The sequence below is a fragment of the Triticum urartu genome, chromosome 3A (genome assembly GCF_056163025.1).
Source record: "Triticum urartu cultivar PI428250 chromosome 3A, HENAU_Tu73, whole genome shotgun sequence".
Classification (NCBI taxonomy): domain Eukaryota; kingdom Viridiplantae; phylum Streptophyta; class Magnoliopsida; order Poales; family Poaceae; genus Triticum; species Triticum urartu.
The window spans coordinates 105981909-106126087 of NC_141875.1; the positions used below are offsets into that span (position 1 = coordinate 105981909).

General features: G+C 45.4%; 1 protein-coding gene across 2 annotated transcripts; it reads right to left on the minus strand.

Annotated features, from left to right (window-relative positions):
• Positions 1-1861: 1861 nt before the first annotated feature.
• LOC125544934 (uncharacterized) lies at positions 1862-3111 on the minus strand. Of its 2 annotated transcripts, none has more exons than XM_048708723.2 (3): positions 2966-3111; positions 2378-2819; positions 1862-2270 (listed from the first exon to the last, which is right to left on the minus strand). In XM_048708723.2, the coding sequence occupies exons 2-3, from the start codon at positions 2808-2810 to the stop codon at positions 2161-2163; spliced, it is 543 nt and encodes a 180-aa protein (XP_048564680.1). In that variant the 5' UTR covers positions 2811-2819; positions 2966-3111; the 3' UTR covers positions 1862-2160. The 2 variants fall into 2 exon arrangements, with proteins under 2 accessions (XP_048564680.1, XP_048564681.1); XM_048708724.2 differs by having other exon boundaries at positions 2931-3057.
• Positions 3112-144179: the final 141068 nt, after the last annotated feature.

Here is a 144179-nt window from a genome sequence, read left to right on the forward strand (position 1 = left end):
TTATGTGATGTGCATTACCGAGAGGGCCCAGAGATACCTCTCCGACAATCGGAGTGACAAATCCTAATCTCAAAATACGCCAACCCAACATGTACCTTTGGAGACACCTGTAGAGCTCCTTTATAATCACCCAGTTACGTTGTGACGTTTGGTAGCACACAAAGTGTTCCTCCGGCACACGGGAGTTGCATAATCTCATAGTCATAGGAACATGTATAAGTCATGAAGAAAGCAATAGCAACATACTAAACGATCGGGTGCTAAGCTAATGGAATGGGTCATGTCAATCAGATCATTCAACTAATGATGTGATCCCGTTAATCAAATAACAACTCTTTGTCCATGGTTAGGAAATATAACCATCTTTGATTAACGAGCTAGTCAAGTAGAGGCATACTAGTGACACTCTGTTTGTCTATGTATTCACACATGTATTATGTTTCCGGTTAATACAATTCTAGCATGAATAATACACATTTATCATAATATAAGGAAATAAATAATAACTTTATTATTGCCTCTAGGGCATATTTCCTTCAAAAGCTAGCATGCACTTCAATGAATGCCAAAATTAAATAGGGGGGGGGGCATGGCCCCCCTTGGTCTACACTAAGCTCCGCCAGTGTACGTTGGCACAGTTTGAGGATGTGTATCATGCTTTGCATCTTGTCTTGGCCAAGATGATGATTCAAGGTGTGGAGGAGCAAGTTATGGTACATTGTGACTCCAAGCAATGGCATGGAGCTGACACAAGCGGCTTTGCTTGTTAGATTAGTTGGAGTGGTTTGACAACGTCAGGTGACCCTCGCAACCTGATGACTTCTGAGTCCAATGAGTCGCTTCATGACATTTGCGAGCCGCAAGGCCCGACATCATCAACTTTGTTGCATGATTTCTTGAGCAGCTCGGTCCCATTACGTTGTGCCACGCTCCTTGCTCGATGCACCGGTTCATGCACAGATTGAAGCGGCCTCTAATTGTGCCGAAACAAAAACTACAATGTCCCGGCTTCCAAGGGCACTGAATTTAAGTGGGCTGAAGCTTTTAGGGATTTTCTTAAGGGCGCGACATCCAAGAAAGTCACCAGGGAGGATGTGCAAGAGAAAATGAAATCTTACCTATAGATGTACAAGAAGCCACTCACGCATATAGTGATCCAACCAATTCGTTTCTTGGTAGAGATAAATGCTTGATCAAGTTCTTCATAAGGTTAAGCGCAAGTACACATATGGTTGCGAGCATGGTCTTGAGGTCGGGGAGCTTCACTTGGTTAGGTGTGCGGTGTTTCGGATGGTCTTGGGCCTAGGCACACTTGTATCCGGCTCGGATGATGTGCCCTGATTGCTTGTCAGGTTTGTGCTGGTTTCATCTTTTTTTCTTAATTAACTGTTCCCTTGTGTAGTTTGTAGGCCTGGCTTCCTTCATTAACCGGACGAATTATGCTTCTTCTAAATGCAATGCGGGAGCTCCCCGCCCTCCGGCGAGGTTCTAAAAAAAATTTGTACCTAGGTACAAGATTTTTCTTAAGTTGAGAAAATAAATCGAAGGTAGTACTTTGTTACCCCTTCCTCCTCATCCCTTTCCCCTCACAGATTTCCACACCCTCTGCTGCTTTGTTCTCCTACCAGAGTAGCGCAAATGGCCCCATACCCTAAATAAAAGCAATAATGCTAAACATATAAAGAGTTACACGTAATTACACGCTGACTAGGATTCTTTCTTTCTAACTAACCACTGCCCCCCTGATTTTCAAGGGGGTGGACCCTTCCCCCCCCCCCCCCCCCCCCCCCCTTAATCTTCAATCAAAACCCACCTGTTTGTAAAACTCGTGTAAACCTTTGTATGTGTAGCATTACTCAAATAAAAGCGAGCATTCAATAGGAAGTTTTATTTGGTGCATCAGTACACACAGGCCGAGCACGGTGGTACATATACCTTGTATTTCATCAGTACAGTGAACACAAATTTTTCGTACTAAGCCACACACAGACTTATTAGGTCACCACACACATCATTACCAGCTGAAACGAAAGCTACAAAGTATCACACACCATGCATATATCGCTCTTATTTAGGTAGCATACGGAGAGCATGGTTAGTGATCAACTGAGGCATGTCATGGAGGCGCACACGCACGTACGCGCTGCCGCGCGCGCCACTTCACCTGATCCACTTACTGCCGTGCTTGCCGCCGTTGTACTTGCCGCCGTGGTACTTGCCGCCGTGGTGGTGCCCGCCGCCATGCCCGGTGTGGTATGATCCCATGTGACCTGCACCCACGTATGCGCACGTTTTATGTGTCCCGTACGTACGTCTCAAATTTGACAGTTGATGAATGAAGGTGCATAGATGGTGTAGATATAGTCCCGTTACTTACCCTGGTGCCCCCCGTGAGAGGGGTAGGCCGCCGGCGCGTAGCCGTGCGCCTGGTATCCGCCGTGTGGAGGGTAGGCGCCGGCAGCGGGAGGGTACCCGAGCTGCGCGTGGCCGCCGCCGTATCCGTGCTGCTGCCCGTGTCCGCCGTACCCGTGCTCGTGGCCGTGCCCGTGTCCCTGCTGCACATGCCCGCCGCCGTACCCGTGCTCGTAGCCGCCGTGCCCGTGCTGCGCATGCCCGCCGTACCCGGTCTCGTAGCTCTGTCCATGCCCGCCGTATCCCTGCTGGTAGCCCTGTACATGGCCGCCGCCGTAGCCGTGCCCCTGGCCGTACGATGACCCGTAGCCGTGGCCTTTGCCGCCGTTAACGAGGCCGGACACGAAGCCCTTCACGCCGCCGTTGGGGCTGCCGTGCATGTCGTGGCCTCCACCCATGCTTGAAAACTACCAACAAAAGGTAAATTAATTAACGATCAACCGTTGTACTACTTTGTCCCAATTATAATCACAACGAACAGTAAGCACAACCAGTCCACAAATTCAAGAAGATAATACCTACGGAAGTATGAAAACGACTCGTGATCACTTACGAGGATTAGCAGCACACACGCTAAGATGATGCTACAAGACAAGACGGCTCGGTGCCTTGTGTTTGATCTTAGCTCGGTGCTGCCTAAAACTGTGTGGCCTGCATCCCCTTTTATAGTCGATCGCCCAGCCGCTTTCGACGTGTAACCACGCGCTTGGGCCGAGCGCGGAATCCGCACTACGCGCGCGCGCACTGCCCGGCCTTGCAGCTGCGGGCAGGCTAGTGGTCGATGATCAGGTTCGATTCGTATGCTCTCTTCCAATATTGATAGGTTGGATTCCTTTTTTACTATATTTGACGATTCAAATGGGCGCAGTGTCACTGCCAGATCTGGCCGTGCGTGTTGCACCTGATTCCGTATGTGCTTTTTGGTTCTCGCATTTGTCTTCCACTCAAGTTCTTTTTTTGTAAGAGAGAAAACATTCTCTCACTCACACCAAAATTCCATGTCAGGTCTTATTTCTTCCTTTAGTTTCCTTTCGAGTCCTTATCAATCACCATCTTATTTTCAAACAACTTTGCACATCTCTCTCCGGGCTCCCTGGAAGCCCCAACATCCGTAGCATAGCAATTCCCCCTCCAACGCCTTGTCTCCATCTGCGAATAGTAGTAACAATAGATGGGAGGAAACTGTTGTGATTTGTCAGATCGATCTGCAGTGCCATGAGCAGTGAGGGTGAAGCCACCCATCCGCTTGCCGATGCTGGAGGCGGCAAGAATACTCATCGTCAACCTACGAAGTCACCCTTGCCTCCTTAAGGACGAGATCCACCAGCCCTCACCAACAATCACAACAAAAATCCTGAGGTTTGTCAGATCTACAACATTGTTGGCCATTACACAACAAAGTGACCGCAAGCTTTCTGTGAATGTTGCAACAAGAATGGATCTATGTTTTTTGCACTGATTTTTTACCATGGGAATGCACGTCTGCCATGTGTGCTTTCCAGTCTAGAGGTCAGGGATTCTACTATATTCATGATTACTGTATTGCTAAGCAAATCAAAGACCGGTCTAGTAGCATAGCCATTACTATTACTGAGGGATCTACAACTGGTAGAGAGGAAGAACATGAATTTTGTACTTATGTTGGGGCTGGTTGGTGTTGTGCTGCTCGTAGGGATGGCAATGGGTAGGGTATGGGCGGGTACAACCTCCTTCTACCCAAACCCATACCCATAGAAACTTTTTATACCCACCCACTTCAATATCCATGGGTATAAACTGACACTCATGCCCATACCCATCGGGTATCCCATACCCAATGGGTATCAATTGGGTACAATATATAGCATTCAAATTCTTAAGAGGTAGAGAAATGAGTTCAAAATTCAAGTGATCATGGTAGAGTAGTATAGCACGTATGTGGCCTCCTCCAGTGGGTGGCCTCTTGGAGGCATTAGGGGAGTATGAGCAACGGTTGGTGGAAGGCCGACGTAGTGGAAGGCGGTGGTGGGAATTGGGGATCACTGGATCTAGTGTTCGACAAGAGTCTGGTAGCTAAGAGTCGATATTTCATCTTTTGAGGAGTCACATAGAACGTTTGAGGAGTGGCGAGCAGGTGATTATGAGCCTATGAGCTATGACTTGTTTAAGGAATACGAGATTTAGGGTTGGACCATATGAGTTGGATGTTAACCCCACATGTTATAGGAGTTATTTTCATTTATTATTTTTTTCTGGGTATCCATTGGGTTACCCATGGGCACAATTTCTTACCCATGCCCTACCCATATATTTTGCGGGTATGGGTACCCATTACCCGTGGGTAGAAAATCTCTTCAAGTCTTGCCCATACCCATTGTTTTCGGGTAGGGTACCCGCGGGTACCCGTACCCATGGGCAAAACTGCCATCCCTGCTCGGGTGATTGGTCCTAGTCAGTATGTTATGAGATTTCCTAAAGTTAGAGAGGTGGAAAGGGCTTTATACATTGAAAGTATGACACTTAAATTGTGTGATGCTATTGTGAGATTATCTCCTTGGTCAGATGTTGTTGGCTCTGAAGGTGTTCTGGAAGTTGCTTCAGTTAAAGTGAGCAAAATTCCTTTTGTTAAAAGATGTGAAAGAAATGTGTGATTTGTTGGTGGTCTGGTTGGGCTCAAACCGGAACTGCTAGAGGAACGGATTTTCAATAACATAACTTGTACATCGTCATTCCTCTGTGTGAGTCAAGATTGGCTGCAGGAACATTAACGAACTCCATGTTGTTGCTTAAGGGTGCTAGGAGTCGTTTTTTTTACAATTTTCAATATGAAATTGAGGAAGTCCTGGTGAGTAACCCTCCTGTTGATATTGTTGTTATTTCTGTTGCCAGAGACATAGTTGAAAATCTGAATTAAACTCATACACATAGAAGGCAGGATAATGTTCATGGTACAAATAATTCTGAGTCCCTTGGTAGTAACAGAGTTGGGCATTCTGATGAGCATGGGGAAAATTTGTCCAATGGCTTCCGATGATAAATAGTTGTCTGAATCTTTAAAAAGTGAAGTGGATAGTACTCTTCTGATTGTGAGTCTGGCTCGCGGAAATGATGGGGCAATGGAAGAAGTTATTCAGGTGGCTATGACCTCTAACAAGTGGATTATCCCACATAACACCCTTACTATTGTGGCTCATGTTCCTGCTAAACATTGTTCCTCTAAATAACAAGGTAAATCCTGAACATTCGGGATTTGACCATGGCAAATCGAATGATTTTATGACAATTTTTGCGACGTGAGGATGGCAAGTTTAGTTGGCATGCACAACAATTTACTTGCAAAAATACACTGACCACGGAGTTGCCATGCTTGCCAACTAAAATTGCCATCCTCGTGTCACTAAAATTTCCATCGAGAGCGTTAGATTTGCCATGGTGAAATCCTGAATGTTCGGGTGTTATCGGGGTCCATTATTTTCCTAGAAGTTATTCTAGATATTATGTCGAGGTTGGTACTAACTCTACTCAGATGTTCGAGGTGGTGGGTGAGGTGGACCCTACCCTGAAAGTCTCCAATGAGTACATGGTACAATCTCCTTCTTTTGGTTATACTGATGAGGTTATTCCTATCACACCTTTGGCTCTCGCGATCAAATTGAGGTTCAGTCAACACAATGCTCGGACCCAACCGAAAAATATGGAAGTTAGAGTTGATAATCTTGCCAGTAAAAGAAATCTGGAAGGTGACTCCCCTTTAGTGAATAAAAATTATTTTGATTCTTTCTCTAATCAAGAGATGATGTGTAGAGTGGCTAAAATGGTTGTGTCAATTCCTGAGAATGATTTTCTTGCATTGATGTGTTGAGAGAGTCAGATGTTAGAGGGAATTTGCTTGAAAAATCTTGTACTACTCATGTTCAACCTACTACTAATGACTTGTTTGGGTAAACAAAAGCTCCTATATATTTGAGTTGGTTGGATTGGATAGTAATGATTTTGAGGAAGCTTCTTTGAAACAACTAGGTCTAGAAAGAAGAAAAGTTCAGAAAAAGATGATGTTTTGCTTTCTAGGCATGTGACTAGAAGCCAAAGAATAGTATTGTAGTATTGTATCCCTGTGAATTGTGGTAACTCTGCGCACCCCCTTAGCAGAGTTACCAGATCTCAATGTCAGAATAAATGTTCCAAATGAGAACTGTAGAGGGGCAGGAAAGAAAAGAATGACCATCTGCTTCTCGGCACCGATTAGTGACCATTCCCTAAACTTCTTGGGTCTGCAGGAAACAATGGGAAAATATATTTCTGCCTAGTTATTTTAGGAAGATAGACCCCTTTAATACATTTAGCTGGACTTGGCTACCTTCTATTGACAAATCTGGTGGCATCCTATGTGGTACTAAGAATTAAACCTTTGAGGTCAGGTCTTATTCTAAAGGCAAGTGCACTGTGCAAATTAACATGTGGACATCAATAAGAAAAATAAATGGGGGTTGCTGGTAGTCTATGGTTCTGCTCATGAGGAATTTCTCCTGAAGCGTGTCTCCTTTTTGGTAATATAACTATTCCTTATAGAGTTGGTGGAGACTTTAATGTTTTGAGACATTGTGTGAAGAAAAAAAAGTTGTGGGCTCCTTCCTTCTAGAGAGACCACAAGCGGGGGTGATGGTTGGGGCGTGAAGCGACCTTGGGGCCTCGTGGCCTGGTGGGTCGAGGCCCGGTGACTTAAGGAACCCTTTGGACGTAACATCGTCAGTCACGCGAGCTACTGGCCAAACGTGTTGTTGTCCTTGACCTATAACTACGATGCACGAGCAACACAAATAAATGCTCCTGGTGCAACTATTGGCTATTGGATATGACAACGCCACATGCCACTAAGGCGTCAATGATAGACACCATGACATAGAGGTTACCGGTGATGATCTTTCGGTGGTGGTTCTCTCAGCCTCCTCAACATCATAGTCTGAGGTGGGAGACTTCTTGGGCGCGTGGGAGGAGTGTTAGGGAACATAGCATGCAATTTCAAAAAAAAAATCCTACGATCACGCAAGATCTATCTAGGAGATGCATAGCAAGGAGAGGGGGAGAGTGTGTCCACGTACCCTCGTAGACCAAAAGCGGAAGCGTTAGGTTAACACGGTTGATGTAGTCGAACGTCTTCACGATCCAACCGATCTAGTACCGAACGTACGGCACCTCCGAGTTCAGCACACGTTCAGCTCAATGACGTCCCTCGAACTCTTGATCCAACAGAGGGTCGAGGGAGAGTTTCGTCAGCACGACGGCGTGGTGATGGTGATGTGATCCGCGCAGGGCTTCGCCTAAGCACTACGACGCTATGACCGAAGGAGTAAACTATGGAGGGGGGCACCGCACATGGCTAAGAGAACAATTTATGTGCCTTGGGGGTGCCCCCGCCCCCGTATATAAAGGAGGGGAGGGGAGGCCGGCCTGCCCTAGGGCGCGCCAAGTGGGGGGAGTCCCACTAGGACTCCTAGTCCTAGTCGGCTCCCCCCTTCCTTCCAACGGAGAGGGGGAAAGGGGAAAGAGGGGGGAGGGAGAAGGAAAGGGGGGCCGCGCCCCCACCCCTTGTCCAATTCGGAATGCTATGGGGGGCGCCACCTCTTGTGGCCTGCCTCCTCCTCTCCACTATGGCCAATGAGGCCCATTAACTTTCCTGGGGGGGGGGGGTTCCGGTAACCTCCCGGTACTCTGAAAAATCCCCGAACCTCTTCGGAACCATTCCGAGTCCGCATATAACCTTCCAATAAATCAATATTTACCTCTCGACCATTTAAAGACTCCTCGTCTTGTCTGTGATCTCATCCGGGACTCCGAACAAACTTCGGTCACCAAAACACATAAATCATAACACAAATTGTCATCGAACGTTAAGCGTGTGGACCCTACGGGTCCGAGAACTATGTAGACATGATCGAGACTCATCTCCGATCAATAACCAATAGCGGAACCTGGATGCTCATATTGGTTCCTACATATTCTACGACGATCCTTATCAGTCAAACAGCAATAACAACATACGTTATTCCCTTTGTCATCGGTATGTTACTTGCCCAAGATTCGATCGTCGGTATCATCATACCTAGTTCAATCTCATTACCGTCAAGTCTCTTTACTCGTTCCGTAGTGCATCATCCCGTAACTAACTCGTTAGTCACATTGCTTGCAAGGCTTATAGTACCGAGAGGGCCCAAAGATACCTCTACAATACTCGGAGTGACAAATCCTAATCTTGATCTATGCCAACCCAACAAACACCATCGGAGACACCTGTAGAGCATCTTTATAATCACCCAGTTATGTTGTGACGTTTAATAGCACACAAGGTGTTCCTCCGGTATTGGGGAGTTGCATAATCTCATAGTCAGAGGAATATGTATAAGTCATGAAGAAAGCAATAGCAATAAAACTTTAACAATCATTATGCTAAGCTAACGGATGGGTCTTGTCCATCACATCATTCTCTAATGATGTGATCCCGTTCATCAAATGACAACACATGTCTATGGTCAGGAAACTTAATCATCTTTGATTAACGAGCTAGTCAAGTAAAGGCATACTAGGGACACTCTGTTTTGTCTATGTATTCACACATGTACTAAGTTTCCGGTTAATACAATTCTAGCATGAATAATAAACATTTATCATGATATAAGGAAATATAAATAACAACTTTATTATTGCCTCTAGGGCATATTTCCATCAGTCTCCCACTTGTACTAGAGTCAATAATCTAGATTACATAGTAATGATTCTAACACCCATGGAGTCTTGGTGCTGATCATGTTTTGCTTGTGGAAGAGGCTTAGTCAACGGGTTTGCAACATTCAGATTCGTATGTATCTTGCAAATCTCTATGTCTCCCTCCTTGACTTGATCATGGATGGAATTGAAGCGTCTCTTGATGTGTTTGGTTCTCTTGTGAAATCTGGATTCCTTCACCAAGGCAATTTCTCCAGTATTGTCACAAAAGATTTTCATTGGACCTGATGCACTAGGTATTACACCTAGATCAGACATGAACTCCTTCATCCAGACTCCTTCATTTGCTGCTTCCGAAGCAGCTATGTACTCCGCTTCACACATAGGTCCCACCACAATGCTCTGCTTGGAACTGCACCAACTTATATCTTCACCATTCAATATAGATGTGTATCCGGTTTGCCACTTTGATTCATCCGGATCAGTGTCAAAGCTTGCATCGACATAACCATTTATGACAAGCTCTTTGTCACCTCCATATACGAGAAACATATCCTTAGTCCTTTTCAGGTATTTCAGGATGTTCTTGACCGCTGTCCAGTGATCCACTCTTGGATTACTTTGGTACCTCCCTGCTAAACTTATAGCAAGGCACACATCAGGTCTGGTACACAACATTGCATCCATGATAGAACCTATGGCTGAGGCATAGGGAATGACTTTCATTTTCTCTCTATCTTCTGCATTGGTCGGGCATTGAGTCTGACTCAACTTCACTCCTTGTAACACAGGCAAGAACACTTTCTTTACTGATCCATTTTGAATTTTTTCAAAACTTTATCAAGGTATGTGCTTTGTGAAAGTCCAATTAAGCGTCTTGATCTATCTCTATAGATCTTTATGCCCAATATATAAGCAGCTTCACCGAGGTCTTTCATCAAAAAATTCTTATTCAAGTATCCTTTTATGCTATCCAGAAATTCTATATTATTTCCAATCAACAATATGTAATCCACATATAATATTAGAAATGCTATAGAGCTCCCACTCGCTTTCTTGTAAATACAGGCTTCTCCAGAAGTTTGTATAAAACCATATGCTTCGATCACACTATCAAAGTGTATATTCCAACTTCGAGAGGCTTGCACCAGTCCATAAATGGATCGCTGGAGCTTGCACACTTTGTTAGCATCTTTAGATCGACAAAACCTTCTGGTTGCATCATATACAACTCTTCTTTAAGAAATCCATTAAGGAATGCAGTTTTGACATCCATTTGCCAAATTTCATAATCATAAAATGCGGCAATTGCTAACATGATTCGTGTTGGGGAACATAGTATTTCAAAATTTTCCTACGATCATGCAAGATCCATCTTGGGGAAGCATAGCAACGAGCGAGGAGAGTGTGCCCACGTACCCTCGTAGACCAAAAGCGGAAGCGTTTAGTAACGCGGTTGATGTAGTCGAACGTCTTCGCGATCCAACCGATCAAGTATCGAACACACGGCACCTTCGTGATCTGCACACGTTCAGCTCGGTGATGTCCCTCGTACTCTTGATCCAGCTGAGGCTGAGGGTGAGTTCCGTCAGCACGACAGCATGTTGATGGTGATGATGAAGTTACTGACGCAAGGCTTCGCCTAAGCACTATGACAATATGATCGAGGTGTAAAACTGTGGAGGGGGGCACCGCACATGGCTAAAGATCAACTTTGTGTGTCTATGGGGTGCCCCCCTCCCCGTATATAAAGGAGGGGAGGAGGAGGCCGTCCAGCCACAAGGGGCACGCCCAAGGGGGGAATCCTACTCCAAGTAGGAATCGGTCCCTCCTTTCCTAGTCCAAGTAGGAGAAGAAGGAAGGACAGAGAGAAGGAAAGGGAAAGAGGGGTCGCGCCCCCTCCCCTAGTCCTATTCGGACTCCCCTTGGGGGGGGGGGCGCCACCTCCTGACTGTTGCCCTCTCTCTCCCCTAAGGCCCATTACTTCCTCTGGGGTTTCGATAACCCCTCCAGCACTCCGGTTTTATCCGAAACTATCGGGAACACTTCCGGTGTCCGAATAACATGGTCCAATATATCAATCTTTATGTCTCGACCATTTTGAGACTCCTCGTCATGTCTGTGATCTCATCCGGTACTCCGAACAATCTTTGGTACATCAAATCACATAACTCATAATACAAATCATCATCGAACGTTAAGCGTGCGGACCCTACGGGTTCGAGAACTATGTAGACATGACTGAGACTCATCTCCGGTCAATAACCAATAAAGGAACTTGGATGCTCATATTGGTTCCTACATATTCTACGAAGATCTTTATCGGTCAAACTGAAGGAAATATGCCCTAGAGGCAATAATAAAGTTGTTATTTATATTTCCTTATATCATGATAAATGTTTATTATTCATGCTAGAATTGTATTTACCGAAAACTTAGTACATGTGTGAATACATAGACAAACAGAGTGTCACTAGTATGCCTCTACTTGACTAGCTCCTTAATCAAAGATGGTTAAGTTTCCTAACCATAGACATGAGTTGTCATTTGATAAACGGGATCACATCATTAGATAATGATGTGATTGACATGACCCATCCGTTAGCTTACCACTATGATCGTTTAGTTTATTGCTATTGCTTTCTCCATAACTTATACATGTTCCTATGACTATGAGATTATGCAACTCCCGAATACCGAAGGAACACTTAGTGTGCTATCAAACGTCACAACGTAACTGGGTGATTATAAAGATGCTCTACAGGTGTCTCGGATGGTGTTTGTTGAGTTGGCATAGATCGAGATTAGGATTTGTCACTCCGATTGTCGGAGAGGTATCTCTGAGCCCTCTCGGTAATGCACATCAAAATAAGCCTTGCAAGCAATGTGACTAATGAGTTAGTTGCGGGATGTTGCATTACGGAATGAGTAAAGAGACTTGCCGGTAACGAGATTGAACTAGGTATGATGATACTGACGATCGAATCTTGGGCAAGTAAACATACCGATGACAAAGGAAACAACGTATGTTGTTATGTGGTTTGACCAATAAAGATCTTCGTAGAATATGTAGGAACCAATATGAGCATCCAGGTTCTGCTATTGGTTATTGACTGGAGATGAGTCTCGGTCATGTCTACATAGTTCTCGAACCCGTAGGGTCCGCACGCTTAACGTTCGATGACGATCGATATTATGAGTTAATGTGTTTTGATGTACCGAAGGTAGTTTGGAGTCCCGATGAGATCACAGACATGATGAGGAGTCTCGAAATGGTCGAGGCATAAATTTTGATATATTGATGACTGTATTCAGACACCGGAATGGTTCCGAGGTGTATCGGGTATTTATTGGAGTGCCGGAAGGGTTATCGGAACCACCGGGGAAGGTATGGGCCTTATTGGGCCTTAAGGGAGGGAGAGGGAGCAGCCAAGGGCTGGCCGCCCCCCTCCCATGGGCCTAGTCCGAATTGGACTAAGGGGAGGGGCGGCGCTCCCTCCTTCCGTCTCCTTCCACTCTCCTTCCTTCTTCTCCTAGTAGGACTAGGAAAGGGGGTGTACAACTCCTACTAGGAGTAGGATTGCCCCCCTTGGGCGCGCCCTATACGTCTGGCCAGCATCCCCCTTGCTCCTTTATATACAGGGGCAGGGGGCACCCTAGAACACACAAGTTGCCAATTGTTTTAGCCGTGTGCGGTTCCCCCCTCCATAGAAACACACCTTGGTCATATTGTCGTAGTGCTTAGACGAAGCCCTGCGTTGGTAGCTTCATCATCACCGTCACCACGCCGTCGTGCTGATGAAACTCTCCCTCGGCCTCAGCTGGATCTAGAGTTTGAGGGACGTCATCGAGCCGAACGTGTGCAGATCACGGAGATGCCTGCGTTCGGTACTTGATCGGTTGGATCGCGAAGACGTTCGGCTACATCAACCGCGTTACTTAACGCTTCCGCTTATGGTCTACGGGGGTACGTGGACAACACTCTCCCCTCTCATTGATATGCATCACCTAGATGGATCTTGCGTGTGCATAGGAAAATTTTGAAATTACTGCGTTCCCCAATAGTGGCATCCGAGCCAGGTCTATCCATAGATGTTATATGCACAAGTAGAACACAAAGGAGTTGTGGGCGTGGGTATATACATATTGCTTGCCATGACTAGTTGATACTTTGATTCGGCGGTATTGTTGGATGAAGCGGCCCAGACCGACATTACATGACCGCGTTCATGAGACTGGTTCTACCGACGTGCTTCACACATAGGTGGCTAGTGGGTGTTTGTTTCTCCAACTTTAGCTGAATCGGTTCAAATGAACAGGGTTCTTTCTGAAGATCAAAACGCAATCACTATACTACATTGTTGTTTTGATGCGTAGGTAAGAATGATTATTGCTAGAAGCCCGTAGCAGCCACGTAAAACATGCAACAACAAAGTAGAGGACATCTAACTTGTTTTTGCAGGGCATGTTGTGATGTGATATGGTCAAGACATGATGAGATATAAATTGTTGTATGAGATGATCATGTTTTGTTAAAGTTATTGGCAACTGGCAGGAGCCTTATGGTTGTCTCATTATTGCATAAGATGCAAACGCCATATAATTGCTTTACTTTATCGCTATGCGATAGCAATAGTTGCAAAAGCAATAGTTGGCGAGACGGCCATGTGACGACACGTTGATAAAGATCAAGATGATGGAGATCATGGTGTTTTGCCGGTGATTATAGAGATCATGACGGTACTTTGGAGATGGAGATCAAAGGCACAAGATGATGATGGCCATATCATGTCACATATTTTGATTGCATGTGATGTTTATCTTTTATGCATCTTATTTTGCTTAGTTCGACGGTAGCATTATGAGATGATCCCTTACTAAAATTTCAAGGTATAAGTGTTCTCCCTGAGTATGCACCGTTGCGACAGTTCTTCGTGCTGAGACACCATGTGATGATCAGGTGTGATAAGCTCTACGTTCACATACAACGGGTGCAAGCCAGTTTTGCACATGCAGAATACTCGGGTTAAACTTGACGAGCCTAGCATATGCAGATATGGCCTCGAAATACTGAGACTGAAAGGTCGAGCGTGAATCATATAGTAGATATGATCAACATAGTGATGTTCAGCATTGAAAACTACTCCATCTCACATGATGATCGAACATGGTTTAGTTGATATGGATCACGTGATCACTTAGATGATTAGAGGGATGTCTATCTAAGTGGGAGTTCTTAAAGTAATATGATTAATTGAACTTTAATTTATCATGAACTTAGTCCTGATAGTATTTGCATATAGCTTCCCCGTTTTATTTATGATATGTTCCTAGAGAAAACAATGTTAAAAGATGTTAGTAGCAATGATGAGGACTAGCTCCATGATCTAAGGATTATCCTCATTGTTGCACAGAAGAATTGTGTCCTTGATGCACCACTAGGTGACGGACCTTTTGCAGGAGCAGATGCAGACGTTATGAACGTTTGACAATCTCGGTATGATGACTACTTGATAGTTTAGTGCGCCGTTCTTTACGGCTTAGAACCGGGACTTCAAAAACGTTTTGAATGTCGCAGAGCATATAAGATGTTCCAAGAGCTGAAATTGGTATTTCAGACTCATGCCCGAGTCGAGTGGTATGAGACCTCTGACAAGTAATTTTCCTACAAGATGGAGGAGAATAGCTCAACTAGTGAGCATGTGCTCAGAATGTTTGAGTACTACAATCGCTTGAATCGAGTGGGAGTTAATCTTCCAGATAAGATAGTGATTGACAGAGTTCTCTAGTCACTATCGCCAAGTTACTGGAACTTTGTGATGAACTATAATATGCAAGGGATGACGAAAACGATTCCCGAGCTCTTCGTGATGCTGAAATCAATGAAGGTAGAAATCAAGAAAAGCATCAAATGTTGATGGTTGACAAGACCACTAGTTTCAAGTAAAAGGACAAGGGAAAGAAAGGGAACTTCAAGAAGAATGGCAAGCAAGTTGTCACTCCCATGAAGAAGCCCAAAGCTAGACCCAAGCCTGAAACTGAGTGCTTCTACTGCAAAGGAAATGGTCACTGGAAGCGGAACTGCCCCAAATACTTGGCGCATAAGAAGGATGGCAAAGTGAACAAAATTATATATGATATACATGTTATTGATGTGTACTTTACTAGTGTGCATAGTAGCCCCTGGGTATTTGATACTCGTTCAGTTGCTATGATTAGTAACTCGAAATAGGAGTTGCAAAATGAATAGAGACTAGTTAAGGGCAAGGTGACGATGTGTGTTGGAAGTGATTCCATGATTGCTAAGATCACCATCGCACACTCCCTTTACCTTCGGGATTAGTGTCGAACCTAAAATAAATGTTATTTGGTGTTTGCGTTGAGCATAAATGTGATTGGATCATGTTTCTTGCAATACGGTTATTCATTTAAGTCAAATAATAATTGTTGTTATATTTACATGAATAAAACCTTCTCCGGTCATACACTCAATATAAATGGTTTATTGAATCTCGATCGTAGTAATACACATGTTCATAATATTAAAGCCAAAAGATGCAAAGTTAATAATGATAGTGCACCTTATATGTGGCACTGCCGTTTAGGTCATATTGGTGTAAAGCGCGTGAAGAAACTCCATGCTGATGGACTTTTGGAATCACTTGATTATGACTCACTTGATGCTTGCGAACCATGCCTCATGGGCAAGGTGACTAAGACTCTATTCTTCGGAACAATGGAGCGAGCAACAAACTTTTTGGAAATAATACTTACTGATGTGTGTGGTCCAATGAGTGTTGAGGCTCGCGGCGGGTATCGTTATTTTCTGACCTTCACAGATGATTTGAGTAGATATGAGTATATCTACTTGATGAAACATAAGTCTGAAACATTTGAAAACTTCAAAGAATTTCATAGTGAAGTGGAAAATCATCGTAACAAGAAAATTAAGTTTCTACGATCTGATCGTGGAGGTGAATATTTGAGTTATGAGTTTGGTCTTTATTTGAAACAATGCGGAATAGTTTCGCAACTCATGCTACCTAGAACACCACAACGTAATGGTGTGTCCGAACATCGTAACTACACTTTATTAGATATGCTGCGATCGATGATGTCTCTTACTGATTTACCGCTATCGTTTTTGGGGTTATGCTTTAGAGACGACTGCATTCACGATAAATAGGGCACCATCAAAATCCTTTGAGATGACACCTTATGAACTGTGGTTTGGCAAGAAACCCAAGTTGTCGTTTCTTAAAGTTTGGGGCTGCGATGCTTATGTGAAAAAGCTTCAGCCTGATAAGCTCGAACCCAAATCGAAGAAATGTGTCTTCATAGGATACCCAAAGGAGACTGTTGGGTACACCTTCTATCACAGATCCGAAGGCAAGATATTCGTTGCTAAGAATGGATCCTTTCTAGAGAAGGACTTTCTCTCGAAAGAAATGAGTCGGAGGAAAGTAGAACTTGATGAGGTAACTGTACCTGCTCCCTTATTGGAAAATACTTCATCACAGAAATCAGTTCTAGTGATTCATACACCAATTAGTGAGGAAGCTAATGATGATGATCATGAAACTTCTGATCAAGTTACTACCGAACCTCGTAGGTCAACCAGAATAAGATCCGCACCAGAGTGGTACGGTAATCCTGTTCTGGAAGTCATGTTACTTGACCATGACGAACTTACGAACTATGAGCTGCGATGATGAGCCCAGATTCTGCGAAATGGCTTAAGGACATGAAATCTGAGATGGGATCCATGTATGAGAACAAAGTATGGACTTTGATTGACTTGCCCGATGATCGGTGAGCCATTTAGAATAAATGGATCTTCAAGAGGAAGACGGACACTGATAGTAGTGTTATTATCTACAAAGTTCGAATTGTCGCAAAAGGTTTTAGACAAGTTCAAGGTGTTAACTATGATGAGATTTTCCCACTCATATCGATGCTTAAAAGTCTGTCCGAATCATGTTAGCAGTTGTCGCATTTTATGAAATCTGGCAAATGGATATCAAAACAACATTCCTTAATGGATTTATTAAAAAAGAGTTGTATATGATGCATCCATAAGGTTTTGTCAATCCTAAAGGTGTTAACAAAGTGTGCAGGCTCTTGCGATCCATCTATGGACTGGTGCAAGCATCTCAGAGTTGGAATATACGCTTTGATAAGTTGATCAAAGCATATAATTTTATATAGACTTGCGGTGAAGCCTGTATTTACAAGAAAGTGAGTGGGAGCACTACAGCCTTTCTGATAAGTATATGTGAATGACATATTGTTGATCATAAATGATGTAGAATTTTTTGGAAAGCATAAAGGAGAATTTGAAAGGAGTTTTTCAAAGAAAGAATTACCTGTAAAGCTACTTACATATTGGGCATCAAGATCTATAAAGATAGATCAAGACGCTTGATAAGACTTTTGATGAGTACATACCTTGTTAAGATTTTGAAGGAGTTCAAAATGGATCAGTCAAAGAAGGAGTTCTTTCCTGAGTTTTAAGGTGTGAAATTGAGTAAAGACTCAAAACCCAGCCACGACAGAAAATAGAACGCGAATGAAAAGTCATTCCCTATGCCTCAGTCATAGGTTCTATAAAGTATGCTATGCTGTGTACCAGACCTATTGTATACCTTAGCATGTTTTTGACAAGGGAGTACAATAGTGATCTAGGACTAGATCACTGGACAACAGTCAAAATTATCCTTAGAGGACTAAGGAAATATTTCTCGGTTATGGAGGTGATAAAAGAGTTCGTCGTAAAGAGTTACGTTGATGCAACCTTTTTACACCGATCTAGATGACTCTAAGTCTCGATCTAGATACATATTGAAAGTGGGAGCAATTAGCTAGAGTAGCTCCATGCAGAGTATTGTAGACATAGAAATTTGCAAAATGCATACGGATCTGAATATTACAGACCCGTAGACTAAACTTCTCTCACAAGCAAAACATGACCACTCCTTGGGTGTTATTCTGAACTAGATAATTAAATCTACTAAACCCTTTGGGTATTAGACACATGAATATGTGAACTAATCACATAAAGATGTGAAGTATTGGTGTGAAATCACATGACGATGTGAACTAGATTATTGACTCTAGTGCAAGTGGGAGACTGAAGAAAATATGCCCTAGAGGCAATAATAAAGTTGTTATTTATATTTCCTTGTATCATGATAAATGTTTATTATTAATGCTAGAATTGTATTAACCGGAAACTTAGTACATGTGTGAATACATAGACAAACAGAGTGTCACTAGTATGCCTCTACTTAACTAGCTCGTTAATCAAAGATGGTTAAGTTTCCTAACCATAGACATGAGTTGTCATTTGATAAATGGGATCACATCATTAGACAATGATGTGATTGACATGACCCATCCGTTAGCTTAGCACTATGACCATTTAGTTTATTGCTATTGCTTTCTCCATAACTTATACATGTTCCTATGACTATGAGATTATGCAACTCCCGAATACCGGAGGAACACTTAGTGTGCTATCAAACGTCACAACGTAACTGGGTGATTATAAAGATGCTCTACAGGTGTCTCTGATGGTGTTTGTTGAGTTGGCATAGATCGAGATTAGGATTTGACACTCCGATTGTCGGAGAGGTATCTCTAGGCCCTCTCGGTAATGCACATCACTATAAGCCTTGCAAGCAATGTGACTAATGAGTTAGTTGCAGGATGTTGCATTACGGAACGAGTAAAGAGACTTGTCGGTAACGAGATTGAACTAGGTATGATGATACCGATGATCGAATCTTGGGCAAGTAAACATACCGATGACAAAGGGGACAACGTATGTTGTTATGCATTTTGACCGATAAAGATCTTTGTCGGTGTCAAAACTGGCGGATCTCGGGTAGGGGGTCTCGAACTGTGCGTCTAAGGCGGATGGTAACAGGAGGCAGGGGACACGATGTTTTACCCAGGTTAGGGCCCTCTTGATGGAGGTAAAACCCTACGTCCTGCTTGATTATTCTTGATAATATGAGTAGTACAAGAGTTGATCTACCACGAGATCAGAGAGGCTAAAACCTAGAAGCTAGCCTATGGTATGATTGTATGTTGTCCTACAGACTAAAACCCTCCGGTTTATATAGACACTGGGGGGCTAGGGTTACACAGAGTCGGTTACAAGGAAGGAGATCTACATATCCGTATTGCCAAGCTTGCCTTCCACGCCAAGGAGAGTCCCATCCGGACATGGGACGAAGTCTTCAATCTTGTATCTTCATAGTCCAACAGTCCGGCCAAAGGATATAGTCCGGCTGTCCGGATACCCCCTAATCCAGGACTCCCTCAGTAGCCCCTGAACCAGGCTTCAATGATGATGAGTCCGGCACGCAGATTGTCTTCGGCATTGCAAGGAAGGTTCCTCCTCCGAATAATTCATAGAAGATTTTGAACACGAGGATCGTGTCCGGCTCTGCAAAACAAGTTCCACATACCACCGTAGAGAGAATAATATTTCCACAAATCTGATCTGCTGACGTACACCGTAGCATGGCATCACACCACAGCCAGGTCTTTATTCGAATCGTTTTTCATAACCTATCTTAGCGTGTTTTGCGAGGCGGTTTCCTTGGCATATCTTGTAGAAGCAGAGATCGTGTCCCCGTATTACGGGATTCCCATCAATACGGACGTGGGTAACCCAACCGCGCCATCAATTACGGCGCTTGGGGGATAAGCGAGTTTTACCACGCTGGTGGGGGCGCATAGTTTCGTCCGCCCTTATAAAGGAATAAGGTTTCACCTTTTTCTACCCACGCCTTCTTCCTCCTTGCTCATCCATTTTCGCGCACTCGAGCTCCAGCGCCCAAGTCCACATCCTTCTCCTCAACTCTCCCCAAACATGTCCGGAGCGGGAGGCAAGTGGATGGTCTCCTCCGTCACGGAGGGACACATAAAAAAACTACGTGGGGCTGGATACTTAGCCGCGGATATCGCGCACCGGCTGCCAACCGCGGGGCAGATCGTCCCTACCCCGGAACCTCACGAAAAGGTGGTTTTCCTACCCCACTTCGTCCGTGGACTGGGGTTTCCCCTCCATCCATTCGTCTGCGGCCTTATGTTCTATTATGGGCTGGACTTTCATGATCTGGCCCCGAATTTCATCCTCAACATCTCGGCGTTTATCATCGTGTGCGAGGCTTTCCTCCGCATCCGGCCCCACTTCGGCCTGTGGCTGAAGACCTTCAATATCAAGCCGAAGGTGGTTGGCGGCCAACAAGCGGAATGCGGCGGAGCCATGGTGGGCAAAATGCCCAATGTTACATGGCTTGAGGGCTCCTTCATGGAGACCATAAAGGGGTGGCAATCGGGGTGGTTCTACATCACCGAGCCGCGCGACACCAACTGGGTAGCGGCCCCCGAGTTTCGATCCGGAATCCCCACGCGGCTCACTTCCTGGAAGGAGAAGGGCCTGTCCTGGGGCTCATCGGTGGAGCTGGACGGACTCTAGAAGTGCATCCGGAACATGATAAGCAAGAAACTTAAGCTTCTCAACATAGTCCAGGTCATGCTCTTCCGTCGGATCCTCCCATGTCAACAACGGGCTTTCAACTTATGGGAGTTCGACCCGGCCCAGCACCAGACTCTACACGAGCTCTTTGACATGACGCATAAGGACGTCTGGAAGGTGCTCTTCAAGGGCGCCAAGGTCCCCCCTTCTCTTACCGAGGACCGCGGTCTAAGCACGAAGCGCCCTGCGAATCCAGTAAGTTCTGTACATTTGGTAGGGTATTTATTTCTCATAGCTTAACCATGTGCGGGGTCTGAGCTCCCATGCCTTTGACAGGACTGGGTGGAGACATCGGAGCAGATTAACTGTCCGGTCCCTCTGCCCGAAGACCCTGCAGACGCTCTCCTAATGGAGATGCGGACTCCAGCTCCTTATGAGGTACCGGAGAAGACCAAGAAGAAGGCCATGGGAACCCGAAAGAGTTCCCGGCGCCGGGTGGTATCGGACACATCGTCCGATAACTCCAAGACGCATTCCTCCCGTGAAAACGAGGAGGAGGAAGATGAAGATTCTCCCCCTCTAGCTAGGGGAGACAAGAAAAGGAAGGCCGCCCCAACCGAGGAGGCCGAAGGGTCCAAGAAGGTAAGGACTCTCCTTCTGGACTGTTCCACCACCGCCGCCGACGGTGAAGACGAGTGGCTACTCAGGGCCAAGCCCCTGGCGAAGTCGTAAGTTTTCGGATACTAGAGTAACTCATAGCATACTTATGTTGCACTGCTTCCCCTAACGTCGAATATGATTATGCAGTCCGCCCCGAGCCCATATCGACGTATCCTCGTCGAACGGTTCCTTGGACGCGTCGGACATGAATAGTGATACACTTCCAACCGTCTCCTCCCCTTGCCCTACGGACAATGTCGAGGTATTGTCTCAAGGGGCACCAAGCCGGGGGGAGGTAGTCGCAGAGGCGCCTCAAGGCGAACTTCCGGACTCCAGGCGCGAAGGGAGCAAGACTCCCAAGGGCTCCAAGTTCGGCCCCCAGCCGAACGCCGCGCCGGAACCTCCAGTGGTTCCGGACTCTGGCAGGTGGCCCCCTTCCAAGAGGGGCAAGCCGCTCGTGCCGGTGACCTCTGTCCATCCAGAGGCACCGGACAACCTGCTGGGAGCGCTTCGCGGCACTTCCATCGACGAAGAGCACCGCACTATTATGAGTGCGGTGATCAAGAAGGTTCAGTCCGCCAAGAGCGGACTGACTGAAGCCTGTGCCAGCCTTCTAACAGGTTTTGAGGTAAGTATTTAAAATATAGGAAAATATTACCGCATAGACAGTATCCCCTGATGCTCTGTTTGGTGTTCACAAAGAAAAGCCGAATAGAGGATCAAATAATATCCGCAGGAGTCTAATATAAGTATGTCTATATGCGTATGCAGGCTTCGCTGCTGACCTCTGCCGCACTGACTGCGGAGGTCGCTGCACTGAAGCAGAACCTCGAGCGGTCCGAGAAAGAGCTTGGTCTTGCCAAGAGGCAGCTCGAGGAGAACAAAGGTAAGTAATGCCTTGTCTATATATATATATATATATATATATATATATATATATATATATAAGATGTCGTTGCAAAATGATAGGATCATCATGGATGTGCCAGGGGCCATGACCGAAGTGGCGACCCTGAAGCAAGCGCTGTCCGAGGCCGAAAACAAAGCGGCCAAGGAGTGCACCGAGCGGGAAAAACAAGAGGCACGGGTGGGCGAGGTGCAGCAAGAGCTCCAGGCTCTCGTGAAGAAGTACGAGGCTTTGGAGCTTGAGTCAAAGACGCGAGAGTCCGAGCTTGCCGCGGCCCTCGAGAGCACAAAGCATGCCAAGGCCGAAGCCCAAAAGGCCCTCCAGGAGATTGAGGCGATGAGGAAGATAGCGGCGGGTAAGGCATTCAATATGCAAAGCAAGCATGTGAAAGTAAATTACTTGTTACTTACCCGAGTCCGGAGCTCTCCAGCAGCATTCGCAGATTTGCCCAGTAGCGTGTCGGATGCCGCGAAGTATTACCAGGCCGAGGAGGGAAGCTCAACGGAGAAATTGTTCTGGTCTCAGTATACTGGGACCGAAGACCCAATGCCTGTGAGCAACCAGCTGAAGCAACTGGTCGAGCTGCACAAGGCGGCCGAACAGGCCATGTGGGGCCTAATAGTCCGGATGTGGCCTCGCGACTCCCTTCCCAACAGCTACTTCGGCCTGGTGAGGCGGCTTGTGGATGCCTGCCCACGGCTAGAAGTCATAAAGCGGTCCATCTGCATCGAAGGTGCATGCCGGGCTTTTGCCCGTGCGAAGGTGCACTGGGCCAAGATGGACGCCGAGAAGCTGATGAAGGAGGGGCCGCCGCAGGGCAAGGAGCATCGCCACCCCGAAATGTATTATGAGGGTGTCCTGAAGGGTGCCCGTCTTGTGGCGGATGAGTGTGCGAAGGATGTAATTTTTGAATGAACTTGCTCGTGTGATCCTGTATTATGAAAACTTGTTCATGTGCGCCATGCAACGCTTGTTTGAATTTAAAATATTACCTTCTGTGCGGTGATGTCTACTACACAACCTTCTTCTTGTAGACGTTGTTGGGCCTCCAAATGCAGAGGTTTGTAGGATAGTAGCAAATTTCCCTCAAGTGGATGACCTAAGGTTTATCAATCCGTAGGAGGCGTAGGATGAAGATGGTCTCTCTCAAGCAACCCTGCAACCAAATAACAAAGAGTCTCTTGTGTCCCCAACACACCCAATACAATGGTAAATTGTATAGGTGCACTAGTTCGGCGAAGAGATGGTGATACAAGTGCAATATGGATAGTAGATAAAGGTATTTGTAATCTGAAATTATAAAAACAACAAGGTAACAAATGATAAAAGTGAGCGTAAACGGTATTGCAATGCGTGGAAATAAGGCCTAGGGTTCATACTTTCACTAGTGTAAGTCCTCTCAACAATACTAACATAATTGGATCACATAACTATCCCTCAACATGCAACAAAGAGTCACTCCAAAGTCACAAATAGCGGAGAACGAACGAAGAGATTATGGTAGGGTACGAAACCACCTCAAAGTTATTCTTTCCAATCAATCCAGTGGGATATTCCTATAAGTGTCACAAACAGCCCTAGAGTTCGTACTAGAATAACACCTTAAGACACAAATCAACCAGAACCCTAATGTCACCTAGATACTCCAATGTCACCTCAAGTATCCGTGGGCATGATTATACGATATGGATCACACAATCTCAATTCATCTATTCAACCAACACATAGAACCTCAAAGAGTGCCCCAAAGTTTCTACCGGAGAATCATGACGAAAACGTGTGCCAACCCCTATGCGTAGGTTCCCAATGTCACGAAACCCGCAAGCTGGTCACCTTAACATACATCAAGTGGCACGTGGTATCCAATTGTCACCACAGATATCCACGGCAAGACATACATCAAGTGTTCTCAAGTCTTTAAAGACTCAATCCGATAAGATTACTTCAAAGGGGAAACTCGATTCATTATAAGAGAGAAGAGGGGGGAAGAAACATCATAGGATCCAAATATAATAGCAAAGCTCGCGATACATCAAGATCGTAACATCTCAAGAACATGAGAGAGAGAGATCAAACACATAGCTACTGGTACATACCCACAGCCCCGAGGGAGAACTACCCCCTCCTCATCATGGAGAGCGCCGGGATGATGAAGATGGCCACCGGTGAGGGTTCCCCCCTCCGCCAGGGTGCCGGAACAGGGTCCCGATTGACTTTTGGTGGCTACGGAGGCTTCTGGCGGCGGAACTCTCGGTCTATCTTGCGTTTTGGAAGTTTTAGGTCACGTGGGTATATATGGGTGCAGGAGGTACGTCAGGGGAGCCACGAGGGTCCCGCGAGATAGGGGGCGTGCCCTAGGGGGGCGCGCCCCCACCCTCGTGAGCACCTCGTTTCTTCCTTGACGTGGGGTCCAAGTCCATTAGGTGTGTTTCCCTCCAAAAATAACTTCTCTACTTGATTTCGTTCCGTTTCGACTCTGTCTGATACTCTTCTTCTTCAAAACACTGAAGTAGGCATAAAACAGCAAATCTGGGTTGGGCCTCCGGTTAATAGGTTAGTCCCAAAAGTAATATAAAAGTGGATAATAAATCCCAATATTGCCCAAAACAGTAGATAATATAGCATGGAGCAATCAAAAATTATAGATACGTTGGAGACGTATCAAGCATCCCCAAGCTTAATTCCTGCTCGTCCTCGAGTAAGTAAATGATAAAAAGATAATTTTTGATGTGGAATGCTAGTTGGCATAATTTCAATGTAATTCTTCTTACTTGTGATATGAATATTCAGATCCATAAGATTCAAGACAAAAGTTCATGTTGACATAGAAAATAATAATACTTCAAGCATACTAACTAAGCAATCATGTCTTCTTAAAATAACATGGCCAAAGAAAGTTATCCCTACAAAATCATATAGTCTGGCTATGCTCGATCTTCACCACACAAAATATTTAAATCATGCACAACCCCGATGACAAGCCAAGCAATTGTTTCATACTTTTGATGTTCTCAAACTTTTTCAATCTTCACGCAATACATGAGCGTGAGCCATGGACATAGCACTATAGGTGGAATAGAAAGATGGTTGTGGGGAAGACAAAAAGGAGGGGAAGATAGTCTCACATCAACTAGGCGTATCAACGGGCTATGGAGATGCCCATCAATAGATATCAATGTGAGTGAGTAGGGATTGCCATGCAACGGATGCACTAGAGCTATAAATGTATGAAAGCTCAACAAAAGAAACTAGTGGGTGTGCATCCAACTCGCTTGCTCACGAAGACCTAGGGCATTTTGAGGAAGCCCATCATTGGAATATACAAGCTAAGTTCTATAATGAAAGATTCCCACTAGTATATGAAAGTGACAACATAGGAGACTCTCTATCATGAAGATCATGGTGCTACTTTTGAAGCACAAGTGTGGTAAAAGGATAGTAGCATTGTCCCTTTTATTTTTTTATTTGGCCTTTCTTTTTTTGGCCTTTCTTTTTTTTTTGGCCTTTCTTTTTTTATTTGGCCTTTCTTTTTTTCTTTTTTTTGGGACAATGCTCTATTGAAAGATGATCATCACACTTCTATTTATTTACAACTCAATGATACAACCCGATAGTAGAACAAAGTATGAATCTATATGAATGCCTCCGGTGGTGTACCGGGATATGCAATGAATCAAGAGTGACAAGTATGAAAGAATTATGAACAGTGGCTTTGCCACAAATACTATGTCAACTACATGATCATGCTAGGAAATATGACAATGATGAAGTGTGTCATAATAACCAGAACAGTGGAAAGTTGCATGGCAATATATCTCGGAATAGCTATGGAAATGCCATAATAGGTAGGTATGGTGGATGTTTTGAGGAAGGTATATGGTGGGTTTATGGTACCGGCGAAAGTTGCGCGGTACTAGAGAGGCTAGCAAAGGTGGAAGGGTGAGAGTGCGTATAATCCATGGACTCAACATTAGTCATAAAGAACTCACATACTTATTGCAAAAATCTATTAGTTATCGAAACAAAGTACTACGCGCATGCTCCTAGGGGGATAGATTGGTAGGAAAAGACCATCGCTCGTCCCCGACCGCCACTCATAAGGAAGACAATCAATAAATAAATCATGCTCCGACTTCGTTACATAACGGTTCACCATACGTGCATGCTACGGGAATCACAAACTTCAACACAAGTATTTCTCAAATTCACAACTACTCAGCTAGCATGAATCTAATATTATTACCTCCATATCTCAAAACAATCATCAAGCATCAAACTTCTCTTAGTATTCAACACACTCATAAGGGAATTTTATTATTCTTGAATACCTAGCATATTAGGATTTTAAGCAAATTACCATGCTATTTAAGACTCTGAAAATAATATAAGTGAAGCATAAGAGTTCATCTATTTCTTCAAAATAAAACTGCCACCATGCTCTAAAAGATATAATTGAAGCACTAGAGCAAATGACAAACTACTCCGAAAGATGTAAGTGAAGATCAATGAGTAGTCGAATAACTATGCAACTATGTGAAGACTCTCTAACATTTAATAATTTCAGATCTTGGTACTATATTCAAACAGCAAGCAAATCAAAATAAAATGACATCTAAGAATAGCAAACATCATGTGAAGAAGCAAAAACTTAGGATCAACCGAAACTAACCGATAGTTGTTGAAGAAGAAAGGTGGGATGCCAACTGGGGTATCCCCAAGCTTAGATGCTTGAGACTTATTGAAATATTATCTTGGGGTGCCTTGGGCATCCCCAAGCTTGAGCTTTTGTGTCTCCTTAATTCCTCTCATATCACGGTCTCCCTAAATCTCAAAAGCTTGATCCACACAAAACTCAACAAGGACTCGTGAGATAAGTTAGTATAAACCATTGCCAAAACCTTATCATACTCTAATGTATAGAATCACTAAAATTATTATTCAACATTGCGTACTAAATGCCTCTGCATATTTAATAGTCCTATCCTCAAATAGAATCATGAAAGAAGCAAACATATGCAAGCAATGCAAACATAACAGCAATCTGCCTAAACAGGATAGTCTGTAAAGAATGCTGCAACATCCATACTTCCCTAGTTCCAAAAATTATGAAAGAAAATTCCCAATCTAGTAAATTTATCAGATCTAAATATGCAAAAGTTTTCAAAATTTTATCACATTCTGACTTTTCTAGGGAATTATTGCAACAGCGGTAAACTTTCTGTTTTCAAACAGCAACATGTATACTTGTAACATAGGCATAGTAGAGGCTATCAATGCCACTTTTATTGAAATAAAAGATGCAAAACATTGTTCTAAATAACAGAAAGCAAATCCTAACAAAATAAATTGACGCTCCAAGCAAAACACATATCATGTGGCGAATAAAAATATAGCTCCAAGTGAAGTTACCGATGAACGAAGACGAAAGAGGGGATGCCTTCCGGGGCATCCCCAAGCTTAGGCTCTTGGCTATCCTTGAATATTATCTTGGGGTGCCTTGTGAATCCCCAAGATTAGGCTCTTGCCACTCCTTATTCCATAGTCCATCGAATCTTTACCCAAAACTTGAAAACATCACAACACAAAACTTAACAGAAAACTCGTAAGCTCCGTTAGTATAAGAAAATAAATCACCACTTCAAGGTACTGTAATGAAATCATTCTTTATTTATATCGGTGTTAAACCTACTGTATTCCAACTTATCTATGGTTTATAAACACTTTTACTAGCCATAGATTCATCAAAATAAGTAAACAACACATGAAAAACAGAATCTGTCAAAAACAGAACAGTCTGTAGTAATCTGAATCAAACATATACTTCTGGAACTCATAAAATTCTCAAATAAATTGCTGGACCTGAGGAATTTATCTATTAATCATCTTAAAAAAGAATTAACTAAATAGCACTCTCCAAATAAAAATGGAAGCAATTATCATGAGCGCTAAAGTTTCTGTTTTTGACAGCATGATCAACAAGACTTTCCCCAAGTCTTCCCAAAGGTTCTACTTGGCACAAAGACTAATTAAAAGAATAAACACCACATCTAAACATAGGCTAGATGAATTATTTATTACTAAACAGGAACAAAAAGCAAGGAACTAAAATAAAATTGGGTTGTCTCCCAACAAGCGCTATCGTTTAATGCCCCTAGCTAGGCATGATGATTTCAACGATGCTCACATAAAGGATAAGAATTGAAACATAAAGAGAGCATCATGAAGAATATGACTAGCACATTTAAGTCTAAACCTCTTCCTATGAATAGGGATTTTTTGAGCAAACAATTTGTGGGAACAATAATCAACTAGCATAGGAGAGCAAAACATGCATAACTTCAAAACTTTAAGCACATAGAGAGGAAGCTTGATATTATTGCAATTCCTACAAGCATATATTCCTCCCTCATAATAATTTTCAGTAGCATCATGGATGAATTCAACAATATAACCAGAACCTAAAGCATTCTTTTCATGATCTACAAGCATAGAAAATTTACTACTCTCCACATAAGCAAGATTCTTCTCATGAATAATAGTGGGAGCAAATTCAACAAAATAATTATCATGTGAGGCATAATTCAATTGAAAACTAAAATCATGACGACAAGTTTCATGGATATCATTATTCTTTATAGCATACAAGTCATCACAATAATCATCATAGATAGCAACTTTGTTCTCATAATCAATTGGAACCTCTTCCGAAATAGTGGATTCATCACAAAATAAAGTCATGACCTCTCCGAATCAACTTTCATCAATATAATCATCATAAATAGGAGGTATGATTTCATCATAGTAAATTTGCTCATCAAATCTTGGGGGACAAAAAATATCATCTTCATCAAACATAGCTTCCCCAAGCTTGTGGCTTTGCATATCATTAGCATCATGGATATTCAAGGAATTCATACTAACAACATTGCAATCATGCTCATCATTCAAATATTTAGTGCCAAACATTTTATAGATTTCTTCTTCTAGCACTTGAGCACAATTATCCTTTCCATCATACTCACGAAAGATATTAAAAAGGTGAAGCGTATGAGACAAACTTAATTCCATTTTTTATAGTTTTCTTTTATAAACTAAACTAGTGATAAAACAAGAAACTAAAAGACTCGATTGCAAGATCTAAAGATATACCTTCAAGCACTCACCTCCCCGGCAACGGCGCCAGAAAAGAGCTTGATGTCTACTGCACAACCTTCTTCTTGTAGACATTGTTGGGCCTCCAAGTACAGAGGTTTGTAGGACAGTAGCAAATTTCCCTCAAGTGGATGACCTAAGGTTTATCAATCCGTAGGAGGCATAGGATGAAGATGGTCTCTCTCAAGCAACCCTGCAACCAAATAACAAAGAGTCTCTTGTGTCCCCAACACACCCAATACAATGGTAAATTGTATAGGTGCACTAGTTCGGCGAAGAGATTGTGATACAAGTGCAATATGGATAGTAGATAAAGGTATTTGTAATCTGAAATTATAAAAACAGCAAGGTAACAAATGATAAAAGTGAGCGTAAACAGTATTGCAATGCGTGGAAATAAGGCCTAGGGTTCATACTTTCACTAGTGTAAGTCCTCTCAACAATACTAACATAATTGGATCACATAACTATCCCTCAACATGCAACAAAGAGTCACACCAAAGTCACTAATAGCGGAGAACGAACGAAGAGATTATGGTAGGGTACGAAACCACCTCAAAGTTATTCTTTCCAATCAATTCAGTGGGCTATTCCTATAAGTGTCACAAACAGCCCTACAGTTCGTACTAGAATAACACCTTAAGACACAAATCAACCAAAACCCTAATGTCACCTAGATACTCCAATGTCACCTCAAGTATCCGTGGGCATGATTATATGATATGCATCACACAATCTCAATTCATCTATTCAACCAACACATAGAACCTCAAAGAGTGCCCCAAAGTTTCTACCGGAGAATCACGACGAAAACGTGTGCCAACCCGTATGCATAGGTTCCCAATGTCACGAAACCCGCAAGTTGGTCACCTTAACATACATCAAGTGGCACGTGGTATCCCATTGTCACCAAAGATATCCACGGCAAGACATACATCAAGTGTTCTCAAGTCTTTAAAGACTCAATTTGATAAGATTACTTCAAAGGGGAAACTCGATTCATTACAAGAGAGAAGAGGGGGGAAGAAACATCATAGGATCCAAATATAATAGCAAAGCTCGTGATACATCAAGATCGTAACATCTCAAGAACACGAGAGAGAGAGAGAGAGATCAAACACATAGCTACTGGTACATACCCTCAGCCCCGAGGGAGAACTACTCCCTCCTCGTCATGGAGAGTGCCGGGATGATGAAGATGGCCACCGGTGAGGGTTCCCCCCCTCCGGCAGGGTGCCGGAACAGGGTCCCGATTGACTTTTTGTGGCTACGGGGGCTTCAGGTGGCGGAAGTCTCGATCTATCTTGCGTTTTGGAAGTTTTAGGTCATGTGGGTATATATGGGTGCAGGAGGTACGTCAGGGGAGCCACGAGGGTCCCACGAGATAGGGGGCGCGCCCCCCACCCTCGTGAGAACCTCGTTTCTTCCTTGACGCGGGGTCCAAGTCCATCAGGTGTGTTTCCTTCCAAAAATAACTTCTCCAGTTGATTTCGTTCCGTTTCGACTCCGTCTGATATTCCTTTTCTTCAAAACACTGAAATAGGCATAAAACAACAAATCTGGGCTGGGCCTCCGGTTAATAGGTTAGTCCCAAAAGTAATATAAAAGTGGATAATAAAGCCCAATATTGCCCAAAACAGTAGATAATATAGCATGGAGAAATCAAAAATTATAGATACATTGGAGACGTATCATGCGGCTGTTTATCAAATCTGAGAGATGGCCAGTCGTCGGCTTCTGCCCCCATGCCACGAGTGCTGGGGTGTTCGGGATAAACCTGAGCACTCTTTTTCCCATTGTTGGGTCCTTCAAGGGAGGTGCTCAGCACAACGAACAAGGCAATCAGACTATAATGCTTTATCACTCTCACTTAGCCATAGAAGTATACAATTTTAAATTTTGGCGAAGCCCCTAGTATTCGGAAGGCCGAATTCGGGGTGCTATACACGCCTTAAGCCGGACAAAGCTGACTCATCGCTCTAAGCGACATAAGTCTTTAGGGACTCGAGACCTCTCGAACAACGACCAGCTCTTGCCTTATCATGACAGTCAGTTTTAGCTTTCTCTACTGAGGTGCTTGCCCAAATGAACCGGTGCACAATCGCAGTAGTTCTCCCAGTGCTACCTTAGCCGATATAGCGGAACGTAAGGTACCAAAACATGGGAGCCGGGCAAACCCAACTATTGACCCAAGACATGATTCGGAGCTGATGCATATAATGCTATAAGTTCGGGGTGCCGCACTGTCAAAAGTGTTCGAACTTCTCACGCCGTATTATGGGGTACGCTTAAGCCCCTGGCGTATTGGCCGTACCAGAGTGTACGGGTGCTGAATGTCATGAATGAACATATATATATATAAGAAGAATAGAGAATGTGATAATAATCTAGTGCTATGCATTGTTTATTCAAAAAGGTGCGTCGAAGCAGAATGATACAAGTAGTGCGATAAGCGAAAAGTAGGACTATTTGACATGTCCCCTCCAAGGGCAAGCTGAGGAATGGTATTTAAAGCAGGTATTTCACTCGTTATCAGAGACCACCTAGGAATTCCATGATGCGACGTAGCTTTTTGCCTCCTTGGTTGTTGTATCGTGTGTCCAGCAATCGTACTGCCGGACGGGGTTTCCAGAGAGTAAAGTCCTGAAAGAGAGAAAAATAACAAATCGGGAAGCCCCTAGTGTGGTTGAGCCGCGTCTTGGGGCGTGCCGTAGTCGTGCCCCCTCCCCACCTGTGCCCATGGGATTTTCAATGCGTAATTATGTACGCGTGGCACGGATTTCGCCATTTGGCTGGGACTGGGGTGGGGGCCGCATTGCTATGTGAGCTCGGAACGTGCCGGGTGGTCTTGTTGCCGATTACTCCGGGCGCGCTTGAAGGTGTCCGGGTCTTTAATCGCCGAACTGGTGGATTGCCTTAAGAGGCTGCTTTGCGCTTCTGCCGCGAGGGCCGCATGTAGGATCGAAAGTATGTCTAGAGGGGGGATGATTAGACTACTTGACCAAATAAAAACTTATCCTTTTCCCAATTTTAGTTCTTGGCAGATTTTAGCTAATTTAGGACAAGTCAAGCAATCATCACATAATTCAAGCAAGCATGCAAAGAGTATAGAGGCAGCGGAAAGTAAAGCATGCAACTTGCAAGAATGTAAAGGGAAGGGTTTGGAGAATTCAAACGCTATTGGAGACACGAATGTTTTTCCCGTGGTTCGGATAGGTGGTGCTATCCTACATCCACGTTGATGGAGACTTCAACCCACAAAGGGTAACGGTTGCGCGAGTCCACACAGAGCTCCACCCAAGGGTAACGGTTGCGTGAGTCCACACAGGGCTCCACCCATGAAGGGTCCACGAAGAAGCAACCACCCACAACGGGTCCACGAAGAAGCAACCTTGTCTATCCCACCATGGCCATCGCCCACACAGGACTTGCCTCACTAGCGGTAGATCTTCACGAAGTAGGCGATCTCCTTGCCCTTACAAACTCCTTGGTTCAACTCCACAATCTTGTCGGAGGCTCCCAAGTGACACCTAGCCAATCTAGGAGACACCACTCTCCAAGAAGTAACAAATGGTGTGTAGGTAATGAACTCCTTGCTCTTGTGCTTCAAATGATAGTCTCCCCAACACTCAACTCTCTCTCATAGGATTTGGATTTGGTGGAAAGAAGATTTGAGTGGAAAGCAACTTGGGAAGGCTAGAGATCAAGATTCATATGGTAGGAATGGAATGTCTTGGTCTCAACACATGAGTAGGTGGTTCTCTCTCAGAAGATATGAGTTGGAATGGTGTGTGTGTTCTGATGGCTCTCTCCTCGAATGAGAAGAAGGTGGGAGGGGTATATATAGCCTCCACACAAAATCCAACCGTTACACAGTTTTCCAATCTCGGTGGGACCGAATCAATAAACTCGGTTGGACCGAAAATGTAAACCTAGTGACCGTTAGAGATTTTCGGTGGGACTGACATGCAACTCGGTAGGACCGATATGGTTAGGGTTTGGGCATAACGTAATCTCGGTGAGACCGATTACACAAACTCGGTGAGACCGAATTTGGTAATTAGCTAACCAGAGAGTTGGTCAGGCAAACTCGGTGGGACCGATTTGCTCTTTCGGTGAGACCGAGTGGAACTCGGTGAGACCGAAAAGTTACAAAGGGGAAACACTGAGTTTACATTGCAATCTCGGTGGGACCGGTTCGCTCTTTCGGTGAGACCGAAAAGTTACGAAAGGGAAACAGAGAGTTTGCAACCCCATCTCGGTGAGACCAAGATCCCTATCGGTAGGACCGAATTGCTAGGGTTTGGCAGTGGCTAATGACAAGTGAAACTCGGTGGCGCTGGATAGGAAGAATCGGTAGGACCGAGTTTGGCTTAGGGTTTAGGTCATATGTGGATATGGGAAAGTAGTTGAGGGTTCTGGAGCATATCACTAAGCACATGAAGCAAGAGGCTCATTAAGCAACACCTCATCCCTCCTTGATAGTATTGGCTTTTCCTAAAGACTCAATGTGATCTTGGATCACTAAAATATAAAATGAAGAGTCTTGAGCTTTTGAGCTTGAGCCAATCCTTTGTCCTTAGCATTTTGAGGGTTCCACTTTCACATCCATGCCATGCCAATCATTGAGCTTTCCTGAAATAATCATCTTGGAATAGCATTAGCTCAGTGAGCTATATGTTGTTATGAATTACCAAAACCACCTAGGGATAGTTGCACTTTCACCGCAGTGTGCTCCTCCGTGCGGAGAGAGTGCTATGTGTTTCCATTGAATGTGCTGACCCCCCGAGGTCCTGGCATCTTGAGCTTGAGATATGCATAGTGCGGTACCGCGTTGAATCTCGCAAATGCGGTTCGCCCGAGCAGTGCATGATAGCTACTGCGGAACGGGACTATATCGAAGATTAACTCCTCGCTCCGGAAGTTATCCGGGGATCCGAAGACCACTTCTAGCGTGACTGAGCCTGTGCAATGGGCCTCTACACCTGGTATGACGCCTTTGAAGGTCGTTTTTGTGGGTTTGATCCTTGAGGGGTCTATACCCATTTTGCGCACTGCATCCTGATAAAGCAGGTTCAGGCTGCTGCCGCCGTCCATAAGGACTCGAGTGAGGTGAGATCCATCGATGATTGGGTCTAGGACCAGTGCGGCGAATCCGCCATGACGAATACTAGTGGGATGGTCCCTGCGATCGAAGGTGATCGGACAGGAGGACCATGGGTTGAACTTTGGGGCGATTGGCTCCAACGCATATACATCCCTTAACGCACGCTTCCGCTCCCTCTTGGGGATGTGGGTTGCGTATATCATGTTCACCGTCCGCACTTGTGGGGGGAACCTCTTCTGTCCTCCGGTGTTCGGCGGCCGGGGCTCCTCCTCGTCGGTGCTATGTGACCCCTTATCTTTTTCGGCGTTTAACTTGCCAGCCTGCTTGAACACCCAACATTCCCTGTTGGTGTGGTTGGTTGGCTAGTCGGGTGTGCCATGTATTTGGCACGAGCGATCGAGTATACGGTCCAAACTGGACGGGCCCGGAGTGCTTCTTTTGAATGGCTTTTTCCCTGAGCGGGTTTAGAGCCTCTGAATCCGGCATTGACTGCCGTATCCTCGGTATTGTCGCTATTGACGCGACGCTTATGTTTGTTGTGACGTGACCTGCCATTGCTATCCTTGGTATCTAAAGTACCGTGGTTCTTTGATATGTTATTGCTGCGAGCCAACCAGCTATCTTCTCCCACGCAAAAGCGGGTCATGAGTGTCGTGAGGGCTGCCATAGATTTTGGCTTTTCCTGGCCAAGGTGCTGGGCGAGCCACTCGTCGCGGATGTTGTGTTTAAAAGCTGCTAGGGCCTCTGCATCCGGACAGTCGACGATTTGATTTTTCTTTGTCAGGAACCGTGTCCAGAATTGCTTGGCCGATTCCTCTAGCTGCTGAATTATGTGGCTCAAGTCATCGGCATCTGGTGGTCGCACATAAGTGCCCTGGAAGTTGTCGAGGAATGCGGCTTCCAGATCTTCCCAACAGCCAATGGACTCTGTTGGCAGGCTGTTGAGCCAATGCCGAGCTGGTCCTTTGAGCTTGAGTGGGAGGTATTTGATGGTGTGTAGATCGTCACCGCGGGCCATGTGGATGTGCAGGAGGAAGTCCTCGATCCATACCGCATGATCTATTGTGCCGTCGTATGATTCGATATTTAGGGGTTTGAAACCCTCTGGTATTTGGTGATCCATTACTTCGTCTGTGAAGCATATGGGGTGTGCGGCGCCTCTGTAGTGGGCTATGTTGCGACGCAGCTCGAATGAGTCTTGTCCGCTGTGTTCGGCCCGGCCGGATTTACTTTTACTGTATCCGGCGTGATGGTTATCCTCTCGCGTAGTGGCGCGCCCTCTTGATCCGTAGATCGATCTTGCATGTTTTGCTTTGTCCTCCAATACGTCTCACAGGTCTAGTGTGTTTCCCCATGCCTTGTCATTTTTATTTGAGTGGCGTCGGGGTGCGGGCTGAGTTTTTGGCTGAAATGCCTCTCTATTGCGGCCACGACGTGGCCGGTCAGCCGCGTCATATGTAGGTTTTAATGCTTCCTCCTCCAGTCGGGGTAACAACCTGCACTTTGGGTAACTCTTGGAGGGGCGTTCGAGTTCATATTCCTCGGCCGCAAGGACTTCAGTCCATCTATCAGCTAGCAAATCTTGATCAGCTTGAAGCTGCTGCTGTTTTTTCTTAAGGCTATTTGCCGTGGCTATAAGCCGGCACTTGAAGCGCTCTTGCTCGATGGGATCCTCCGACATGACAAATTCATCATCGTCGAGGCTTGCCTCGTCTTCGGAGGGAGGCATGTAATTATCATCCTCCACCTCTCCATCTGCCGCTCTCTCGGGAGGGCTGGCTTCTCCATCCTCCTGCTCTAAATCTTGCTGGAGGGGATTGTTGTCGTCTTCGGCACTGTCCGGAGTGCTATTATCTCCTGTGCCGGTGTCACCGCTTTTGCTTTGGCGAGACTTAGAGCGGCGCCGCTGACGTCGGCGCTTGGGTTGCTTCTTGGAGGGGCCATCCTCCGTTGTCTCAGCGCCATTGCCTTCTTTGGGTGTGTCCACCATGTATATATCATATGATGAGGTGGCTATCCAGTGCCCTGTGGGCAGTGGTTCCTCTTCGTCTCCCACATCGTCGTCCATACCGTCGATGTCTTTGGAGTCGAAGTCGAGCATGTCGGTCAAATTGTCGATAGTGGCTACTAAGTGGGTGGTGGGTGGGCGGCGAATTTCTTCGTCATCCGCATCCCAATCCTGCCGAACATAGTTCGGCCAGGACTCTCCTGACAGGGAGAGAGACCTTAATGAGTTCAGCATGTCGCCGAAGGGCGAGTGCCGAAAGATATCCGCGGAGGTGAACTCCATGATCGGCGCCCAATCGGATTTGATAGGTACGGGGGCAGGCGGTTCGGAGTCCTTGGCCGAGGAAGAATCTGGAAATTTGGCGTCACGGCTCTCATGAAGGGTAAGGTCGATACTCGGCTCGATCACCGCTGAGAATGTGGCCTCCGTGGCGGGGTCTATCCCCTCGTCCGTGGATGGCGCAATCGGCTCCGAATTGAGGGTCGGGGCGGCTGTCGGTGCGATCTCCTGCACACTGTCCGATGGTAGAGCTAAATCATGCTCATCGTGACCGTGCGGCGTACTCGGCAGGGGCTCGAATCCGTCGAAGATCAAGTCTCCGCGGATGTCGGCCGTGTAATTTAAGCTTCCAAACCTGACCTGATGGCCAGGGGCGTAACTCTCGATCTGCTCCAGATGGCCAAGCGAGTTGGCCCGCAGTGCGAAGCCGCCGAATACAAAGATCTGTCTGGGGAGAAAATTCTCACCCTGGACTGCATCGCTATCGATGATCGAAGGAGCCATCAAGCCTAATGATGACGACACAGAGGAACTCTCAATGAAAGCACCAATGTCGGTGTCAAAACCGGCGGATCTCGGGTAGGGGGTCCCGAACTGTGCGTCTAAGGCAGATGGTAACAGGAGGCAGGGGACATGATGTTTTACCCAGGTTCGGGCCCTCTTGATGGAGGTAAAACCCTACGTCCTGCTTGATTATTCTTGATAATATGATTAGTACAAGAGTTGATCTACCACGAGATCAGAGAGGCTAAACCCTAGAAGCTAGCCTATGGTATGGTTGTATGTTGTCCTACGGACTAAAACCCTCCGGTTTATATAGACACCGGAGGGGGCTAGGGTTACACAGAGTCGGTTACAAGGAAGGAGATCTACATATCCGTATTGCCAAGCTTGCCTTCCACGCCAAGGAGAGTCCCATCCGGACACGAGACGAAGTCTTCAATCTTTTATCCTCATAGTCCAAGAGTCCGACCAAAGGATATAGTCCGGTTGTCCGGATACCCCCTAATCCAGGACTCCCTCAATCTTCATAGAATATGTAGGAACCAATATGAGCATCCAGGTTCCGCTATTGGCTATTGACCGGAGATGAGTCTCGGTCATGTCTACATAGTTCTCGAACTCGTAGGGTCCGCACACTTAACGTTCGATGACGATCGGTAGTATGAGTTAATGTGTTTTGATGTACCGAAGGTAGTTTGGATTCACGGATGAGATCACGGACATGACGAGGAGTCTCGAAATGGTTGAGACATACAGATTGATATATTGTAAGGTTACATTCGGACATCGGAATGGTTCGGGTCGTTTCGAATAAGTTTTGGAGTACCCGGGGTTACCGGACCCCCCCCCGGGGGAAGTTATTGGGCCTCATGGGCCTAATGGTTTTCCACCTCAATCATATTGTCGTAGTGCTTAGGCGAAGCCCTGCGTCGGTAACTTCATCATCACCATCACCACGCCGCCATGCTGACGGAACTCACCCTCGGCCTCAGTTGGATCAAGAATACAAGGGACGTCACCGAGCTGAACGTGTGCAGATCACGGAGGTGTCGTGCGTTCGGCACTTGATCGGTTGGATCGCGAAGACACTCGACTACATCAACCGCGTTACTAAACGCTTCCGCTTTCGGTCTACGAGGGTACGTAGACACACTCTCCCCTCTCGTTGTTATGCATCTACTAGATAGATCTTGCATGATCGTAGGAATTTTTTTGAAATTTTGCGGTCCCCAAAAATTTGGACGGACTTAAGCATCACTATGGGTGAGAATGTCTCATCGTAGTCAACTCCTTGAACTTGTCGAAAACCTTTCATAATAAGTCGAGCTTTTTAGAATGTAACATTACCGTCAGCGTCAGTCTTCTTCTTGAAGATCCATTTATTCTCTATGGCTTGTCGATCATCGGGCAAGTCAACCGAAGTCCATACTTTGTTCTCATACATGGATCCCATCTGAGATTTCATGGCCTCAAGCCATTTCGCGGAATCTGGGCTCATCATAGATTCCTCATAGTTCGTAGGTTCGTCATGGTCAAGTAACATGACCTCCAGAAGAGGATTACCGTACCACTCTGGTGCGGATCTTACACTGGTTGACCTATGAGGTTCGGTAGTAACTTGATTAGAAGTTTCATGATCATCATCATTAACTTCCTCACTAATTGGTGTAGGAATCACTGGGAACTGATTTCTGTGATGAACTACTTTCCAACAAGGGAGAAGGTACAGTTACCTCATCAAGTTCTACTTTCCTCCCACTCACTTCTTTCGAGAGAAACTCCTTCTCTAGAAAGGATCCATTCTTAGCAACGAATATCTTGCCTTCAGATCTGTGATAGAAGGTGTACGCAACAGTTTCCTTTGGGTATCCTATGAAGACACATGATACGTCTCCAACGTATCTATAATTTTTTTATTGTTCCATGCTATTATATTATCAACCTTGGATGTTTTACATGAATTTATATGCTATTTTATATGATTTTTGGGACTAACCTATTAACCTAGAGCCCAGTGCCAGTTTCTGTTTTTTCCTTGTTTATTGAGTTTTACAGAAAAGGAATACCAAACGGAGTCCAATTGATGTGCCAATTTTTGATGATTTTTATGGACCAAAAGAAGCCCCTAGAGTAAAATAGTTGGGCCAGAAGAGTCCCGAGCCGTCCACGAGATAGGAAGGCGAGCCCAGGGGGTAGGGTGCACCTTCCACTCTCGTGGACGACTCAGAGACCCCCTTGACATGAGACTGACGCCAAAAATTCCTATAAATACATAAACCTCCAGAAAATAACCTAGATCGGGAGTTCCTCCGCCGCAAGCCTCTGTAGCTAGGGGCGTTAAACGATAGCGCTTGTTGGGAGGAAACCCAATTTAATTTTTGTTCTTTGCTTTTTGCAAATGTTTAGTAATAAATAATTCATATAGCCTCTATTTAGATATGGTTTTCTGTTTTAGTTAGTGTTTGCGCCAAGTAGAACCTTTGGGAAGACTTGGGTGAAGTCTTCGCGATCTTGCTTTAAAAAACAGAAACTTTTGCGCTCACGAGATTAGCTGCCATTTTTTACTGGAGAGTGCGATTAAGTTGATTCTTTTTGGAGATGATTAATAGATAAAATCCCCACGTCCACCAGTTTATTTCAGAATTTTTTGAGTGCCAGAAGTATACGTTTGATACATATTACTACAGACTGTTCTGTTTTTGATAGATTCTGTTTTCTATGTGTGGTTTGCTTATTTTGATGAATCTATGAGTAGTATATGAGGGTATGAACCATAGAGAAGTTGGAATACAGTAGATATTACACCAATATGAATTTAGAATGAGTTCACAACAGTACCTAAGTGGTGATTTATTTTCTTATACTAATGGACCTTACGAGTTTTCTGTTAAGTTTTGTGTTGTGAAGTTTTCAAGTTTTGGGTAAAGATTCGATGGACTATGGAATAAGGAGTGGAAAGAGCCTAAAATTGGGGATGCCCAAGGCACCCCAAGGTAATATTCGAGGACAACAAAGAGCCTAAGCTTGGGGATGCCTCGGATGGCATCCCCTCTTTCGTCTTCGTTCATCGGTAACTTTACTTGGAGCTATATTTTTATTCACCACATGATATGTGTTTTGTTTGGAGCGTCACTTTATTTTCTTTTGTTTTGCTTGCTGTTTGAATAAAATACCAAGATCTGAAATTCTTAAATGTTAGAGAGTCTTCACATAGTTGCATAATTGTTCGACTACTCATTGATCTTCACTTATATCTTTTGGAGTAGTCTGTCATTTGCTCTAGTGCTTCACTTATATCTTTTTAGAGCACGTCGGTGGTTTTATTTTGAAGAAATAGATGAACTCTCATGCTTAACTTATATTATTTTGAGAGTATTTTAGAACATCATGGTAATTTTCTTTGGTTATGAAATTAGTCCTAATATGATAGGCATCCAAGATGGGTATAATAAAAACTTTCATATAAAGTGCATTGAATACTATGAGAAGTTTGATACTTGATGATTATTTGAGATATGAAGATGGTGATATTAGAGTTGTGCTAGTTGAGTAATTGTGAAATTGAGAAATACTTGTGTTGAGGTTTGCAAGTCCCATAACATGCACGTATGGTAACCTTGTGTTACAAATTTGAAGCATGAGGTGTTTCTTTGATTGTCTTCCTTATGAGTGGCGGTCGGGGACGAGCAATGGTCTTTTCCTACCAATCTATCCCCCTAGGAGTATGTGCGTAATGCTTGACTTTTGATGACTTGTAGATTTTTGCAATAAGTATGTGAGTTCTTTATGACTAATGTTGAGTCCATGGATTATACGCACTCTCACCCTTCCATCATTGCTAGCCTCTTCATTACCATGCATTGCCCTTTCTCACCTCGAGAGTTGGTGCAAACTTTGTCGGTGCATCCAAACCCCATGATATGATACGCTCTGTCACACATAAACCTCCTTATATCTTCCTCAAAACAGCCACCATACCTACCTATTATAGCATTTCCATAGCCATTCCGAGATATATTGCCATGCAACTTTCCACCGTTCTGTTCATCATGACACACATCATCATTCTCATATTGCCTTGCATGATCATGTAGTTGACATCGTATTTGTGGCAAAGCCACCATGCATAATTTATCATACATGTCACTCTTGATTCATTGCTCATCCCGGTACACCGCCGGAGGCATTCATATAGAGTCATGCTTTGTTCTAGTATCGAGTTGTAATCATTGAGTTGTAAATAAATAGAAGTGTGATGATCATCATTAATAGAGCATTGTCCCGCAAAAAAGAGGCCAAATAAAAAAGAAAAAGAAAGAAAGGCCAAATAAAAAATAAAATAAAATAAAAGGGACAATGCTACTATCCCTTTTTTCCACACTTGTGCTTCAAAGTAGCACCATGATCTTTATGATAGATAGTCTCTTGTTTTGTCACTTTCATATACATTGTTTTGTCACTTTCATGTACTAGTGGGATTTTTTTCATTATACAACTTGGCTTGTATATTCCAACGATGGGCTTCCTCAAATGCCCTAGGTCTTCGTGAGCAAGCAAGTTGGATGCACACCTACTTAGTTTCTTTTGTTGAGCTTTCATGCATTTATAGCTCTAGTGCATCTGTTGCATGGCAATCCCTACTCCTCGCATTGACATCAATTAATGGGCATCTCCATAGCCCGTTGATTAGCCGCGTCAATGTGAGACTTTCTCCTTTTTTGTCTTCTCCACACAACCCCCATCATTATATTCTATTCCGCCCATAGTGCTATGTCCATGGCTCGCGCTCATATATTGCGTCAAAGTTGAAAAAAGTTTGAGATTACTTAAGTATGAAACAATTTCTTGGCTTGTCATCGAGGTTGTGCATGATGGGAGCATTTTAGTGTGACGAAAATGGAGCATAGCAAACTATATGATTTTTTAGTGATAAGCTTTCTTTGGCCATGTTATTTTGAGAAGACGTGACTGCTTAGTTAGTATGCTTGAAGTATTATTATTTTTATGTCGATGTTAAACTTTTGTCTTAAATCTTATGGATCTGAATATTCTTGCTACAATAAAGAGAATTACATGGATAAGTATGTTAGGTAGCATTCCACATCAAAAATTCTTTGTTTATCATTTACCTACTCGAGGACGGGCAGGAATTAAGCTTGGGGATGCTTGATACGTCTCCAATGTATCTATAATTTTTGATTGTTCCATGCTATTATATTATCAACCTTGGATGTTTTATATGCATTTATATGCTATTTTATGTGATTTTTGGGGCTAACCTATTAACCTAGAGCCCAGTGCCAGTTTCTGTTTTTTCCATGTTTTTGAGTTTTATAGAAAAGGAATACCAAACGGAGTCCAATTGACATGCCAATTTTTGATGATTTTTATGGACCAAAAGAAGCCCCTGGAGTAAAATAGTTGGGCCAGAAGAGTCCCGAGCCGTCCACGAGACAGGAGGGCAAGCCCAGGGGGTAGGGCGTGCCCTCCACCCTTGTGGACGACTCAGAGACCCCCTTGACGTGAGACCGACGCCAAAAATTCCCATAAATACACAAACCTCCAAAAAAAACCTAGATCGAGAGTTCCGCCGCCGTAAGCCTCTGTAGCCACCGAAAACCAATCTAGACCCGTTCCGGCACCCTGCCGGAGGGGGGGATCCCTCTCCGGTGGCCATCTTTATCATCCCGGCGCTCTCCATGACGAGGAGGGAGTAGTTCACCCTCGGGGCAGAGGTTATGTACCAGTAGCTATGTGTTTGATCTCTCTCTCTCTTGTGTTCTTGATTTGGCACGATCTTGATGTATCGCGAGCTTTGCTATTATAGTTGGATCTTATGATGTTTCTCCCCCTCTACTCTCTTGTGATGGATTGAGTTTTCCCTTTGAAGTTATCTTATCGGATTGAGTCTTTAAGGATTTGAGAACACTTGATGTATGTCTTGCATGTGCTTATCTGTGGTGACAATGGGATATCACGTGATCCACTTGATGTATGTTTTGGTGATCAACTTGCGAGTTCGGTGACCTCGTGAACTTATGCATAGGGATTGGCACACGTTTTCGTCTTGACTCTCCGGTAGATACTTTGGGGCACTCTTTGAAGTTCTTTGTGTTGGTTGAGTAGATGAATCTGAGATTGTGTGATGCATATCGTATAATCATACCCATGGATACTTGAGGTGACATTGGAGTATCTGGGTGACATTAGGGTTTTGGTTGATTTGTGTCTTAAGGTGTTATTCTTGTACGAACTCTATGATAGATTGAACGGAAAGAATAGCTTCGTGTTATTTTACTACGGACTCTTGAATAGATCAATCAGAAAGAATAACTTTGAGATGGTTTCGTACCCTACAATAATCTCTTCGTTTGTTCTCCTCTATTAGTGACTTTGGAGTGACTCTTTGTTGCATGTTGAGGGATAGTTATATGATCCAATTATGTTATTATTGTTGAGAGAACTTGCACTAGTGAAAGTATGAACCCTAGGCCTTGTTTCCTAGCATTGCAATACCATTTATGCTCACTTTCATCATTAGTTACCTTGCTGTTTTTATATTTTCAGATTACAAAAACCTATATCTACCATCCATATTGCACTTGTATCACCATCTCTTCGCTGAACTAGTGCACCTATACAATTTACCATTGTATTGGGTGTGTTGGGGACACAAGAGACTCTTTGCTATTTGGTTGCAGGGTAGTTTGAGAGAGACGATCTTTATCCTACGCCTCCCATGGATTGATAAACCTTAGGTCATCCACTTGAGGGAAATTTGCTACTGTCTTACAAACCTCTGCACTTGGAGGCCCAACAACGTGTACAAGAAGAAGGTTGTGTAGTAGACATCAAGCTCTTTTCTGGCACCGTTGCCGGGGAGGTGAGTGCTTGAAGGTATATCTTTAGATCTTGCAGTCGAATCTTTTTGTTTCTTGTTTTATCACTAGTTTAGTCTATAAAAGAAAACTACAAAAAATGGAATTAAGGTTGCCTCATATGCTTCATCTTTTTAATGTCTTTCGTGAAAATGATGGGAAGGAAAATTGTGCTCAAGTACTAGAAGAAGAATTACAATGCTTGGCATACAGTATGTGAATGATGAGCATGATTGCAATGTTGTTAGTATGAATTCTTTGAATACCCATGATGCTAATGACATGCAAAGTCACAAGCTTGGGGAAGCTATGTTTGATGAAGATGATATTTTTTGTCTCCCAAGTTTTGATGAGAAAATTTATTATGATGATAGCATGCCTCCTATTTATGATGATTATATTGATGAAAGTGGATTTGGAGAGGTCATGACTTTATTTAGTAATGATTCCACTATCTTGGAAGAGGTTTCAATTGATTATGATGAGAACAAAGTTGCTATCTATGATGATTATTGTGATGACATGTATGCTATAAAGATTAATGATAAACATGACACTTGTGATCATTATTTTAATTTTCAATTGGATTATGCCTCACATGATAGTTATTTTGTTGAGTTTGCTCCCACTTCTATTCATGAGAAGAAATTTGCTTACGTGGAGGGTAATGAAAATTATATGCTTGTAGATCATGAAAAGAATGCTTTATGTGATGGTTATATTGTTGAATTCATTCATGATGCTACTGAAAATTATTATGAGGGAGGAATATATGCTTGTAGGTATTGCAATAATATTAAGTTTCCTCTCTATGTGCTTAAAATCTTGAAGTTATCCTTGTTTTACCTTCCTATGCAAGTTGATTCTTGTTCCCACAAGTTGTTTGCTCACAAAATCCCTATGCATATAAAGTGAGTTTGACTTAAATGTGCTAGTCATATTCTTCATGATGCTCTATTTATGTTTGAATTCTTATCTTTTATGTGAGCATCTTTGGAATCATCATGCCTAGCTAGGGGTGTTAAACGATAGCGCTTGTTGGGAGGCAACCCAATTTAATTTTTGTTCTTTGCTTTTTGCTCACGTTTAGTAATAAATAATTCATCTAGCCTCTGTTTAGATGTGGTTTTCTGTTTTAATTAGTGTTTGTGCCAAGTAGAACCTTTGGGAAGACTTGGGTGAAGTCTTCGCGATCTTGCTGTAAAAAAATAGAAACTTTTGCGCTCACGAGATTAGCTGCCATTCTTTACTGGAGAGTGCGATTAAGTTGATTCTTTTTACAGGTGATTAATAGACAAAGTCCTCATGTCCACAAATTTATTTCAGAATTTTTTTTGAGTGCCAGAAGTATACGTTTGATACATATTACTACAGACTGTTCTGTTTTTGATAGATTCTGTTTTCTATGTGTTGTTTGCTTATTTTTGATGAATCTATGAGTAGTATCGGAGGGCATGAACCATAGAGAAGTTAGAATACAGTAGATATTACACCAATATGAATTTATAATTAGGTCACAACAGTACCTAAGTGGTGATTTATTTTCTTATACTAACGGAGCTTACGAGTTTTCTGTTAAGTTTTGTGTTGTGAAGTTTTCATGTTTTGGGTAAAGATTCGATGGACTATGGAATAAGGAGTGGCAAGAGCCTAAGCTTGGGGATGCCCAAGGCACCCCAAGGTAATATTCAAGGACAACGAAGAGCCTAATCTTGGGGATTCCCCGGATGGCATCCCCTCTTTCGTCTTCGTCCATCGGTAACTTTACTTGGAGCTATATTTTTATTCACCACATGATATGTGTTTTGCTTGGAGCGTCATTTTATTTTCTTTTGTTTTGCTTGATGTTTGAATAAAATACCAAGATCTGAAATTCTTAAATGTTAGAGAGTCTTCACATAGTTGCATAATTGTTCGACTACTCATTGATCTTCACTTATATCTTTTAGAGTAGTTTGTCATGTGCTCTAGTGCTTCACTTATATCTTTTTAGAGCACGTCGGTGGTTTTATTTTGAAGAAATTGATGAACTCTAATGCTCCACTTATATTATTTTGAGAGTCTTTTGGAACAGCGCGGTAATTTGCTTTGTTTATGAAATTAGTCCTAATATGATAGGCATCCAAGATGGGTATAATAAAAACTTTCATATAAAGTGCATTGAATACTATGAGAAGTTTGATACTTGATGATTGTTTTGAGATATGAAGATGGTGATATTAGAGTTGTGCTAGTTGAGTAATTGTGAAATTGAGAAATACTTGTGTTGAGGTTTGCAAGTCCCATAGCATGCACGTATGGTAACTGTTGTGTGACAAATTTGAAGCATGAGGTGTTTCTTTGATGGTCTTGCTTATGAGTGGCGGTCGAGGACGAGCTATGGTCTTTTCCTACCAATCTATCCCCCTAGGAGCATGCGCGTAATGCTTGGGGATGCTTGATACGTCTCCAATGTATCTATAATTTTTGATTGTTCCATGCTATTATATTATCAACCTTGGATGTTTTATATGCATTTATATGCTATTTTATATGATTTTTGGGGCTAACCTTTTAACCTAGAGCCCAGTGCCAGTTTCTGTTTTTTCCATGTTTTTGAGTTTTATAGAAAAGGAATACCAAACGGAGTCCAATTGACATGCCAATTTTTGATGATTTTTATGGACCAAAAGAAGCCCCTGGAGTAAAATAGTTGGGCCAGAAGAGTCCCGAGCCGTCCACGAGACAGGAGGGCAAGCCCAGGGGGTAGGGCGTGCCCTCCACCCTTGTGGACGACTCAGAGACCCCCTTGACGTGAGACCGACGCCAAAAATTCCCATAAATACACAAACCTCCAAAAAAAAACCTAGATCGAGAGTTCCGCCGCCGTAAGCCTCTGTAGCCACCGAAAACCAATCTAGACCCGTTCCGGCACCCTGCCGGAGGGGGGGATCCCTCTCCGGTGGCCATCTTTATCATCCCGGCGCTCTCCATGACGAGGAGGGAGTAGTTCACCCTCGGGGCAGAGGTTATGTACCAGTAGCTATGTGTTTGATCTCTCTCTCTCTTGTGTTCTTGATTTGGCACGATCTTGATGTATCGCGAGCTTTGCTATTATAGTTGGATCTTATTATGTTTCTCCCCCTCTACTCTCTTGTGATGGATTGAGTTTTCCCTTTGAAGTTATCTTACCGGATTGAGTCTTTAAGGATTTGAGAACACTTGATGTATGTCTTGCATGTGCTTATCTGTGGTGATAATGGGATATCACGTGATCCACTTGATGTATGTTTTGGTGATCAACTTGCGAGTTCAGTTACCTCGTGAACTTATGCATAGGGGTTGGCACGCGTTTTCGTCTTGACTCTCCGATAGAAACTTTGGGGCACTCTTTGAAGTTCTTTTTGTCGGTTGAATAGATGAATCTGAGATTATGTGATGCATATCGTATAATCATACCCACAGATACTTGAGGTGACATTGGAGTACCTAGGTGACATTAGGGTTTTGGTTGATTTGTGTCTTAAGGTGTTATTCTTGTACGAACTCTATGATAGATTGAACGGAAAGAATAGCTTCGTGTTATTTTACTACGGACTCTTGAATAGATCAATCAGAAAGAATAACTTTGAGGTGGTTTCGTACCCTACAATAATCTCTTCGTTTGTTCTCCGCTATTAGTGACTTTGGAGTTACTCTTTGTTGCATGTTGAGGGATAGTTATATGATCCAATTATGTTATTATTGTTGAGAGAACTTGCACTAGTGAAAGTATGAACCCTAGGCCTTGTTTCCTAGCATTGCAATACCGTTTACGCTCACTTTTATCATTAGTTACCTTGCTGTTTTTATATTTTTCAGATTACAAAAACCTATATCTACCATCCATATTGCACTTGTATCACCATCTCTTCGCTGAACTAGTGCACCTATACAATTTACCATTGTATTGGGTGTGTAGGGGAGACAAGAGACTCTTCGCTATTTGGTTGCAGGGTTGTTTGTGAGAGACCATCTTCATGCCGCCTCTCATGGATTAATAAACCTTAGGTCATCCACTTGAGGGAAATTTGCTACTGTCCTACAAACCTCTGCACTTGGAGGCCCAACAACGTCTACAAGAAGTAGGTTGTATAGTATACATCAACACATTTCTCCGATTTGGGTTCGAGCTTATCAGGTTGAAGCTTTTTCACATAAGCATCACAACCCCAAACTTTAAGAAACGACAACTTGGGTTTCTTGCCAAACCACAGTTCATATGGTGTCTCATCGTAGGATTTCGATGGTGCCCTATTTAATGTGAATGCAACCGTCTCTAAAGCATAACCCCAAAACGATAGCGGTAAATTAGTAAAAGAAATCATAGATCGCACCATATCTAATAAAGTGTAGTTACGACGTTCGGACACACCATTACGCTGTGGTGTTCCAGGTGGCGTGAGTTGCAAAACTATTCTGCATTATTTTAAATGAAGACCAAACTCATAACTCAAATATTCACCTCCATGATCAGATCGTAGAAACTTAGTTTTCTTGTTATGATGATTTTTCACTGCACTCTGAAATTCTTTGAACTTTTCAAATGTTTCAGACTTATGTTTCATCAAGTAGATATACCCATATCTTCACATATCATCTGTGATGGTAAGAAAATAACGATACCCACCACGAGCATCAAGACTCATCGGACCGCATACATCAGTATGTATTATTTCCAATAAGTCTGTTGCTCGCTCCATTGTTCCGGAGAACGGAGTCTTAGTCATCTTGCCCATGAGGCATGGTTTGCAAGTACCAAGTGATTCCAAAAGTCCATTAGCATGGAGTTTCTTCATGCGCTTTATACCAATATGACCTAAACGGCAGTGCCATAAATAAGTTGCACTATCATTATTAAACTTATATCTTTTGGCTTCAATACTATGAATATGTGTATCACTATTACCGAGATTATATAAAAATAGACCACTCATCAAGGGTGCATGACCCTAAAAAGATATTACTCATATAAATAGAACAACCATTATTCTCTGATCTAAATGAATAACCATCTCGCATCAAACAAGATCCAGATATAATGTTCATGCTTAACGCTGGCACCAAAAAACAATTATTCAGGTCTAATACTAATCCCGAAGGTAGATGTAGAGGTAGCGTGCCGACTGTGATCACAACGACTTTGGAACCATTTCCCACGTGCATCGTCACCTTGTCCTTAGCCAATCTTCGCTTAATCCGTAGCCCCTGTTTCGAGTTGCAAATATGAGCAACAGAACCAGTATCAAATACCCAGGCGCTACTGCGAGCATTAGTAAGGTACACATCAATAACATGTATATCAAATATACCTTTCACTTTTGTCATCCTTCTTATCCGCCAAATACTCAGGTGCTACGACAACAACAACGATGGTGTGGCACGCCACCTCTGGAAATAGTTTTTTTGGGGTTTAATACTGTATCTCGAATTCTCGATCATATGAATATAAATTCACAGTGACTATGAATGAAAGATATGGTTTTAACAAACTTGCATTTTTCTCTCTTAATGTACAGACTTATCAAATGATTTTCTTTTAAAAAACGTCAATGGTTTTTAAATATAAAACACTCATCGCAAACGTTTTAGTTAGAACACCCTTATGCAAACCGATAGCTTCCCCAGGAAGCCAAGGGAAAATGTGCCGAGCAGGATTTCTGCATCCCTTCAACGCAAATGGTTGTTTTGCATGACCCGTGTGCAACCACGTATAAACAATTGGGTAAGATTTGCATATTTGTCATTTTGGGTATGTTGCCATTTCTCAAACTGGAAAGATTGACATTTGTTTATCTAGTAACATTGCCATTTGTCAACCTTGTAACACTGTGATTTGTCAAAATATGCAGCTACAAATCACTAGAACTATCTAATTTTTGCAACTAAAATCACTAGCACTGTTCATATGGACACCACTAGCAGGTGTGAGTTCATGGACGCATATGCAAATGTTCCACTGATTACATACAACAACCCACAACGACAACGAGGATACACGTTGGATTATAGATCATTTCCAACAAAACATTCTAGTAAAGTTTTTCTCACACAAGAAATAACAAAGCGATGAGATGAACTTCAGCTCAACCACTCGTCGACATTGGAAACACTTGCTTTGAACCAGAAGTGATTCTCTGGGAAGGGCCAGCTACTGTCAATCTCGAGACCAACGTAGGACTGATCATCAAGGCTGAAGCGGCCTATGTCAGGACCCATATTGGGACGGTAGGGAAGCATAGTAATGTCCGAGGTATAGATATAGTTGCTTCTCATAAATGGTAGTAACGTTGTGTCAACAGCAGCTGGATCGCCTTCCACCATCATTGGATAGTTTTGTCCAAGGAAGAGAGAGTTAACTCCAAGACTTTCAATACTGAACCAGGGAGAAGGTGTTGGCGCTAGTACACTAGTATCCATCCCAAATACCCTGCAACGGATGTTGCAATAGGTCTGGAGAGTGCGACCATACGAGACAACACCTGCTTCCTTAGTAACATCAGCAGTGCCCCGTATACAGACAAGAAGAGGTGATCCATCGGAATAAGTTGCCAGGCGCCACTGAGTATATGGGTCCTGCTCGTCCTCATGCTCGTGAATAAAATTTTCAAGTATAGGTGGTGGAATGTTCACAGGACCTTGGAAACACAAGAAGGTTAATTAGTAAAGGGGAACTAGCTAACCCGCATGCATGTGGATGAAACAATTATAATTACGGTGGAAGACAAACGTACCGAAATCATGAGGATTCCATGCAAAAACAGTGCCACGAGTGGTGCCAGCAAACACAAGACCCTCGTATTGAATTGCATCACAGTACTCATCCGTGTATAGAAACTGATTTTTGAGCAATATCCATCGAGTCGAACCATGAAGGACGGCAACAAGCTTGTCGAAGATAGCGACAACATAAGCATTCCTATAACACCAAGAGCGGTTGGGAACTCGACAAATTGCTATCTTACGTAGATGACAGTCAGCATGATCATATTTGAACTCACGTAGAATACCACTATACTCAACCTCTGGGCAGTCGTCTGAGATTTTTTGAAGTGGAACCCGGTGACGAGTGTACACATTCACAAGTTCCCACTCGCAGTTGTACCCAATATAAACAACCCAATCTCCATTTGCGCCTGCCCAAGCCTTGCCCTCAAGTGATGGCATCTTAACATCATACGTATCATTATCAAGCAGCATCAACTTACACAAGGCGAGGCTTCCCTCGTCCCCATGCTAGTCAGCAGGGTCACGGCGAAGAAGATAGGGGAGATCAAACCGCTCCTGAACCCTTGGGTTCCTTGTAATGATGTTATTAGCTAAGTCGAGAATGGTCTTGAACGAACCTGCCATGCTAGCCGAGGTGATGACGTCGCAACGATCAATGAGTTCCTCCACCACATCATCATTCAAATCAGGGCAAGAATAACGGGTTTGTTTCTGGCTTGTTCCCTCCATGGAGAAGACGATCAAACAATGGCTAAAGGAAGGGTGAAGGCAAATGGAGGAGGGAGGAAGAGCTAGCGTGCGACAACAGTTCCAAATCGAGAGGGAAAGGCGAAGAGTCAGTGGACGGTTGCCACGGTACATGAAGAGGTGCCTGCGGAGCGAACGGTTGCGACAGAGGTCACACACTAACGACAACGGCCGAGTGAACCGCATGCAATCCCATCGCACAACACACATGTCTTGTTAAGTTGAACCATTTCTGTTCTCTTGTGTCAACGCAAACAGTTCATCCGAGTGAACCGCATGCCGTATATCGCACACACCTTGATCTGGCTAACCATTTCTTTTGTGTTGCCTAATCACAAACAGTTCATCCGAGTGAACAGTATGTTGTATATCGCACACACCTTCATATGGCTGTCCGTTTCTTTTGTGTTTCCTAATCACAAGCAGTTCATCGGAGTGAACCGTATGCTGTGTATCGCACACGCCTTCATCTGGCTGCCCATTTCTTTTGTTCCTCCTCATCAAAAATAGTTAATTGAACTGAACCGTATGCCCTTCATCGCACACGCAACTAAAATCTGAACCGTGTTTGATGCATCCTCCATCGCAAACGTTTTCACATTTTTTGATGGTTTTCATACACCACTGTTTGTGATTATTGCATCGCACACAGAAGGGTCTCTGATCGTAGTGTCATGTTAGCAGCATCCTGCAGTAGTGTTTGCAGTAGAAGCACTCAGTGTCAGGCTTAGGTCCAGACTTGGGCTTCTTCACTTGAGCAGCAACTTGCTTGCCATTCTTCTTGAAGTTCCCCTTCTTCCCTTTGCCCTTCTTCTTGAAACCAGTGGTCTTGTTGACCATCAACACTTGATGCTCCTTCTTGATTTCTACCTCCGCAGCCTTTAGCATTGTGAAGAGCTCGGGGAATTGTCTTATCCATCCCATGCATATTATAGTTCATCATGAAGCTTTTATAGCTTGGTGGCAGTGATTGAAGAACTCTATCAATGACACTATCATCAGGAAGATTAACTCCCAGTTGAGTCAAGTGGTTGTGGTACCAAGACATTCTGAGTATATGTTCACTAACGGAACTATTCTCCTCCATCTTGCGGCTATAGAACTTATTGGAGACTTCATATCTCTCAATCCGGGCATTTTCTTGAAATATTTACTTCAACTCCTGGAACATTTCATATGCTCCATGACGTTCAAAATGTCGTTGAAGTCCCGATTCTAAGCCGTAAAGCATGGCACACTGAACTATCGAGTAGTCATCAGCTTTGCTCTGCCAGACGTTCATAACATCTAGTGTTGCTCCTACAGCGGGCTTTGCACCTAGTGGTGCTTCCAAGATGTAATTCTTCTGTGCAGCAATGAGGATAATCCTCAAGTTACAGACCCAGTCCGTGTAGTTGCTACCATCATCTTTCAACTTAGCTTTCTCTAGGAACACATTAAAATTCAAAGGAACAGTAGCACGGGCCATTTATCTACAACAACATAGACATGCCAAATACTATCAGGTACTAAGTTCATGATAAATTAAGGTTCAATTAATCATATTACTTAAGAACTCCCACTTAGATAGACATCCCTCTAGTCATCTAAATGATCACATGATCCATATCAACTAAACCATGTCCGACCATCATGTGAGATGGAGAAGTTTTCAATGGTGAGAATCACGATGTCGATCATATCTACTATATGATTCACACTCGACCTTTCGGTCTCACTGTTCCGAGGCCATATCTGCATATGCTAGGATCATCAAGTTTAACTTGAGTATTCTGCTTGTGCAAAACTGGCTTGCACCCGTTGTATGTGAACATAGAGCTTATAACACCCGATCATCACGTGGTGTCTCGGCACGACGAACTGTAGCAAAGGTGCATACTCAGGGAGAACACTTATACCTTGAAATTTAGTGAGAGATCATCTTATAATGCTACTGCCGTACTAAGCAAAATAAGATGCATAAAATATAAACATCACATGCAATCAATATAAGTGATATGATATGGCCACCATCATCTTGTGCCTTTGATCTCCATCTCCAAAGCACCATCATGATCACCATCGTCACTGGCTTGACACCTTGATCTCCACCGTAGCATCGTTGTCGTCTCGCCAACTATTGCTTCTACGACTATCACTACCACTTAGTGATAAAGTAAAACAATTACATGGCGATTGCATTTCATACAATAAACTGACAACCATATGGCTCCTGCCAGTTGCCGATAACTTTGTTACAAAACATGATCATCTCATACAACAATTTATATAATCACGTCTTGACCATATCACATCACAACATGCCCTGTAAAAACAAGTTAGACGTCCTCTACTTTGTTGTTGCAAGTTTTACGTGGTTGCTACGGGCTTAGCAATAACCGTTCTTACCTCCGCATCAAAAACCACAACGATTTTTCGTCAAGTGTGCTGTTTTAACCTTCAACAAGGACCGGTCGTAGTCACACTTGATTCAACTAAAGCTGGAGAAACAGACACCCACAAGCCACTTGTGTGCAAAACATGGCGGTAGAACCAGTCTCATGAACGCGGTCATGTAATGTCGGTCTGGGCCGCTTCATCCAACAATACCGACGAATCAAAGTATGGCATGCTGGTAAGAAGTATGACTTTTATCGCCCACAACTCTTTGTGTTCTACTCATGCATATAACATCTACGCATAGACCTGGCTCGGATGCCACTGTTGGGGAACGTAGTATTTCAAAATTTTCCTACGATCACGCAAGATCTATCTAGGAGAAGCATAGCAACAAGCAGGGAGAGTGTGTCCATGTACCCTCGTAGACCAAAAGCGGAACCATTTAGTAACATGGTTGATGTAGTCAAACGTCTTTGCGATCCAACCGATCAAGTACCGAACGCACGGCACCTCTGCGATCTGCACACGTTCAGCTCGGTGACGTCCCTCATACTCTTGATCTAGCCGAGGCCGAGGGTGAGTTCCATCAGCGCGACGGCGTGTTGACGGTGATGATGAAGTTACCGACGCAGGGCTTCGCCTAAGCACTACGACAATATGACCGAGGTGTAAAACAGTGGAGGGGGGCACCGCACGCGGCTAAAGATCAACTTGTGTGTCTATGGGGTGCCCCCTCCCCCGTATATAAAGGAGGGGAGGAGGAGGCCGGCCATCCACAAGGGGCGCGCCCAAGGGGGGGGGAATCCTACTCCAAGTAGGAATCGGTCCCCCCCTTTCCTAGTCCAAGTAGGAGAAGAAGGAAGGAGAGGGAAAGGGAAAGGGAAAGGGAAAGGGAAAGAGGGGCCGCACCCCTACCCTAGTCCTATTCAGACTCCCCTTGGGGGCGCGCGCCACCTCCTTGCTGCTGCCCTCTCTCTCCCCTAAGGCCCACTAAGGCCCATTACTTCCCCGGGGGGTTCCGGTAACCCCTCCGGCTCTCCAATTTTATCCGAAACTATCCAGAACAATTCCGGTGTCCGAATAACATGGTCCAATATATCAATCTTTATGTCTCGACCATTTAGAGACTCATCGTCATGTCTGTGATCTCATCCAGGACTCCAAACAATCTTCGGTACATCAAATCACATAACTCATAATACAAATTGTCATCGAACGTTAAGCATGCGGACCCTACGGGTTCGAGAACTATGTAGGCATAACCGAGACTCATCTCCGGTCAATAACCAATAGCGGAACCTGGATGCTCATATTGGTTCCTACATATTCTACAAAGATCTTTATCGGTCAAACCGCATAACAACATACGTTGTTCCCTTTGTCATCGGTATGTTACTTGCCCGAGATTCGATCATCGGTATCATCATACCTAGTTCAATCTCGTCACCGGCAAGTCTCTTTACTCGTTTCGTAATGCATCATCCCTTAACTAACTCATTAGTCACATTGTTTGCAAGACTTATAGTGATGTGCATTACTGAGAGGGCCCAGAGATACCTCTCCGACAATTGGAGTGACAAATCCTAATCTCGATCTATGCCAACTCAACAAACACCATCGGAAACACCTGTAGAGCATCTTTATAATCACCCAGTTATGTTGTGATGTTTGATAGCACACTAAGTGTTCCTCCGGTATTCGGGAGTTGCATAATCTCATAGTCATAGGAACATGTATTAGTCATGAAGAAAGCAATAGCAATAAACTAGATGATCATAGTGCTAAGCTAACGGATGGGTCTAGTCCATCACATCATTCTCTAATGATGTGATCCTGTTCATTAAATGACAAGACATGTCCATGGCTAAGAAACTTAACCATCTTTGATTAACGAGCTAGTCAAGTAGAGGCATACTAGGGACATTCTGTTTGTCTATGTATTCACACATGTACTAAGTTTCCGGTTAATACAATTCTAGCATGGATAATAAACATTTATCATGATATAAGGAAATATAGATAACAACTTTATCATTGCCTCTAGGGCATATTACCTTCAATTCAGACAGACTTAAGCATCGTTACGGGTGAGAAGGTCTCATCGTAGTCAACTCCTTGAACTTATTGAAAACCTTTCGCAACAAGTCGAGCTTTGTAGACAGTAACATTACCGTTTGCGTTACACTAGTGCGCGTCGGTCCTAAACAAACATTTTTAACCCCTTTCCGCGATGGCATTTGGAACCGTCACCAAGTGAGTGTGGGCGACATGGGGTCCTTCCCACACAACCCAGAAACCATCGGGGATATGCCCTCCTGGCACGCACGCTCGGCAAAATAAGATCATGTGCGACCGACGAGCGCTTAAATACGGAAATACGTACATTAGAGCTAAAAATACAATTATATGGTGAAATTGTTTCCGGTCGCAAGTACGTCCCACACAGTCAGTCCCCGCCAAACATTTCCGTTCGTATGTACATCCCACACAGTAGCTCTAAGGAAAACGTTTCCGTTCACAGGTACATCACAAACATTTTTTTCCCGTTAAATCGTTTGCATTATTTAATGTATCACACACGGTCCATAGAAGAAACTGTGTGGCAAAGGTTGTCCATCACACATAATTTTATGTGGTAAACGTTTGCGCGAGGTGGCCTAATGCAAACAGTTTTCAAGAGAAAGTCGTGTGTGATTATTCATTGATCCAACACGGTTTATTCCTAGAAACTGTGTGCGTCGCCTGAGGTCACCGCCCACGGTATTTTTTCAACAACCGTTTGGAATAGCAAAACCCAATTAGCAAGCTAATTCGCCATTAGCAGGCTAATTATCCGATTATTCATAATCCATTTAGTAATCGAATTGACATTTCATATTAAGCACATAATATATTTCATTTCCATATTAAGGAAGCGGAATTTCATAATTGAAATACATCAGAGTACAACATGATATAGCTTCAGCACTCAGCTACCCCATTACACAACTGCACCAGCAACAAGTTCCACATGCAACATGTAGAACCTTTTGAAATTAGCATCATAGACGGTATATTTGATACGTCTCCGCCGTATCTACTTTTCCAAACACTTTTGCCCTTGTTTTGGACTCTAAGTTGCATAATTTGAATGGAACTAACCCGGACTGACGATGTTTTCAGCAGAATTGCCATGGTGTTATTTTTGTGAAGAAATAAAAGTTCTCGGAATGACCTGAAAATCAACAGAGATTATTTTTGGAAAATATAAAAAATACTGGAAGAAGAATCCACGTCAAGGGGCCCACACCCTGTCCACGAGGGTGGGGGCGCGCTTACCACCCCCCCCCTAGGCGCGCCCCCTACCTCGTGGGCCCCCTGACACTCCACCGACCTCAACTCCAACTCCATATATTCGTGTTCGGGGAGAAAAAAATCAGGGAGAAGGATTCATCGCGTTTTACGATACGGAGCCGCTGCCAAGCCCTAAACTCTCTTGGGAGGGCTGATCTGGAGTCCGTTCGGTGCGGGGAATCCGTCGCCATCGTCATCATCAACCTTCCTCCATCACCAATTTCATGATGCTCACCGCCGTGCGTGAGTAATTCCATCATAGGCTTGCTGGACGGTGATGGGTTGGATGAGATTTATCATGTAATTGAGTTAGTTTTGTTAGGGTTTGATCCCTAGTATCCACTATGTTCTGAGATTGATGTTGCTATGACTTTGCTATGCTTAATGCATGTCACTAGGGCCTGAGTGCCATGATTTCAGATCTGAACCTATTATGTTTTCATGAATATATGTGAGTTCTTGATCCTATCTTGCAAGTCTATAGTCACCTACTATGTGTTATGATCCAGCAACCCCGAAGTGACAATAATCGGGACCACTCCCGGTGATGACTGTAGTTTGAGGAGTTCATGTATTCACTATGTGTTAATGCTTTGGTCTGGTATTCTATTAAAAGGAGGCCTTAATATCCCTTAGTTTCCAATAGGACCCCGCTACCATGGGAGGGTAGGACAAAAGATGTCATGCAAGTTTTTTTCCATAAGCACGTATGACTATATTCGGAATACATGCCTACATTACATTGATGAATTGGAGCTAGTTCTGTGTCACCCTATGTTATAACTGTTGCATGAATAATCGCATTCGGCATAATTCTCCATCACCGATCCAATGCCTACGAGCTTTTCATATATTGGTCTTCGCTTATTTACTTTTCCGTTGCTACTGTCACAATCACTACAAAACCCAAAAATATTACTTTTGCTACCGTTACTTTTTCCACCGTTACCACTACTATCATATTACTTTGCTACTAAACACTTTGTTGCACATATTAAGTTTCCAGGTGTGGTTGAATTGACAACTCAGCTGCTAATACTTGAGAATATTCTTTGGCTCCCCTTGTGTCGAATCAATAAATTTGGGTTGAATACTCTACCCTCGAAAACTGTTGCGATCCCCTATACTTGTGGGTTATCAATATTGACAGATGCATCTCATCTGGAAAACTGCTGAAGCGGAAGGCAAATATTGAGCCTTCATTCATGTTGAAGGTCTTTGCAACTTTAGAACAGTGCATGTGGATGGTTGACCGTCCGTCCTTCGTCCTCTTCGGGAACACTTCAATATTAAACCATGGGTGTTGTATGAATACCTTCCTTGCCTCCTGACCATATAGGTGGTTTGAGAGGTAATCATCAGTGAACTACTTTGGAAAGGCCTGAAAACAAGGATGTGCATAAATATCTTCTCTATATTGGAAATGGGGCAAAGGAATAAAAAAGCCAAGGTATAATAGTTAGTACCATCTTGTAGTGAACTGATGTCTTCTTCATTGTGCAGACAAAGATCGTGTTGTTTTTTGTCGCTAATTTCTTTATCCTAACAATCTTTCTGAGTTTCTTGATTTGATTGATATTCATGGACAACTCATTTCCCCATATGCAAAAAGGGTCGAACAGTGGGTCAAAACCTCTGAAAGCACGACCTACATGTGCAACACCAAATTGTTAAAAACCAAAATATTAGAATGGTTCCTGCAATTGCACAATAATGTGCTATTAGAGAATGGACCATGCACGTGCTAACCTCAATTGTAAACCTCAGTGCTTCCCATTGTTTCCCTGCAACACATATAAGGTAGTTAGTCATCAGGTTAAGTAAGGGTTCGCATGCTATCAGTAAAATATGTTGATGAAAAATAAGCACTTTGCAGATTCATCAAATTAATTCAAGCCACACGGAAAACCCATTTATCCAAACCAAGCATGATTAAGAACTAGGAAATATAGCACTTGTATATGTTTCTCATGTATTAAGTGCAGCCAAATTCGATTTATTCCTCACATGCACAACATACAAAATTCTACCCACGACAATTGGACATCGCATTGCAGAATTGAACCAAGCAGTTAACTAAACACTACAACAAATGAACCAAACATTAACTCAGCACCACATTGCACAATATAACATACTCCTAATAGAAGATCAGACAATTAACCAACAGATAACTACAGCCAATTGTAGCAATTGTATTTGTTTCTCATGTATTTACTACATCCAAATTCAATTTATTTCTCACATGGTATACAATAAAAGAATGCACCCACAACTATTGAACATCGCATTGCAGAATTGAACCAAACAGTTAACTAAACACCACAACACAAATGAACCAAACGTTAACTGAGCACCACATTGCACAATGTATAACCAAACCAAGCATGCTTGACAACTTGGAAATATAGCAATTGTATTCGTTTCTCATGTATTTTGTAAAGATACATTCGATTTATTTCTCACATGAAAGACAATAGAAAATTGCAGCCTGAAGAATTGAACATCACATTTGCAGAATTGAACCAAACAGTTAACTTAATACGACAACTAATTAACAAAACAGTTAATAAGTGAGCACCACCCTGCACGACATATAGAACATATACACTAGAGCAACAGATTGCATGGTAAAATTATATAGCACAATTCACTAGAATTTGTGAGGGAAAGGCAGGAGCAGCACACGCAATGGGTAAACCGAGCATGCTTAACCAGCGTAGCTAGTAAATGGCAAGGTGCTCCTCCAAGATCTGGGGGTCGGCATGAATGGCAGCCGTCGCGACCTCATCCGCGCGTGCGGCTGCGATTTGCTTCTCCGCTGACAAATGCTCCTTGAGATCCTGACTATACTGTGTGCACCATGGCTTAGGGTGGCGCTTATTTGGTGGAGGGGTCAGTGATTTGGGTGGAAGGTGTCGCGCTTGCGCCGGCGGTCGGGGCATGTGGTATGTGGAAGGAGGAGGAGGATGGGGTCGGGTGTGGCTTACCTGCCTGGATAGACGAGGCCGAGCAGCGTGAAGGACGGTCCCCGACGAGGAGGCGGCGCTGCAAGCAAGGAGTGAAGGTTTCAACTTGGAAAGGAAGGCAGAAAGAGGGGAAATCTGGCTTTTGGTAAGGGGGATGGGGCGGGGAGGTAGATATTTCCACGGAAGCCGAAAATTTGGAATCGCTTCAGCCAAAAAACTAGCGCGCAAAGTTTCATCAGACATGGTCCTTTATTCAGAACTGTGTACGATATGTGGACATCACAAACGATTCAGATAGCTTCACCCGTGTGTGATGAGTTTGAACGTCAAAAGTTTTGGTTTGAATTTCCATGGCTACAGTGGTCATCCACGTCATTGCATAATTTGGGTACACAAAGGAGACTACAGCACACCTACACTTCTTAATCGAGCAAATTCAGCAATTAAACAGAGCTAGCTGACCTAAACATTACTCTAACAAATTAAATACTGACGCTCTTAATTAAACAAAACAAAGAGTACTACTACGGCTGGTGCTCGTCGATCTCCGCCGCCGCCTCCATGTCTATCTCGCGCCCGATGATCTCCTGGGGAAGGGGCTCCATGGCATCCACCACACCATACTCGGCAAGCATCTTGCCATCCGCATCCGCCATCTCTTTGGAAAAGGCCACCACGAGCTGGGCGTGGGCGAACGCGATCTGGGCTTGGAGGATTCCGTCATCGCAAGGTATGCGGTGGAGGAACGGACGGCTGCTCAAACACTCTCGGCGATTGCCAGCTCTTTGGCTGTGGGTTGCCGATCGTTGTCGAAGAAGCTTCATTCGATTTGTGCGGTGACCGCCAGGAGCTGGGCACGGGCAGCCTCGACAAGGTCGCGGGCGACCTCCATCAGGGATAAGGCCGCCGCCGCGGAACGGACAGCTGTTGTGCCTCTCTCGCCAGTTGCTATCCCCGAGGCAGATGTTGCTGCCGCCACCCGAGAAGCAACAACAGCCATTTGGGCTGCCTTTGCCGCCCAGTCGCAGATTGCAGCCGCGCTCATGCACCTTGTTAGCACGCGGATGGCGGCTATGGCCGCGCTCTCGCCGGAGTGGGCCACCGAAGTTACCCTCATGATGCGGGTCCACGTGCCCATCTTTCACCGATGACGATTGAACAGTGAAATGATATTTGGCGAGCGAGCTAGTGTGCTTGAGACGCCGGCTGTGGACTGTAGCCGACACACCTTCTCACGTAAGCCATAGGCATACTATACACCGACGGTGCTCTAGGATATTTTGTGTTGCATCTCACACGGTTGCTGATAATAAACTGTGTGCGATCTACTTGATTTTTCATCTTGATTTGAATTACATAATGGGGTCACAGTGGCAATGGACGGTGTTAGAATTGCTAGACCTTTTCTCTGGAGTGAACATGCAACTATATGTGTGTCGTAAAAGAATTGGAATTATTCAGGGTTCGTTTGAACATTTTATACATTAAATTGATTTTCTAGCCATTTCAGGTGCACAATTCAAAATTAAACTAAATGCACATGCTCCAGTGCATATAAATTGGTTGAAAAATCAAATATGTGTCCTTGGGTGCATGCTTAGGCCCCACGCAAGAAATGGGAATGAATTTCAAACACCAGGGCATCGTTGATTGCCGGCAAAACAATGAGATGCCTAGTATTTAAATTCTAGTAAATCCAAAACTCGTCTGAAATTCATGAAACTTGGCATGCTATCATGGAGCGGGATCAACATGTCGTGGTAAAAAATTTGTCCCATTTGGGGCAGGTTTGGGTATATGCTTCTCATAAACCAGAGCTTCTCACAACAAGCATGATGGTTTTCGGTAGGGAACGTCCCACCTTTGGGGACGAAACGATATCCATTGCCTCTTATTGCTTTCAAATTTTTTCTCGTGTCAACATAGAACAACAGGAGTGTTGCGTGAATTTTTGTGATTTTTTGGGGTTCGTTTGGACACTTTTATGCATTAACTGAGTTTCCAATGCATTTATGTGCACAATTCAAATTTGAACTACATGCACATGCTCAAGTGCATATAAATTGGTTGAAAAGTCAAATATGTGTCCTTTGGTGCATGCTTAGGTCCCACACAAGAAATGGGAATGAATTTCAAACACCAGGGCACCGTTGATTGCCGGCAAAACATTGAGATGCCTGGTTTTTAAATTCTAGTAATCCAAAACCCGTATGAAATTCATGAAACTTGGCATGCTATCATGGAGCGGCATCAACATGTCGTGGCAAAATTTTGTCCCATTTGGGGCAGGTTTGGGTATGTGCTTCTCACAAACCGGAGCTTCTCACAACAAGCATGATGGTTTTCGGTAGGGCACGTCCCACCTTTGGGGACGAAACGATATCCATTGCCTCTTATTGCTTTCAAATTTTTTCTCGTGTCAACATAGAACAACGAGTGTTGTGTGAATTTTTGTGATTTTTCGGGGTTCGTTTGGACATTTTTATGCATTAACTGAGTTTTCAATGCATTTATGTGCATAATTCAAATTTCAACAACATGCACATGCTCCAGCGCATATAAATTGGTTGAAAAATCAAATCTGTGTCCTTGGGTGCATGCTTAGGTCCCATGCAGGAAATGGGAATGAATTGCAAACACCAGGGCACCGTTGATTGCCAGCAAAACATTGAGATGCCTAGTTTTTAAATTCTAGTAAATCCAAAACCCGTCTAAAATTCTTGAAACTTGGCATGCTATCATGAAGCGGCATCAACATGTCGTGGTAAAAAATCTATCCCATTTGGGGTAGGTTTGGGTATATGCTTCTCACAAACCGGAGCTTCTCACAACAAGCATGATGGTTTTCGGTAGGGAACGTCCCACCTTTGGGGACGAAACGATATACATTGCCTCTTATTGCTTTCAAATTTTTTCTCGTGTCAACATAGAACAACAGGAGTGTTGTGTGAATTTTTGTGAATTTTCGGGGTTTGTTTGGACATTTTTATGCATCAACTAAGTTTTCAATGCATTTATGTGCATAATTCAAATTTGTACAACATGCACATGCTCCAGTGCATATAAATTGGTTGAAAAATCAAATATGTGTCCTTGGGTGCATGCTTAGGTCCCATGTAAGAAATGGGAGTGAATTTCAAACACCAGGGCACCGGTGATTGCCAGCAAAACATTGAGATGCCTAGTTTTTAAATTCTAGTAGATCCAAAACCCTTCTAAAATTCATGAAACTTGGCATGCTATCATGAAGCGGCATCAACATGCCATGGTAAAAAATTTGTCCCATTTGGGGTAGGTTTGGGTATATGCTTCTGACAAACCGGAGCTTCTCACAACAAGCATGATGGTTTTCGGTAGGGAACGTCCCACCTTTGGGGACGAAACGATATCCATTGCATCTTATTGCTTTCAATTTTTTTTCTCATGTCAACATAGAACAACAGGAGTTTTGTGTGAATTTTTGTGGTTTTTCGGGGTTCGTTTGGACATTTTTATGCATTAGCTGAGTATTAATGCGTTTATGTGCATAATTCAAATTTGAACTACATGCACATGCTCCAGTGCATATAAATTGGTTGAAAAATCAAATCTGTGTCCTTGGGTGCGTGCTTAGGTCTGATGCAAGAAATGGGAATGGATTTCAAACACCAGTGCACCGTTGATTGCCGGGAAAACATTGAGATGCCTAGTATTTAAATTCTAGTAAATCCAAAACTCGTCTAAAATTCATGAAACTTGGCATGCTATCATGGAGCGGCATCAACATGCCGTGGTAAAAATGTGTCCCATTTGGGGCAGGTTTGGGTATATGCTTCTCACAAACCGGAGCTTCTCACAACAAGCATGATGGTTTTCGGTAGGGAACGTCCCACCTTTGGGGACGAAACGATATCCATTGCCTCTTATTGTTTTCAAATTTTTTCTCGTGTCAACATAGAACAACAGGAGTGTTGTGTGAATTTTTGTGATTTTTCGGGGTTCGTTTGGACATTTTTATGCATTAACTGAGTTGTCAATGCATTTATGTGCATAATTCAAATTTGAACTACATGCACATGCTCCAGCGCATATAAATTGGTTGAAAAATCAAATCTGTGTCCTTGGGTGCATGCTTAGGTTCCATGCAAGAAATGGGAATGAATTTCAAATACCAGGGCACCGTTGATTGCCAGCAACACATTGAGATGCCTAGTTTTTAAATTCTAGTAAATCCAAAAACCGTCTAAAATTCTTGAAACTTGGCATGCTATCATGAAGAGGCATCAACATGCGTGGTAAAAAATTTGTCCCATTTGGGGTAGGTTTGGGTATATGCTTCTCACAATCCGAAGCTTCTCACAACATGCATCATGGTTTTCGGTAGGGAATGTCCCACCTTTGGGGACGAAACGGTATCCATTGCCTCTTATTGCTTTCAAAAAATTTCTCGTTTCAACATAGAACAACAGGAGTGTTGTGTGAATTTTTGTGATTTTTTGGGGTTCGTTTGGACATTTTTATGCATTAACTGAGTTTTAAATGCATTTATGTGCATAATTCAAATTTAAACTACATGCACATGCTCCAGTGCATATAAATTGGTTGAAAAATCAAATCTGTGTCCTTAGGTGCATGCTTAGGTCCCATGCAAGAAATGGGAATGGATTTCAAACACAAGTGCACCGTTGATTGCCGGCAAAACATTGAGATGCCTGGTTTTTAAATTCTAGTAAATCCAAAACCCGTCTAAAATTCATGAAACTTGGCATGCTATCATGGAGCAGCATCAACATGTCATGGTAAAAATTTGTCCCATTTGGGGCAGGTTTGGGTATATGCTTCTCACAAACCGGAGCTTCTCACAACAAGCATGATGCTTTTCGGTAGGGAACATCCCACCTTTGGGGACGAAACGATATGCATTGCCTCTTATTGCTTTCAAATTTTTTCTCGTGTCAACATAGAACAACAAGAGTGTTGTGTGAATTTTTGTGATTTTTCAGGGTTCGTTTGGACATTTTTATGCATTAACTGAGTTTTTAATGCATTTATGTGCATAATTCAAATTTGAACTACATGCACATGCTCCGGCGCATATAAATTAGTTGAAAAATCAAATTTGTGTCCTTGGGTGCATGCTTAGGTCCCATGCAGGAAATGAGAATGAATTTCAAACACCAGGGTACCGTTGATTGCCAGTAAAACATTGAGGTGCCAGGTTTTTAAATTCTAGTAAATCCAAAACCCGTCTAAAATTCATGAAACTTGGCATGCTATCATGGAGCGGCATCAACATGTCGTGGTAAAATTTTTGTCCCATTTGGGGCAGGTTTGGGTATATGCTTCTCACAAACCGGAGCTTCTCAGAACAAGCATGATGGCTTTCGGTAGGGAACGTCCCACCTTTGGGGACGAAATGATATCCATTGCCTCTTATTGCTTTCAATTTTTTTCTCGTGTCAACATAGAACAACAGGAGTGTTGCGTGAATTTTTGTGATTTTTTGGGGTTCGTTTGGACATTTTTATGCATTAACTGAGTATTCAATGCATTTATGTGCACAATTTAAATTTGAACCACATCCACATGCTCAAGTGCATATAAATTGGTTGAAAAGTCAAATATGTGTCCTTTGGTGCATGCTTAGGTCCCATGCAAGAAATGGGAATGAATTTCAAACACCAGGGCACTGTTGATTGCCGGAAAAACATTGAGATGTCTGGTTTTTAAATTCTAGTAAATCCAAAACTCGTCTGAAATTCATGAAACTTGGCATGCTATCATGGAATGGCACCTGAGATGCTATGGTATTTTTTGTGTCCATTTTGAGAGAAGGCGCCCTAGAATGATGACAGCCAACAAAGGCATTTTGAAAAAATAGCTGCCACTTTAATATCTCAAACATTTGTATAATTCAAACCGTGTGCGTTCTGTTAACCATTCACGTGACACCATGTGTCTGGGTTTTAATGGTTGTAGGAGGTGTTGTGCGGACAGTTGCTTGACCTTGACTGAACGGGAGGTGTGCGAGCGCCATCTGGTGCGCAGGCTGACCGAGAGGCGTGCAAGCTGTCCTTGAATGTGCAGGCTCACCGGGAAGCGTGCAAGCTGTACGCTGCGCAGGCTCACTAGTAAGCGAGCCCTTTGACTTCCATGGCTGCCCGCCTTGCTCGCATCCTCTCCATTAATGGCGCCCAAGCTGCAGTTTAATTCGCTTTTTAAATGTAAAACAATCATCGCAAACATTTTATTTAGAACACCCGTATGCAAACCGATAGCTTCCCCAGGAAGCCAAGAGAAAATGTGCCGAGCAAAATTTGTGCAGCTCTTGATCGCAAACATTTTAGATAGAACACATGTATGCAAAGTGAGAGCAGCGTAGGATTTGTGCATCCCTTCAACACAAACGGTTGTTTTGGATGACCCGTGTGCAACCACGTACAAACAATTTGGTAAGATTTGTACTACTTCTGGCTGCCTCTCCTCTGCCGAGCGTGCTCAGTAAGAGGCGGAGGAGGAGGAGCCTACCGATGAGCTAGGCAACCTCAATACGGTGACTGCCGTTGTTGCTGCTTCAGGGACGCTCACCTCGAACACCCTCTGCCGCTCCAGACGACCCCTCTCGAAGCGGTGGTTCTCTCCTTGTAGATCTCCTAATTCCTCGCCTCTGAGGCGGCGTGTGCCGCGGCCACAGCGGCGGTAAGGATCTTTGCATGCTCGACGAGGCGCTCCTCCTCCTCCCGCAGGAACTCGGTATAGCGTGCAAGGTCGCTGACGCACGTGCGGGCATCCACCTCCGCCTCCCGCCTTCGGGCGGCGGTGGTGGAGCGGGTGATGACCCCGGCGGTCGACAGTGGGCTGGCGGCCACGGCGGCCGGCGACGAGGTGGTGGCCACGACCACCACCTCCCGCCTTCGGGCCGCGGTGGAGGAGCGGGTGATGGCCACAGTGCCCGGCAGTGGGGTGGCGACCACGACGGCCACCTCGCGCCTTCAGGCCGCGGTGGCAGAGCGCGCGATGGCCCTGGCTTTCGATGGTGGTGCGGCAACGGCGGCCGGCAACAGCTGCCGACGGGCACCGGCGGCGGAGCATGTGGTGGGTGTTCCACGCACACTCAACAGGGATGCCACGCGCACTACACTACGCCGAGGACTGTTCCACCGCCGTGGTGTAGCCTCCCAGCTGGAGCTATCCTCTGATGACGGCGAAGTGGCTGAGCGACAACGACGGACCAATGCCATTGGTGATTGTGGGAGAAGCAGATGAGATAAGCTACAGGGAGGAATGGGAAAATGCGACGCGGGACTCGCCGGCCGTGAGGGTTTTTATAGCAGGCCGGTAAGCATTGGGATTTTAGGGGATTTCATCGAGTGGGACGGGAAGCTTGCGCGGGAACCTGCAAGGTTGCGCGGGAATGGGCTCACCGATGATTCATTGGCGCCACCGTTTGGCTAAAAGAACGCCCCCGCGCGCTGCGCAAGCTTGCGCTGTAAACCGTCTGCGGCAACGGGGTGACAAGACGTGTGACAGGAGGATGAAAGGCCACGTACACATACGGTTAGTGAAAAAACGTTTGCGATTTAATTACCTACTATACCACCGTCCTGGTTTATAAGTATGGTTTAACTAATAAAATATGAATGCATGTCGCCAAAGATTATATAGTTGGATTTGTATTTGAACATAGTTTCCAATTATATAATTTTTAAAACATGCATTAACATTTTGTTGGTTAAATTTGACGGCAAAGTATGGCACAGAATATAAAGGATACTATAGACTAGACGGAGGTGGTAGCACACGGCCGCTCTATACGCAGCGACGCAACTGTCGGCTGGTTTGTAGGCGACCATTTCCTGCATGTTCAACTGCTCTATGCGTGTGGTTGCTTGCGGTTCAGGCAACCGCGGCGCGCTCTGCTCGCGTCCCACCGCGCGCTCTCTACTCGCGTCCCTCCAGGTGCTCTGCCCTCATCCCTCCATGCGCGCTGCCAGTGTTTGGGGCCGGTGCACGATCACGCACGTTCGTGTGCAGTTACCCGCTGCAAATACTGCCATGCGAATGCGCCGAGAATCCACGCCACCCGACCCCCTTTTATTCCTTCGGCCATTTACCTTCATCTCTCATCTCACATGACACAATAAGCACACCCACAAGGACACATACAGAGAGGACATCCAGCGGTTCCAATGGCGCTCCCCGTGGCTCCAATGGCGCTCCCAGAGGCCGACGACGACAACGGCGGGCAGTTCACCATGCGTCACGTAGTGGACACCCACGTGAGGGGGAAGGCCCTCTTGGTGGTGTACACGAACGATCTGGTCTCGGTGGAGAGCTCCATCCAAACTATGGAGCAGTTCCTTGCCGAGGACAAGTATCGAGTGGTCGGCTTCAACCTCGAGTACACCATCGGTCGTGCCGGGCATGATCCGAAGGTTGCCGTCACCTAGTTGTGCGTGCCACATGTCATCCTCGTCTACCACTACCACCTTGCCACAAGGCCTTGCGAGCGTTTCTCCGGGTTTATCAACAGCTCCGACTATAGTTTCGCTACGGTGGACACCACCAACGATCTAAAAGCGCTCAAGGTTTCGGACTTGAAATGCCCGAATCTTGTCAACATCCAGCAGCACTACAAGGTCTGGGGCAGCGACAAAAACAAACTGAACTCCCTGATTTACCTCGCCTCGGCCATCATCGACCCCTACTACGCGAAGATGAAGGAAGAGAGCAATAAGGACAAGAACGCCTGGCACAGTGTGTGGCATGAGAGACTGGATGAACAACATGTCAAGTATGCGGCCATGGACGCGTACACAAGCTACGAGATGTACAGGCGGATCGTCGACATGAGGAACTATCTTCTTCCTGACCCAGGAAAGGGATCGAGCCACATAGTAGTGGCGGGAGCGTCACCAGAAGTAGATGACTAGACGATCATTTCTCCTACTTTAGAATGGATGCAATTGTTTATTGAGGTGCGTGCGAATGATCTGTATAGTCACTTATGTAATTGGATGTTTATTTCAGTTATATGTATATATACATGTTATTCTACTGTAGGCAGAGCAATTCACACGGTTTATTAGCAGCAATCGTCTGTGTTATTATTGGTCTTCGCACACATTTTGATTATGGACCTGTTTGCCGCGTATCACCCACACCTTGATCTGGCTAACTGTTTCTTTTGTGTTGCCTAATCACAAACAGTTAATTCGAGTGAATCGTATACTCTATATCGCACACGCCTTCATCAGGTTGCCCGTTTCTTTTGTTCCGCCTCATCGCAAACAGTTCATTGAGCTGAATCGTATGCCCTGCATCGCACATGCAAATAAAATCTGAACCGTGTTTGATAGCTCTGCCATCACAAACGTTTTGCACCTTTTTTGACGGTTCTTTTACACCACCGTTTGCGATTATGGCATCGCACACAGTTTCGTCAAAGGGTCTCTGATCGTAGTGTCGCGTTTGGACCATCTTGCAGTAGTGTTAGTCTTCTTCTTGAAGATCCATTTATTCTCTATGGCTTGCCGATCATTGGGAAAGTCAACCAAAGTCCACACATTGTTCTCATACATGGATCCCATCTCAGATTTCATGGCCTCAAGCCATTCTGTGGAATCTGGGCTCATCATCGCTTCCTCATAGTTCATAGGTTTGTCATGGTCAAGTAACATGACTTCCAGAACAGGATTACCGTACCACTCTGGTGCGAAACGTACTCTGGTTGACCTACAAGGTTCGGTAGTAACTTGATCTGAAGTTTCATGATCATCATCATTAACTTCCTCACTAGTTGGTGTAGGCATCACTAGAACTGATTTCTATGATGAACCACTTTCCAATTAGGGAGAAGGTACAATTACCTCATCAAGTTCTACTTTCCTCGCATTGACTTCTTTCGAGAGAAACTCCTTCCCTAGAAAGGATCCATTCTTAGCAATGAATATCTTGCCTTCGGATCTATGATAGAAGGTGTACCCAACAGTTTCCTTTGGGTATCCTATGAAGATGCATTTCTCCGATTTGGGTTCGGGCTTTATCAGGTTGAAGCTTTTTCACATAAGCATCGCAGCCCCAAACTTTAAGAAACAACAGCTTACGTTTCTTGCCAAACCACAGTTCATATGGTGCCGTCTCAACGGATTTAGATGGTGCCCTATTGTAATGCCCCGGATACAACTCTCCATATTTGTAACTCTGACTCTTGCCTTTTCCGGAGATGCGATATGAGATTCCCTTCGTGGTTGGGTTTTGTCTTCGTTCATTTTGTTTATGTCATGCATTTCATATCATGTCATCATGTGCATCGCATTTGCATTCGTGTTCGTCTCATGCATCCGAGCATTTTCCCCGTTGTCCGTTTTGCAATCCAACACTCCTATGTCCTCCGACGCCCCCTTTTGCCTCTTTTCGTGTGCGGGTAAGATTTGCCAAGCGTCCTTAGTACACCACCGGTAGACCGCCTGTCAAGTTTCGTGCCATTTGGAGTCCGTTTGATACTCCAACGGTTAACTGGGGAACCGCAAAGGCCTCATGTGTGTTGCAGCCCAACACCCCTCCAAAACGGCCCAATAACCCATCCAAACCCCCTCCGTCCTCTCGGCCGTTCGATCACGATCGTGTGGTCGAAAACCGCACCTCATTTGGACACTCCTACCTCCTCCTACCTATAAAAACACCTCCCCCTCCGAAATTCTCGGGTAAACTCTAGATCAAACCTCCTCCTCGCCGCCGGACATCCTGCGCCGCTGCCTCCAGCCAATCCGGGGCCTCCACATCGCCGCGCGCCTCTCCCCACGCCCCAGCACCGCCACGGCCCGCCAGGCCCGCGAGAGGCCCGCCCCGGGCCGCCCGCGCGCCTGCCCTGCCGCTCGTCTCCGCGCCCCGCCGCCACGCGCCCCGCTCGCCGGCGCCCGCGCCACCGTCTGCCGCTCGCCGCCACTTCGCCCAGCCGCCCGAGCTGCTGCTCTCCGTCGCCGCCGCCTTCCCTCGTTGCGCCGCGCGTCGCCGCCCCTCTTGCCCGACCGCTGCAGCCGCGCCTCGATCTGGACGGAGCTGCCAGATCCGGTGAGGGCCGGAGCTCCTCTCCGCCCAGTCTGGCCAGCCCCGCCACCATCAGTCCGCCGGAGCTCTTCCCGCGGCCGGATCCGCCCCGTGCCGGTGCTTCCTCCACCGTCCCCACGCCTCCGCGTCGCCGTTCGCCGTAGTCGCCGGAGCCAGAGCTCGCCGGAGCTCCTCTCTGGTCGGATCTGGAGAGGATGGATGAGATCCACCCATCCCCGCATCCAAACACCTCTCTGCGTATTGGATATCTTCGTCCCGCACGACCTCGTCCCGCGTTGACTTTCGCGAGGTGAAAATTCCACTAAGTCCCAGATATGTGAAATTTTATGCCTCTGTTCATCATGCCATAACTCCTCATCCGTAGCTCCGTTTCATCCGCATGAGATATCGAAATGTTCATCAGGATGTGCTCTTAATTTTGTTCCATTGTGACATGCTTGTTTGAGTCCATCTTGATGCCCGAATCGTTGATGCAAGAGTGCTATAAATTGTTAGGTGCTGATCCTTAGCAGAGTATGAGCATTTGTCATTTTTGCTACAATTGTTGTGTGCTGCATATGGTCATGAGCTCTACATGTATTTTGATCTATGCCATGCCATCTTTACAGGGGTGTATGCCATGTATTTTTGTGATCAATGTGGTTACTAGCACAAGCATGCAAAGTAGCTCTCGTGATATTGCTGATTTCAGGGACTTAGAATTTCACTAAGTCTTTGCTCTGCTGTTATTTTTATGCCATGTATTCATGTTGCTACAGTGAGATCCATGCTTCTTTTGAGTATGTTCAGTAAGGATGATTTGGGCATATGGTTGTGATCTATCCATCCATGCCCCTATTTGCATTTATGGAGTGCCCTAGCATGACTGAATCTTTCTCTACTTTTGCTATAAAATGTTCCTGGCAGATTGTTTACATGTTAATCAATTTTGCTAAGGTTGTTGTAGTTGATCCATGCATACTATGAACTTGTTCTTGCTTTGGTTAGCTTCATGATCATGTCTTCTTGGTGATGCTATGCTTATCTTGTCATGCAATGCCTTGTGTTGAGTGAATCAAGCTCGCAAAGAGGCCTTCATAAGTCTGAATCTGTTAACGAAACTTGCTATGTTTACATGGGTGCCATCATATCTTCTGATCCTTTTTGGCTTATGGTCAATAAGGGACTTTTGTGCTATGCTTTGAGTAGATTCATGCCATGCCTTGGTTTGCTATGTCATGTTCCCGTAGCATGTTGTTATCTTGCTCTAAACATTGCTTCCTGATGTTAATTCCTGACATGATAATATTTTCACCAAGTCTGTGAAGCTGATATCTTTTTCACTTTTGTCATGCTTGTTTGAACCTGCTCTTGTGTGATTTAGCCATAGCTCAGTGTTCATCTTTTGTCAAGCATCTTGAGTAGTAACTGCCATGTGCTTTGTTGCTATGTTGGAGTGCAGTAGCTTAGTTTCTTGTTGCATTCTAGATGGCATCGTGTTGTTAATCGCAGATTTGTGCCATTATTGTTTTTCTTTCCATTTGCAAACCGTGCATCCGATTTTGGTGATCTTTATATCGATTTCTACCAAAATCAACTCATATTTCCAGCGGCACACTTGGTTTGCCAAGTTGATGCCTTGATCAATCTTTTCCTTCCGGAGCACGCATATGCATTGCATATCACATCTCGCATATCATGCCATGTTTTGCATCATGTTGCTTGTGCATTGCACCATGATTGATTGTTGGCATTTTGTTTGTGTTTTTGCTTTGGGTAGAGCCGGGAGACGAATACGTGATCGAGGAACCCGTTGAGTATGCTTACGAGGATCAAGCTTTTGTCAACTTTGAGAACTTTGCAGGCAAGATGACCATACCCTCAAAATCACTTCTATCTTTGCTTGCTAGTTGTTCGCTCTATTGTTGTGCTGCAATACCTACCACTTGCTATATCATGCCTCCCATGCTGCCATGTCCAGCCTCTAACCCACCTTGTCCTAGCAAACCGTTGTTTGGCTATGTTACCGCTTTGCTCGGCCCCTCTTATAGCGCTGCTAGCTGCAGGTGAAGATGGAGTTTGTTCCTTGTTGGAACATGGATATTGTTGGGATATCATTATTATATCTTGTTTACTTTAATGCATCAATATACTTGGTAAAGGGTGGAAGGCTCGGCCTTATGCCTGGTGTTTTGTTCCACTCTTGCCGCCCTAGTTTCCGTCATACCGGTGTTATGTTCCTTGATTTTGCGTTCCTTACGCGGTTGGGTGTTATGGGAACCCCTTGACAGTTCGCTTTGAATAAAACTCCTCCAGCAAGGTCCAACCTTGGTTTTACCATTTTCCTACCTACCACCATAGGACCCCGTTGCCACGGGAGGGTAGGACAAAAGATGTCATGCAAGTTCTTTTCCATAAGCATGTATGACTATATTCGGGATACATGCCTACATTACATTGATGAATTGGAGCTAGTTCTGTGTCACCCTAGGTTATGACTGTTACATGATGAACCGCATCCGGCATAATTCTCTATCACCGATCCATTGCCTACGAGCTTTCCATATATTGTTCTTCGCTTATTTACGTTTCCATTGCTATTGTTATCATCACTGCAAAATACCAAAAACATTACTTTTGCTACCGTTACTTTTGCTATCGTTACCACTACTATCGTATTACTCTGCTACTAAACACTTTGCTGCAAATACTAAGTTTCTAGGTGTGGTTGAATTGACAACTCAGCTGCTAATACTTGAGAATATTCTTTGGCTCCCCTTGTGTCGAATCAATAAATTTGGGTTGAATACTCTACCCTTGAAAACTATTGCAATCCCCTATACTTGTGGGTTATCAGATGCATAAAAGAGAAACATCACATGCAATCAAAATATGTGACATGATATGGCCATCATCATCTTGTGCCTTTGATCTCCATCTCCAAAGCACCACCATGATCTCCATCGTCACGATCTTGACACCTTGATCTCCATCGTAGCATCATTGTCGTCTCGCCAACTATTGCTTCTATGACTATCGCTACCGCTTAGTGATAAAGTAAACCAATTACATGGCGATTGCATTTCATACAATAAAGTGACAACCATAAGGCTCGTGCCAGTTGCCGATAACTTCTACAAAACATGATCATCTCATACAACAATTTATATCTCATCACGTCTTGACCATATCACATCACAACATGCCCTGCAAAAACAACTTAGACGTCCTCTACTTTGTTGTTGCAATTTTTACGTGGCTGCTACGGGCTTCTAGCAAGAACCATTCTGACCTACGCATCAAAACCACAATGATTTTTCGTCAAGTGTGTTGTTTTAACCTTCAACAAGGACCGGCCGTAGTCAAATTCGATTCAACTAAAGTTGGAGAAACAGACACCTGCCAGCCACCTGTGTGCAAAGCACTCGGTAGAACCGGTCTCATGAACGTGGTCATGTAATGTTGGTCCGAGCCGCTTCATCCAACAATACCTCCGAATCAAAATAAGACGTTGATGGTAAGCAGTATGACTATTATGCCCACAACTCTTTGTGTTCTACTCGTGCATATCATCTACGCATAGACCTGGCTCGTATGCCACTGTCAGGGAACGTAGCATGCAATTTCAAAAAAAATCCTACGATCACGCAAGATCTATCTAGGAGATGCATAGCAACGATAGGGGGAGAGTGTGTCCACGTACCCTCATAGACCGAAAAGCGGAAGCCTTAGGTTAACGCGGTTGATGTAGTCGAACGTCTTCACGATCCAACCGATCTAGTACCAAACGTATGGAACCTCCGAGTTCAGCACACGATCAGCTCGATGACGTCCCTCGAACTCTTGATCCAGCAGAGGGTTGAGGGAGGGTTTCGTCAGCACGACAGCATGGTGAAGGTGATGGTGATGTGATCCGCGCAGGGCTTCGCCTAAGCACTACGACGCTATGACCGGAGGAGTAAACCGTGGAGGGGGCACCGCACATGGCTAAGAGAACAATTGACGTGCCTTTGGGGTGCCCCCTGCCCCCGTATATAAAGAAGGGGAGGGGAGGCCAGTCGGCCCTAGGGCGCGCCAAGTGGGATGAGTCCCACTAGGACTCCTAGTCCTAGTCGGCTCCCTCCTTCCTTCCAATGAAGAGGGGGAAAGGGGAAAGAGGGGGAGAGGGAGAAGGAAAGGGGGGCCGCGCCCCCCACCCCTTGTCCAATTCAGACTACTATGGGGGCACCTCTTGTGGCATGCCTCCTCCTCTCCACTATGGCCCAATGAGGCCCATTAACTTTCCCGGGGGTGGGGGGGTCCGGTAACCTCCTGGTACTCCGAAAAATCCCTGAACCACTTCGGAACCATTCCGGTGTCCGTATATAACTTTCCAATATATGAATCTTTACCTCTCGACCATTTAGAGACTCCTCTTCATGTCTGTGATCTCATCCGGGACTCCAAACAAACTTCGGTCACCAAAACACATAACTCATAATACAAATCGTCATCGAACATTAAGCGTGCGGACCCTACGGGTTCGAGAACTATGTAGACATGACTGAGACACATCTCCGGTCAATAACCAATAGCGGAACCTGGATGCTCATATTGGTTCCTACTTATTCTACGAAGATCTTTATCGGTCAAACCGCAATAACAACATACGTTATTCCCTTTGTCATCGGTATGTTACTTGCCCGAGATTCGATCATCGATATTATCATACCTAGTTCAATCTCGTTACCGGCAAGTCTCTTTACTCATTCTGTAGTGCATCATCCCATAACTAACTCATTAGTCACATTGCTTGTAAGGCTTATAGTGATGTGAATTACCGAGAGGGCCCAGAGATACCTCTCCAATACTCAGAGTGACAAATCCTAATCTTGATCTATGCCAGCCCAACAAACACCTTCAGAGACACCTGTAGAGCATCTTTATAGTCACCTAGTTACGTTGTGACGTTTGATAGCACACAAGGTGTTTCTCCGGTATTCGGGAGTTGCATAATCTCATAGTCAGAGGAATATGTATAAGTCATGAAGAAAGCAATAACAATGAAACTTTAACGATAATTTTGCTAAGCTAACAGTTGGGTCTTGTCCATCACATCATTCTCTAATGATGTGATCACGTTCATCAAATGACAACACATGTCTATGGTCAGGAAACTGAACCATCTTTGATTAACGAGCTAGTCAAGAAGAGGCATACTAAGGACACTCTGTTTTGTCTATGTATTCACACATGTACTAAGCTTCTGGTTAATACAATTCTAGCATGAATAATAATCATTTATCATGATATAAGAAAATATAAATACCAACTTTATTATTGCCTCTAGGGCATATTTCCTTCAAGGAGAGAATGCCTCAAACGGTGAATCAACAATAGATGTGCCCATAGAACATGTCCATGGTGCCACGATTTGAAGACCCCTATGTTGAGGTCCCTTTGCAGGAGGACGGGTTTTGCTGGAGACTCTTCACCGCTCGCCACCAACTCCATCAACAATGGCCAGGGCTTGGAGTGGCTATGGTGCCACCAATTCCCAATTGGAGTTATCTGGACGATGATGGTATGTAGCTTCATGTCCCACGGTGCCACATCGCGCGTGTGGTAATAGGTGGGCATCGCCATGAGCTGCAGAAACATGCACTTCATGGTGGACTTCAGGAGACGACGAGCCTCGAGGGGATCGAAGATCGCCCGCACGGGCTGGGGGTGGGGAGCTCCATGGCGTAATCTAAAGGAAATATGCACTGGAGGCAATAATAAAGTTGTTATTCATATTTCCTTATACCATGGTAAATGTTTATTATTCATGATAGAATTGTATTAACCGGAAACTTAGTACATGTGTGAATACATAGACAAAACAGAGTGTCCCTAGTATGCCTCTACTTGACTAGCTCGTTAATCAAAGATGGTTAAGTTTCCTGACCATAGACCTGTGTTGTCATTTGATGAACGGGATCACATCATTAGGAGAATGATGTGATGGACAAGACCCATCCGTTAGCTTAGCATAATGATCGTTTAGTTTTATTGCTATTGCTTTCTTCATGACTTATACATGTTCCTCTGACTATGAGATTATGCAACTCCCGAATACCGAAGGAACACCTTGTGTGCTATCAAATGTCACAACGTAACTGGTAAAACTCGCTTATTCCCCAAGCGTCGTGATTGATGGTGCGGTTGGGTTACTCACACCCGTATTGATGAGAATCCTGTGATAAGGGGACACGATCTCTGCTTCGACGAGATGTGCCAAGAAAACCGCCTCGCAATATGTGCAGTAGCTGGTTGAGAAAAACGGTTCGAATAATAACCGGAGCCATGGCATGATGTCATGTTATGAAAAGTTGTCAGTAGATTAGATTTGTGGAAATATTATACTCTCTACGGTGGTATGTGGAATTTGTTTTGTAGAGCCGAACACCATCCTTGTGTTCAAAATCTTCTATGGAGTATTCGGAGGAGGAACCCGCCTTGCAATGCCGAATACAATCTACGCGCCGGACTCATCGTCATTGAAGCCTGGTTCAGGGGCTACTGAGGGAGTCCTGGATTAGGGGGTCCTCGGACAGCCGGACTATTGGACTATGAAAATACAAGATTGAAGAGTTCGTCCCGTGTCCGGATGGGACTCTCCTTTGCGTCGAAGGCAAGCTTGGCGATTCGGATATGTAGATCTCCTCCCTCGTAACCGACCCCGTGTAACCCTAGCTCCCTTCGGTGTCTATATAAACCAGAGGGTTTTGTTGGAAATATGCCCTAGAGGCAATAATAAAATGGTTATTATTGTATTTCCTTGTTCATGATAATTGTCTATTGTTCATGCTATAATTGTATTAACCGGAAACTGTAATACATGTGTGAATACATAGACCACAACATGTCCCTAGTAAGCCTCTAGTTGACTAGCTCGTTGATCAATAGATGGTCATGGTTTCCTGACCATGGACGTTGGATGTCATTGATAACGGGATCACATCATTAGGAGAATGATGTGATGGACAAGACCCAATCCTAAGCCTAGCACAAGATCGTATAGTTCGTCTGCTAAAGCTTTTCTAATGTCAAGTATCATTTCCTTAGACCATGAGATTGTGCAACTCCCGGATACCGTAGGAATGCTTTGGGTGTACCAAACGCCACAACATAACTGGGTGGCTATAAAGGTGCACTTCGGGTATCTCCTAAAGTGTCTGTTGGGTTGGCACGAATCGAGACTGGGATTTGTCACTCTGTATAAACGAAGAGGTATCTCTGGGCCCACTCGGTAGGACATCATCATAATTTGCACAATGTGACCAAGGAGTTGATCATGGGATGATGTGTTACGTAATGAGTAAAGAGACTTGCCAGTAACGAGATTGAACAAGGTATCGGGATACCGACGATCGAATCTCGGGCAAGTACTATACCGGTAGACAAAGGGAATTGTATACGGGATTGACTGAATCCTTGACATCGTGGTTCATCCGATGAGATCATTGTGGAACATGTGGGAGCCAACATGGGTATCCAGATCCCGTTGTTGGTTATTGACCAGAGAGATGTCTCGGTCATGTCTGCATTATTCCCGAGCCCGTAGGGTCTACACACTTAAGGTTCGATGACGCTAGGGTTATAGGGAAAGTATGTATGCGGTTACCGAATGTTGTTTGGAGTCTCGGATGAGATCCCGGACGTCACGAGGAGTTCCAGAATGGTCCGGAGGTGAAGATTGATATATTGGACAAAGGGTTTTGGAGTCTGGAAGTGTTCCGGAGGTACCGGGTGATGACCAACATGACCGATAGGTGTTTCGGGAGCCCCGGCAAGTGTTGGGGGGCTTCATGGGCCAAGGGAAGGGGGAAAACCAGCCCACTAAGGGGTTGTGCGCCCCCCTCACCTATTCCTACGTGACCAGGGGGTTGGGCGCCCCACCTAGGGTTCCCACCTCCTGGCTTGGGGGCCAAGTCACCCAAGGGGGAGATCCCATCTACCCTGGCCGCCGCCCCCCTAGGGGAAACCCTAGGGCGCCTCCCCTTGCCCTTGCCCCTATATATAGTGGAGGTTTTGGGGCTGCATAACACACGAGTCTCTCTCTCCCAAGGCGCAGCCCTACCTCTCTCCCTCCTCGTCTCTCGTAGTGCTTGGCGAAGCCCTGCAGGAGTACCGCGCTCCTCCACCACCACCATGCCGTCGTGCTGCTGCTAGACGGAATCTTCCCCAACCTCTCCCTCTCTCCTTGATGGATCAAGGTGCGGGAGACGTCATCGGGCTGTACGTGTGTTGAACGCGGAGGCGCCGTTGTTCGGCGCTTAGATTGAAATCGACCGCGATCTGAATCGCTGCGTGTACAACTCCACCAACCGCGTTCTTGCAACGCTTCCGCTTAGCGATCTTCAAGGGTATGAAGATGCACTCCCTCTCTCTCGTTGCTAGTATCTCCTAGATTGATCTTGGTGACACGTAGGAAATTTTTTGAATTATTGCTATGATACCCAACAGCGGCATCATGAGCTAGGTCTATGCGTAGATTCTATGCACGAGTAGAACACAAAGCAGTTGTGGGCGATGATTTGTTCAATTTGCTTACCGTTACTAGTCTTATCCTGATCCGGCGGCATTGTGGGATGAAGCGGCCCGGACCGACCTTACACGTACGCTTACGTGAGAGTGGTTCCACTGACTGACATGCACTTGATGCATAAGGTGGTTGGCGGGTGTCTGTCTCTCCCACTTTAGTCGGATCGGATTCGATGAAAAGGGTCCTTATGAAGGGTAAATAGCAATTGGCATATCACCGTTGTGGTTTTGCGTAGGTAAGAAACGTTCTTGCTAGAAACCCATAGCAGCCACATAAAACATGCAACAACAATTAGAGGACGTCTAAATTGTTTTTGCAGGGTTTGCTTTGTGATGTGATATGGCCAAAAGGATGTGATGAATGATATATGTGATGTATGAGATTGATCATGTTCTTGTAATAGGAATCACGACTTGCATGTCGATGAGTATGACAACTGGCAGGAGCCATAGGAGTTGTCTTGATTTATTTATGACCTGCGTGTCAATGAAAACGCCATGTAATTACTTTACTTTATTGCTAACCATTAGCCATAGTAGTAGAAGTAATAGTTGGCGAGGCAACTTCATGAAGACACGATGATGGAGATCATGGTGTCATGCCGGTGACGATGGTGTTCATGTCGTGCCTCAAAGATGGAGATCAAAGGCGCAAGATGATATTAGCCATATCATGTCACTTTATGATTTGCATGTGATGTTTGTCATGTTTTTTCATCTTATTTGCTTAGAACGACAGTAGCATAAATAAGATGATCCCTCATTAAAATATCAAGAATTGTGTTCCCCCTAACTGTGCACCGTTGCTAAGGTCCGTTGTTCCGAAGCACCACGTGATGATCGGGTGTGATAGGTTCTAACGTTCGCATACAACGGGTGTAAGCCAGATTTACACACGCAATACACTTAGGTTAACTTGACGAGCCTAGCATGTACAGACATGGCCTCGAAACACGGAAGACCGAAAGATCGAACATGAGTCGTATAGTGGATACGATCAACATGAAGATGTTCACCGATGATGACTAGTCTGTCTCACGTGATGATCGGACACGGCCTAGTTGACTCAGATCATGTATCACTTAGATGACTAGAGGGATGTCTATCTATGTGGGAGTTCATTGAATAATTTGATTAATTGAACTTAATTATCATGAACATAGTCAAAAGGTCTTTGCAAATTATGTCGTAGCTCACGCTTTGGTTCTACTATTTTAGATATGTTCCTAGAGAAAATTTAGTTGAGAGTTGATAGTAGCAATTATGCGGACTGGGTCCGTGAACTGAGGATTGTCCTCATTGCCGCACAGAAGGGTTATGTCCTTAATGCACCGCTCGGTGTGTTGAACCTCGAGCATCGTCCGTAGATGTTGGGAAACATCTGACATACACGTTTTTATGACTACATGATAGTTCAGTGCGTAATACTAACGGTTTAGAATTGTGGCACCAAAGACGTTTTTGAAACGTCGCAGAACATATGAGATGTTCCAAAGACTGAAATTGGAATTTCAGACTAGTGCCCACGTCAATAGGTATGAGACCTCTGACAAGTTTCTTAAGCCTGCAAACTAAGGGAGAAAAGCTCAATCGTTGAGCATGTTCTCAGATTGTCTGAGTACTACAATCGCTTGAATCGAGTGGGAGTTAATCTTCCAGATGAGATAGTGATGGTTCTCCATAATCACTGCCACCAAGCTATTGGAGCTTCGTGATGAACTATAACATATCAGGGATAGACATGATGATCCTTGAGCAACTTGCGATGTTTGACACCGCGAAAGTAGAAATCAAGTAGGAGCATCAATTGTTGATGGTTAAACCACTAGTTTCAAGAAGGGCAAGAGAAAGAAGGGATACTTCATGAGACGGCAAATCAGTTGATGCTCTAGTGAAGAAACCCAAGGTTGAACCAAACCCGAGACTAAGTGCTTCTATAATGAGGGGAACGGTCACTGAAGCAGAACTACCCTAGATACTTGGTAGATGAGAAGGCTAGCAAGGTCGACAGAAGTATTTTGGATATACGTCATATTATTGTGTACTTTACTAGTACTCCTAGTAGCACCAGGGTAATAAATACCGGTTCGGTTGCTAAGAGTTAGTAACTCGAAATAAAAGGCTGCGGAGACTAGCTAAAGGTGAGATGACGATATGTGTTGGAAGTGTTTCCAAGGTTGATGTGATCAAACATCGCACGCTCCCTCTACCATCGGGATTGGTGTTAAACCGAAATAATTGTTATTTGGTGTTTGCGTTGAGCATAGACATGATTGGATTATGTTTATCGCCACACGGTTATTCATTTAAGGAGAATAATGGTTACTCTGTTTATTTGAATAATACCTTCAATGGTCTTGCACCTAAAATGAATGGTTTATTGAATCTGATCGTAGTGATACACATGTTCATGCCAAAAGATATAAGATAGTAATGATAATACCACGTACTTGTGGCACTGCTATTTGAGTCATGTTGGTATAAAACGCATGAAGAAGCTCCATGTTGATGGATCTTTGGACTCACTCGTTTTTGAAAAGATTGAGACATGCGAAGCATGTCTATTGGTAGATATGCATGAAGAAACTCCATGCATATGGATCGTTTGGACTCACTTGATTTTGAATCACTTGAGACATGCAAATCATACCACATGGGCAAGATTACTGAAAGGCCTCGTTTTCAGTAAGATGGAACAAGAAAGAAACTTGTTGGAAGTAATACATTTTGATGTGTGCAGTCCAATGAGTGCTGAGGCACGCAGTGGATATCGTCATTTTCTTACTTCATAGATGATTTGAGTAGATGCTGAGTATATTTACTTGATGAAACACAAGTCTGAATTATTGAAAGGTTTAAGTAATTTCAGAGTAAAGTTGAAGATCGTCGTGACAAGATGATAAAATTTCTATGATATGATCATAGAGATGAATATCTGAGTTACGAGTTTGGCACACAATTAAGACATTGTGGAAATTGTTTCACAACTAATACCGCCTGGACCACCATAGTGTGATGGTGTGTCCGAACATCATAACTGCACTCTATTGGATATGGTGCATACCATGATGTCTCTTATCGAATTACCACTATCGTTTATGGGTTAGGCATTAGAGACAACCACATTCACTTTAAATAGGGCACCACACAATTCCGTTGAGACGACACCGTATGAACTATGGTTTAGAGAAACCTAAGCTATAGTTTCTTAAAAGTTTGGGGCTGCGATGCTTATGTGAAAAAGTTTCAGGCTGATGAGCTCGAACCCAAAGCGGATAAATGCATCTTCACAGAATACCCAAAAACGGTTGGGTATACCTCCTATTTCAGATCCGGAAGCAAAAGTGATTGTTTCTAGAAACGGGTCCTTTCTCGAGGAAAAGTTTCTCTCGAAAGAATTGAGTGGGAGGATGGTGGAGACTTGATGAGGTTATTGAACCGTCACTTCAACTAGTGTGTAGCAGGGCACAGGAAGTTGTTCCTATGGCACCTACACCAATTGAAGTGGAAGCTTATGATAGTGATCATGAAACTTCGGATCAAGTCACTACCAAACCTCATAGGTCGACAAGGATGTGTACTACTTCAGAGTGGTACGTAATCCTGTCTTGGAAGTCATGTTGCTAGACAACAATGAACCTACGAGCTATGGAGAAGCGATGGTGGGCCCGGATTCCGACGGATGGCTCGAGGCCATAAAATCCGAGAGAGGATCCATGTATAAAACAAAGTATAGACTTTGAAAGAACTACTTGATGGTCGTAAGGCTGTTGGGTGCAGATGGATTTTAAAAGGAAGACAGACAATGATGGTAAGTGTCACCATTAAGAAAGCTCGACTTGTCGTTAAGATGTTTCTCGACAAGTTCAAGGAGTTGACTACGATAAGACTTTCTCACTCGTAGCGATGCTAAGAGTCTGTTGGAATTGTGTTAGCAGTTACTGCATTATTTATGAAATCTTGCAGATAGGATGTAAAAAACATTTTTTTCCTCGACATTTTTCTTGAGGAAATGTTGTATGTGATACAACCAGAAGGTTTTGTCAATCCTGAAAGATGCTGACAAGTATGCAAAGCTCCAGCAATCCTTCTAAGGACTGGAGTAAGCATCTCAGAGTTGGAATGTACGCTTTGATGAGATGATCAAAGATTTTGGGTTTATACAATGTTTATGATAAACTTGTATTTCCAAAGAAGTGAGTGGGAGCACTATAGAATTTTTCATGAGTATATGTTGTCAACATATTGTTGATCAAAAATGAGTAGAATTTCTGGAAAGCATGCAGGGTTATTTGAAAAGTGTTTTTCAATGGAAAATCTGGATTAAGCTACTTGAACATTGAGCATCAAGATCTATAAGGATAGATAAAAAAACGCTTAATGGTACTTTCTAATGAATACATACCGTGACAAGATTTTGACGGAGTTCAAAATAGATCAGCAAAGAAGGAGTTCTTAGCTGTGTTACAAGGTGTGAATATTGAGTAAGACTCAAGACCTGACCACGGCAGAAGAGAGAGAAAGGACGAAGGTCGTCCCCTATGCTTTAGACGTAGGCTCTACAGTATGCTATGTTGTGTACCGCACCTGAAGTGTGCCTTGCCATGAGTCAGTCAAGGGGTACAAGAGTGATCGAGGAATGGATCACATGACAGCGGTCGAACTTATCCTTAGTAACTAGTGGACTAAGGAATTTTCTCGATTATGGAGGTGGTAAAAGAGTTCGTCGTAAAGGGTTACGTCGATGCAAACTTTGACTCTAATCCGGATGACTCTGAGTAGTAAACCGGATACGTATAGTAGAGCAATTATTTGGAATAGCTCCAAGTAGCGCGTGGTAGCTGCATCTACAAGATGACATAGAGATTTGTAAAGCACACATGGATCTGAAAGGTTCAGACTCATTGACCAATAAACCTCTCTCACAAGCAAGATATGAACAAACCCCATGGGTGTTGGATTCATTGCAATCACATAGTGATGTGAACTAGATTATTGACTCTAGTGCAAGTGGGAGACTGTTGGAAATATGCCCTAGAGGCAATAATAAAATGGTTATTATTGTATTTCCTTGTTCATGATAATTGTCTATTGTTCATGCTATAATTGTATTAATCGGAAACCGTAATACATGTGTGAATACATAGACCACAACATGTCCATAGTAAGCCTCTAGTTGACTAGCTCGTTGATCCATAGATGGTCATGGTTTCCTGACCATGGACATTGGATGTCATTGATAACGGGATCACATCATTAGGAGAATGATGTGATGGACAAGACCCAATCCTAAGCCTAGCACAAGATCATATAGTTCGTCTGCTAAAGCTTTTCTAATGTCAAGTATCTTTTCCTTAGACCATGAGATTGTGCAACTCCTGGATACCATAGGAATGCTTTGGGTGTACCAAATGCCACAACGTAACTGGGTGGCTATAAAGGTGCACTACGGGTATCTCCGAAAGTGTCTATTGGGTTGGCACGAATCGAGACTGGGATTTGTCACTCCGTGTAAACGGAGAGGTATCTCTGGGCCCACTCGGTAGGACATCATCATAATGTGCACAATGTGACCAAGGAGTTGATCACGGGATGATGTGTTACGGAACGAGTAAAGAGACTTGCCGGTAACGAGATTGAACAAGGTATCGGGATACCGACGATCGAATCTCGGGCAAGTACTATACCGGTAGACAAAGGGAATTGTATACGGGATTGACTGAATCCTTGACATCGTGGTTCATCCGATGAGATCATCGTGGAACATGTGGGAGCCAACATGGGTATCCAGATCCCGCTGTTGGTCATGTCTGCATTATTCCCGAGCCCGTAGGGTGTACACACTTAAGGTTCGATGACGCTAGGGTTATAGGGAAAGTATGTGCGCGGTTACCAAATGTTGTTTGGAGTCCCGGATGAGATCCCGGGTGTCACGAGGAGTTCCGGAATGGTCCAGAGGTGAAGATTGATATATTGGACGAAGGGTTTTGGAGTCCGGAAGTGTTCCGGAGGTACCGGGTGATGACCAGCATGACCGAAAGGTGTTTCGCAAGCCCCGGCAAGTATTGGGGGGCTTCATGGGCCAAGGGAAGGGAGCAAACCATCCCACTAAGGGGTTGTGTGCCCCCCTCACCTATTCCCGCATGACCAGGGGGTTTGGGGCGCCCCATCTAGGGTTCCCACCTCCTGGCTTGGGGGCCAAGTCACCCTAGGGGGAGATCCCATCTAACCTGGCCGCCGCCCCCCTAGGGGAAACCCTAGGGCGCCTCCCCTTGCCCTTGCACATATATATAGTGGAGGTTTTGGGGCTGCACAACACACGAGTCTCTCTCTCCCAAGGCGCAGCCCTACCTCTCTCCCTCCTCGTCTCTCGTAGTGCTTGGCGAAGCCCTGCAGGAGTACCGCGCTCCTCCACCACCACCACGCCGTCGTGCTGCTGCTGGACGGAGTCTTCCCCAACCTCTCCCTCTCTCCTTGCTGGATCAAGGCGCGGGAGACGTCACCGGGCTGTACGTGTGTTGAACGCGGAGGCGCCGTTGTTCGGCGCTTAGATCGGAATCGACCGCGATCTGAATCGCTGCGTGTATGACTCCACCAACCGCGTTCTTGCAACGCTTTCCTTAGCGATCTTCAAGGGTATGAAGATGCACTCCCTCTCTCTCGTTGCTAGTATCTCCTAGATTGATCTTGGTGACACGTAGGAATTTTTTTGAATTATTGCTACGATCCCCAACAGGTTTAGTCCGTAGGACAACAACAATCATACCATAGGCTAGCTTGTAGGGTTTAGCCTCTCCGATCTCGTGGTAGATCAACTCTTGTAATACTCATATCATCAAGATCAATCAAGTAGGAAGTAGGGTATTACCTCCATCGAGAGGGCCCGAACCTGGGTAAAAATTGTGTCCCCCGCCTCCTGTTACCATCCGCCTTAGACGCACAGTTCGGGACCCCTACCCGAGATCTGCCGGTTTTGACACCGACATTGGTGCTTTCATTGAGAGTTCCACTGTGTCGTCACCATAAGGCTCGATGGCTCCTTCGATCATCGGCAACGATCCGATCCAGGGTGAGGTTTTCCTCCCGGACAGATCTTCGTATTCGGCGGCTTCGTACTGCGGGCCAACTCGCTCAGCCATCTGGAGCAGATCGACAGCTACGCCCCCGGCCATCAAGTCAGGTTTGGAAGCTTAAACTATACCGCCGACATCCTCGGAGACTTGATCTTCGACGGATTCGAACCCATGTCAGGTACGCCGCACAGTCACGATGAGCATGATTTAGCTCTGCCATCGGACGGTGTTCAGGAGATCACACCTGTAACTACTCCGGCCCTCAATCTGGAACAGATCATGCCGTCCGAGGATGGGTGGATGGACCCCGCCACGGAGGCCGCACACTCAGCGGCGATAGAGCCGAATACTGACTTCACCTCCTATGAGACCTGTGTTGCCGGACACTCGGATTCGTCCCCGGCCACAGACTTCGAACCGCTCGCGTCCGTGCCCATCCAATCTGATTGGGCACGAATCATGGAGTTCACCTCTGTGGATATCTTTCAGCACTCGCCCCTAGGAGACATGCTAAACTCATTACGGTCTCTCTCCTTGTCAGGAGACCCTTGGCCGAACTATGTCCGGCTCGAGTGGGAAGCGGACGGCGAAGAAATTCGTTCCCCACCCACCACCCACTTGGTACCCACTGTCGACGACCTAACCGACATGCTCGACTTCGACTCCGAAGACATCAACGGTATGGACGACGATGCGGGGGACGAACAGGAACCACCGCCCACAGGGCGCTCGACTGCCACCTCATTGTATGATATATACATGATGGATACCCCCAAAGAAAGCGATCGCAACAAGGCAACGGAGGATAATCCCCCCGAGAAGCAATTCAAGAACCGGCGTCATCGGTGCCGCTCTAAGCCTCGCCATAGCAAAAACAGCGATATCAGCACAGGAGACAATAACACTACAAATAGTGCTGAAGACGAAGACAATCCCCTCCAGCTAGGCTTTGAGCGGGAGGATGGGCAAGCCAGCCCCAAGGAACAAGTAGCAGATGGAGAATCACAGGATGACAATTACATGCCTCTCTCCGCAGACGAGGTTAGCCTCGGCGACGAAGAATTTATCATGCCTGAGGATCCCGTCGAACAGGAGCGCTTCAAGCGTCGGCTTATTGCCACAGCAAAAAGCCTGAAGAAAAAGCAACAACAGCTTCAAGCTGAGCAAGATCTGCTAGCAGATAGATGGACTGAGGTCCTGGCAACCGCGGAACTCAAACTCGAGCGCCCAATCAAAAGTTTCCCAAAGCGCAGGTTGCTACCCCAACTTGAAGAGGAAGCATTAAAGCCTGCGCTTACAGTGTATGATGCGGCAGACCGGCCACCTCATGGCCGCGACAAAGTGGCATAAGCCCGAAGTCCAGCCCGCACCCCGTCGCCAATCAAACAAAAACAGCAAGGCCCGGGGTAACACGCAGGACCTGCGAGACGTATTGGAAAACAAAGCAGGACACAAAAGATCGATCTTCGGATCACAAGGGCGCACCACAACACATGACGATGACCATCATGCCGGATATACCAAAAAAAAATCCGGCCGGGCCAAACACAGCAGACAAGACTCGTATGAACTGCGTCGTGACACAGCCCGGCACAGAGGCGCCGCCCACCCCCTATGCTTCAGTGATGAAGTAATGGATCATGAATTCCCAGAAGGGTTTAAACTCGTGAACAATGAATCATGCGATGGTACTACTGACCCCGCGGTATGGATCGGGGATTTCTTCCTCCACATTCACATGGCCCGCGGGGATGATCCACACGCCATCAAGTATCTCCCGTTGAAACTCAAAGGACCGGCTCGGCATTGGCTGAATAGCTTGCCAGCAAACTCCATCGGAAGTTGGGAGAACCTGGCAGATGCATTCCTAGATAACTTCCAGGGCACATATATGTGATCACCGGATGCTGATGATTTGAGTCACATAACACAACAGCCCGGAGAGTCAGGCAGGAAATTTTGGACCCGGTTCCTAACCAAAAAGAACCAAATTGTGGATTGTCCGGATGTCGAAGCCCTAGCGGCCTTTAAACATAACATCTGTAACGAGTGGCTTGCCCGACATCTTGGCCAAGAGAAGACAAGGTCCATGGCAGCCCTCACAACACTCATGACCCGCTTCTATGCGGGAGAGGATAGCTGGTTGGCTCGTAGTAACAACACAGCAAGCAACACTGGCAAATCAGAGGCCAGAGATAGTAACGGCAAACCCCGGCGCAACAAACACAAATGCCGCAAACATGGTGAAAGCACCAAAGACACGGCAGTCAATGCCGGATTTAATAGCTCTAAGTCCGGTCAGCGGACAGGGCCACTCAAAAATGACAATTCGGGTTCATCCAGTTTGGACCGCATACTCGACCGTCCATGCCAAATTCATCGCAAACCACGAACACCAGCCAATCATACCAACAGAGAATGTTGGGTCTTCAAACAAGCTGGCAGGTTCGGCGCCAAAAACAAGGATAAGGGGTCTCAAAGCGATGACAGCGATGAGGAGCCCAGATCACAGAATAGAGGAGGACAAAAGAAATCTCTCCAGCAAATCCAAATGGTGAATATAGTAAACGCCACCCACACTCCCAACCCGGACCGGATGCACACCCTTAGGGATGTCGACCTAACGAAACCAGTCAGCCCGCAATACAAACTAGGGCTGATCACCTTCAACCAAATGGATCGTCCGGTCAACACCAGTCACGGCAATCCAGCCACACTAGTCCTCGGCCCAATAATTGATGGGTTCCACTTCACACGAGTCCTTATGGACGGAGGTAGCAGTCTAAATCTGCTTTACCAGGACACAGTGCGCAAGATGGGCATCGATCATTCGATGATCAAACCCACTAAAGCCACCTTTTGGAGGTATTATACCAGGCGTGGAGGCTAGCTGTACCGGCTTCATCGCCCTCGAGGTAGTCTTCGGATCGCCAGACAATTACCGTACCGAAGAGTTAATCTTCTACATCGTCCCCTTCCGCAGTGATTATCAGGCACTGCTCAGGCGAACTGTGTTCGCTCGATTCAACACGGTGTCACATTATGCCTACTGTAAACTCAAGATGCCCGGTCCGCGCGGCGTCATCATGGTTAATGGCGAGGCCGAACTCTCCCTCGGTACCATAGAGTACGCCACCGCTTTAACAGCAGAAGCAATGGAGGGCACCTTTTAGTCAAATCTTGAGTTGACGACTAAAACCCCAGACACATTCAAAGTAGTCCGAACTACTTCACGGTAGGATAGCCCGGATCGTCCAGGGCTCAACTAAACATCCCGGAGAAGTACAGAACATGCCACATATCGCGGCTCGGCCGCTCTCCGGCACACAAATATTTCTTACATTTCCCTTGCAGGCTCACCTCTGCGCAGACCGGCACCGGTGACATGGTAACAGCTCGAACGCACAAGGGAATCTTTAGATATTCCTCGCGACATCCATCCGACTATACTCCGGATCTGCACACATCTTCTTCCTCCCCGGTCCCAGCAGGTTCCACAGTCATATTCCCCTTTTTATCGCATTACCTGTACTCATACGCTTTGACGTATTATTCACATACAACATGTGGATTTATATGACGCTTATTTGCTGTTATTTCTTGTTGAAACTCTTTTGTTAAGTGGCATCCATACACCGCGATATGCCTTTGCCAGGGGCTTCGTTTTACCCATAATACGGCAATAAAGTCCGAACATCTTCATGGAAGTTCGGCACCCCGAACTTATAGCATTATAAGCATCAGCTCCGAATCATGTCTTGGGTCAAATGTTGGGTTTGCCTGGCTCCCGTGTTTTGCTTTACGTTCCGCTATATCGGCTAAGGCGGCACAGGGAGAACTACTGCGATTGTGTCCCGGTTCTTCCGGACGAGCACCTCAGTAGAGAAAGCCGAAAACTGACTGTCATGATACGATGAGAGCTGGTCAGCTGTTTGAGAGGTTGTAAAATCTTGAAGGATATCTCCCGCATAATGCCATAACGAATGCAGCGTGCGATGGATCGGTTCTTCTTCCGATCAGGTGCCTATAGGGCCCCTCGTGCGGTCTTCCGAACACCAGGGGCTGCGCCTACCTTCCTAATGCTCTTATGGCTAAGTGAGAATGATAAAGCCCTATAGTCTGATTGCCTGGTTCGTTGTGCTGAACACCTCCTTCAAAGGACCCAACACTTGGGTAAAGAGTGATCAGGTTTATCCCGAACACCCCCGTATTTCTTATGAGGGGGCAGAAGCCGACGACTGGCCAATTCTCAGGTTTAATATATAAAATGGCTGCGCAGGAGGGTAAACTTTTGTAACAGGCAATAAATAATAGAAATGACCTTGTTCACACATTACAAAGGACAATATGACTATATTCATGGAAATACAATGTCCCTGGTGCATTGCTCCGCCGCAAGGCAGGATCCTTTCAGGACACTTTCATAATACAATTCAGGCTTGCGGTGTTCCTTTCCCTCTGGAGATCCCTCGGTCATCAGCTTTTCAGCATCCATCTTCCCCCAGTGCACCTTTGCGCGGGCAAAGGCCATTCATGCACCTTCTATGCAGACCGACCGCTTGATGACGTCAAGTCGAGGGCATGCACTAACAAGTCGCTTCACGAGCCCGAAGTAGCTACCTGGAATCGGCTCGGTGGGCCATAGCCAGATAATCAAATCCTTCATGGCTAGTTCGGCCGCCTTATGTAGTTCGATCAACTGTTTCAGTTGATCGGTAAAAGGCACCGGATAATTCGGTGCCAGATACTGCGACCAAAAGAGCTTATCCACAGTATTCCCCTCTTCGGCTCGGTAGAATTGGGCGGCATCCGATATGCTGCGAGGAAGTTCTGCAAATCCCCCTGGAGAAATCCGAACTTAAAATGATAAAGCATAATTTTCTCCTGAAATACTCGCTTTGCATGGAAAAAGACCTTACCCGCCGTGATCTCCCTCGCCTCTTGGACCTCCTGCAGGGCGTCTTGGGTTTTCCCACGGGCATCGCACACGGCCTGATGAGCCCTGGTTAGTTCGGATTCTTTTTCCATTAAACTCTGCTCCAGGGTCTCACATTTTTTCATGGCCTCTTGGAGCTCTCGCCTAGCTTCCACAACCTTGGCCTCGTGCTTCTCACGAAGAGCTTGCTCTGCGGCTACCTTTTCCTCGGCCTCGGCAACAGCCTTCTTCAGAGCCTCGACTTCGGTCATCACCCCTGGCGCAAATCATGACACATATTCTATCATACTGAAAATTTGTTCGCACTGAACGCAACCAAGATTTGTGCATACCTTGTTGATCTTCCAACTGCCTTCTTAACTGGCCAAGCTCCACTTCGGCCCGCTCCAGACTTCGATTCAGTCTGGAAACCTCCGCGGTATGAGCGGCAGTAGCCGCTACAGATGCCTGCTTACAAAAGAAGAGAAATAGATGTCATCAAATGAGTCTTCCTGCAAAAAATATATTTGATCCTCTGTACGGTTCTTTCGTTCACCGGACAGTGTATCAGGGGCTACCATCCATACTATGACACTCTTTGAAACCGTATAAAACATAGCTCAAAACCTCTTATAAGGACGATATAGGCTTCATTCAGTCCATTTTCAGCGGACTGAACCTTCTCGATCACCGCACCCATAAGGGCACGGTGTTCATCGACGATGGAGGCGCTCTTCAGCGCCGCCAATAAAGCACCCAGCGCCTCTGGTTGGACAAAGGTCACCGGTGGAACAGGGACGCCCTCTCCAGCCGAGGAAGGCCGCCTGCTTGATTCCAGAGCTGCATCGGTCTCCGAAACTGTGTCCGACTGGGGGCCGAATTCAAGATGGTCCCCGCCGTCGACTCCTGTGGGGATCTTCTCCCCCATGTCTCCGGCCCCTGAAGTTTGACCTCCGGGCACCGCCTTCACAATTTTCTCCGCCCCTCCTTGGACGGAGTCCCTCTGGGACAAAGCCTCGGTGTTGATCACATGTTCGGGGGGAGGGGCCTTCGGAGGCGTCCCGCTCTCCATGGCATCCGAGCTCAGCAAATCCTCGGACGAGGATTGTTCGGAACGGGACCCCGTCGGACTACAAAAAATATGGCTCGGGTTAAAATGCTATGCCATGATGGGTCCGGACACATGAACGTGTTCAGATTTTATATACTTACGAGTTCAGTAGGGGCTGGGCCCTAGGATCCCACGCCGGGCTGCTATCGGCGACGAGAGTGGACTCTTCTAGAAGAAGAGTTTTTCCCCTTTTAGGCGACTCGGCCTCCAAGTGTATGGAGGCCGTCCTCTTCTTTCTTCCCCCTACTGGGAATTCGTCTTCCTCCTCCTCGTCCTCTTCGGAGGCGGGTCGGGCACGGTGACGAAGGCCGCCCCGGGTCTTTTTGGCCTCCTTTTCGGTCTTCTTCTCCGGCACCTTGTAAGGCGCCGGGTTTAACATCTTCGTCAGAAGTGGGCCGGCCGGTTCTTCGGGCAGCGGAGCCAGACATTGGATCCGCCCCACCTTCTTCGTCCAACCCTAGGAGAGTTGTGTAAAACACATTAAGCATTTCCCTTGAGTTATGCGAATAAAATGTATGGTAACTTACCGAGCTTGCAGGGCGGGACAGTTGGTACCCACGGTCCTCGTCCGAGTCCGGCCATGATTTGTCGGGCTTAAAAAGTACCTTCCAGATATCTTCGTGCAAGGAGCCAAAGAGCTCTCACAGGGTCTGGTGCTTGGCCGGATTGAATTCCCATAGATTGCAAGTCCGGTGTTGACAAGGTAGAATCCGACGGACTAACATCACCTGGACTACGTTGACAAGTTCGATATTCTTGTCTTCCATACCCTTGACGCGCGTCTGGAGCGCCAACAGTTCATCGGACGAAGACCAGTCTAGGCCCTTCTTGAGCCAGGACGTGAGCCACAGAGGGGCTCCGGATCGGAACTCGGGAGCAGCGGCCCACTTCGCGCCGCGCGGCTCAGTAATGTAAAACCACTCCTGTTGCCACTCCCTGGCGGAATCATTGAAGGTACCTGTTGGCCATGTGACGTTGGGCATCTTGCTCACCATAGCACCCCCGCACTAAACGTGCTCACCGCCCACTACCTTGGGCTTCACATTAAAGATCTTCAGCCATAAGCCGAAGTGTGGCGGGATGTGAAGAAAAGCCTCGCACATGACAATGAATGTCGAGATGTTGAGGAAGGAATTGGGGGATAGATCATGAAAATCGATCCCGTAATAATATATGATGCCGCGAACAAATGGGTGGAGGGGAAACCCTAGCCCGCGGATAAAATGAGGGAGGAATATGACCCTTTCGTGGGGTTCCGGGGTAGGGACGATCTGTCCCGCCGTCGGGAGACGATGGCCGATTTCCTGGGCTAGATACACGGCCTCCCGAAGTTTCTTGATGTCCTTCTTTCGGACGGTAGAGGCCTTCCACTTGGCTCCCGCTCCGGACATATTTGGAGTGGTTCTTCGGAGAAAATGCGAACTTGGGCGCGAGGGCTCGAGTGCGCAAGAATGGATGGGCAGGAGAAGGCGTGGGTCAAAAGGTGGAACCCTTACCCCTTTATAAGGGCGGAAGAAACTATGCGCCTCCCCACTAGCCTGGTAAAACTCGCTTATTCCCCAAGCGTCGTGATTTATGGCGCGGTTGGGTTACCCACACCCGTATTGATGAGAAGCCCGTGATAAGGGGACACAATCTCTGCTTCGACAAGACGTGCCAAGAAAACCGCCTCACAAAATGTGCAGCAGCTGGTTGAGAAAAATGGTTCGAATAATAACCGGAGCCATGGCGTGATGTCACGTTATGAAAAGTTGTCAGCAGATTAGATTTGTGGAAATATTATACTCTCTACGGTGGTATGTGGAATTTTTTTTGTAGAGCCGGACACCATCCTTGTGTTCAAAATCTTCTATGGAGTATTCGGAGGAGGAACCCGCCTTGCAATGCTGAAGACAATCTGCGCGTCGGACACATCGTCATTGAAGCCTGGTTCAGGGGCTACTGAGGGAGTCCTGGATGAGGGGGTCCTCGGACAGCCGGACTATATACTTTGGCCGGACTATTGGACTATAAAGGTACAAGATTGAAGACTTCGTCCCGTGTCCGGATGGGACTCTCCTTTGCGTCGAAGGCAAGCTTGGTGATTCGGATATGTAGATCTCCTCCTTTGCAACCGACTCTGAGTAACCCTAGCTCCCTCCGGTGTCTATACAAACCGGAGGGTTTAGTCCGTAGGACAACAACAGTCATACCATAGGCTAGCTTCTAGGGTTTAGCCTCTCCGATCTCGTGGTAGATCAACTCTTGTAATACTCATATCATCAAGATCAATCAAGCAGGAAGTAGGGTATTACCTCCATCGAGAGGGCCCGAACTTGGGTAAACATTGTGTCCCCTGCCTCCTGTTACCATCCGCCTTAGACGCACAGTTCGGGACCCCCTACCCAAGATCCACCGGTTTTGACACCGACAGCGCCCCCACCCTCATGGGCCCCTCATGGCTCCACCGACCTACTTCTTCCTCCTATATATGTCCATATTGTTGGGGAACGTAGTAATTTCAAAAAAAATTCCTACGCACATGCAAGATCATGGTGATGCATAGCAACGAGAGGGGAGAGTGTTGTCTACGTACCCTCATAGACTGGAAGCGGAAGCGTTAGCACAACGCAGTTGATGTAGTCGTACGTCTTCACGGCCCGACCGATCAAGCACCGAAACTACGGCACCTCCGAGTTCTAGCACACGTTCAGCTCGATGACGATCCCCGGACTCCGATCCAGCAAAGTGTCGGGGATGAGTTCCGTCAGCACGACGGCGTGGTGACGATCTTGATGTTTTACCGTCGCAGGGCTTCGCCTAAGCACCGCTACAATATTATCGAGGACTATGGTGGAGGGGGGCACCGCACACGGCTAAGAGATCAATGATCAACTGTTGTGTCTATGGGGTGCCCCCCTGTCCCCGTATATAAAGGAGTGGAGGAGGGGGCCGGCCAAGGAGGGTGGCGCGCCCTAGGGGGGAGTCCAACTCCCACTAGGAGTAGGACTCCCCTTTTTCCTATTAGGAGTGGAAGAGGGAAGGAAGAGGAAGGAGGGAGGGAGGAAGGAAAGGGTGGGCCGGCCACCCTCCCAATTTGGATTGGGCTTGGGAGGGTGTGCCCCCTCCCTTGCTCCTTTCCCCTCCTTTCCACTAAGGCCCAATAAGGCCCATATACCTCCCGGGGGGTTCCGATAACCTCCCGGTGATCTGGTATTGTCCCAATCTCACCCGGAACCTTTCCGGTGTCCAAATATAGTCGTCCAATATATCGATCTTTATGTCTCGACCATTTCGAGACTCCTCGTCAAGTCCGTGATCACATCCAGGACTCCGAACAACCTTCGGTACATCAAAATATATAAACTCATAATGAAACTGTCATTGTAACGTTAAGCATGCGGACCCTACGGGTTCGAGAACAATGTAGACATGACCGAGACACGTCTCCGGTCAATAACCAATAGTGGAACCTGGATTCTCATACTGGCTCCTACATATTCTACGAAGATCTTTATCGGTCAGACCGCATAACAACATACGTTTGTTCCCTTTGTCATCGGTATGTTACTTGCCCAAGATTCGATCGTCGGTATCTCGATACCTAGTTCAATCTCGTTACCGGCAAGTCTCTTTATTCGTTCCGTAATACATCATCTCGCAACTAAATCATTAGTTGCAATGCTTGCAAGGCTTTAGGTGATGTGCATTATCGAGAGGGCCCAGAGATACCTCTCCGACAATCGGAGTGACAAATCCTAATCTCGAAATACGCCAACCCAACAAGTACCTTCGGAGACACCTGTAGAGCACCTTTATAATCACCCAGTTACGTTGTGACGTTTGGTGGCACACAAAGTGTTCCTCTGGTAAACGGGAGTTGCATAATCTCATAGTCATAGGAACATGTATAAGTCATGAAGAAAGCAATAGCAACAAACTAAACGATCAAGTGCTAAGCTAACGGAATGGGTCAAGTCAATCACATCATTCTCCTAATGATGTGATCCCGTTAATCAAATGACAACTCATGTCTATGGTTAGGTAACATAACCATCTTTGATCAACGAGCTAGTCAAGTAGAGGCATACTAGTGACACTCTGTTTGTCTATGTATTCACACATGTATTATGTTTCCGGTTAATACAATTCTAGCATGAATAATAAACATTTATCATGATATAAGGAAATAAATAATAACTTTATTATTGCCTCTAGGGCATATTTCCTTCAGTCTCCCACTTGCACTAGAGTCAATAATCTAGTTCACATCGCCATGTGATTTAATACCAATAGTTCACATCACCATGTGATTAACACCCATAGTTCACATCGACATGTGACCAACACCCAAAGGGTTTACTAGAGTCAATAATCTAGTTCACATTGCTATGTGATTAACACCCAAAGGGTACTAAGGTGTGATCATGTTTTGCTTGTGATAGAAGTTTAGTCAATGGATCTGGCACATTCAGATCCGTAAGTATTTTGCAAATTTCTATGTCAACAATGCTCTGCACGGAGCTACTCTAGCTAATTGCTCCCACTTTCAATATGTATCCAGATTGAGATTTGGAGTCATCTGGATCAGTGTCAAAATTTTCATCGACGTAACCCCTTACGACGAACCTTTTTGTCACCTCCATAATCGAGAAACATATCCTTATTCCACTAAGGATAATTTTGACTGATGTCCAATGATCTACTCCTAGATCACTATCGTACTCCCTTGCCAAAAATAGTGTAGGGTATACAATAGATCTGGTACATAGCATGGCATATTTTATAGAACCTATGGCCAAGGCATAGGGAATGAGTTTCATTCTCTTTCTATCTTCTGCCGTGGTCGGGCTTTGAGTCTTACTCAGTTTCACACCTTGTAACACAGGAAAGAACTCTTTCTTTGACTGTTCCATTTTGAACTACTTCAAAATCTTGTCAAGGTATGTACTCATTGAAAAAAAAACTTATCAAGCGTCTTGATCTATCTCTATAGATCTTGACGCTCAATATGTAAGCAGCTTCACCGAGGTCTTTCTTTGAAGAACTCCTTTCAAACACTCCTTTATGCTTTGCAGAATAATTCTACATTATCTCCGATCAACAGTATGTCATTCACATATACTTATCAGAAATGATGTAGTGCTCCCACTCACTTTCTTGTAAATACAGGCTTCACCGCAAGTCTGTATAAAACTATATGCTTTGATCAACTTATCAAACCGTATATTCCAACTCCGAGATGCTTGCACCAGTCCATAGATGGATCGCTGGAGCTTGCATATTTTGTTAGCACCTTTAGGATTGACAAAACCTTCTGGTTGCATCATATACAACTCTTCTTTAATAAATCCATTAAGGAATGCAGTTTTGTTTATCCATTTGCCAGATTTCATAAAATGTGGCAATTGCTAACACGATTCGGAAAGACTTTAAGCATAGATACAAGTGAGAAACTCTCATCATAGTCAACACCTTGAACTTGTCGAAAACCTTTTGCGACAATTCTAGCTTTGTAGATAGTAACACTACTATCAACGTCCGTCTTCCTCTTGAAGATCCATTTAATCTCAATGGCTCACCAATCATTGGGCAAGTCAATCAAAGTCCATACTTTGTTCTCATACATGGATCTCATCTCAGATTTCATGGCCTCAAGCCATTTCGCGAAATCTGGGCTCATCATCGCTTCCTCATAGTTCGTAGGCTCATCATGGTCAAGTAACATGACCTCCAGAACAGGATTACCGTACCACTCTAGTGCGGATCTCACTCTGGTTTACCTACGAGGTCCGGTAGTAACTTGATCTGAAGTTACATGATCATCATCATTAGCTTCCTCACTAATCAGTGTAGCAGTCACAGGAACAGATTTCTGTGATGAACTACTTTCTAATAAGGGAGCAGGTACAGTTACCTCATCAAGTTCTACTTTCCTCCCACTCACTTCTTTCGAGAGAAACTCCTTTTCTAGAAAGGATCCATTAAAAGCAACGAATATATTGCCTTCAGATCTGTGATAGAAGGTGTACCCAACATTTTCTTTTGGGTATCCTATGAAGACGCACTTCTCCGATTTGGGTTAGAGCTTATCAGGTTGAAACTTATTCACATAGGCATTGCAACCTCAAACTTTAAGAAACAACGGCTTAGGTTTTTCGCCAAACCATAGTTCATACGCTGTCGTCTCAACGGATTTAGATGGTGCCCTATTTAACGTGGATGCAGCTGTCTCTAATGCATAACCCCAAAATGATAGTGGTAGATCGGTAAGACATCATAGATCGCACCATATCTAATAAAGTACGGTTATGATGTTCGGACACACCATTACACTGTGGTGTTCCAGGTGGCGTGAGTAGTGAAACTATTTCATATTGTTTTAACTGAAGGCCAAACTCGTAACTCAAATATTTTACTTCAGCGATCATATCATAGAAACTTTTATTTTTGTTACGATGATTCTCCACTTCACTCTGAAATTCTTTGAACTTTTCAAATATTTTAGACTTGTGTTTCATCAAGTAGATATACTCATATCTCCTCAAATCATCTGTGAAGATCAGAAAATAATGATACCTGCCACGAGCCTCAATATTCATCGGACCACATACATCAGTATGTATGATTTCCAACAAATCTGTTGCTCGCTCCATTGTTCCGGAGAACGGAGTCTTAGTCATCTTGCCCATGAGGCATGGTTCACAATCATCAACTGATTCATAATCAAGTGATTCCAAAAACCCATCAGCATGGATTTTCTTCATGCACTTTACACCAATATGACCTAAACGGCAGTGCCACAAATAACTTGCACTATTATTAACTTTGCATCTTTTGGCTTCAATATTATGAATATGTGTATCACCACGATCGAGATCCAACAAACATTTTCATTGGGTGTATGACCATAGAAGGTTTTATTCATGTAAACAGAACAACAATTATTCTCTAACTTACATGAATAACTGTATTGCAATAAACATGATCCAATCATATTTATGCTCAACGCAAACACCAAATAACACTTATTTAGGTTCAACACTAATCCCGAAAGTATAGGGAGTGTGCGATGATGATCATATCAATCTTGGAACCACTTCCAACACACATCGTCACTTCACCCTTAACTAGTCTCTATTCATTCTGCAACTCCTATTTCGAGTTACCACTCTTAGCAACTGAACTAGTATCAAATACTGAGGGGTTGCTATAAACACTAGTAAAGTACACATCAATAACATGTATATCAAATATACCTATGTTCACTTTGCCATCCTTCTTATCCGCCAATTACTTGGGGTAGTTCCGCTTCCAGTGACCAGTCCCTTTGCAGTAGAAGCACTCAGTTTCAGGCTTAGGTCCAGACTTGGGTTTTTCACTAGAGCAGCAACTTGCTTGCCGTTCTTCTTGAAGTTCCCCTTTCTTCCCTTTGTCCCTTTACTTGAAACTAGTGGTTTTGTTTACCATCAACACTTGATGCTTTTCTTGATTTCTACCTTCGTTGATTTCAACATCACGAAGAGCTTGGAATCGTTTCCGTTATCCCTTGCATATTATAGTTCATCACGAAGTTCTACTAACTTGGTGGTGGTGACTAGAGAATTCTGTCAATCACTATTTTATCTGGAAGATTAACTCCCACTTGATTCAAGCGATTGTAGTACCCAGACAATCTGAGCACATGCTCACTGCTTGAGCTATTCTCCTCCATCTTTTAGCTATAGAACTTGTTGGAGACTTCATATCTCTCAACTCGGGTATTTTCTTGAAATATTAACTTCAACTCCTGGAACATCTCATATGGTCCATGACGTCAAAACGTCTTTGAAGTCCCGATTCTAAGCCATTTAAGCATGGTGCACTAAACTATCAAGTAGTCATCATATTGAGCTAGCCAAATGTTCATAACATCTGCATCTGCTCCTGCAATAGGTTTGCCACCTAGCGGTGCATCAAAGACATAATTCTTCTGTGCAGCAATGAGGATAAACCTCAGATCACGGATCCAATCCGCATCATTGCTACTAACATCTTTCAACTTAGTTTTCTCTAGGAACATATCAAAAATAAAACTGGGGAGCTAAACGCGAGCTATTGATCTACAACATAGATATGCTAATACTACCAGGACTAAGTTCATGTCAGGACCCCGATTCCAAGTCACATCGATCTAGCCGGTAACACCTCATATCACTTTGCGGCCTCACGCACGGTACCCCACGGGTGTCGCCTTACCATGGCCCGGGACCGTTTGCGCCTTTTGGCTCACGTATATGATAGTGTCGCTAGCATCCATATGACAGAGAACCCGGGCCGACATGGCTAGTCGTGAACCCAAAGCAGCACAGACCTATGGAGACAGGCATACATGAATCACATCGAGCATGTCGGTCATCAGCGAGTGATTCCGGGCTATAGCACTGGGCTAACAGGACTCTGGGGAACCCAGGCTGTAGCAGGCTAGGCAGGACTCCGGAAATCACCGCGTGACATTTCCCCGAAGGGACAGACATAGGAACAAAGTGAAACACATGCCGGCCAGTCAAGTGTCCTGAACAGTAGTGCTGGGCTAGCAGGACTCCGGTGAACCGGGCTGTAGCGGACTACTATGGCTCGAGGAGCACTAGACTACATTTCCCCATAAGAAAGGCTGCCAAGGATAAACAACTAGATTGTCGGATCCCACTCATACCAAGCATTTCAATCATACACACAATATGCCCGATATGAGTACATACAACATGTCATCACAACAAAACTCTACAATTCAAGTACTTTATTTAAAGGCTCCAGGGAGCCATACATAGCATGTTCATACAGATAGGGGTCACATGACCCGACACTCAAGTCATACAAACACACAAGCACATGCGGAAGCAGCTAGTCTGAGTACAGACTCTAGAAAGAAAGAAGGCTTCTCGAAGCCTGTCTATCTACATAGGGCCCTCCATGGCCAGGATCACCACCTGGGTGGCTAGTCACTCGTCGACGTCAAGGTCTACATAAAACCCATCGGAGGGGGCGGTGTTGTCGTCTGAAAACAGTAATTAAGCAAACATGAGTACAAAGGTACTCAGCAAGTCTTACATCAGAACCTACTAAACATGCTTATTCTCAAGAAGGTGGTGGGGTTAATGCAGCAAGCCAGCTTTGACTCTTGGCTAAGCTATCCTACGGAACTTCAGCAGTAAAATAGTTTTCGCACACGAGTCCACTACTCACCAACACAATACACCACCGTGGATCCTCCCTCGTCATCCTACGAGAGGGCCATCCTCGATACTCACACTTATCTTGAGTCTTTTAGTAGTATCCATTAACTTGTCTATGAACTGTATAGGCAACCAAGTAGTCCTTTACCGCGGACGCGGCTATTCGAATAGTTTTATACCCTGCAGGGGTGTACTTCGTCACACACGCTTTCACCACTTACCGCCGTTTACACGACATGTACTCGGCAACCTTCAAGCGGAAGCCCAACGAGGGTGTCGGCCACGGCCTACCTAAACACTTAAGCCTCTAGTCCAGGTTTATCGCCTATCCAGGTTCCATCCGCAGGGAGTCTGGCCGAGGTTTCCACATACGTCCCCGAACAATGTGAACGGGGTTCCCGAGACACCAAATGGGTGACTCGGTACACCGTGCCATGGTGTATCTACCGTAACATAGCCCATCCCGAGGGTCAGCACTACGCACGGCCGCCAACACATAACCTACAAGCACCAGAAACTATTTGCAACTCCTGGACAGAGTACTAGGGTGGTTAAGAAGCCGAGAGGGTCAATTAAGGATCCCAATGCATGGTAGTAGCTGAATCTTAAATCACACATACAGATCTCAGTTCTTAGGGACGGCCTTAATGAAACAACCCACCATGTACTCCTACATGGCCTCTCATCGAGACCTTTACCAAAACATGTTCCACGCATCCCTCACATTACCGACATAAGCATTTCACTCTAGCCCATCACCCAGATGAACCAGACCTGACACAACTCTAAGCATAGCAGGCATAGCAAGGTAGGAATCACATACATGGCTCAATCAACTCCTACACATGCTAGTGAGTTTCATCTAGTTACTGTGGCAATGACAGGTCATTCAGAGGATAAGGGTTCAACTACCGTAGCACACAGCAGTTTGAATCGCGTTGTCTTAATGCAGTACACAAGAGCAGAAGCGAGAACATGGGTTTGTATCGGAATGATCAATGGTTGCTTGCCTGATGGAGTGGTAGCGGGATACTGCCCTTCAGTTGGATACTCGTGAATATCCTCGGAGGCAGAACCTACCACGGAGAACACATCGGAACACAATCAACACATGACGATATGCAACAATATGATGCATGCTATGACATGGCAATATGATTGTGTCTTGGCCTAATGCAATTTATATTAGAAAGGAATGAACTCATTTGAATCAAAGATTCAACTATTAGCTCATTAAACATGGCCTTAGTAGTGCATTTCCTTATTCTGCTTAAACAGCAAGGTGAACTTGTTTTGTCATGCATGAAACCATTATAGATGGATAGATTGAATTTTTCTGATAATTTTTCATATAAAAATTATTTCATTTGGAGTTACGGTTGAATTTCTATGATTTTTAGAAGTTTTAAACATTTTTTGGAATTTCCTGTATAAAAATAAATACAGAAAATGCATTACTGCGTCAGCATTGCGTCATGCTGACCTCAGCAGGTCAAAGGCGCCAGCCCAGGTCAAACCTGACTGGTGGGCCCCTGCTGTCAGCCTCTCAGTGCACTAACTACGTTTAGTTAGCCTAATTACTGGGCAGGGCCCACTAGTCAGTACCTATACTAATTAAACTAACTAATTTTTAGTTAGAAACTAATCTGGATAATTAGCAGAGGGGGGGCCACTTGTCATTGACTCGGGGGAGTTAACTGGGCCCACCCAGTCCACGTCAGTGTTCAAATCCGCCGGTCAGCAGGGCTAATCCCGCCGGTGTTGAGTCGCCGGCAAGGCCGAGACGGCGGAGGGCTTCGGAAAACGCCCTCAAGCGATCAAATCGACGGCGGAGACTATCTACGGATAGCTGGGAATGAGCCGCAGCGTTTGGTGGTGGTAGTTGGGCTCGGGGTGGCCGGAAACGTCGCCGGCGACGAGCTTGGCGGTCGCCGGAGTCGGGTGAGGACGGTTTCGAGGCTACGGTGCACGGGAGGAAGAACTGGTGGTGGCTACGGGTTCCTGGTGCTGCGCTGAGCACGGTGAGGCGCTCGGACGCGTGCTTGCACTACCGTAGCCACGACGGCGACATGGCCGGCGGCGAGGAGCTCTCGGGTGCGGTGGAAACGGCGGCTACAGGGGCCAAAAGAGCACGGGGGCTAGGGGAAAGGAAGAGGAGCTCACAGCGGAGTCGGAGAGGGGGTCAGCGAGCTCGGGGAGGTCCTGGCGGCGGCGAATCGACCGGAGATGGCTCGGGTGCCCGAGGTTGAAGACGAGGGCGAAGGCAGCGAAGCAGGGCTTCCAGCGAAGCGTGGCTCGGTGGGGAGGACGAGGGAGTCGTGGCGGAGCTAATGGGCTCGTCGGAGGGGCGAGGGAGTGGCTGTAGTGGCAACTACGGCGATCGGCGGCGAGGGACGTGCTCGGCCGTCGCGGGGGAGAGTGAGAGAGACGAGGGGGAGAGTGCGAGAGGATGAGAGGGAGACGTGGGGGTCGCGTGGCGTCCTCTGGGCGTCTCCCGGCGTCGACAGAAGCAGGAGGTGGCCGGCGCGTGGCCGGCGCGCGGCGAGCACGCGCCCCTGCCTCCTGGCGCGAGGTAGGGGGTGACTGGCCGAGCCAGTAGGCTGGGCCGAGCCAGGTAAGGCCCAGGTGGGCTTCTTTCTCCTCTTTTTTTTGATTTAGTTTCTGTTTTCTATTAAACTGCAACTGTTTAGCTTTATTTAAAATACTAAAACATTTCCAAAAATCCTGAAAATAAATGTGGCCTGTGTTTAGATTATTTCCAACAGGAAACATTTATTCCCAGAATTATTTGAGCATTTAGATTATTTTATAGCATTTAAATGCCCAAATTCAAATACTTATGATTTAATTCAATGACCCTTTGTTGACCTAGAAAAATGTGCACCAATTTTGCCAAAGGTTCTAACCTAAGACAAAGAGAGTGAACATTTTAGAAGGGCATTTCAGGTTCATTGAAATTATTTTTTGTAAACCCTAGTTGATTTCAAAAGGGGTGCTGGGGGTTCTGCCTTCCCCATTTCAATTTTCTGATGAGAAGTAAACATGATGCACACTCTAATGCATGGACTAGCTAGGGTGTGACAACTCACCCCCACTCAAAAGAATATCGTCCCGAGATTTAGGATCCTCTGGAAAGAAGGTGGGGTACTCAAGTCGAAGACGATCCTCCCTTTCCCAAGTGGCTTCTTCCTCAGAATGGTGTGACCATTGAACCTTGAGAAACTTGATATTACGACGTCGAGTGGTACGCTCGGCTTGACCAAGGATACGAACGGGATATTCCCGATAAGAGAGGTTATCTTGTAGATCAAGCGTTTCGTGGTCCACTCCACGGATAGGATCCGCGAAGCAACGTCTGAGTTGTGAAACGTGGAAGACATCATGAACTCTGGAAAGATGCGGAGGTAGTTCCAATTGGTAGGCAACTTCTCCTCGTTTGGCTAGAATGCAAAAGGGTCCAATGTAACGAGGAGCCAATTTGCCTTTGATACCGAAACGATGGGTTCCCTTTAATGGAGTAACCCAAAGGTAAGCCTTCTCGTTGACTTCATAAGTCATAGGCTTATGTTTACAATCATATTGACTCTTTTGACGAGATTGGGCGGTTTTCAATTTCTCACGAATAATGCGAACCTGCTCTTCTGCTTCATGAATCATATCCGGGCCAAAGAGTTGCCTTTCCCCGGTTTCTGACCAGTTAACAGGCGTTCGACATTTTCGTCCATAAAGAACTTCGAAAGGAGCTTTGCCTAAGCTGGCTTGATAACTATTGTTATAAGCAAACTCCGCGAATGGAAGGCATTCCTCCCAACTCATTCCGAACGAGATGACAGAAGCTCGGAGCATATCTTCTAGAATTTGATTGACTCGTTCTACTTGACCACTTGATTGGGGATGGAAGACGGTGCTAAAGGAGAGACGAGTTCCCATAGCATTTTGGAAACTTTCCCAAAATCGAGAGGTGAAGAGACTCCCACGGTTTGAATTAATTTCCAATGGAACACCATGAAGAGACACTATTCAGGGGATGTATAAATCGGCTAGCTGGCTAGTGGTGATACTCTCATGAACAGGTAGAAAGTGGGCTACTTTGGAAAGTCGGTCGATCACGACGAAGATGGCATTATTCCCTCTCTTGGTCCTGGGAAACCCAGTGATGAAATCCATACTGATTTTATCCCATTTCCATTCGGGAATAGCCAAAGGTTGAAGAGTGCCAGCAGGCCGTTGATGCTCTGCTTTAACACGACGACATACGTCGCAATTAGCAATGTATTGAGCGATTTCTCTCTTCATCCTAGTCCACCAAAACCTCTGGCGTAGGTCTTGATACATTTTAGTACTACCGGGATGAATGGTGAGAGGGGATTCATGAGCTTCCTTAAGGATCAACTGACGCAGATGTTGTTTCTTGGGAACCACCAAACGGTTCTCGAAGAAAATAGCACCTCGCTCATCCATGGAGAAACATTTAGCAACTCCGCTAGCGATGTTTTCCTTAATCCAGGATATGCCCTTATCATACCACTGGGCGGTTATGATTTGATCTGTAAGGGTAGGTTTCGCCACCAGGGTGGATAGGAATCCTTGAGGAACAATGTGAAGATTTAGCTTACGAAATTCCTCATGGAGAAGTGGTTGACTTTGTTGTAACATCAGGTTGTTACAATAGGACTTACGGCTTAGCGCATCAGCCATGACATTGGCTTTGCCCGGGGTGTAAGTTATTCCTAAGTCGTAGTCCGAGATCAACTCGACCCAACGTCTTTGCCTGAGATTCAAATCTGGTTGAGTGAAGATATATTTCAAACTTTGGTGGTCGGTGAAGATCTCGCAACGATTACCGAGAAGGTAATGTCGCCAAGTTTTAAATGCATGGACTACAGCTGCAAGCTCTAGATCATGTGTAGGATAATTTTCCTCATGTGGGTGTAATTGCCGTGAAGCATAGGCAATTACCTGACGATCTTGCATGAGTATGCAACCTAGTCCTTGTCGCGAGGCGTCGCAATATATAATAAAGTCCTTGGAGAAGTCTGGTGGTACCAGTACGGGGGCAGATGTCAGGCGTCTTTTCAGTTCTCGAAAACTGACCTCGCACTGTGGAGTCCACTCGAACTTTTTATCTTTCTTGAGGAGTTCAGTTAGAGGTTTAGCAACCTTGGAGAAATTTTCGACGAAGCGGCGGCAATAGCTCGCTAAGCCAAGGAAGCTCCGAACTTGCTTGACCGTCTCAGGTGGAGTCCAATCAAGGACGGCTTGAACTCGCTCGGGATTGACAGCAATACCCTTGCCAGAGATTACATGGCCTAGATAGGTCACTTCTGGCAACCAAAATTCACACTTGGAGAATTTGGCATAAAGGCGATGCTCTCGAAGTTTCATCAATACCAGCCTTAGATGTTCAGCATGTTCCTCTTCATTCTTGGAGTAGATGAGTATGTCATCGAGGTATACTACGACGAATTTATCCAAGTACTCCATGAAGACTGAGTTCATTAACCGAGAGAAGGTAGCCGGGGCATTGGTTAAACCGAAGGACATGACAGTGTACTCGTATTGGCCATAACGAGTAACAAAGGCCATTTTGGGTATGTCCCTGTTTCTGATTTTGATTTGATGGTAGCCCAACCTCAAATCCATCTTGGAGAAGACTGAGGATCCAGCGAGCTGATCATACAGATCGTTAATCCTGGGAAGCGGGTATTTGTTCTTGATGGTGACCAAATTGACAGGTCGGTAATCCACAACCATTCGATCCGTTCCATCCTTCTTCTTAACGAAGAGGACGGGGCAAGCCCAAGGAGAGGAACTAGGACGGATGAAACCCTGTTTCAAGGACTCATCGAGTTGATTCTTAGGCTCGGCTAGTTCTAAGGGTGCCATCTTGTAGGGTCTTCTAGAAATTGGAACGGTTCCTGGAACAAGGTCTATCACAAACTCAACATCCCTGTCAGGTGGAACACCTGGCAGTTCTTCTGGAAAGACATCCGGAAAATCTCGGACTACCGGAACATCCTCAAGGTCTGGAAGGGGGTTGGCATTTAGGGAGTAAAGCTGGCGCTTGGCCACTCGAGTTAAGACATTAACTGTCTTGTCGAGGGGTGAGTAAGTTGAACGGTTCTAGTGGCACAATCGATCCTAGCATAATGAGCTGACATCCAGTCCATACCCAAGATGATATTTATGTCGGAGGACTTGAGAGCTATTAAGGATGCAAGGAAGACAAGTCTATCGACAAGAATTTCGTTCCCATGGCTTACTCTAGAAGTTTGCCATTTGGAACCCGGAGTTTGAATTACCATGGAAGTGGGCATGTCGCAGAATGTCGTGTTATGCAATCGAGCATAGTTCTCGGATATGAATGAATGAGATGCTCCAGTATCGAAAAGAACAGATGCCGGATGGCAGTTAACAAGGAGCGTACCAAGGACGACGTTAGGATCCTCATGAGCCTCCTCGGCTGAAACATAATTGACATGGCCACGTGTAGTGGTGGCCGGCTTGGCGTAGAAAGTCTTCCCCGCTGGCTTACCACGGCCAACGGACTTTCCAGTTTGATTGGGGTTGTTGTTCTGGGGACACTCTCGACTATAGTGACCCGGCTCTCCACACTTGAAGCATGTCACCACATTGGGGCGTGGAGCAGCATTAGCAGCGGGGCCACCATAGGGCTTGAGCGGTGCAAATTGTTGGTTGGGACGAGGCGCCTCAAAGGATGGCCTCGGGATGAACCTGGGTGGCAGTGCCGTGCTCGGAATCCACACCCGGCGCTTCTGAGTTCCAGAGCCGGATGAAGAGCCAAAATCACGGGAGTGCTTGCGTGAAGCATCATAATCAGTTTGGCCCGTCTCAGCACTGATGGCTTTATTGACCAACTTCTGAAAAGATGTGCACTCGTGCAAACGGAGATCGCGGCGAAGCTCAGGGCTAAGTCCCTTGCGGAACCTTGCTTGCTTCTTAGCGTTAGTAGATACCTCTTTGGGAGCATAGCGTGCCAGATTTCCAAATTCACGACTGTAAGCATCCACGGTCAGTCTTCCTTGGGTGAAGTTGCAGAACTCCTCCCTCTTGCGATCCATGAGACCTTCCGGAATGTGATGCTCATGGAAAGCTTCACTGAATTCAGCCCAAGTAGTGATTTGGCCGACCGGGCGCATAGCTTCGAAGTTTTCCCACCAAAGGCTAGCAGGGCCTTCGAGGTGATAGGCAGCATAGGTAACCTTGTCGGCTTCGGCTACGTTGGCAGAACATAGCTTGTGGGTGATGCTGCGAAGCCAGTCATCCGCGTCGAGGGGCTCGACGGAATGGTTGAACTTTGGTGGGTATAGCTTGATAAAGTCATTGATTGACACCAAGTCATTTCGCGGGTGGCGTGCGGTGTTCTGCTCAATCCGCTCCAGCAGGCGGTTAGTCTCACGCTTGTTTCTTTCCGCCTCTAGCATCACTTCGGCCAGAGAAGGCGGGTGAGGCAGATTTTCACCCCTAGCTGCACTGGCTTCCCCCTGCTCCGGGGCAGCAGGGTTGCTGCGGGTGTTGACCATCCTAGGAGAAAACAAGACAACTGTTTAGACAAGGATGGCTCAAACTTAGCAAGGAAGTGCAGAATGTAATGGATAACACAGAATGCCGAGATGTTCATCCGTATGTCATGGTAATATAAAACTGCCATATATATACCAACGGTCATACACATCATACATAGTTCAGTACAAGCCCAGGCTACAGTACAACTATGATGAAAGACATTACATCTCATCGGAGGCATTCCAAGCTCCTATACATTATTTGTCTACACCTCCGGAATTGACTACACACTAAGTCGTATTCCACAAATCACGCAGGACAGTGGAGATACAACTACTACAGTACTAGTGGTACTACTACTAACTCAGACAGCTCCGTAGTAGTTCTCATAGAAGTCACCTCCGTAGCCTGGAAGTTCAGCATGACCATCCGGGAACAGACAGTCCTGAGGAGCCTGTGGACCAAAGGGGCTAGGATGAGGTCTTGGACCAACGAACGGTGGCCTGCGGGGACCACGGGGTGGGGTGATGCCTCCCTCATCGCGCCAATCCACCATGTCTGGCAAAGCTGATCTCACAGGATACAGATCCCTTGTATCCATACATCCAGCTTGCACCGCAGGTGCAAACCGAGTCAATGTGGCCCAATGATCAGCACGGGTATTGAAAAGCTCCAGCCTCAAGGCCCGATTCTCTCGGTCCTTATCTTCGAGCAACTCGGCAGTGGTACGAGTTAATGAGTCCTCCTGAGTGGAGTCGTCATAGATAGCCTGAAGATACCCTTGCGCTCCCGGAAGTGAAGCTGGCATGTAACGGAAGTCGGTGTTCCGTAGCAGGCCAGTCCGGACTCGCAAAATGGTCATCATGGAATAGGCAGCATCCTGCATAGCCATCTCAACAGTAACCCCGTGTCCATAGGAATAGTGAAGGGGCTCGGTAGACCCAGGATAAGAAGGAAATATCCTGACGGTGCAGAGATATTGGCTTTGATTAAAATCGCGGAACTGCTCTTCGACGGTGTATTCGGGATACCAACGGTAGCCCGTCTCGATCATTACTCGGACTAGCATAGCAGTATGACCGGGCACGTCGAGGCACCGGGTCAGGCGAACCACTTGGTTTTGAACATGGTTGGCCATCTAAAAGCACAACCACAATGCAAAGACATCAGAATTCCTAGGGAAAATCGGACAGCATAACAGCTGTAAATGCTCAGAAAAAGATTTGAGACATCCACAACAGTTCGGAATACCACTCAACAACATCATATCAAGGTTCTGATTCAATTAGCAACATACTAAGAATAGTAGAAACTAAACTTGGACTTGTAACAACAATCCTATAAGCTACTACGGATTAGTAACACGTGAACCTGATAGAAGAAGAGAGCCTAATCCTTAACCCACGTTGAATGAGAAGAGAATGACTCAGATCAGAGACATAGGGTAAAGGAGTAAAAGAGCCTTACGTTCCCTCCCACAATCAATTCCCCTACATATAACTAAGCATTTCTAGACTCGACATCGACCAATTTGGCTCAACGAACCTACAGGCAGTCCGGCTCTAATGCCAACGCTGTCAGGACCCCGATTCCAAGTCACATCGATCTAGCCGGTAACACCTCATATCACTTTGCAGCCTCACGCACGGTACCCCACGGGTGTCGCCTTACCATGGCCCGGGACCGTTTGCGCCTTTTGGCTCACGTATATGATAGTGTCGCTAGCATCCATATGACAGAGAACCCAGGCCGACATGGCTAGTCGTGAACCCAAAGCGGCACAGACCTATGGAGACAGGCATACATGAATCACATCGAGCATGTCGGTCATCAGCGAGTGATTCTGGGCTGTAGCACTGGGCTAACAGGACTCCGGGGAACACGGGCTGTAGCAGGCTAGGCAGGACTCCGGAAATCACGGCGTGACATTTCCCCGAAGGGACAGACATAGGAACAAAGTGAAACACATGCCGGCCAGTCAAGTGTCCTGAACAGTAGTGCTGGGCTAGCAGGACTCCGGTGAACCGGGCTGTAGCGGACTACTATGGCTCGAGGAGCACTAGACTACATTTCCCCATAAGAAAGGCTGCCAAGGATAAACAACTAGATTGTCGGATCCCACTCATACCAAGCATTTCAATCATACACACAATATGCCCGATATGAGTACATACAACATGGCATCACAACAAAACTCTACAATTCAAGTACTTTATTTAAAGGCTCCAGGGAGCCATACATAGCATGTTCATACAGATAGGGGTCACATGACCCGACACTCAAGTCATACAAACACACAAGCACATGCGGAAGCAGCTAGTCTGAGTACAGACTCTAGAAAGAAAGAAGGCTTCTCGAAGCCTGTCTATCTACATAGGGCCCTCCATGGCCAGGATCACCACCTGGGTGGCTAGTCACTCGTCGAAGTCAAGGTCTACATAAAACCCATCGGAGGGGGCGGTGTTATCGTCTGAAAACAGTAATTAAGCAAACATGAGTACAAAGGTACTCAGCAAGTCTTACATCAGAACCTACTAAACATGCTTATTCTCAAGAAGGTGGTGGGGTTAATGCAGCAAGCCAGCTTTGACTCTTGGCTAAGCTATCCTACGGAACTTCAGCAGTAAAATAGTTTTCGCACACGAGTCCACTACTCACCAACACAATACACCACCGTGGATCCTCCCTCGTCATCCTACGAGAGGGCCATCCTCGATACTCACACTTATCTTGAGTCTTTTAGTAGTATCCATTAACTTGTCTATGAACTGTATAGGCAACCAAGTAGTCCTTTACCGTGGACGCGGCTATTCGAATAGTTTTATACCCTGCAGGGGTGTACTTCGTCACACACGCTTTTACCACTTACCACCGTTTACACGACATGTACTCGGCAACCTTCAAGCGGAAGCCCAACGAGGGTGTCGGCCACGGCCTACCTAAACACTTAAGCCTCTAGTCCAGGTTTATCGCCTATCCAGGTTCCATCCGCAGGGAGTCCGGCCGAGGTTTCCACATACGGCCCCGAACAATGTGAACAGGGTTCCCGAGACACCAAACGGGTGACTCGGTACACCGTGCCACGGTGTATCTACCGTAACATAGCCCACCCCGAGGGTCAGCGCTACGCACGGCCGCCAACACATAACCTACAAGCACCAGAAACTATTTGCAACTCCTGGACAGAGTACTAGGGTGGTTAAGAAGCCGAGAGGGTCAATTAAGGATCCCAATGCATGGTAGTAGCTGAATCTTAAATCACACATACAGATCTCAGTTCTTAGGGACGGCCTCAATGAAACAACCCACCATGTACTCCTACATGGCCTCTCATCGATACCTTTACCAAAACATGTTCCACGCATCCCTCACATTACCGACATAAGCATTTCACTCTAGCCCATCACCCAGATGAACCAGACCTGACACAACTCTAAGCATAGCAGGCATAGCAAGGTAGGAATCACATACATGGCTCAATCAACTCCTACACATGCTAGTGGGTTTCATCTAGTTACTGTGGCAATGACAGGTCATGCAGAGGATAAGGGTTCAACTACCGTAGCACACAGCAGTTTGAATCGCGTTGTCTTAATGCAGTACACAAGAGCAGAAGCGAGAACATGGGTTTGTATCGGAATGATCAATGGTTGCTTGCCTGATGGAGTGGTAGCGGGATACTACCCTTCAGTTGGATACTCGTGAATATCCTCGGAGGCAGAACCTACCACGGAGAACACATCGGAACACAATCAACACATGACGATATGCAACAATATGATGCATGCTATGACATGGCAATATGATTATGTCTTGGCCTAATGCAAGTTATATTAGAAAGGAATGAACTCATTTGAATCAAAGATTCAACTATTAGCTCATTAAACATGGCCTTAGTAGTGCATTTCCTTATTCGGCTTAAACAGCAAGGTGAACTTGTTTTGTCATGCATGAAACCATTACAGATGGATAGATTGAATTTTTCTGATAATTTTTCATATAAAAATTATTTCATTTGGAGTTACGGTTGAATTTCTATGATTTTTAGAAGTTTTAAACATTTTCTGGAATTTCCTGTATAAAAATAAATCCAGAAAATGCATTACTGCGTCAGCATTGCATCATGCTGACCTCAGCAGGTCAAAGGCGCCAGCCCAGGTCAAACCTGACTGGTGGGCCCCTGCTGTCAGCCTCTCAGTGCACTAACTACGTTTAGTTAGCCTAATTACTGGGCAGGGCCCACTAGTCACTGACTATACTAATTAAACTAACTAATTTTTAGTTAGAAACTAATCTGGATAATTAGCAGAGGGGGCCCACTTGTCATTGACTCAGGGGAGTCAACTGGGCCCACCCAGTCCACGTCAGTGGTCAAATCCGCCGGTCAACAGGGCTAATCCCGCCGGCGTTGAGTCGTCGGCGAGGCCGAGACGGCGGAGGGCTTCGGAAAACGCCCTCAGGCGACCAAATCGACGGTGGAGACTATATACGGATAGCTGGGAACGAGCCGCAGCGTTTGGTGGTGGTAGTTGGGCTCGGGGTGGCCGGAAACGTCGCCGGCGACGAGCTTGGCGGTCGCCGGAGTCGGGTGAGGACGGTTTCGAGGCTACGGTGCACGGGAGGAAGAACTGGTGGTAGCTACGGGTTCCTGGTGCTGTGCTGAGCACGGTGAGGCGCTCGGACGCGTGCTTGCACAGCCATAGCCACGACGGCGACATGGCCGGCGGCGAGGAGCTCTCGGGTGTGGTGGAAACGGCGGCTACAGGGGCCAAAAGAGCACGGGGGCTAGGGGGGAGGAAGAGGAGCTCACAGTGGAGTCGGAGAGGGGGTCAGCGAGCTCGGGGAGGTCCTGGCGGCGGCGAATCGACCGGAGATGGCTCGGGTGCCCGAGGTTGAAGACGAGGGCGAAGGCGGCGAAGCAGGGCTTCCGGCGAAGCGTGGCTCGGTGGGGAGGACGAGGGAGTCGTGGCGGAGCTAATGGGCTCGCCGGAGGGGCGAGGGAGTGGCTGTAGTGGCAACTACGGCGATCGGCGGCGAGGGACGTGCTCGGCCGTCATGGGGGAGAGTGAGAGAGACAAGGGGGAGAGTGCGAGAGGATGAGAGGGAGACGTGGGGGTCGCGTGGCGTCCTCTGGGCGTCTTCCGGCGTCGACAGAAGCAGGAGGTGGCCGGCGCATGGCCGGCGCGCGGCGAGCACGCGCCCCTGCCTCCTGGCGCGAGGCAGGGGGTGACTGGCCGAGCCAGTAGGCTGGGCCGAGCCAGGTAAGGCCCAGGTGGGCTTCTTTCTCCTCTTTTTTTTAATTTAGTTTCTGTTTTCTATTAAACTGCAACTGTTTAGCTTTATTTAAAATACTAAAACATTTCCAAAAATCCTGAAAATAAATGTGGCCTCTGTTTAGATTATTTCCAACAGGAAACATTTATTCCCAGAATTATTTGAGCATTTAGATTATTTTATAGCATTTAAATGCCCAAATTCAAATACTTATGATTTAATTCAATGACCCTTTGTTGACCTAGAAAAATGTGCACCAATTTTGCCAAAGGTTCTAACCTAAGACAAAGAGAGTGAACATTTTAGAAGGGCATTTCAGGTTCATTGAAATTATTTTTTGTAAACCCTAGTTGATTTCAAAAGGGGTGCTGGGGGTTCTGCCTTCCCCATTTCAATTTTCTGATGAGAAGTAAACATGATGCACACTCTAATGCATGGACTAGCTAGGGTGTGACAGTTCATGATAAATTAAAGTTCAATTAATCGTATTACTTAAGAACTCCCACTTAGATAGACATCCCTCTAATCATCTAAGTGATCACGTGATCCAAATCAACTAAAGCATAACCGATCATCACGTGAAATGGAGTAGATTTCAATGGTGAACATCATTATGTTGATCATATCTACTATATGATTCACACTCGACATTTTGGTCTCAGTGTTTCGAGGCCATATCTGCATATGCTAGGCTCGTCAGGTTTAACCTGAGTATTCTGCGTGTGCAAAACTGGCTTGCACCTGTTGTAGATGGATGTAGAGCTTATCACACCCGATCATCACGTGGTGTCTAGGCACGACGAACTTTGGCAACGGTGCATACTCAGGGAGAACACTTTTATCTTGAAATTTAGTGAGAGATCATCTTATAATGCTACCGTTAATCAAAGCAAGATAAGATGCATAAAAGATAAACATCACATGCAATCAATATAAGTGATATGATATGGCCATCATCATCTTGTGCTTGTGATCTCCATCTCCGAAGCATCGTCATGATCACCATCGTCACCGGCGTGACACCTTGATCTCCATCGTAGCATCGTTGTCGTCTCGCCAATCTTATGCTTCCACGACTATCGCTACCGCTTAGTGATAAAGTAAAGCATTACAGCGCGATTGCATTGCATACAATAAAGCGACAACCATATGGCTCCTGCCAGTTGCCGATAACTCGGTTACAAAACATGATCATCTCATACAATAAAATTTAGCATCATGTCTTGACCATATCACATCACAACATGCCCTGCAAAAACAAGTTAGACGTCCTCTACTTTGTTGTTGCAAGTTTTACGTGGCTGTTACGGGCTTAGCAAGAACCGTTCTTACCTACGCATTAAAACCACAACGATAGTTTGTCAAGTTGGTGTTGTTTTAACCTTCGCAAGGACCGGGCGTAGTCACACTCGCTTCAACTAAAGTTGGAGAAACTGACACCCGCCAGCCACCTGTGTGCAAAGCACGTCGGTAGAACCAGTCTCACGTAAGTGTACGCGTAATGTCGGTCCGGGCCGCTTCATCCAACAATACCGCCGAACCAAAGTATGACATGCTGGTAAGCAGTATGACTTATATCACCCACAACTCACTTGTGTTCTACTCGTGCATATAACATCAACACATAAAACCTAGGCTCGGATGCACTGTTGGGGAACGTAGTAATTTCAAAAAAATTCCTACGCACACGCAAGATCATGGTGATGCATAGCAACGAGAGGGGAGAGTGTTGTCTACGTACCCTCATAGACCAGAAGCGGAAGCGTTAGCACAACGCGGTTGATGTAGTTGTACGTCTTCACGGCCCGACCGATCAAGCACCGAAACTACGACACCTCCGAGTTATAGCACACGTTCAGCTCGATGATGATCCCTGGACTCCGATCCAGCAAAGTGTTGGGGATGAGTTCCGTCAGCACGACGGCGTGGTGATGATCTTGATGTTTTACCATCGCAGGGCTTCGCCTAAGCACCGCTACAATATTATCGAGGACTATGGTGGAGGGGGGCACCGCACACGGCTAAGAGATCAATGATCAACTGTTGTGTCTACGGGGTGCCCCCCTGCCCCCGTATATAAAGGAGTGGAGGAGGGGGCCGGCCAAGGAGGGTGGCGCACCCTAAGGGGGAGTCCAACTCCCACCGGGAGTAGGACTCCCCTTTTTCCTATTAGGAGTGGGAGAGGGAAGGAAGAGGAAGGAGGGAGGAAGGAAAGGGGGGCCGGCCCCCCTCCCAATTCGGATTGGGCTTGGGGGGGCGCCCCCTCCCTTGCTCCTTTCCCCTCCTTTCCACTAAGGCCCATATACCTCCCGGGGGGTTCCGATAACCTCCCGGTGATCCGGTATTGTCCCAATCTCACCCGGAACCTTTCCGGTGTCCAAATATAGTCATCCAATATATCGATCTTTATGTCTCGACCATTTCGAGACTCCTCGTCAAGTTCGTGATCACATCTGGGACTCCGAACAACCTTCGGTACATCAAAATATATAAACTCATAATGAAACTGTCATCGTAACGTTAAGCGTGCGGACCCTACGGGTTCGAGAACAATGTAGACATGACCGAGACATGTCTCCGGTCAATAACCAATAGCGGAACCTGGATGCTCATATTGGCTCCTACATATTCTACGAAGATCTTTCTCGGTCAGACCGCATAACAACATACGTTTGTTCCCTTTGTCATCGGTATGTTACTTGCCTGAGATTCGATCGTCGGTATCTCAATACCTAGTTCAATCTCGTTACCAGCAAGTCTCTTTACTCGTTCCATAATACATCATCTTGCAATTAACTCATTAGTTGCAATGCTTGCAAGGCTTTAGGTGATGAGCATTACCGAGAGGGCCCAGAGATACCTCTCCGACAATCGGAGTGACAAATCCTAATCTCAAAATACGCCAACCCAACAAGTACCTTCGGAGACACCTGTAGAGCACCTTTATAATCACCCAGTTACATTGTGACGTTTGGTGGCACACAAAGTGTTCCTCTGGTAAACGGGAGTTGCATAATCTCATAGTCATAGGAACATGTATAAGTTATGAAGAAAGCAATAGCAACAAACTAAACGATCAAGTGCTAAGCTAACGGAATGGGTCAAGTCAATCACATCATTCTCCTAATGATGTGATCCCGTTAATCAAATGACAACTCATGTCTATGGTTAGGAAACATAACCATCTTTGATCAACGAGCTAGTCAAGTAGAGGCATACTAGTGACACTCTGTTTGTCTATGTATTCACACATGTATTATGTTTCTGGTTAATACAATTCTAGCATGAATAATAAACATTTATCATGATATAAGGAAATAAAAAATAACTTTATTATTGCCTCTAGGGCATATTTCCTTCACATATAGCCCGAAAACATCCAGGAGCACCACAAAACCCTATTTCCACCGCCGCAACCTTCTATACCCAAGAGATCCCATCTTGGGGCCTTTTCCGAAGCTCCGCCGGAGGGGGAATCGATCACGGAGGGCTTCTACATCAACACCATAGCCTCTCTGATGATGTGTAAGTAATTTACCACAGACCTTCAGGTCCATAGTTATCAGCTAGATGGCTTATTCTCTCTCTTTTGGATCTCAATACAATGTTCTCCTCGATCTTCTTGGAGATCTATTCGATGTAACTCTTTTTGCAGTGTGTTTGTCGAGATCCGATGAATTGTGGGTTTATGATCAAGTTTATCTATGAACAATATTTGATTCTTCTCGGAAATCTTTTATGTATGATTGGTTATCTATGCAAGTCTCTTCGAATTATCAATTTGGTTTGGCCTACTAGATTGATCTTTCTTGCAATGGGAGAAGTTCTTAGCTTTGGGTTCAATCTTGCGGTGTCCTTTCCCAGTGACAGTAGGGGCAGCAAGGCACGTATTGTATTGTTGCCATCGAGGATAAAAAGATGGGGTTTATATCATATTGCTTGAGTTTATCCCTCTACATCATGTCATCTTGCCTAATGCGTTACTCTGTTCTTATGAACTTAATACTCTAGATGCATGCTAGATAGCGGTTGATGTGTGGAGTAATAGTAGTAGATGCAGAATCGTTTCGGTCTACTTGTCGCGAACGTGATGCCTATATACATGATCATGCCTAGATATTCTCATAATTATGCACTTTCCTATCAATTACTCGACAATAATTTGTTCACCCACCATAATACTTATGCTATCTTGAGAGAAGCCACTAGTGAAACCTATGGCCACGGGGTCTATTCTCCATTATATTAATTTCCCGTCAATTAGCTATTTCTGTCGCCGTTTATTTTGCAATCTTTATATTACAATCTATATCATAAAAATACCAAAAATATTTATCTTATTATTATTATCTCTATCAGATCTCACTCTCGTAAGTGAACGTGAAGGGATTGACAACCCCTTTATTGCGCTGGTTGCGGGGTTCTTATTTGTGAGGGCATTGCGTGTAGTCTCCAACTGGATTGATACCTTGGTACTCAAAAACTGAGGGAAATACTTACGCTACTTTGCTGCATCACCCTTTCCTCTTCAAGGAAAAACCAACGCGGTGCTCAAGAGGTAGCAAGACGGATTTTTGGCGCAGTTGCTGGGGAGATCTACTCACAAGTCAAGACATAACAAGTACCCATCACAAACTCTTATCCCTCTCATTACATTCTTTGCCATTTGCCTCTCGTTTTCCTCTCCCCCACTTCACCCTTGCCGTTTTATTCGCCCTCTTTTCCGTTCGCCTCTTTTTTGCTTGCTTCTTGTGTCGCCGTGTGTCGTTATGGCTAATTCTCCTATCGTTGTTAGTACTCCCGAGCATGAAGTTCTCAATTTTAAACAAAGGGAGGGAGAAAATTTAAAAGATGCTTGGTATAGAATTTGCAATGCTCAGAATAGATCCTCTAGGAAGCTGTCCACTTCCGTTCTTCTTCGCAATCTTTATGTAGGCATCAACCCTTGGAACAGATATATTCTTGATACCGTTACCGGAGGGAATTTCTTGGGTAGCCATACTTTTGATTCTTATAATGCTATGATAGATTTGTTTGGCCCACCACCTCTCTTGGTTAATGGAACTATTTTAACTTTGGAACATGTGATGCGAAGGCTTGAAATTATTGAAAATAAAGTTGCCTCTGTGGAGTTGATTGAAAATTTGGATAAAAAGATCCACAACCAAATCACTCAATATGGGTCTAAGGTAGGAGCTACTCTGAATTTTTTTAAAGAAAAAGAACCTATAGTTAACGAAAGAATAGGTCTAGATTCCACAAGAATTGGTAAACTTGAGGATATTATTATAATTTAGGATCTGCCTTTTCATCCGTTAAAAATACTCCAAATCCTCCTACTACCAAGGTTGCCAAATTTATGTATGGTCCTAAAAATAAGGGTGAAACTTCTAGTAAGGAAATTGCGGATCTCAAATCTATAAGTGTTCACCTCAACTTCTTCAATATCCTTAAAGAACCTTTTGCTACAAATGAATTTCTTGATTTCTTTCCTAGGAGTTTGATCATTAATAAAAATAAGGAAACTCCCAAGGGTTATAAATGTTCTATTGAAGAATTGCATACCAAAGATGATAATACCTAGACCTATTCTTACTTCTTTGCCTAGCTAGGGGCGTTAAACGATAGCGCTTGTTGGGAGGCAACCTAATTTTATTTTTGTTTCTTGCTTTTTGGTTCTGTTTAGTAATAAATAATTCAAATATCCTCTGTTTATATGTGGTTTTATGCTTTTAATTAGTGTTTGTGCCAAGTAGAACCTTTGGGAAGACTTGGGGAAAATCTTTGCGATCTTGCTGTAAAAAACAGAAACTTTAGCGCTCACGAGATTTGCTGCCATTTTTTACTGGAGAGTGCGATTAGGTTGATTCTTTTTTCAGATAATTAATAGGTAAATTCCTCACGTTGAGAAATTTATTTTATAATTTTTGGGGTTAGATAAGTATTCGAAACATACAGATTACTACAGACTGTTCTGTTTTTGACAGATTCTGTTTTTCACGTGTTGTTTGCTTATTTTGATGAATCTATGACTAGTATCGGAGGTTATGAACCATAGAGAAGTTGGAATACAGTGGGTTTAACACCAATATAAATTAAGAATGAGTTAATTACAGTACCTTAAGTGGTGGTTTGTTTTCTTATACTAACGAAGCTTCATGAGATTTTCTGTTTAAGTTTTGTGTTGTGAAGTTTCCAAGTTTGGGTAAAGATTTGATGGATTATGGAATAAGGAGTGGAAAGAGCCTAAGCTTGGGGATGACCAAGGCACCCCAAGGTCAAATTCAAGGACAACCAAAATCCTAAGCTTGGGGATGCCCCGGAAGGCATCCCCTCTTTCGTCTTCTTCTATCGGTAACTTTACTTGAGGCTATATTTTTATTCACCACATGATATGTGTTTTGCCTGGAGCGTCTTGTATGATTTGAGTCTTTGCCTTTTAGTTTACCACAATCATCCTTGCTGTACACACCTTTTTGGGAGAGACACACATGAATTGGAATTTATTAGAATACTCTATGTGCTTCACTTATATCTTTTGAGCTAGATAATTTTGCTCTAGTGCTTCACTTATATCTTTTAGAGCACGGTGGTAGTTTTATTTTATAGAAATTATTGATCTCTCATGCTTCACTTATATTATTTTGAAATTCCTTTAGAACAGCATGGTAATTTGCTTTGGTTATGAAATTAGTCCTAATATGATAGGCATCCAAGATGGGTATAATAAAAACTATCATAAAAAGTGCATTGAATACTATGAGAAGTTTGATACTTGATGATTGTTTTGAGATATGAATATGGTGATATTAGAGTCATGCTAGTTGAGTAGTTGTGAATTTGAGAAATACTTGTTCTAAAGTTTGTGATTCCCGTAGCATGCACGTATGGTGAACCGTTATGTGATGAAGTCGGAGCATGATTTATTTATTGATTGTCTTCCTTATGGGTGGCGGTCGAGGACGAGCTATGGTCTTTTCCTACCAATCTATCCCCCTAGGAGCATGCGTGTAGTACTTTGTTTCGGTAACTAATAATTTTTTGCAATAAGTATGTGAGTTCTTTATGACTAATGTTGAGTCCATGGATTATACGCACTCTCACCCTTCCACCATTACTAGCCTCTCTAGTACCGCGCAACTTTCGTCGGTACCATAAACCTGTTGGGTTTCGTAGTAATTTCAAAAAATTTCCTACGCACATGCAAGATCATGTGATGCATAGAAACGAGGGGAAGAGTGTTGTCTACGTACCCAACGCAGACCGACTGCGGAAGCGATGACACGACGTAGAGGAAGTAGTCGTACGTCTTCACGATCCAACCGATCAAGCACCGAAACTACGGCACCTCCGAGTTCGAGCACACGTTCAGCTCGATGACGATCCCCGGACTCCGATCCAGCAAAGTGTCGGGGAAGAGTTCCGTCAGCACGACGGCGTGGTGACGATCTTGATGTACTACAGCAGCAGGGCTTCGCCTAAACTCCGCTACAGTATTATCGAGGTATATGGTGGCAGGGGGCACCGCACACGGCTAAGGAATAGATCACGTGGATCAACTTGTGTGTCTAGAGGTGCCCCCTGCCTCCGTATATAAAGGAGTAGAGGGGGGAGGCTGGCCGGCCAAGGACGAGGGCGCAGGAGAGTCCTACTCCCTCTAGGAGTAGGATTCCCCCCCCCCAATCCTAGTCGGAATAGGATTCGCGGAGGGGGAAAAGAGGAGGAGGGGGCCGGCCACCTCTCCTAGTCCTAATAGGACTAGGGGAAGGGGGAGGCGCACAGCCCATCTAGGGCAGCCTCTTCTCTTTTCCACCAAGGCCCACTATGGCCCATATAGCTCCCGGGGGGTTCCGGTAACCCTCCCGGTATTTCGGAAAAATCCCGATTTCACCCGGAATACATCCGATATCCAAACATAGGCTTCCAATATATCAATCTTTACATCTCGACCATTTTGAGACTCCTCGTCATGTCCATGATCACATCCGGGACTCCGAACAACCTTTGGTACATCAAAATGCATAAACTCATAATGTAACTGTCATCGTAACCTTAAGCGTGCGGACCCTACGGGTTCGAGAACAATGTAGACATGACCGAGACACGTCTCCGGTCAATAACCAATAGCGGGACCTGGATGCCCATATTGGCTCCTACATATTCTACGAAGTCTTTATCGGTCAGACCGCATAACAACATACGTTGTTCCCTTTGTCATCGGTATGTTACTTGCCCGAGATTCGATCGTCGGTATCCAATACCTAGTTCAATCTCGTTATCGGCAAGTCTCTTTACTCGTTCCGTAATACATCATCTCACAACTAACATATTAGTTGTAATGCTTGCAAGGCTTATGTGATGTGTATTACCGAGAGGGCCCAGAGATACCTCTCCGACAATCGGAGTGACAAATCCTAATCTCGATATACGCCAACCCAACATCTACCTTCGGAGACACCTGTAATGCTCCTTTATAATCACCCAGTTACGTTGTGACGTTTGGTAGCACCCAAAGTGTTCCTCCGGCAAACGGGATTTGCATAATCTCATAGTCATAGGAACATGTATAAGTCATGAAGAAAGCAATAGCAACATACTAAACGATCGTGTGCTAAGCTAATGGAATGGGTCATGTCAATCAGATCATTCAACTAATTATGTGACCTCGTTAATCAAATAACAACTCATTGTTCATGGTTAGGAAACATAACCATCTTTTATTAACGAGCTAGTCAAGTAGAGGCATACTAGTGACACTTTGTTTGTCTATGTATTCACACATGTATTATGTTTCCGGTTAATACAATTCTAGCATGAATAATAAACATTTATCATGATTATAAGGAAATAAATAATAACTTTATTATTGCCTCTAGGGCATATTTCCTTCAGTCTCCCACTTGCACTAGAGTCAATAATCTAGATTACACTGTAATGATTCTAACACCCATGGAGCTTTGGTGCTGATCATGTTTTGCTCGTGGAAGAGGCTTAGTCAACGGGTCTGCAACATTCAGATCCGTATGTATCTTGCAAATCTCTATGTCTCCCACCTGGACTAGATCCCGGATGGAGTTGAAGCGTCTCTTGATGTGTTTGGTCCTTTTGTGAAATCTGGATTCCTTTGCCAAGGCAATTGCACCAGTATTGTCACAAAAGATTTTCATTGGACCCGATGCATTAGGTATGACACCTAGATCGGATATGAACTCTTTCATCCAGACTCCTTCGTTCGCTGCTTCCGAAGCAGCTATGTACTCCGCTTCACATGTAGATCCCGCTACGACGCTTTGTTTAGAACTGCACCAACTGACAGCTCCACCGTTTAATGTAAACACGTATCCGGTTTGCGATTTAGAATCGTCCGGATCAGTGTCAAAGCTTGCATCAACGTAACCTTTTACGGTGAGCTCTTTGTCACCTCCATATACGAGAAACATATCCTTAGTCCTTTTCAGGTGTTTCAGGATGTTCTTGACCGCTGTCCAGTGATCCATTCCTGGATTACTTTGGTACCTCCCTGCTAAACTTATAGCAAGGCACACATCAGGTCTGGTACATAGCATTGCATACATGATAGATCCTATGGCTGATGCATCGGGAACATCTTTCATATTCTCTCTACCTTCTGCAGTGGTCGGGCATTGAGTCTTACTCAATTTCACACCTTGTAACACAGGCAAGAACCCTTTCTTTGCTTGATCCATTTTGAACTTCTTCAAAATTTTGTCAAGGTATGTGCTTTGTGAAAGTCCAATTAAGCGTCTTGATCTATCTCTATAGATCTTAATGCCTAATATGTAAGCAACTTCACCGAGGTCTTTCATTGAAAAACTTTTATTCAAGTATCCCTTTATGCTATCCAGAAATTCTATATCATTCCCAATTAGCAATATGTCATCCACATATAATATCAGAAATGCTACAGAGCTCCCACTCACTTTCTTGTAAATACAGGCTTCTCCGAAAGTCTGTATAAAACCAAATGCTTTGATCACACTATCAAAACGTTTATTCCAACTCCGAGAGGCTTGCACCAGTCCATAAATGGATCGCTGGAGCTTGCACACTTTGTTAGCTCCCTTTGGATCGACAAAACCTTCCGGTTGCATCATATACAACTCTTCTTCCAGAAATCCATTCAGGAATGCAGTTTTGACATCCATCTGCCAAATTTCATAATCATAAAATGCGGCAATCGCTAACATGATTCGGACGGACTTAAGCATCGCTACGGGTGAGAAGGTCTCATCGTAGTCAATCCCTTGAACTTGTCGAAAACCTTTCGCGACAAGTCGAGCTTTGTAGACAGTAACATTACCATCAGCGTCAGTCTTCTTCTTGAAGATCCATTTATTCTCAATTGCTTGCCGATCGTCGGGCAAGTCAACCAAAGTCCATACTTTGTTCTCATACATGGATCCCATCTCAGATTTCATGGCTTCAAGCCACTTTGCGGAATCTGGGCTCACCATCGCTTCTTCATAGTTCGTAGGTTCATCATGATCTAGTAGCATGACTTCCAGAACTGGATTACCGTACCACTCTGGTGCGGATCTTATTCTGGTTGATCTACGAGGTTCAGTAGTATCTTGTTCTGAAGTTTCATGATCATTATCATTAACTTCCTCACTTATTGGTGTAGGTGTCGCAGAAACAATTTTCTGTGATGTACTACTTTCCAACAAGGGAGTAGGTACAGTTACCTCGTCAAGTTCTACTTTCCTCCCACTCACTTCTTTCGAGAGAAACTCCTTCTCAAGAAAGTTTCCGAATTTAGCAACAAAAGTCTTGCCTTCGGATCTGTGATAGAAGGTGTATCCAATAGTTTCCTTTGGATATCCTATGAAGACACATTTCTCCGATTTGGGTTCGAGCTTATCAGGTTGAAGCTTTTTCACATAAGCATCGCAGCCCCAAACTTTAAGAAACAACAACTTTGGTTTCTTGCCAAACCACAGTTCATAAGGCGTCGTCTCAACGGATTTTGATGGTGACCTATTTAACGTGAATGCGGCCGTCTCTAGAGCATAACCCCAAAATGATAGTGGTAAATCAGTAAGAGACATCATAGATCGCACCATATCTAGTAAAGTACGATTACGACGTTCGGACACACCATTACGTTGTGGTGTTCCGGGTGGCGTGAGTTGCGAAACTATTCCACAGTTTTTCAAATGTACACCAAACTCGTAACTCAAATATTCTCCTCCACGATCAGATCGTAGAAACTTTATTTTCTTGTTACGATGATTTTCAACTTCACTCTGAAATTCTTTGAACTTTTCAAATGTTTCAGACTTATGTTTCATTAAGTAGATATACCCATATCTGCTTAAATCATCTGTGAAGGTGACAAAATAACGATATCCGCCACGAGCCTCAATATTCATCGGACCACATACATCGGTATGTATGATTTCCAACAAATCTGTTGCTCTCTCCATAGTACCGGAGAACGGTGTTTTAGTCATCTTGCCCATGAGGCACGGTTCGCAAGTACCAAGTGATTCATAATCAAGTGGTTCCAAAAGTCCATCAGTATGGAGTTTCTTCATGCGCTTTATACCGATATGACCTAAACGACAGTGCCACAAATAAGTTGCACTTCCATTATCAACTCTGCATCTTTTGGCTTCAACATTATGAATATGTGTATTACTACTATCGAGATTCAATAAGAATAGACCACTCTTCAAGGGTGCATGACCATAAAAGATATTACTCATATAAATAGAACAACCATTATTCTCTGATTTAAATGAATAACCGTCTCGCATTAAACAAGATCCAGATATAATGTTCATGCTCAACGCTGGCACCAAATAACAATTATTTAGGTCTAATATTAATCCCGAAGGTAGATGTAGAGGTAGCGTGCCGACCGCGATCACATCGACTTTGGAACCGTTTCCCACGCGCATCGTCACCTCGTCCTTAGCCAATCTTCGCTTAATCCGTAGCCCCTGTTTCGAGTTGCAAATATTAGCAACAGAACCAGTATCAAATACCCAGGTGCTACTGCGAGCATTAGTAAGGTACACATCAATAACATGTATATCACATATACCTTTGTTTACTTTGCCATCCTTCTTATCCGCCAAATACTTGGGGCAGTTCCGCTTCCAGTGACCAGTCTGCTTGCAGTAGAAGCACTCAGTTTCAGGCTTAGGTCCAGACTTGGGTTTCTTCTCTTGAGCAGCAACTGACTTGCTGTTCTTCTTGAAGTTCCCCTTCTTCTTTCCTTTGCCCTTTTTCTTGAAACTAGTGGTCTTGTTGACCATCAACACTTGATGCTCTTTCTTGATTTCTACCTCCGCAGCTTTCAGCATCGCGAAGAGCTCGGGAATAGTCTTGTTCATCCCTTGCATATTATAGTTCATCACGAAGCTCTTGTAGCTTGGTGGCAGTGATTGGAGAATTCTGTCAATGACGCAATCATCTAGAAGATTAACTCCCAATTGAATCAAGTGATTATTATACCCAGACATTTTGAGTATATGCTGACTGACAGAACTGTTCTCCTCCATCTTGCAGCTATAGAACTTATTGGAGACTTCATATCTCTCAATCCGGGCATTTGCTTGAAATATCAACTTCAACTCCTGGAACATCTCATATGCTCCATGACGTTCAAAACGTCGTTGAAGTCCCGATTCTAAGCCGTAAAGCATGGACACTGAACTATCGAGTAGTCATCAGCTTTGCTCTGCCAGACGTTCATAACATCTGGCGTTGCTCCAGCAGCAGGCCTGGCACCCAGCGGTGCTTCCAGTACGTAATTCTTCTGTGCAGCAATGAGGATAATCCTCAAGTTACGGACCCAGTCCGTGTAATTGCTACCATCATCTTTCAACTTTGCTTTCTCAAGGAACGCATTAAAATTCAACGGAACAACAGCACGAGCCATCTATCTACAATCAACATAAACAAGCAAGATACTATCAGGGACTAAGTTCATGATAAATTTAAGTTCAATTAATCATATTACTTAAGAACTCCCACTTAGATCGACATCCCTCTAATCAAGTGATCGCGTGATCCAAATCAACTAAACCATGTCCGATCATCACGTGAGATGGAGTAGTTTCATCGGTGAACATCATTATGTTGATCATATCTACTATATGATTCACGCTCGACCTTTTGGTCTCCGTGTTCCGAGGCCATATCTGTATATGCTTGGCTCGTCAAGTATAACCTGAGTATTCTGCGTGCGCAACTGTTTTGCACCCGTTGTATTTGAACGTAGAGCCTATCACACCCGATCATCACGTGGTGTCTCAGCACGAAGAACTTTCGCAACGGTGCATACTCAGGGAGAACACTTCTTGATAATTTAGTGAGAGATCATCTTATAATGCTACCGTCAATCAAAGCAGGATAAGATGCATAAAAGATAAACATCACATGCAATCAATATAAGTGATATGATATGGCCATCATCATCTTGTGCCTGTGATCTCCATCTCCGAAGCACCGTCATGATCACCATCGTCACCGGCGCGACACCTTGATCTCCATCGTAGCATCGTTGTCGTCTCGCCAATCTTATGCTTTCACGACTATCACTACCGTTTAGTAATAAAGTAAAGCATTACATCGCGATTGCATTGCATACAATAAAGCGACAACCATATGGCTCCTGCCAGTTGCCGATAACTCGGTTACAAAACATGATCATCTCATACAATAAAATTCAGCATCATGCCTTGACCATATCACATCACAACATGCCCTGCAAAAACAAGTTAGACGTCCTCTACTTTGTTGTTGCATGTTTTACGTGGCTGCTACGGGCTTAAGTAAGAACCAATCTCACCTACGCATCAAAACCACAACGATAGTTTGTCAAATAGACTCCGTTTTAACCTTCGCAAGGACCGGGCGTAGCCACACTCGGTTCAACTAAAGTTGGAGAGACAGTCGCCCGCAAGCCATCTCTGTGCAAAGCACGTCGAGGGAACCGGTCTCGCGTAAGCGTACGCGTAAGGTTGGTCCGGGTCGTCTCGTCCAACAATACCGCCGAACCAAAGTATGACATGCTGGTAGGCAGTATGACTTGTATCGTCCACAACTCACTTGTGTTCTACTCGTGCATATAACATCAACATAAATAACCTGGCTCTGATACCACTGTTGGGTTTCGTAGTAATTTCAAAAAAAATCCTACGCATACGCAAGATCATGTGATGCATAGCAACGAGGGGAAGAGTGTTGTCTACGTACCCAACGCAGACCGACTGCGGAAGCGATGACACGACGTAGAGGAAGTAGTCGTACGTCTTCACGATCCAACCGATCAAGCACCGAAACTACGGCACCTCCGAGTTCGAGCACACGTTCAGCTCGATGACGATCCCCGGACTCCGATCCAGCAAAGTGTCGGGGAAGAGTTCCGTTAGCACGACGGCGTGGTGACGATCTTGATGTACTACAGCAGCAGGGCTTCGCCTAAACTCCGCTACAGTATTATCGAGGTATATGGTGGCAGGGGGCACCGCACACGGCTAAGGAATAGATCACGTGGATCAACTTGTGTGTCTAGAGGTGCCCCCTGCCTCCGTATATAAAGGAGTAGAGGGGGGAGGCTGGCCGGCCAAGGACGAGGGTGCAGGAGAGTCCTACTCCCTCTAGGAGTAGGATTCCCCCCCCCCAATCCTAGTCGGAATAGGATTCGCGGAGGGGGAAAAGAGGAGGAGGGGGCCGGCCACCTCTCCTAGTCCTAATAGGACTAGGGGAAGGGGGAGGCGCACAGCCCATCTAGGGCAGCCTCTTCTCTTTTCCACCAAGGCCCACTATGGCCCATATAGCTCTCGGGGGATTCCGGTAACCCTCCCGGTATTCCGGTAAAATCCCGATTTCACCCGGAATACATCCGATATCCAAACATAGGCTTCCAATATATAAATCTTTACGTCTCGACCATTTCGAGACTCCTCGTCATGTCCATGATCACATCCGGGACTCCGAACAACCTTCGGTACATCAAAATGCATAAACTCATAATGTAACTGTCATCGTAACCTTAAGCGTGTGGACCCTACGGGTTCGAGAACAATGTAGACATGACCGAGACACGTCTCCGGTCAATAACCAATAGCGGGACCTGGATGCCCATATTGGCTCCTACATATTCTATGAAGATCTTTATCGGTCAGACCGCATAACAACATACGTTGTTCCCTTTGTCATCGGTATGTTACTTGCCCGAGATTCGATCGTCAGTATCCAATACCTAGTTCAATCTCGTTATCGGCAAGTCTCTTTACTCGTTCCATAATACATCATCTCACAACTAACATATTAGTTGTAATGCTTGCAAGGCTTATGTGATGTGTATTACCGAGAGGGCCCAGAGATACCTCTCCGACAATCGGAGTGACAAATCCTAATCTCGATATACGCCAACCCAACATCTACCTTCAGAGACACCTGTAATGCTCCTTTATAATCACCCAGTTATGTTGTGACGTTTGGTAGCACCCAAAGTGTTCCTCCGGCAAACGGGAGTTGCATAATCTCATAGTCATAGGAACATGTATAAGTCATGAAGAAAGCAATAGCAACATACTAAACGATCGTGTGCTAAGCTAATGGAATGGGTCATGTCAATCAGATCATTCAACTAATGATGAGACCTCGTTAATCAAATAACAACTCATTGCTCATGGTTAGGAAACATAACCATCTTTGATTAACGAGCTAGTCAAGTACAGGCATACTAGTGACACTTTGTTTGTCTATGTATTCACACATGTATTATGTTTCCGGTTAATACAATTCTAGCATGAATAATAAACATTTATCATGATTATAAGGAAATAAATAATAACTTTATTATTGCCTCTAGGGCATATTTCCTTCAAAACCCACCATATACCTTACTCAAAACAGCCACCATACCTACCTATTATGGCATTTCCATAGCCATTCCGAGATATATTGCCATGCAACTTTCCACCGTTCCGTTATTATGACACGCTTCATCATTGTCATATTGCTTTGCATGATCATGTAGTTGACATCGTATTTGTGGCAAAGCCACCATTCATAGTTCTTTCATACATGTCACTCACGGGTCATTGCACATCCCGGTACACCGCCGGAGGCATTCACATAGAGTCATATTTTGTTCTAATAATTGAGTTGTAAGTAAATAAAGTGTGATGATCATCATTATTAGAGCATTGTCCCATGTGAGGAAAGGATGATGGAGACTATGATTCCCCCACAAGTCAGGATGAGACTCCCTACGAAAAAAGAAAAAAAAAGAGAAAAAAAGAGGCCATAAAAAAAGAGAAAAGGCCAAATAAAAAAATGAGAGAAAAAGAGAGAAGGGGCAATGTTACTATTCTTTTACCACACTTGTGCTTCAAAGTAGCACCATGATCTTCATAATAGAGAGTCTCCTATGTTATCATTTTCATCTACTAGTGGGAATTTTATGTTATAGAACATGGCTTGTATATTCCAATGATGGGCTTCCTCAAAATGCCCTTGGTCTTCATGAGCAAGCAAGTTGGATGCACACCCACTTAGTTTCTTTTTGAGCTTTCATACACTTATAGCTCTAGTGCATCACTTGCATGGCAATACCTACTCACTCACATTGATATCTATTGATGGGCATCTCCATAGCCCATTGATACGCCTAGTTGATGTTAGACTATCTTCTTCTTTTTGTCTTCTCCACAACCACCATTCTTTTCCACCTATAGTGCTATGTCTATGGCTCACGCTCATGTATTGCGTGAAGATTGAAAAAGTTTGAGAACATCAAAAGTAGGAAACAATTGCTTGGCTTGTCATCGGGGTTGTGCATGATTTAAATATTTTGTGTGGTGAAGATAGAGCATAGCCAGACTATATGATTTTGTAGGGATAACTTTCTTTGGCCTTGTTATTTTGAGAAGACATAATTGCTTTGTTAGTATGCTTGAAATATTATTATTTTTATGTCAATATTAAACTTTTGTCTCGAATCTTTCAGATCTGAACATTCATGCCACAATAAAGAAAATTACATTGAGAATTATGCTAGGTAGCATTCCACATCAAAAATTCTGTTTTTATCATTTACCTACTCAACGATGAGCAGGAATTAAGCTTGGGGATGCTTGATATGTCTCCAACGTATCTATAATTTTTTATTGTTCCATGATATTATATTATCTGTTTTGGATGTTAATGGGCTTATTTATACACTTTTATACTATTTTTGGGACTAACCTACTAACCCAAGGCCCAGTGCAAACTGCTATTTTTTGCCTATTTCAGTGTTTCACAGAAAAGGAATATCAAACGGAATGAAACCTTCGGGAGAGTTATTTTTGGAACAAACATGATCCAGAGGACTTGGAGTGGACGTCAAGAAATCAACGAGGAGGCCACGAGGCAGGGAGGCGCGCCTGCCCCCTGGGTGTGCCCCCACCCTCGTGGGCCCCTCGTGGCTCCACCGACCTACTTCTTCCTCCTATATATGTCCATATACCCCGAAAACATCCAGGAGCACCACAAAACCCTATTTCCATCGTCGCAACCTTCTGTACCCAAGAAATCCCATCTTGGGGCCTTTTCCGGAGCTCCGCCGGAGGGGGAATCGATCACGATGGGCTTCTACATCAACACCATAGCCTCTCCGATGATGTGTGAGTAGTTTACCACAGACCTTCAGGTCCATAGTTATTAGCTAGATGGCTTCTTCTCTCTCTTTGGATCTCAATACAATGTTCTCCTCGATCTTCTTGGAGATCTATTCGATGTAACTCTTTTTGTGGTGTGTTTGTCGAGATCCGATGAATTGTGGATTTATGATCAAGTTTATCTATGAACAGTATTTGATTCTTCTCTGAAATCTTTTATGTACGATTGGTTATATATGCAAGTCTCTTCGAATTATCATTTTGGTTTGGCCTAGCCTAATAGATTGATCTTTCTTGCAATGGGAGAAGTGCTTAGCTTTGGGTTCAATCTTGCAGTGTCCTTTCCAAGTGACAGCAGGGGCAGCAAGGCACGTATTGTATTGTTGCCATCGAGGATAAAAAGATGGGGTTTATATCATATTGCTTGAGTTTATCCCTCTACATCATTTCATCTTGCCTAATGCGTTACTCTGTTCTTATGAACTTAATACTCTAGATGCATGCTAGATAGCGGTCGATGTGTGGAGTAATAGTAGTAGATGCAGAATCGTTTCGGTCGACTTGTCGTGGACGTGATGCCTATATACATGATCATGCCTAGATATTCTCATAATTATGCACTTTTCTATCAATTGCTCGACAGTAATTTGTTCACCCACCGTAATACTTATGCTATCTTGAGAGAAGCCACTAGTGAAACCTATGGCCCCCGGGTCTACTCTCCATTATATTAATTTCCCGTCAATTAGCTATTTCTGTCGCCGTTTATTTTACAATCTTTATATTACAATCTATATCATAAAAATACCAAAAATATTAATATTATTATTGTTATCTCTACCAGATCTCACTCTCGTAAGTGACCGTGAAGGGATTGACAACCCCATTATCGTGTTGGTTGCGAGGTTCTTATTTGTTTGTGCAGGTACGAGGGACTTGCGTGTAGTCTCCTACTAGATTGATACCTTGGTTCTCAAAAACTGAGGGAAATACTTACGCTACTTTGCTGCATAACCCTTTCCTCTTCAAGGGAAAACTAACACAGTGCTCAAGAGGTAGCAGCTGAACGTGTGCTGAACGCTGAGGTGCCGTACGTTCGGTGCTTGGATCGGTTGGATCGCGAAGACGTTCGACTACATCAACCGCGTTACTAAACGCTTCCGCTTTTGGTCTATGAGGGTACGTGGACACACTCTCCCCGCTCGTTGCTATGCTTCACTTAGATAGATCTTGCGTGATCGTAGGATTTTTTTCGAAATACTACGTTCCCCATTAGTGGTATCAGAGTCAGGTCTATGCGTAGGTGTTATATGCACGAGTAGAACACAATGAGTTGTGGGTGATAATAGTCAGACTGCTTACCAGCAACGTCTTACTTTGATTTGGCGGTATTATTGGATGAAGCGGAGCGGACCGACATTACATGACCGCGTTCATGAGACTGGTTCTACCAACGTGCTTCGCACATAGATGGCTAGTGGGTGTCTATTTCTCCAACTTCAGTTGAATCGAGTTTGACTATGCCCGATCCTTGTTGAAGGTTAAAACAGCACACTTGACGAAAAATCGTTGTGGTTTTGATGCGTAGGTAAGAATGGTTCTTGCTAGAAGCCCGTAGCAGCCACGTAAAACTTGCAACAACAAAGTAGAGGACGTCTAACTTGTTTTTGCAGGGCATCTTGTGATGTGATATGGTCAAGACGTGATGAGATATAAATTGTTGTATGAGATGATCATGTTTTCTAACTGTTATCGGCAACTAGCAGGAGCCTTATGGTTGTCGCTTTATTGTATGAAATGCAATCGCCATGTAATTGCTTTACTTTATCACTAAGCGGTAGCGATAGTCGTAGAAGCAATAGTTGGCAAGACGACAACGATGCTACGATGGGGATCAAGGTGTCAAGCCAGTGACGATGGAGATCATGACGATGCTTTGGAGATGGAGATCGAAGGCACAAGATGATGATGGCCATATCATGTCACATATTTTGATTGCATGTGATGTTTATCTTTTATGCATCTTATTTTGCTTAGTATGGCAGTAGCATTATAAGATGATCTCTTACTAAAATTTCAAGGTATAAGTGTTCTCCATGAGTATGCACCGTTGCTACAGTTCATCGTGCCGAGACACCACGTGATGATCGGGTGTGATAAGCTCTACGTTCACATACAATGGGTGCAAGCCAGTTTTGCACACGCAGAATACTCGGGTTAAACTTGACGAGCCTAGCATATGCAGATATGGCCTCGGAACACTGAGACCGAAAGGCCAAACATGAATCATATAGTAGATATGATCAACATAGTGATGTTCACCATTGAAAACTACTCCATCTCACGTGATGATCGGACATGGTTTAGTTGATATGGATCACATGATCATTTAGATGATTAGAGAGATGTCTATCTAAGTGGGAGTTCTTAAGTAATATGATTAATTGAACTTTAATTTATCATGAACTTAGTACCTGATAGTTTTTTGCATCTCTATGTTATAGATCAATAGCTCGCGTATAGCTCCCCTGTTTTATTTTTCATATGTTCCTTGAGAAAACTAAGTTGAAAGATGATAGTAGTAATGATGCGGACTGGATCCGTGATCTGAGGATTATCCTCGTTGCTGCACAGAAGAATTATGTCCTTGATGCACCACTAAGTGATAGACCTATTGCAGGAGCAGATGCAGACGTTATGAACGTTTGACAAGCTCGGTATGATGACTACTTGATAGTTTAGTGCACCATGCTTTACGGCTTAGAACCGGGATTTCAAAAACGTTTGGAACGCCACAGAGCATATGAGATGTTCCAAGAGCTGAAATTGGTATTTTAGACTCATGCCCTTGTCAAGAGGTATAAGACCTCTGACAAAATACTTTGCCTACAAGATGGAGGAGAATAGCTCAGCTAGTGAGCATGTGCTCAGAATGTTTGGGTACTATAATCACTTGAATCAAGTGGGAGTTGATCTTCCATATAAGATAGTGATTGACAAAGTTCTCTAGTCACTATCACCAAGTTACTGGAACTTTGTGATGAACTATAATATGCAAGGGATAACGAAAACGATTCCCGAGCTCTTCGCGATGCTAAAATCGGCGAAGGTAGAAATCAAGAAAAACATCAAGTGTTGATGGTTGACAAGACTACTAGTTTCAAGTAAAAGGGCAAGGGAAAGAAAGGGAACTTCAAGAAGAATGGCAAGCAAGTTGCCATCCCATGAAGAAGCCCAAAGCTAGACCCAAGCCTGAAACTAAGTGCTTCTACTACAAAGGAAATGGTCACTAGAAGCATAACTGCCCCAAATACTTGGCGGATAAGAAGGATGGCAAAGTGAACAAAAAGTATATATGATATACATGTTAGATGTGTACTTTACTAGTGTTCATAGTAGCCATTGGGTATTTGATACTAGTTCAGTTGCTATGATTAGTAACTTGAAACAAGAGTTACAAAATGAACAAAGACTAGTTGAGGGCGAGGAAGTGATTCCAAGGTTGATAAGATCACCATCACATACTCCCTCTACCTTCGGGATTAGTATTGGAACTAAATAAATGTTATTTGGTGATTGCGGTGAGCATAAATATGATTGGGTCATGTTTATTGCGATACGGTTATTCATTTAAGTCAGAGAATAATAGTTGTTCTGTTTACATGAATAAAACCTTCTATGGTCTTTGTCGGTGTCAAAACCGGTGAATCTCGGGTAGGGGGTCCCGAACTGTGCGTCTAGGCCGGATGGTAACAGGAGGCAGGGGACACGAAGTTTTACCCAGGTTTGGGCCCTCTCGATGGAGGTAAAACCCTACGTCCTGCTTGATTAATATTGATGGTATCGGTATTTCAAGAGTTGATCTACCACGAGATCAGAGAGGCTAAACCCTAGAAGCTAGCATATGGTATGATTGTTGATGTGTATGTTGTCCTATGGACTAAAACCCTCCAGTTTATATAGACACCGGATAGGGTTAGGGTTACATAGAGTTGGTTATAATGGTAGGAGATCTGAACATCCGTATCGCCAAGCTTTCCTTCCACGCCAAGGAAAGTCCCTTCCGGACACAGGACGGAGTCTTCAATCTTGTATCTTCATAGTTCAGGAGTCCGGCTTGAAGGTATAGTTCGGCTATCCAAACACCCCCTAATCCAGGACTCCCTCAGTAGCCCCTGAACCAGGCTTCAATGACGACGAGTCCGGCGCGCAAATTGTCTTTGGCATTGCAAGGCGGGTTCCTCCTCCAAATACTTCATAGAAGATCTTGAACACAAAGATAGTGTCCGGCTCTGCAAAATAAGTTTCCACATATTGCCATAGAGAGGATAATAATATTGACACAAATCTAATCTGCTGACGTATTCCGTGGTGCAACACGCCACGGCCAAGCCTTTATCCATTTAATTATCCCACCTCAGCGCGTTGTGCGAGGCGGTTTCCTTGGCACGTCTTGTTGAAGCAGAGATCGTGCCCCCTCATTTTGGGATTCTCATCAATACGGGCGTGGGTAACCCAACCGCGCCTTTGATTACGGCGCTTGGAGATAAGCAAGTTTTATCAGGCTGGTGGGGACACATAATCACGTATGCCCATATAAGGGGATAAGGATCCACCTTTTCACCCACGCCTTCTTCCTCCTCTGCCTATCCATTCTTGCGCACTCGAGCTCCAGTGCCCAAGTCCACACTACCACCTCGACCTTCTCCAGTCATGTCCGGAGCAGGAGGCAAGTGGATGGTCTCCTCCGTCACGGAGGGACACATAAAAAAGCTGAGGAAGGCCGGATATCTGGCCAGCGACATCGCGCACCGACTCCCCGAAAAGGGGCAGCTCATCCCCACTCCTAGGCCTCATGAGAGGGTGGTATTTCTCCCCCATTTCCTCCGCGGACTGGGCTTCCCTCTGCATCCATTTGTCCGGGGGCTCATGTTCTACTACAGCCTGGATTTCCATGATCTGGCCCCGAACTTCGTCCTCAACATCTCGGTGTTTATTGTCGTGTGCGAGGCTTTCCTCCGCATCCGCCCCCATTTTGGCTTATGGCTAAAGACCTTCAACGTCAAGCCGAAGGTGGTGCGCGGCAGCCAAGCGGAGTGTGGCGGCGCCATGGTTGGCAAGATGGCCAACGTCCTGTGGCTCGAGGGCTCCTTTGTGGAGACCCTGAAGGGGTGGCAGTCGGGGTGGTTCTACATCACCGAGCTGTGCAACCCCGAATGGGTCGTAGCCCCCGAGTTTCGGTCCGGACCCCCTACACGGCTCACCTCTTGGAAGGAGACCGGCCTGTCGTGGGGTAAAAAAGGAGAGCTGACCGGACTCCAAACATGCATCCAAACCCTGGTGGACAAGAAGCTCAAGCTTGTCAACGTAGTCCAGGTTATGCTCATCCGCCTGATCCTCCCGTGTCAACGACGGGCCTTCAACCTTTGGGAGTTCGACCCGGCGCAGCATCAAACTCTTAACAGGCTCTTCGACACGACGTACGAAGATGCCTGGAGGATGCTTTTCAAGGGCGCCGAGGCTCCCGCATCCGCTGCCGAGGATCGCGGATTCAGTGCTCAGCACCGCGCTCTGGCGGTAAGCTGTTTTCGTCTTTTTACAAGGTATTAGTTTTTCATAGTTTGACTCTATGCGGGATCTAAGCTCCCTTATCTTTGACAGGATTGGGAGGTGACGTCCGGACAGATCAACTGTCCGGCTCCTTTGCCCGAAGGCCCAGCGGACGCTCGCTTGGCGAAGCTGCTGGTTCCGGCGCCCTATGTGGTGCCGGAGAAGAAGGCCACGAAAAGGGCCACGGGGACTCGAAAGAGTGCCTGGCGCCAGGAGGTGTCGGACTCGTCATCCGACGGTCCCGAAGCGCCTTCCTCTCGTGAAGACGAGGAGGAAGAAGAAGAGACCTCTCCCTCTCCAGCGGGAGGAGAGAAGAAAAGGAAGGCCGCCCTCTCTGAGGAGGCCGGAGGGTCCAAGAAGGGGAAAACCCTTCCTCCGGACTGCTCCACCGACGTCGACGATGACAAAGAGGAGTGGCAGCCCAGGGCCAAGCCCCTGGCGAAATCGTAAGTATCCGGATACCGGAGCGACTCATAGTATTTGTTTATTGCACAACTTTCCCTTACGTCGAATGTGTTTATGCAGCCCACCTAAAGACCGGCTCGACACATCGTCGAGCGGCTCACTGGATCCGTCGGAGGTAAACTCGCTTCCGACGGCTTCATCCCCCCGCCCTGTGGACGACACTGAAGTGTTGTCCCAACAGGTTCCAAGCCAGGAGGAGGTGGTCCTGGAGGCGCCGCAATGCGACCTCCCGGACTCCAGGAGTAAAGGGGATGAAAGCCCCCAGGGCTACAAGTCCGGCTTAAGGCCGGACACAGCTCCGGAATCTTCAAGGGTTCCAGAGTCCGGCGGGCAACCTCCTTCCAAGAGGAGCAAGCCTGCCATGCCGGTGACCTCCGTCCAACCGGAGGCGCCGGACAATATGTTGGAGGCACTCCAAGGTGCCTCCATCGACGAGGGGCACCGCACTATTATGAGTGTGGTGATCCAGAAGGTTCAGTCCGCCAAAAGCGGACTGACTGAAGCTTGTACAAGCCTTTTAACAGGCTTTAAGGTAAGTAAAGAATGTTCAAATAATGTTACCGCATAGACAGTAGCCCCTGATGCTCTGTTGGGCGTTCGGGAAGAAAAGCCGAATAGAGGATTAAAGAATTCGCAGGAGTCTAACAAAAGGAGTCAATATGCGTATGCAGGCTTCTCTGCTAGCGTCCGCCGCACTGACTGCGGAAGTTGACGTGCTGAAGCAGAGTCTTGAGAAGTCCGAGCAAGAGCTCGGGCGTGCCAAGAAGCAGCTCGAGGAGAAGGAAGGTAAGAAGTACCCTGTTTGAATATATATAAAAAAGGTGCAATTGCAAAAAATGACAGGATTGATATGGCTATTGTAGGGGCCACGTCTGAGGTGGCGACCCTTAAGCAAGCGCTGCTTGAGGCCGAGAAGAGTGCGACCGTGGAGCGCACCGAGCGGGAGAGGTACGAGGCTAAGGTTGGCAAGGTGCGGCAAGAGCTCCAGGTTCTCATGAAGAAACATGAGAGTTTGGAGCTTGACTCGAAGACGCGAGCGTCCGAGCTCGCAGCAGCTATAGAGAATGCCAAGTCTGCCAAGGCCGAGTCCCAAAGGACCCTCCAGGAGTTGGATGAGGTGAAGAAGATTGCGACGGGTAAGGCATTCTTTATGCAAAGCAAACACATAAACGTGAGTTACCTGTTACTTACCCGAATCCGGAGCTCTCCAGGAGCGTTCGCAGATCTTCCCTGGAATGTATCTGATGCCGCCGCATTCTATCGAGCCGAGGAGGGCAGCTCGATGGAGAAGGTGTTCTGGTCGCAGTACACTGAGGCCGGACACCCCGTGCCCCTGAGCGACCAGCTGAAGCAACTGGTCGAGCTCCACAAGGCGGCCGAACAGGCCATGAAGGGCCTCCTAGTTCGGCTGTGGCCTGGAGAGGCCCTGCCTGGGAGCTATTTCGGGCTGGTGCGGCGGCTGGTGGAGGCCTGTCCGAGGCTTGAAGACATCAAGCGCTCCGTCTACATCGAAGGTGCCCATAGGGCCCTTGCCCGTGCTAAGGTGCACTGGGGCAAGCTGGATGCGAAGAAGCTTGTGAAGGACGGGCCACCACCGGGGAAAGAGCATCGCAAGCCCGAGAATTATTATAAGGATGTTCTGAAGGGTGCCCTCCTTGTTGCGGATGAATGTACCAAGGATGTATTTTTTGAACAAAACCCGCTCGTGTTATCCTGTGCGCTGAAAACTTGTTCATATGTGCTAAGCAATGCTGCTTGAATTTAAAATATTACCTTCTGTGCGGCTGTTTATCAATACTGAGAGATGGCGAGTCGTCGGCTTCTTCCCCCTTGCCGCTAGTGCTGGGGTGTTCGGGGATAAACCTGGGCGCTCTTTTTCCCATATTTGGGTCCTTCGAGGGAGGCGCTCAGCCCAACGAATGAGGCAATCGGACTATAATGCGTGAACACTCTCACTTAGCCATAGAATTCTATAATTTTAAATTTCGGCGAAGCCCCTAGTATTCGGAAGACCGAGTTCGGAGCGCTATCCACGCCTTGGCCGGACAGAGCCGACTCCTCGCCCTAAGCGGCATAAGTCTTTAAGGACTCGAAAAGACCTCTCGAACAGCGACCAGCTCTCGCCTCATCATGACGGTCAGTTTTAGCTTTCTCCACTGAGGTGCTCGGCCCAGCTCAACTGGGGCACAATCGCAGTGGTTCTCCTAGTGCTACCTTAGCCGATATAGCGAAACATAAGGCACCAAAACATAGGAGCCGGGCAAACCCAACTATTGACCCAAGACATGATTCGGAGCCGATGCATATAATGCTATAAGTTCGGGGTGACGCACTTGTGAAAGTGTTCAGACTTCTTACACCATGTTGAGGGGTACTGAAGCCCCTGGCATATTTTGGCCGTACCAAGGTGTACGGGTGCAACATGTCATTAAGGAAAAAAAGGTAATGCAAAAAATAGACAAAAGCTATGCATTATTCATTAAAATGGCTGCGATCAAAGCAGAACGATAGAAGTAATGTGATAAACGAAAAGTTGGACTATTTAACATGTCTGCTCCAGGGGCAAGCTGCGGAATAGTATGCGAAACAGGTATACTACTCGTGATAGAGACCACCTGTGATTTCCGTAATGCGGCATGGCATGTTTGCTTCCTGGTTCTTGCATCGTTTGTGCGGTAGTTGAACTGCCGAACAGTCCTTCCGGAGAGTAGAGTCCTGAAAGTAAGAGAAAAGTAAAAAATCGGCAGCCCCTAGTGCGGTTTAAGCCGTGTTTTGGGCGTGCCGTGATGGTGCCCCTCCCCCTATGCCCAGGGTATCTCCAGAGCGTAGTTATAGACGCGAAGTACTGGCGTCGCCTTTTTGCGAGGGTTAGGGTCGGGGCCGAATTGCTACGCCTGCTCGGAGCGTGCCAGGCGGTCTTGTTGTAGGTTACTCCAGGCGCGCTTGACGGTGTCCGGTCGTTGAATGGCCGGACTAGAGAACTGCCTGGAAAGGCTGCTTTGTACTTCCGCTGCGAGGGCCGCCGTGTGCTCCTCCGTACGGAGGGAGCGTTCGGTGTTTCCATTGACCGTAATTACTCCTCGAGGGCCTGGCATCTTGAGCTTAAGGTATGCGTAGTGTGGGACCGCATTGAACTTGGCAAATGCGGTTCGCCCGAGCAGTGCATGATAACCACTGCGGAACGGGACTATGTCGAAGATTAACTTCTCGCTTCAGAAATTATCCGGAGATCCGAAGACCACTTCAAGTGTGACTGAGCCTGTGTAGCTGGCCTCTAAACCTGGTATTACGCCTTTAAAGGTCGTTTTGGTGGGCTTAATCCTCGAGGGATCTATGCCCATTTTCCGCACTGTATCCTAGTAAAGCAGGTTCAGGCTACTGCCGCCGTCCATAAGGACTCTAGTGAGATGAAATCCGTCGATAATTGGGTCGAGAACCAATGCGGCGAATCCGCCATGACGGATGCTAGTGGGATGGTCTCTTCGATCAAAGGTGATCGGGCAGGAGGACCATGGGTTGAACTTTGGGGCGACTGGCTCTACCGCGTATACGTCCCTTAACGCGCGCTTTCGCTCCCTCTTGAGGACGTGGGTGGTGTATATCATGTTCACCGTCCGCACTTGTGGGGGAAAACCCTTCTGTCCATTGTTGTTCGGCGGCCGGGGCTCCTCGTCGTCATCGCTATGCAACCCCTTGTCTTCATTGTCGCCGCTTAATCTGCCTGCCTGCTTGAACACCCAACAGTCCCTGTTGGTGTGATTGGCCGGCTTTTCGGGGATGCCATGTATTTGGCACAAGCGGTCGAGTATTCGGTCCAAGCTGGATGGGCCCCTAGGATTCCTTTTGAATGACTTTTTCCGTTGACCGGATTTAGAGCCTCTGAATCCGGCATTAACTGTCGTATCCTTAGCATTGTCGTTGTTGATGCGGCGCTTCTGCTGGTTGCGATGCGACCTGCCACTAATGTCCCTGGTGTCCGAACGACCAGGGTTCTTGGTCATGTTGTTGCTACGAGCAAGCCAGCTGTCTTCTCCCGCGCAAAAGCGGGTCATGAGTGACATGAGTGCTGCCATAGATTTCTGCTTCTCCTGTCCTAGGTGACGGGCAAGCCACTCGTCGCGGATATTATGCTTGAAGGCTGCTAAGGCCTCTGCGTCCGGACAGTCGAGTATTTGATTTTTCTTTGTTAGGAACCGTGTCCAGAATTGCATGGCCGATTCGTCTGGCTGCTGAATTACGTGGCTTAGGTCATCAGCGTCTGGGGGTCGCACATAAGTGCCCTAGAAATTGTCGAGGAATGCGGCTTCCAGGTCCTCCCAACAGCTGATTGCCCCTGTTGGCAGGCTATTAAGCCACTGCCGGGCTGGTCCTTTAAGCTTGAGTGGGAGGTATTTGATGGCGTGGAAATCATCACCGCGGGCCATGTGGATATGAAGGAGATAATCCTCGATCCATACCGCGGGGTCTGTTGAGCCATCATATGATTCGATGTTTACGGGTTTGAAACCCTCGGGGATTTGATGATCCATTATTTCGTCTGTGAAGCACAATGGGTGTGCGGCGCCTCTGTATTGGGCGATATCATGACGTAGCTCCAATGAGCTTTGTCTACCGTGTTCGGCCCTGCTGAATTTGTGGCCGGCGTGACGGTTGTCGTCTCGAGCCGTGGGGTGCCTACGCGATCCGTAGATCAATCTTGTTTTGTCTTGTCTTGTCCTCCAACATGTCGCGTAAGTCCGGCGCGTATTCCCGTGCCTTGGTACGGGGTGCGGCTTGGGTGGAGGGCCATGAGGCCTCTCTGTCGCGGCCACGAGGTGGCCTGTCGGCCGTGTCGAGTGCTTCCTCCTCTAATCGGGGTAGCAACCTGCGCTTCGAGTAGCACTTGGAGGGGCGTTCGGGTTTATGCTCTTCGGCCGCAAGGACTTCAGTCCATCTATCGACTAGCCGATCTTGATCAGCTTTAAGCTATTGCTGTTTTTTCTTGAGGCTTCTTGCCGTGGCCATAAGCCTGCGTTGAAAACGCTCTTGTTCGACGGGATCCTCTGGCACGGCGAATTCGTCGTCGTCAAGGCTTGCCTCGTCTTCGGAGGGAGGCATACAATTATCGTCATCGACCTCTCTGTCGGCCGCTCTTTCATGAGGGCTGGTTTCTCCATCCTCCTGTGCTAAATCTTGCTCGGGGGGATGTTCTTCGGCGCTTTCCGGGGTATTATTATCTCCCGTGCTGGAATCGCCGTTTTTGTGTTGGCGGGATTTTGAGCGGCGCCGCTGACGCCTGCGCTTTTGCTGTTTCTTGGAGGGGTCATCATCCGCTGTTCCATCGCCCACTCCCTCTTTTGGGGTGTCCACCATGTATATGTCATATGATGAGGTGGCTTTCCAGGGCCTAGTAGGTGCTGGTTCTTCATCATCTCCTTCATCGGCGTCCATACCGTCGATGTCTTCGGAGTCAAAGTCGAGCATGTCGGTTAAGTTGTCGACAGTGGCTACAAAGTGG

Coding starts and splice junctions, on each gene's coding strand:
- LOC125544934 (XM_048708723.2), bottom strand. CDS start 2,810: ATGGGTGGAGGCCACGACATGCACGGCAGCCCCAACGGCGGCGTGAAG. Junction 2,271..2,377: donor CTCTCACGGGGGGCACCAGG/GTAAGTAACGGG, acceptor ACGTGGGTGCAG/GTCACATGGGATCATACCAC.